Below are 134,205 nucleotides of genomic sequence, written 5' to 3' on the forward strand. Positions count from 1 at the left end.
CAAAAGAGACATAACTAACTAAGGGTGAAGACGAGAGAGAGAGAGAGAGAGAATGAATAAAGAAACAGGGGTTTTTTATATAACCTCCCCAGCAACGCATCGCCACATCTATCCAAACAATAAAATATGGAACTATAGAACAAAACTAGCCAAGACCATAACATTAGATGAGCCTTACGAGGTAGGGATCAGCGAGTTCCAGTATCCTGCTACGTGGCTCAGCTTTCTCCAAGACGATGCGGAAGTATAGATAAAAGAGGGTCAGAGTACCGAACATGTTAAAATATCAATACCTATGGGGCCATAGATGTGCAGTCGTCCATGAATTCAATACTGCATGTAGGACACAATTATCGCATGCGGTGGGCCAAAAAATGTGGTATAATCACAATACCGACAGAATTTCCATAACAGGCACAGCGGGACTGCTGTGAGATTTAAAGGACGCCTCGCTGAAATACTAGGATTTGAGGCGGACAAACAAGTAACTATTCCTAATAATAAGTCATTTATGGCCCCATACGCAGCAGACATACATGCAGGACTATATAATATTTTCATATATTCAGACATCGTAGATTATCAGCTGGTTGGGGATTCATACGTGCCCTTGCTCAGATGCGTCAGCATATCAGGGACAGCAAGGCCAAAATACGCACATTGTCTTTCGACAAGCCTCACTACGTACAGCCTGTTTCGTAGCCTTTTCAGGATGGCTGTCCCGTTATTTAAAAGCGGTTTCGCAATTGCAAGACCGCACCTTAAAACGGCTGCCGCAAATATCGCGGGAGAGGTGATGTCAAAGGTCAGCCGCAGAATTATAAACGGGCAGCAGCAACAGCAGGAGGGGGGCGGGGTGAGTGTCTATACAAGCAGGGGGATTAAGAGACCCCCAGGGGTTCTCGATGTGAAACACAGAGCTAAAGAAAGAAAGAAGGAGGTTAAAAGACCGGTAGACGGGTAAACACACCGTCAAAAGAAAACGAGCGGACAGCCATTACCGATACGGGCCGCTGGAATTTTTTCATAAGCGCAAGTGGAGAAACTATTTGAGTTATGAATGATACCCATTTGTATCTGCGTATAAAGATCACAAATCCAGATGGAACCAATATTGCAAACAGCGCGGATGTGGGGCTGGTTAATTACCCAGGCTGTACGTTATTCTCCCAGGTCCGATGTAATGCTCGGAGATAGGTTAATTACCCTAGCGTCTAATACTTACCCCTATAGAGGAATTATAGAAGTGTTTTAATTAATTATGCCCGGATAGTCTTGCCACAACATCGGTACTTTGCGCTATTTGCTATGGACACTCCCGGCCATATGAACGCTGTGGCCCTGGATGGGAACAATATAGGGCTGAACACTAGCGGCACATATACAGAAAACAGCAGGATTGTGGAATTAATAGCTCCCATACACGCTGATCTGTTCTTCAGGAGAAATTGTTGCTTAACGGTATCGACATCTCTATGAAATTTATACGTTCAAAAGATGAATTCTGTCTAATGGCAGCGCCTAATACACAATATGCTGTGAAAATCCTGACAGCCAGCCTTTTTGTGAAGAAAATCTCAATCTCCCCTACTCTCAGGCTCGCACACAGCCGTGTGCTTCAACATAGTAATGTAAAATATGCCGTAGACAGAGTGACCTTGAAAACATTCTCAGTCCCTGCATGAACAAGAGTCTGCTACCAGGAGAATCTCACATAGGCAGGTGCCGAAATTTATCATAGTAACATTCGTTTGACAACGAATCGTACACCGGAAGCTATGCCACAAATCCGTTTAATTTTGAACATTGGATGCAGAGTTGTCAGTCTCTATGTTGACGACACACTACCCAGCAAAGCCGCTGCAGCCACACTTTCCCAGAAGACAGTATGTCAGGGAATATTATCAATGATACCAGCCACAAGCAGACATCTTAAGAGACGGCCCTTAGCCATTTCAAGAGAAGCATTTGGAAAGGGTTACACCCTGTAGTGTTCAACCTGAACCAGACGGCGGTGGTGGAAGTAATGTGTCCCTGATCAAGACCGGGAATGTGAGGCTGGAGGTGAGGTTCCGAACGCCTCTCCAGCGCACCATTAACATGATCTGTTATGCAGTGTTTCATTCAGTCATAGAGATATCAAACACAGACAGGTGGCTGGTGGACTACTATTAGAGGCACAGCAGGACATGATCACAATGTGAGTTGACGTTGTTCGTGCAGAAGGATAATTAGTAAAAATGTTTCAGTGTTCTGGGTGTGCTATCGTGCATCAGCTGGCAAACTCAAAATTTCACGACGACCGGCTGGCCTTCCATTGTCAACACATCTGTCCTTACCTGCCGGCGAGCACTAGTTGGCCGTATATGGCAGCAGTCGATCATCAGACCTGGTTGTTTGACAGTTATGGCAATGCTTCCAGATAAATATCAAAACATATATAACCAACTGTCCATTAAAAATCCGCAGAGTGTTTATACGCACACACCCGAGTACAGTCCCCCTCTCCATAATGGTGGCGGGCATCACTGGTGTATTTTTTCTCTGGCATGTGCAAAAGAGGATTTCTTACAAAAAAATTTATCGACAAATATAGCATAGAATCAGTCTTTGTGAACGTACAGGCAACTTTTTTACATGTGTACAAGTGTGCAATTATACACTATAAAATATTAATGATAATAATAAAAAGACATTTCAATATCATTTGCCATATATGTTTTAGTAATTATTCATATGCAAAAAATAACATTGGTTATCCTTCAGATAATATGTCCCTGAATGCCTTGGTGACAGCAAGGCCTGATTTTGTCTTAAGACATCTGACCCACGCATACTTGGAAAGCACATCAAAAGGTATCTAATGTTATCATTTGCAGATGAGTATTCGCTCATGTCGATGATGTCTGCTTGAAACTGTTTATCAATACCGGGGACCAACACTCTTCTTCTGCTAAAATTCTTAAATGCGGGGGCATGTAGAGTATACGCATCTTGGGAAATTAGAAATTCTTTAACATCAGATAATGCTGGGCTTACTCCTGTTTGCTCCTTCACGGCTTCACGTAGCTTGTTAATACCGGCTAAGCCTCCAGGATTGGCCGGATCATAATATATTTTATCCATCAATCGTTCCATGGTGGGTGTCAATAAAACAATAATGCTTTTCTTCTCAGTACTTGATTTTTATTCACCAGGTATACTGTCGTGCAATAATATGAATATGGAAAAACTCAGAATGATGAAAACATACAACTTGTTGAAGTTTATAAAACTCTTGATATAGAATGAAAACATACAACTTGTTGAAGTTTTAATACAGAATGATTTAATGATGATGAAAAAACATACAGCTTTGTTGAAGTTTATAAAACTCTTGATACAGATTGAAAACATACAGCTTGTTGAAGTTTATAAAACTCTTGATATAGGATGATTTAATGATACAGAATGATTTAATGATGAAAACATACAGCTTGTTGAAGTTTATAAAACTCTTGATATAGGATGAAAACATGCAGCTTGTTGAAGTTTATAAAACTCTTGATACAGAATGATTTAATGATGATGATGATCATAATGGTGTTTTAAAACAGAGAAAGAATGCTGTATTATCACTCACTCACTCATGGCAGGGCCTCCATTTATCGACAAGTACAGCCAGCTGTTTCTGTCGGTTAGTTTTGTCGACCATCCATATCAGCTCTATGGCGCTACGGTTTTTCTCAGATTTTAAGGTGTGTAGGATGACTTCAGCTGCTCCTCGAATCCTTGCATCGTCAGCCTCAACACCACCGGCCTTGAGGAATGCAGAAAGAGCCGGTATGAAGCGCTCTGTCCACAGTCTCCTCAACATTAGGCCGAAGCGTCTCGCCAGGAACCCTGCGGGGAATTCCCACAAACAGTCGTGGCCATCCTGAGATGGGGCATCTATCTCGCACGCGTAGCACCATTCTTCACGATCTTCCCAACACAGCCCAAGCGCTCGAGATGCCAAATGTTCAATAGCGGTTTGGAGCAGCTCCACAAATGCATCATCTGGGTTTTCGGGTTGATCGGCCATATTTTCTGGTGTTGTGTTTCCGGGGTGAGCGGGCATGTCTTCATCAGTACTTCCGGGTTGATCATAGGTGGCTTTGTACAGTTGTCGTCGTTCTGATTCGATTCGATTTCTTGTTTTTTTTGACAAAAATACACAGAAAAACACTGTCAAGTCACAGAATGGTGATTGAAAAAATACCAGATACATGCATGCATGCATACAAACACATCGTTACATACCGTAGAGCATCACAGCGTCTGTTCCGCTGCTTGATTCGGCGTCATGTTGTCAGCAGTTTCAGAATCATTAAAAGATAGACGCCTTCTAACACCATCGATATCCCTACCGACATTGTCCTGCATGATTGCTTCGTCAATCTCCCTAAACACACCCTGCATACCGACCCAATCCCCCCATTGTATGAACATCCACTCTGTGAAATACCAAGCACATGCGATGTGAGTCACGGGGTACGGGTGGTCTGGACCTTTTGAGTTCAGGTGTTCAGTGGCGATGCGTGCACGGTCATTGCAGACTCTTAAAAATATAAACTCGTCAGATGGAGCTTCATATCGGTCTGCTAATACCCTGTACAGCCCAGGCCCGTCAACGCTCGCCATTGCATCACATAAATACGATCATTCGGCCCTTTACAATTCAGGTCCCTGCACACCACGTCTGCCACCAATCTCTCACACCCATCCTATGCCCACGACCAAGGCCGCATTCCTGCTCACTAGCAACCTCTATCGCCCACATCTGCACCACCCCCCCGCTATATTTTACCTTATAGTTGTACCCCCCACCCCCTTCATATAGACGCTCACACAGGGGCGCTAGCTCACCCACCACGCGTCTATGTTTAACATTGTATGCAGACGGAGCTGGAGGCGTCTGGCCCTCATAAGACATACCTAGCTTGCCGCCACGACCCGCTCCGCGGCAGTACATCGTGAACTCGCTAGCTGTGCTGTCCCCCGAGCTCGAGTACCCACTAGTGTCCACACTACCGCAACTCTCCGAGCCGCTGCTGCTGCTGCTGCTGGGGCTACTTGGGTCGCTGTCAACGGACCTTGGCGTATCGTGCTCGTCGCTGTAGGTAGCTCTTGTCACATCCATCGTTGATGTTGACGCGTCTAGTGAGATTCACACTATGACTGGAGACAGCAATACCCCTTATGTACTGACATAGGTTACTCCCCTTCCAGCCTATACGTTACACACACCACCCACAGCAAAACGAACTTCTTATCTTTTTTAAAAATAACCCTTACTGTTGGCAAGTTGTCATAGAAAACTTATCTTTAAAAAACACCCCCATTACTGTTGCTGCTGCAGCGTTATAGGAAACACCCTCCAGCCCTCCCTAATCTTTTTTATTTTAAAATAAACATTTTTAAACTACACCCATTATTATTATTATGGGAGGCAACTTTTATTTATTAAGGGAGCCATCATTTATTAGGGGTAACACCCTTTATTAGGCGGAGGCTACATTTATTAGGGGAAACATCCTTTATTATGGGAGGGGCCCTTAATTATTAACTTCATATCAAATTATAGAACTTATCAGCAAAATGAACCACCTTATTACTACTTATGTATATGTATATATATGTAAACTACAATTTTTTTATCCACTCTCCACAAAGACTATACAAAATGGCGGAGGATTCTGGAACATGAAACATACAAACAATGATAGGTGCCACTGTGGCACCTATCATTCAGGCTGAGGAAGTTAGCAGACCAGACCTATCCCATGTGTCGGCAGCTGCGCCACACCTAGCCTCACCGGAGACATCTGTAGGGCCATTCTCTCATCATAGGGGTACCAGCAACAATAGTGAGCAGCAACCGCCAAGGGGCCAACATTGGTTACCAATGACGACACCACAGCCACTGAGAGCATCTGTTATTGCCCATGCATGGCCAGTCCCCTATAATCATCAGCCACCAGCAGTGCCAGAAGGATCATCAAACCTTCCAGATCTGAGGAACACAGTGAGGTGAGAACACAGTCCAGAAAGCCCAGACTCTGAAGATGGACATCAGGAGAATCAAGACTGAGGAACCCCTCAGATCCAACCCACGCAGACAGCTGTTTCCACCAGAGAACAAGATTACTACAGCTGATAAAGTCCCACTGAACAAGTTCTTATGACGATCATAGGATCAGCTGGAGGTTGAAAGTGATCTGGAGGAAGAGATAGCAACAATGGATAAGAGAAACTATGTTGCGATGACAAAAAAGCTGTGCCATCTGGCATGCACCGGAATCAGGACACTCAGGAAAAAAGGAGTGCAGTGGAGGCGCTATTATCAAACTAAGTCTAATACTTCAGAATTACTTCGGGCTAACAGACAGCTACAAGCAGTAGGACAGTTGAGGTATGCTAATGGATTTTTGCCAGCGGGCTGCAGGATGTTGCAGAAAAAGAGCTCGTGACCTACAGTGGAGAATTTTACATGGTGCAGTGGGGATCAGTGCTTGATGTTTTAAAGACGTATCCTGTTGTGTATTGTCTCTGGAAACTAACAGCCATGCATAGGCAAACCATTATCCTGTGTGTATCTTTGAAAGAACATATTTATATAAAAGGAAAGTATTAAATGAGAAGCCTGAGCACAGAAGTGTATCGAAAGATCTTAGGTGTGATTAATGTTCTGCACTTAAGACCATGCATGGAGGAAGAAGGGACTTCCTAGATAAGCCCTAGAGACTGTCATTGTATATGATGGTGAGTGTCTGTTATCACTGCATGCATTTAAGAAGTAAATAAAGAATTGGGAATGGAAGATGGGGAAAATCACGCCAAGCCCCAGGGGAAGAGTTGGGCGGGGTGTGGTTCCCCAGCATCTTTAAAAAAGGAATTAAGAAAAGGCAATACACCAATATGACCAAAAAAAGGAAAGTTAATAGTGGCAAACGGCATAACTTTGAGATGAAAAAGATCTGGGTCAAGGGGTGTGAATCGACCCCTAGACCATAGGTATAAAAGCAGGGAATGTGAGGAACATAGTTAGTATACCCTGGGGTAACTCATCTTGTCTGTTCTGTGGTTTGTGAATAAACACCTATGCACTTGGATTCAAGACTCTCTCTCCTGTTTGTGATCCTAATGAAGAGGATAGCCAGCTAAACTTAGTGAGTTTAATGTAGCTATAGTTTAGTTCGATTGGCAACCACCCAAAAGTAATAAGGACAATCTGATACAAGAGGCCCTTCTGTAACGAAACAGAAACTGTTTTTCATTGTTACTCAGAATGTAAAAGACTTAACCCTCTGTGTGAGCTGCTGGATACAACTTGTTTCTGTTGTTTGTTTGGTTCTGTTTCGTGAAAAGTGGACTGGGGTACTGTTTATTTTTGGTGCTGGATACCAACAAGCAAAAAAACAGAAATGGGAACTGTATAATTTTATTGTAGTAGAAGAAAAAATGTGTATCTACATAACTCACAAAATCGTTGAGAAAAGACGAGTGATCAATCCCACTTCTGTTCAGAGCTTTAGTGAAAGCCCAAGTTAAAGTTGAGTCCTTTACAGAAACATCCAAGAAGAAGGGCTGAGTATAGTCAGGAATAGCCAGATCTGCAGCCGTTGCCAAAGCTTACTTGAGGGAGATGAAGTTCCGTTCTGCCTCAGTTGTCCAAATGAGCGCCGCGGAAAGGTTCCGCATGCCCTGTTCCTTAACTAGCTGTCGAAGTGGAGCAGTGAGGTTGACATAGTCGGGGATGTAAGAGCGGCTGTAGCCCGTGAGCCCCAGAAAAGAAAGCATATCCTTGACCAATACCGGCCGGGGGTGGTGCAGGATGGTAGACCTGTGTGCAGGTGATAATCCCGCCCCTGCTTGCGAGATCTGTCGGCCCAAAAAGGCAACTTGTTTACGGCACACTTGTAGTTTAGCTTTGCTGACCTTAAAGCCCCTCTTGGTTAAATGATGCAGCACGGACTCTGTGGCCTGAAGACAGGTCGCAACGGAGGGTGCGGCGAGCAGAAGGTCGTCAACATACTGGATTAAGGTGGTGCCTTCTGGCAAAGTGCAGGAGTGAAGCACCTGTTTCAAAACCTGATTGAAAATACCGGGCGAGAGAGCGAAGCCCTGAGGGAGTCTGGTGTACCTGAGCTGGCGTCCCCAATAAGTGAAAGAAAAAATGTCACGATACTCCTCTGCCAACGGGAGGCAGAAGAAAGCATTGGCCAGATCAATAGAAGAAAACCAAGTCTGGCTAGGGTCAAGGTTAGCCAGGGCCACATATGGGTTAGGAACCGGAACGGTGGAAGTTACCAATATGTCATTAATGGCCCTAAGATCATGTGCCATACGGAACTCACCTGTACCCTTTTTCTCAACCGGTAGAATGGCTGTGTTCCACCGTGACGAGGAGGGTTCTAGCACCCCCGCTCGTATTAGGCCTTCAATAGTATCCCTGATCCCTTCCTCTGCCTGAGGTTTATGTGGATATTGGCGGATCCAAAGGGGAAGCCCCCCTTGGACCTGGAAGGTGACCGGGGCACAGTCCGTTAAGCTCGCGTCCGTGGGAGACTGAGCCCATAAAAAGTCCGGCAGCTGAGATAACATGTCTGCCGCTAGGTGATGGTCAGTGCATGCCATGTCATGGTACCTAGACACCTCTCTGTGTTCTAATAAGGGTCTGTGGCCGTCAGCTGAATACAAAAAGTTTTAATCTGGGGAGCGTACCAGACCTGCGGTATGGGGGTGGTCTGCCAGTCTTTGTGGGCCAACGGCCTCTTGAGGATATCCCCCAATTCTTTAGCCTCATGGTTAAGATGTAGGGCGAGAGACACATGTGGTGCGCCATCCTCACTCATGTGACACCGGTCTTGTTAGCCGGGAGAAGCTGCACTCCCGCCACCCCCCCCTCGGGGGCGACATAGATATTCTCGGCGTCGATGCTCCAGGAGTCCCCCTCCACCTGTTCAAACGCCTCCTTGTACCAATCGGTTTGGAGCTTATCATAGAAGAGGGTAACATGGAGCGGGTCCGGGGGAGGTATGTAGGGCTCGAGGAGCGAGATCCAGGGGCGCCAAGACTGATACGCGGACCGTATGCCCTTGTGTCCCGGACTCTCTGGGCACAACCTAGCTCAGTATATGTCAGCTACCTCGTCCGCCAGCGGCTTCACCAAGCATAGTTTTCGTGGCCCGTCTAAATGTGTCCGACATGGTAGTTGCAGGTAGTTGCCCATGACGGTGGTCTTATGGTTCGACAAGGTGGAGGCAGGGGTGGTGTTTAGAGTAGAACATGTAGCCCCTGTGTCGACCAAAAATGACAGATTCGTATGGTTCACCTTCATGGACAGCAGTGGATCTGCCGTGTTCGTTCCGCTGTCCAGACCTCTCGGCGGGGTGTGTCATTCTTGGTAGGAGTCCTCCCAACTGGATGGAGGACCCCAATCCATCACAAGCATATTGTGAGCCGGTGGTGGGCCACCCCTACCACGTTGCAGGTGCACTCCCTGTCGCCCTCGAGCTCGGCCCTGAGCCATACAGCCCCTGTATGGACAATCCTTGATCCAATGATCATTTCCGTTGCAGAGGAAACATTGGGCTGAGTCCCTTCTAGGTGGGCCCCCACGACCACCGCGTCCTCTCCACCCACAGCCCCCCCTCGGAGCTCCCATGTATCCTCCCCTATTGCCTGGAGGGTAACGGTTTTTCAGTCCAATTCCCTCCTTTCCAAGACCGGATGAGCCTCCAAAAAGACGTCTCCGGAGATCCACTCACACACGCAGGCAGAGAGATCTAAACAATAGATGGAAACTATGCAATGTTTAAACTGTTGGGCAGCGCCCCACCGAAAGGAATTTATGATATTACCTTATATGGAGTTGTTATTGGCAACTGTCTTCTATGTGTTCTGAGTGGGGGTCGCTTGAGCAAACTAAGGCCAGTTACTTCCTTTATCTTTTATGAAGCCCCCATAGGTTCATCTGCATTCCACACTAAGCAGCTATCAGACCACTTACACAGGAATGAACTATTTGAAGATTTTCAATCAGGATTTAGAGCACATCATAGTACAGAAACAGCACTGTTAAAAGTTACCAACGATCTTCTCTTAGCCTCAGATAATGGACTTGTTTCTATACTTGTCCTCCTAGACCTTAGTGCTGCATTCGACACCATTGACCACAACATCTTATTACAGAGACTGGAGCATGTGACTGGTATCAGAGGAACAGCGTTAAAATGGTTCTAATCCTATTTATCGGACAGATTCCAGTTTGTTCATGTCCATGATGAACCTTCCACATGAACAAAAGTTAGTGTGAGGATTTTACAACAGAGCAAATGGTCACTAACTTAAACCAATGTGGGGGTTGAATGTTTGCTTGACCCTTTCATGGTATGTGGTTCTGTCTGTTTATTGGTTTAGTGTTTTAGGGTAGGAAGTTGTAAATGACTGCCAACAATTTGTTTCTTTGATGGTAAGAAGACGGAAGATAGTACCTGAACAACCAATGTGGGGGTCTGTTCAGGATTAGCCCAAAGTACGGTATATAAACTGCTCTTGTAATATAGACGGCAGAGGTCTTCTGCAAGGACGTCCTCTCCGGGCCCGTGATTAAACCTGAGGTGATTCATCACACTTGTAGTTGTTTTCTGAGAATTAGTAACTCTCAAACTTAAAGAAATTTCTACCGCAATTTGGCGACGAGGATGGGATGGACAGGCCACTGACCGGCGCTTGTTCTGGACCAAAGGAACCACCGGTGGTAAAATTTAAAAATGAAGGGAAAGTTCCGCTCCTACAAATGGAGGGCTGGAATCCCGCCTGAGGTCAGAACGGGTGGCGGACAGTGGATGTTCCATTCATTTGATAAGTGAGTACAGTGTTATGAATCATTTCTTGAGTATGTCTGTTAAGTGTTGATTTATGTTTTGGTATGTTTTTGGTCTGCGTCAAAATGAAAAACCCTAGGTGTGTGTTTGGTAATCATGTGATCTTTGTAATCCCTCCTGGTAATGAGACCAGTGTGTCTGAGGGACAAACACCAGATGATGAAAAAATAATCCTAAAAAAACAAAAAACAAAAAAGGAGAAAAAAAAAGAAACAACGAGAAAACTCCACTGGCTCTGGATTACAAACGTAAATCTTCCTTCGGGAAGCCATATGGTTTATTAAGGAAACGACCCGTACGTGGAAAACATAAAAAAATTAAGACAGTACTGAAGAAGTAAGCTATGATTGTTAATGAGAAGTACGATAATGTTGTTAATGTGAACTAAGCTGTTAAATGAGTAGTACGCTATTATCTATGAGGAGTAAGATTTCATTGTCTATAAGAAATGAACTATTATTGTCTATAAGAACCGCCTTAGAATTTGTCCCATATCATGAACTGGGCATATGAATGAGGTGATAATTTTATAAGCTTTGTGGTGACTCCCTCATTGTCTTGTATGCACAATGTGTGTACAATAAGGGTACGTTGCTTGGAACGAAAGTGTCATACAAACTACCTGGCTGAAGAAAGTTACCCAAAGTTAGTGTTTGTCTGATAAGATTTCCCATACGATGAGATGGGAAGATCAGTGTGAATGAGAAATTATTGTGTGTGTGTGTTATAAGCCCAATGAAAGTGTAAGCACCAGCCCCAGTGCTAAATGATGGTAGATAAATGGGTTAAAAATGTGGTTATAGAATGTTGTTGAGAAGGAGAAGAGGAAGTGAAAGAAGGAAAACAAAGAAGGAAGAAATAAGTTGGCACTCTTTTCAAGAGTTTAGAAAGGGAGGCAGAAACAGAAGTAAGAAAAATCTGCTGCAGAATTAAGGGTAAAGTTAGAGAAGTGATGTTGAGGAGAATAAGAAGGTAAAATAGAAATGTAGGGTGAGAAAGTAGTAGTTATGTGTTGCAGGTTCGTCAAACTCCGATGGGGACACATCAGACCCAAAACACAGCACCAGTGGGATCACAACAATTCACTGCTACGATGGCCACTTTGGATGAAGCTGTGCGGACTGCAGTTCCTCTCAGAGTCTTCTGGTTTGAGATTCATGATAGTGGACAAAAGGGGGGTGAGTGTCCAGCTGATTATTGCACCCACCTGGTAACTGTATTCGCTGCACACTCCGGATAATGCAGCATACAGTCACCTGTGGAAAACTGCATTAATAAATGTCTCAACCTGGCCCAAGGAGCTGCGTCATGATGTCATGTGTCGGCTGGGAAACAAAGACTGAAAAATGTATGGACACATGTCTTACGCGCAGAAAGGAACCGAGAGGAGTCAGACATGGACCGGGTAAAAAAATTAAATTCTCTAATGGAGCTTTAGCTCTCTCATCTGGCTCTCTATTCCTGTTCTGAGTGAATTTTCCTTGTAGACATGTTTCACATTGGTTAAGTCTGTTGGCTTTGCCTCTGATTTTCATGCCATCAACAACAGCCTCAAGTCTCAATACATCATCAAATACCAAATATCTTGAGGATAGGTTGATATCAACAGGGCATCCGTTAGTGTTGCCTTCACAACTTTCCCTTTGCTGTCAATCAAGTTGATCTGGGCATCACCTCTCTTAAGCACGCCCCCACTGCTCCGTGTTCTATCTGCAGTTCCATAACATGGCTCTCTGGTCTGAACGACTCATCGAATCTGATGAAAATGTCTTCTTTGGTTAGGATATGGCTAGTAGCTCCTGTAAACCAGTAAACCTTTGTGCTGTAGGCCTTGTGGTGGAAACTCGCTCACCTTGAAAATGAAAGTGTCTCTCTGCTCTCCCGTGGCTCCGTGCACAGAGTGCTCTCTTTCTGTCTCTGCAATGGTAACTATTTTGTCACTGTTTTGATCTGAATTGTCCCCATGTTTGAAGCCCTGAGGTATTTTCTTCTGTTTGTTTCTGCAATCCCTCACTTTGTGCCCCAGTTTCTCACAAATGAAGCATTGTCCATTAAATGGTTTCACCGTTCTGCAGTTGGCGGTCATCACATCATCAGTTCGAGGCCGGGCGCGGTACCGCAGTGTGCACTCAAAGTTTCTTAGCCTTGCCTTAAATTCTGTGAAGCTTAGCTGTTCTCTTGTTTGGGTTACATGAATGGGGTGTAATCGTCGGGAAGCCCCTTTAAGACCATCGCTATCAGCAGTCCAGCACTGAGGGTTTCTTTTCCTCTGCTTAACGCTGCTGTTAGTTTCTCTACCCCTGCTAGGTAGTCACTTAACTCTTCCCCGTTAGCCTTTTGCATGCTGGTCAGCTCTGTGTACAGGCCTACTACACGTGGCTTTTCTTCTGACTGAAAGTGTCTGTGTAGAATATCAAGGCTTTTTTTTCGGTATCCTACGGCATCATACACAATTAGCATAAGCGTCTTGTCGTCCGGGCAGTTACACAGTTCTGCAAAAGCATATTCATTTCTCCTACTGAGCTCCTCGGCTTCTCTGGTGCCGGACTCTGCCGTCTCTCTCCCGGGGACAGTGTCCTTAAGACCTAACGTTTGCATATAGGCCAAAAATCTTACTTCCCAGAGGTGGTAGTTGCCCTCATTGCCGTCGAACTTTGGAACTATATCCTTGCAGCTGATGTGTTTATGCTGGGCCCATAACCTGTTGGAAGAGGTTGGCTTGCTTCGCTTGCAGCGGCGGCCCCTATACTTCTTGTTGCTCCATTTAGGCTGTCACTAGGGATGGGCAAATGATACCGAGGCTTTGGAGCTTGTGTCACTCTTCCTGAAGCGGAGTGATTCGAAACGCTGTGTCGGAGCTTGTATCAAAACACCAGTGTCACGTGACTGATGATCGCTGTTTCACTTCGCGCTTCATTGCTTCAAAATGTTTCAAAGATTTTCATTGGTTCATAGTCTTTCAGTGTGTGTCATTGGCTCATGGCGTTTCAATGCATTCTGAGCCAATGGCAGCTTGACAGGTTTGACAGATTTGAGTGGTTTGGTGCCATACCAGCTATATAACATGCATAATTCTGTTTCAAAATGGGGTTGTGAGGAGATAAGAGATTTGGAGAGTGAGAGTATTTTGGCAAGTTTCACGGCAAGTCCCACCAATAAAGTTCTAAAGTTTGGGATCATTTTGATCTCAAGAGGTCTGAACTTTTATTGCTGTCACGGGATTGAAACAGTGTCAGTGCTTCACTCGTGCTCTTTAGAGGTTGCTATGGCTTCAGTTGTCCACCAGATGTCACCGTCACTGACGTCTCGAAGCTTTGAATCTTTTTCGGCACAATTGTTAGGAAAGCCTCAGTGCTTCATGAGGCTTCACTTGCCCACCACTAGCTGTCACTTAACTCTAACATAAAACACATCACAGGACACCTTGTTGTCTCTCTCCGGACATCGACCGGGGATCCAGAGCTGTTTCGCGCGCTCTGCTCCTCTTTTATTAGTTTTAAAACGGAACACGTGACAACAACAAACAAGTGACGTGACTGCGTCACTGCAAGTATGTTCCTCAAATAAACACCTGTAGTTCACTGTACCATAACACTTATTCATCAGCTGCTTAAAATTTTTATTATAAAACTCGCTGCCTGCATCAGTCTGTAGTTTCAGAGGGATGCGCCCCTCATCCAGAATATCTTTAAAAGCTTTTGTGACAGCAAGACCCATTTTTAATTTAAGACATAAAACTAACTACAATGTATGTTAAAAGGTATTGCACATTACCGTTCTGCTAAATATTCACTCATGTCCACGAAGTCAGCCTGTAATTTTGTTTAAACCACTAACAATCACCCTCCACCTAGGGAAATTTTTCCTAGCAGATGCGTGCAAGGTGTACGAATCCTGGCCCCATAAAAAATGTTTAACATCAGATATTGCAGGATTTACCCCTCCCCAGCCCCCCCGGAATGTGCGGGATCATAATATATTTTATCAACCGCTCCATGACTGTCCAAAAACAATGACACATTTATTTTCAAAACTTGTTTTTTTAATTCACAAAACCACAAACATAGATGGTTGGTTGGAAGACTAGCATGCATGTATGTATGACACTTGATAAATGAAAACATTTAGTTTGTTGAGCATGAACTTAAAACAAACATTAATATGAATACAGAAAGAAAAAAATTCAGCTACTTCAGGACAGGTGTATAACACTTTTCTTAATGTTGCACCATTTAATAGCAGAAACATCAAAACATTTTCTCCTGCTTCATGTGCAAAATGACATTGTCTCTCCAGCCCTGGCCTCCATGTATCAACCTTCTGCGCCAGCAGATGCACTTTATCAGACTTTCTATACACCCAGATTGGCTCAATAACACTGAACTTTCTGCAGGCTTTAGCATTTGCAGGATGACCTCTGCGGCGCCGCGGATCCTGGCATTATCAGCCATCGGAGGATCTAAAAGGAGGAGTAAAATGATGTCATTTTCAAATTTACACAACCCACAACCGCTTACAACCAATAACAATTAGCACAGCATAAAAGGAGGACAAATTAATGACATTTATTTTATTGGTTCATGATGTCACGTGGTCATATGAGCAGATACACCCACTTTTGACCGCCCTCCTTACACCCATATAAAATAAATACTATTGTCACTACTGATGAGGTATAGTAAGGAGCTGCAGAAGTGGGGGTGGAGGGAGCATCTGCCATGTTGGAGAAGGAGGGAGCAGTCACTGGTGATCCATGGTTTATTGTTATTATAGCACAGCACACATAGGATGATTGCAGTGTTACCAAACCACACTAGACAAGGTTTACAATGTTAGTCGAATTGTTAAGAGTGTAAGAAAATCAAAAACATGTTAGGAAGCCTTAAAGAATTGAAGCACTATTTCATGCTCTTGTTTCACAGACACCAACATACACACTCTGTACTGTTATGTTGCTACAATACAAAAGCTTTACATTAGTGTATGGGTTGTGGTATTTAGGTGTAATGACTAGAATTAGCTATGTGGCTCAGGAATGCACTATGTAATGACATGCCAGAGACTTCCTGCTATGCTTCTATTTTGCTTTACTTCCTGTTTGGCACTGGTTTATGACCACCTACTTTATGTTCCTTAATTATCGTGATTATTTCCACCTGTGCTTAATGGTCTTGCTATAGGATTTAGGCTGCCTGTTTCTTAGACTCATTGCCAGATTCTTATGTGTCAGTGTTGTTACTGTGGTACTTGTACCTGCATATAATATCAGCTATTACCACCTGCTGCTCTTCATCTCCAGACACTCCTTTCTAGGATTCATCCACATTTCAGTGGTGTTCTTTTCTATTTACGAACCATTTGTTTTGTGTAGTGTTTTCAGATATCCCTTCATGATTGTGATTTTAGGATTGCCTCCCCACTCAATTTTTTGTTTAATAAACCAGCAAATGTTCTCCTCTCCTTGCTGTCTCTGCACTTGTGTCTAAAATTAACACTAGCTCTACAGAGCATGAAAGCACTATGTCAGTGACTTAAAATGTGTGTGTGTGTGTGAGAGAGAGAGAGAGAGACAGAGAGAAAGCGAGACGGAGGCTATATCTATATATGCCATTGGATGAGTGTCTATGGAAACAAGCATCCATGGTTGACCTAGCAGTCATTTTACAGTTGAATGAGTAGAAAGACTGGATTAGAGAAGGAACATAAATCATAATATAACATTGCATGTGTGCTGTGAAAGATGAGAACAGGTATAGCAAGTAAAGTCCAAGAGTTTAATTCAATTTAATGCATCAATATACAACCTTTTAAACTTAGGAAATGATGATAAATAAGAATGATACAAAACTTCAACCAGCCAAACAATAATAATCCCAACTAGAGTCCAGCTGGTAACTCCTATTCTCTTTCCATCTGCTTCATCTCTGACAGCAGACATGGTATAACTTCTTGATCTAAACCAAACTTTGTCTGAAACATATTTTTATTTTAAAAATTTACTAAAAAATTACATACTATAGCCCTAAAATGAAAGATGTCTTGTTGTACAAGGTTCTGCAAGTTAAAAAGACATTATCACTGAAATATATGCACATATTGACCTATAGTACATCATAATGTGGCAATGCGGACTTATTGTTTGTTGTTACAGCTGTGTTCTGATTAGCTTTATACATTCAGGCTCATCTTAGTGCATTCCAAATGTTTTGGGGAGTAAGAGTAAAGTGACGATACTTTAAAAAATGATGCTATGAATGTTTTTTTATTAATCAATGAAGTCCATACAAAATAGGACATATTAATTCAATTCAATTCAATTCAATTTTATTTGTATAGTGCCAAATCACAATACAAATCATCTCAAGACAGATCAGAGAGAAAAGAACAGCAACAATAAACAACAAATAGACACTGAAGGTTGGTGGGGTCCTCGGGCAGTCTAGGCCTATAGCAGCATAACTAAGGGATGGTTCAGGGTTGCCTGAAGCCAGCCCTAACTATACACTTTGTCAAAGAGGAAGGTTTTAAGTCTAGCCTTAAAAGTACAGAGAGTGTCTGCCTCCTGAACCCAGACTGGGAGCTGGTTTTACAGCTTGATAGCTAAAGGCTCTGCCTCCCATTCTGTTTTGGAAACTCTGGGAACCACAAGTAGACCTGCACTCTGAGAGCGAAGTGGTCTATTGGGATAATATGGTACTATGAGGTCTTTAAGGTATGAAGGAGCTTGATCATGAAGGGATTTGTATGTGAGGAGAAGGATTCTGTATTTTACAGGGAGCCAATGAAGAGAAGCCAATATAGGAGAAATATGATCTCTCTTGCTAGTTCCTGTCAGGACTGTGGCTGCGGCATTCTGGATTAACTGGAGGCTTTTTATGGAGATAATGGGACATCCAGATAGTAATGAGTTACAGTAATCTAGCCTTGAGGTAACAAATGCATGGACTAGTTTTTCTGCGTCATTTTGAGACAGGATGAGAATAGGACTGGAACCATTTTAATGCTGTTCCTCTGATGCCAGTCACATGCTCCAGTTATTAACATTGACTTTCTGATAGTTTAGATTTCAACTCATAAAGTCCATAATCAATTAATTTTGATTCACTTGGATTTATGATCATAATTTTATTCAATTCAATTCAATTCAATTTTATTTGTATAGTGCCAAATCACAATACAAATCATCTCAAGGCACTTTACAAAAACAAAAAACCCAACAAATCCCTTAGGAGCAAGCACTTGGCGACAGTGGAGAGGAAAAACCTCCAGCAGAACCGGGCTCAGTTTGGGCGGCCATCTGCCTCGACCGGTTGGGGTGAGTGGATAGAGCAGAGAGAAAAGAACAACAACAATAAACAACAAATAGACACTGCAGGTTGGTGGGGCCAGTAACTGCACATCAGTGATATACAGCTCCAGGACCAGGGACACCTGCAGAAGGTACAGAGAGAGAACAGAGAGAGGGGGAGAGCACAAGGTTAGTGACATTCATGTCAGATTAATGCCAGTGTTGCATAAAGCATTTCTCAGAAAGTTGGTAACTTATATTGTTCAACAAGGGAGCAACACTATTGTTGCCTTGAAGATAAAACTCTGAAGTTCACATTAGAGACTAAAGTGTAAACACACGAGTTAAAATATTTTGGACCAAAGACTTATTTTCCTTAGAAAATGCAAAATTACTAGCTAAAACATGACATACACATTACTGAAGACATTTTTTAAAACTGTGTTGATGACTTTATGAGTAGGTGTAGCAGCCTAATTATTCAGTAGCCAGCAGCTTGACTGTAAGTATGATTATGAGTTTGAGGCAACACTAATTGCAAGTTTGCCATTTAAACCATATCTGCTAGTTCAAATGGATTCTTTTTTTTCTTTTTAGTATTATTTATTTGGGCAGTTTTTGCCTTTATTTTGACAGGACAGTGTAGATAGACAGGAAGCCAGGGTAGAGAGGAGGGGAGGACATGCAGGTATACAGGACGGCCGTCTCGGGAGTCGATCCAGCGTCAAGGATGGGCAAGCTACCACTACGCCACCAGTGGCCCCCAAAGTTCAAATGGATTCTAATCATTGTGTCAAAGTGATGCTTCATCAGTGAAGCACTGGGGTCCTATGGGAAACAAAGATGGGAAATGAACTACTAGAAATCTTAACAGATTAAAACAAATAATGCTGTCCATGGTGCTGAAAGCAAACAAGCCCCGTCACTACTGCACCTCTTGAGGAAAGGTCAGAGATTCTCCACTCATCCCATTTGTCTGGTCTGGTAATAGAACCATGGGCAGCAAATCAGATTAGTAATCACATAAACAATAACATTCAGAACCTGTCTAAGAATCATCAGATTTTTAAGTTTCTTTCAGTAACCTAGTAATCCAGTGGTAGTTGTTTGTACATCAGAATCAAAACCAGAACAAGAATCAGAATAAGTTTTATTTCTTAGGTGTTTTGGAAGGAATTTAAATGTGTTACAATGGCTATCAATGTGCACATGAGGAAAAAATAAAAAGAAATAGAAATAGAAAAGAACAGTAGAGTATTGTGTGGAGGAGGAGTTTCTAGATAACATCTACATGTACACTGCAAACAGAACTATGAACAGATAATCTGGCATACTTTTAATGGTGTGGACTGCAGGTAATGTTGACCACATTAGCCCAACTTCCCTGGTTGAAAAAAATGCTGTTCCAGTGAGGCCTAATAAAGTCCAATTTATTGGTCAGTATAATGAATCAAGATTGTCATCCTCTTCATCAAACAGTTCTTTTAGCTCAAGATTAATTCTGCCCCGGTGTTATAAGGAACAATATAAAAAGTCATTTTTACTGACAGCCATTACATTATATAATCAATGTGTTATGAAATCAGTCTCAAGCAAGAAGAGGAGCAGGGCCCAAGTGCAGATAATTCAGCTCTTTATTTTGTCACAGCACGTGGAAAAACTAAACTCAAGCAGGCTCTAATACAAATCAGGTATGTAACTCAAACACTCATAGCACTTTGCTAAGGCTACCCAATAATCCAGCACCAAACAAAGAAAACCAACAGGTATATATAGATTTCTAACAAAAGACTAACTGAACACAGGTGTATTCTATCAAGGTAAAGACACATAAAGCTAGCTAGAGCACAACAAGGACAAGCAGGAACTTGGAAACCAAAATAAGAGCCATACCGGAAATCAAACCCGATCATAACACAATGTCATAATAGATGCTTGATGTAGAATTTAAATTGCATTTGGTATAACATGGTGCAGTGCGTACTATGATGGTTAAAACAAGAGGGGCTGTACCAAACACAGTATTGTGCTGTTTTTTTATTCATCATTTATTATTATTTAACCATTATTTTATTTTATCTATTTACTGTGTGGTGAGCTTTGCTGTGACGTGAATTTCCCTTTGGAATTAATAAAGTCAATCATCATCATCATCATTATTGTGCTTGCATGTTTATTTATTTTTTAAAGCAGTATTTTTACTTTTTATAGTGTAATTGTTCATCTGTCCACTGATAAACACCATTAGGTAAGTAATGTCTTCAATTATTGTGCTCTCTCTCTCTCCCCTAGTTTGTGCTCTCTCCCTCTCTCTCTGTTCTCTCTGTACCTTCTGCAGGTGTCCCTGGTCCTGGAGCTGTATTTCGCTGATGTGCAGTTACTGGTCCCACCAACCTGCAGTGTCTATCTGTTGTTTATTGTTGCTGTTCTTTTCTCTCTGCTCTATCCACTCACCCCAACCGGTCGAGGCAGATGGTCTCCCAAACTGAACCCGGTTCTGCTGGAGGTTTTTTCTTCCGTTAAAGGGAGTTTTTCCTCTCCACTGTCGCCAAGTGCTTGCTCATAAGGGAATTGTTGGGTTTTTAGTTTTAGTTTTTGTAAAGTGCCTTGAGATGATTTGTATACTTGGCGCTATACAAATAAAATTGAATTGAATTGAATTGAATTCAATAATGTATAGATATGTTGCTTTGTACTGACATTAATAAGTGCCTGAGAAACCCTAAAAGTAAACAATGAGTTTTTTATTCAATATCTTTGAATGTAATCTAAATCAATTTAATTTTGACACATTTTTATTCTTTATATATTATTATTGTGAGTTTATGTCATCTATATCACTTTTTTATTCTTCTCCCTTTGCACACACACACGTACACACAGATGTCATTTTATTAATTTCTTCATTCTTCTTTTTTGTTTTTCTGCTAAATCTATTGCAGTAGGAAAGAAGATGATAAATAATAGGAGAGTGAGAGCAAGAGTGAGGACCAGAGATTTCAGTTGATCTTTGTATGTGAGCTTGTGCACCGTCAGGAGGGAGCGGGAGAAGTAAATGAGAGACAGAGGAAGAGCAGGACGTGAGAGAAGACAGAAAGACAGAGTGAAGGGAGTGAGGGAAAGGAGATAGCGTGTATTAGACATAAATTATAGACTGCTCTGACTGCAGCAAAAGTAAAAACATTCAGCATGCAATTCAATGTGTGTATAAATGAATAGATGTACTATAAATATGTATTCTTGAAGTATATTCGTGTGTGTCTTGGCAACTAAGAAAGCCTGACCGTTAGTTTTGTTTGTCTAGTTGTTCCCTAAAGGTCACTGAACTAACTGTGTACTCCTTCAAAAGTATTGAATGTCAAAAAGCCAAAACTTAAAGCATGAGCTTATTGCAAACAGTAACAATGTGTGTACTCTATGAATCGCCTCTGTCCACTTGTGACTTGTGTTGCAATAACGCAACAAAAGAGAAAACAGAGATAGTTCAGAGTTAGTCAGGAGAAGCTCCTAGTCATGCCAAATAAATGACTAAAATGCTTGATTAAGCTCAGAAAACAAAGGATGCAGTTAATAAAAAGAAAAATGAATAGCTGATGAGTTAGTGCAAGCAAACTTCATTCTCCATCAGACATGCTACATAACTATGGACTACACTCACCTCCACACGTTTAAGCTGCTGATGTAGTTGCTTTTTACCAACATGTTTGCATAGACAACAGCTGGAACACTGGGGTCATTGTTCATGTACCTGCTTGCATACTTTGTGTTCATCTAGAGGATTGCAAAGTATATCCACTAGAGGGCAGACTAGGGCCTAACCAGCTGTGGCATAAAATCTCTTCTATCTCTTAGTTTTTCCACAATGTAAACAGAATCTGTGGCAACACTTAAGCATGCAACAATATTGTTGATGTTGAGATAAAATCTGGTAACAGCAACATTGAAGATGGCGTGTAAGCTGTACAGACTCTACGAATTTCTTCAAAGCTTTCTTCAGCATTAATCTCTGAGGAAATCAGGGGTCACAAGAAAATCCTGCAATGCACAATATATCCATATAGAATAGGATATACCCACTTATTCCTAACCAGGGTCATAGGGATCTGCTGGAGCAAATCCCAGCTCTCTTTGGGTGAAAGGCAGGGGTACACCCTGGACAGGTCACCAGTCCATCACAGGGCCCTGTCATTTCTCTATGGTTAAAATGCTAGCTGCTAAAATACCAAGGACAGTGAAGATTTCATTTCGCAACCCCATACCCATTCCAGTGTTAATCCCATCTGAATGAGACTCTAGATTTGCTCCCTTACTACATCATGTACTGATAAAAACCATGAGTCTAATAAACAGGCCAGGCTGCTGTGGAAGACCATGCATAAATTCATGCACGTGGGTGGACTGTGGCCATAGCACCTTACAGTACATTGTGTGTGTGTGTGTGCGTGTGTGTGTGCGTATGTTCCTGTGATGTTGGAGTAGACTCCATACAGCAGAGCACATTGCTGCAGACTCTTCTCAACAGACTGCCACAGCACCTTCTCTCTGCACTAGAGAGAGAGGGAGGGAGGGAGGACAAGCAGGAGATAATAAGGAGAAGTGGAGAAATGGAGAGAACACTGTGTGAGAGAGGGAGAGAGAAAATGGGAGAGCACTAATGATATGATGGTCTGCAGTCTTTTCTCCCCATTTTGTGGAGCTCAGCAAATACTTGTTCTGTTTCTAGCCTCCTCTCTCTCTCGCTGTCTCTTGCTGCTGGTAGAGGGACTATCGTGGAAAAGGAAAGAGAGAGAATGGGCAGTGGGCGTGAAGCACTCTATCATATTCCTCCTGCTCTGCTCTAATTGAGCCAAGTGCTTTAGTAGATTGAAAGACAGTATGGAGGAAAGGGGCAATGCAGTGGAGAGAGAGAGAGAGAGAACAGATAAGAGCTTTCAGTAAAGAAACTCATTTTCATGCAGGACACTACAGCAAAACTTAAATACAGTGCTGAGGTGCTGGCATTAGGATTTTATTTCTTTGGAGCTCTTTTACATCTAGTTTACTCAATGACATATGTGATGGATGTTTATATCACCTGCACCACTGAAAAACTCTGCACATGTGATCACATTAATAATTTAACTTGTTGAAACAGTTTGTTAATATGCCTTAACTCTGGTTAATGTATTCATTCATTTTCTGTTATAGTTAGTAACATATGTTACATATAAGTTAGTTATAGAATCCTGCTGTCAAAGTCCCAAAAGCATCTTAACATAAAGGTAATCATAAAACCATCTCACCCACCCTCTTAAGCTTAAGACACCTAAAGGAAGTGTAATACACACAAGTGTAAAACACTTTTAGAAATGATCATAGAGGCAAGTATCTCCTGCCAACTGAAAGGATAGGTGTTTTATTGACCCATTCAACCACGTCTTCATAATCTCCTTCACTCTGTAAAAGTAACCCACTTTGCTGCTGTCATAATTACTGCAGCCACTCAGAAGTGCTGTGTTTTAACTGCAAATGTACTGTATGTCATTTTAGGGTCCTTGCTTGGAGGACTGATGTGGTCCTTCGTCTTACAAGGACAGTCTCCACTTATAACGTGTTTAATTCAGGTAAAATTTGAACTTAGGAAAACTGCCTCATTCAGCAGCTAAATTTATGCGTACATTGTCAAACCGCCTTGAACTTACTATCATAATTCATCAAAGGCAACAAACTTAAAGGTCTGACTGTTTACTTAAAGCTAACAGTGTGCAACTTTTTCAGAATATTTTCCAGAACATATTCTAGTGGGGGGATGTGCTGCCAGAGGCTCCTGTGACCCACAGTTATTGAGCAGCCACGCAACAGGCATTTTCTATAGCGCTCATCCTTCTAACTAGTCAAAGAAGGCCAACATCATCAGGCTGGCATGGCTGGCTATCAGTATGTGAAGATCTTGTCTGCTGCTCACAGGCTATAGTTCTCATGCTAAGAAGCTCATGAATCTGGCATTAGGTGTGAGAGTTTATAAGATGAAATGGTAAAAACACAGACTTTTGATACACGACTGTAGACAGACCTTATTCCTCTAAGGAATTAATGGTTTTGACACATAAAATGATGGAGATGGTTAAGAATGAATAAAGTAAGCTGGAAAAACACAGCCCATTTTTACATCTCCACACACCTGACCACTCAGTGATACCTCTAAATGTCTTTTCTGCCTCATTACGCTGGCATCCTGCTAACTCTTCATGGAAAGATCGTACAGGAATTAATTCACAGATACAGCTTCTTCAAGACTTGACTTTGTGGTCTCTGCAGCCAGTTGGTGGAAAGACTGAAAACCAAGGAGTCGACTGTTGCTCATGGTTAGATTCTGCAATGACGTGTGATGTCCAAGGGTCCACACTTTTGGCCATGCTCTATGCTGTTATCTCTGCATTTAAAAAAACTTTCTATCTCTCTGTGCTTCTCTGTTCAATAAATCTTAGCAGTTCAATCCAAAGATGCAGCACATTCAAAGGTTCCAGAAAAAAACGGAATTGAAATAGATTTGCTTAGCAGAAAAGGCAGTTTTAGACCTTAAAAATGTCAAATGATCAAGTGAATTCAGTCACTCAGTCAGACAGTCATTCAGCAAGAAAATGTATTGATTCATAAAATCCGCATCCCATACTCTCCCTCTCTGTGATGCGCACACAGACCCTCTCCCTTGGCTTCTGTATCACACACATAAGCAGACCCCTCCTTCTCTCTCCTCGTCTCTCCTCCTCTCAGTTGGCCCTGTGACTCCTTGCCGGCACCGTATAACAGTAGCCTACAGAGCGGGGACCGGCGGTGGATGGGGAAGGGCAGTAGGCACAACAGCAGCAGCAGCAGTCGGGCGCACAGTCCAAAGCATGCTCCAGCGCAGCCATGACTTGCTCGGCGTCAGATAGCGAGAAGATAGTCATCAACTGTGGCGGGATCCGACACGAGACCTACCGGAGCACCCTGAAGACTCTGCCAGGGACGCGCTTGTCTTGGCTGACCGAGCCCGACGCCTACAGTAACTTCGATTACGACCCCAAGTCTGACGAGTTCTTCTTTGACCGCCACCCGGCCACCTTCGCCTTCATCCTCAACTACTACCGCACCGGCAAGCTCCACTGCCCCAACGATGTGTGCGGACCGCTCTTCGAGGAGGAGCTCGCCTTCTGGGGCATCGATGAGACGGACGTGGAGGCGTGCTGCTGGATGAACTACCGACAGCACCGCGACGCCGAGGAGGCACTGGACAGCTTCGAGACCCCTGAGCCCGACGCACCCGAGGATGACCCGGCGCTCACTGGTGGGGCGGACGGCGACCTGAAGCGGCTGTGCATGCAGGAGGACGGCCGCAGGGCGACGTGGTGGGAGGTGTGGCAGCCCAGGATGTGGGCGCTGTTCGAGGACCCCTACTCCTCCAAATACGCTCGGGTAAGTTGGCGAACAGGTGCATTCTAGAGAATGAATCCTTTTCTACAATCTCAATATCTAAGTCTTTCTCAGTGCTTTCTACGCGCTAACGGGTCCACCTTGGACACTGTTGTGCCCATTGCGCATTGTTGAGCGTGAAGGTACTCCTCTTACTTCTTTACAAGCAGATGATGTTCACTGCAGTGCTTTTTCAGGAAAAAGAAAGTAGAGTTTAACTGACGCATATGCGCCAGTATGTTTCTTAGTCTTTCTTACACTTTACATTTAGCAGATTATTTTACTCTTCTTCTCTGCCACTGTTTTTTTTCTTGAGTCTCTCCCACTGTGGCAGTTTGATGACAGCCTATTTTCCAACAACATCCTTCTCCCTCCACTCTTTTTTCTGCCTCTCACTCTACTGTCTATATGTGCTACATTATTTGTGCAACAAAATACTGAACAGTTTTAACACGGTTCTATTCTATTCAGCTCTCATTCAGGACCCTCTGTCAGTCCACACTGAATCCAGAGGGTACAATTTATTCGTTTGGCTTCTCTCTTATCTCATAAACCACTGATAGAACAGAAGTAAAATCCTGCAGTCATCCCACAGTTCATCCAAAATGTTGGTTTTTGTGTATTGTGGAGGTGAACATCTGCATATATGCACATGAATGTGTTAATTGTGTGAGTGTGTGATAGCAAATACATATGATTATGTAGTTTATACACTGTATACGTATTGGTTGGGTAAATGATGGAGCAAATGCTGTTGTGCTAAAAAAAATAACAACACTGCAACCATCAGGAAATGTTGGTATTAGTTCCTATGTTTTTTAGCCTACCGGTAAACACACAGCTTTCCAATATTAAACTGGAACACAACATCCGTGAATCAGAAGACCATTGTTACCTTGTGCATATTTTTTCTAATGTGCTGCTGGCTTGAATTTTGCACTAAATACTCTGCAGTGCTTTACAGCACAGAAATTCCACAGAAATCCTACGACTGAACAAAGAAGAGGGAACTGTTCTGTCAGCACAAACACTGTATATCTAGCTTGCAATATGAGGAATGTCTTGGATAACATCTTTCCACTGGAGTCCCTTCCCTTCATAATAATTAGCTGAATCTGGTCCAAAGAGAATGGTACAAAGCTAATATTAGATGGTGTTGATTGGGAACCATCAGCTTGAGTTTATGATTGTGTGTTCATAAAGAGAGAAAAAGACGAATTTTTTGGGGCCCCTTATTATTCCCAATTAGTGATACTGTGTCCTTCTACTTTTTCAACTCATTCTTTTCCATTTTTCCTCCTCACTTTCTTCTCTACCATCTTCCTGCATGATCAGTCATCTACTACTAACTGCCTCCCTCTGCCTTTAACTGTCTCTAAAAAGTCTATGGTCATATGCAGAGCCAGAGGCCAGTGCTAAACTGGATCATTCTGTGTCGAGGTGTATTTTCTGTAGCCTGTGCTTTACTCACAGAAACAGCACATTGACTCACTTACTCTCCATGACTTGAGATGGAGACGCACATATCACTCACAGAACATGTGTTAACATGTAGTATAGAGAGGCATGAATACACAGGTAAATGTATGCATATGCAAAACTGCACATATAATGAGATACATACTGTAGCTGCACAGACACATACAGGCACACTGACGTGTCATTTGTCTTCAGAGGGTCACTAAACCCCATGTGACCTGCGACAATATAGAAGATGTTTAATGGGGAAAAAAATGAAATAAATATCTGTTACTACTGATATTATGTTTAGTAGAATCTTTCTCAATAAAACTATCACTATGTGAACGATCTGCTTGCACCTTCAGAGAAACGTTATTCCAGCTTATATCAGAAATCTACAAGAACATCTGCATATAGCCCAAAATTTGTAACCACACATCCTCTTATCCATCAAATGCACATGAAACCGGAATTAAGGTCCAACAAATACATGTAAACATTTCTGAGTCTATGAAGAAAACACTGTTTTACGTTACTTGACATTGCAGAGGCTCTCAGGGAAGCCGACAGGGTTCATATATATCTCTCTATTTCATTGTCTTTCCATTAATATTAGTCCTGAGTGAGAATCACTGTCTCATATTAATGAACAAAGATTGCAGGCTAAATGCTTGACTGCAGTTTTACACGTGTACTTGTCATGTACAAGAAGAGTCACAAACGTGCAGTTGGGGATGCCAGTAGCTGCCAGTGGAGGTCCTGAGACATGTCAGCTCATCACAGGGGTTGATGCACACATTAAGTTTGAGCCTTCTGATTTATGTCAGATGAGTGTGACTCAGTGGTGTTTTGGAGGACAGGCATTATTCTTTGTTGCAACTGCACCTTATGATTAACTTGTAATGGTGGATGTTTTTGGCCAAAATATTCTTGCCTCCCATAGCTTTTTCATGCATAAAATTGAACAGGTCACAAAATGAAATGTCGGCCAAACAATCAATCGAAAAACCAAAGGAGGGGTGACAGTAAAGTAAAAAAAAATCTAATTTCATGCCAGGGAGGTGTCATGCTATTGGGGCAGCATCAGTATGACAGCTGAGGTGACTTTGAAAGTGTTGCAGTCAATAGATTTCGTGCCAACTCAGTGACATAAAGTTAGGTTGGAAGAGGTGGATGGGAAGCAGAGCAGTGTCAACAGCAGCAGTGGCGCTCAGGGAGGCTGAGGTGAGGCAGTACTGGCTCAGCCATGGCTTGATGGGGAACCTCCTGCCGATGTCTGAGGAGGAAGAGAAGGAATTGCTGGACATTTGAAGAAGAATGGACTGGGTCGCTCATTCACTCTATGCATCTGTCCATTACGTCATATGATAGCCTTTCAAAGGTAACAGGGTTTCTTTTTTCTCCTGCCCAGTCTGTACACTCCAATCTCCAATCATTTTTTCCTTGTCATCGCCACTGACAGCTTGTGCTGCTTTATTACTATGATTTCAGAGCTGAGTGCTGGATTGCTTATTATCGCCATTTTGCCCCCCCCCAGTCCCTCCACCGCGCATCCATCTCTTCCACCCCTACTCCCTCCTCCCTTCTCTCAGCTGTCTGCTTGTGCTATAGCGTAACACTGCAGTCCCTGTAGTAGCTGACTGTGCTCTAGCCTGCTGCAGAGAAGGAGGGAGAGAGACATAGGGTGGGGGGTTTGACAGAACATGAGGTGTTTTTGGTTTGTGGGGGCAGTGTAGGGCAATGAATTTAAAGTAAGAAGCAGTAGGAGAACAGGATGCAGGGTCACTTTCTGCACACCCTCGATTTTGTTTCCACTGCCCCATTTTTTTTCATGCTGAGCTCGGCAAGCTGGGATGCTCGTATCCATTTATTGATCGGGTCATACATCTCAGCTCGCTTCGTTCAGATGGACATCTCAGCTAAATGGTGTGCCTTTGTAAGCAAAACCTTCCCACGGATACATTCCTCCTTCTTTCTCAATCTCTGTCTCCCTCCTTTTTTCACACACCCAGGCAAGATGGCAATTCCCAGTCCCCCAATAGAGAGAAAGAAACAAATACTGACACAATGGCAAACACACACGCACACGCACGCACGCACGCACGCACACACGCACGCACGCACGCACACACACGCACACACATTTGCTGTACATTTAGACACACTTACTGTAATGCAACATGCACAGTGCCACAATCATTGTGGCACTGTCAATTTCAGATGATCTATTTGTCTTGGCTTGGTTGCCAATGTGAGTTTTTTGGGTTCATAATTTTTACATTGTAATGTCATGCTGGAGTATAATAATTGATGTCCTGCTTTTGACATTGCAGTCTAACAGCAGCCACACTATAATGCTGAAAATACACTCATATTAGTGCTCTTGCGTTAGAGTTAGGGTTAGTTGCTTTAATTGGATAAACATGACTGGATAAAATACATTTCCAGTACTATACGATACTATACGGAATATTGAAGCTGATGAAAAGCTGCCAAAAGTACAGAAAGTATGATTATTTAAAGCTGTACTAATCAATATTTTATGTCAATAAATGATTACATTATTATGCATGATGGTAAAGTTGTCATTGGTAGTGACAAACCCAGAGAAAATGACCATCTGCCATTTCCCTCTGAGAGTGTTTTAGCATTTTTTAGCTCATTGTTTTGGCTTTGCCCTATAAAGAGGCAACTGTTTGCTGACATTAGCTATTACAGATTTTGGTAATAGTATGTAAATATTGTGTTTACATTGTTAAAGCTCCTCTAAAGAAGGTGTAGTGCAGTGACTCTGGAAAACATAGGTTCTTGTAAACAATTTGTAAACTGAACTAAACAGAATAACTTTGTTAATGCAAGATGCTAATTACTGATCGATATGTAAATGGAAACATACCGGCAGCACCCGAGCACAGTTTCCTGATAGCGTCTGATCTCAGAAGCTAGGCAGAGTTGTGCCTGGTTAGTACTTGGATAGGACACTGATTTGGGAGACCAAACCAGGGGCCGCTAGCCTCAGCCCCTGAGGTTATGTCAGGAAGAACATCTGGCATAAAGCTTGTGCCAAATCAAGTATGTGGACAAACTGATCGACTGTAGCGACCCCAAATGGAAGCAGCTGGGGGGAAAAAGGAAGTGGACACATATAGCCTACATAAAAGTAGTTCATCTATCCATCCATCATCTTATTCATGTGACCCCCTTAACCAGGGTCACAGGAATCTATCTGGTGGAGCCTATCCCAGCTCTCTTTGGGTGAAAGGCAGGGGTACACCCTGGACAGGTCAAGAGTATTTCATGAACATCTAAAATATTTGAAAGTAATGCAGGAACAGTTAAAACAGCTAAATGTATTTTACATTGTATGCAGGTGAAATGGTAATCTAAAAGTACTGAAGACCCACCAAGCAGCATAACTAAGGGATGGTTCAGGGTTACCTGAAGCCAGCCCTAACTATACGCTTTGTCAAAGAGGAAGGTGTTAGACTCTGTCTAGCCTTAAAAGTACAGAGGGATTTGTATGTGAGAAGAAGGATTTTAAATTCTATTTTGTATTTTACAGAGAGCCAATGAACAGGAGAATATAGGAGAAATATGATCTCTCTTGCTAGTTCTAGAGGCAACGGGCACAGAAAGAGTAGGACAGTTAACTTATGGGATGATCTGTGCTATCCTCTCCCACTGACACACACCACACACACATACTTGCATAGCTATCTTTGTGAGGACACCCATAGACATAATGTTTTACCCAGACTCTAACCCTAACCATCACAACTAAATGCCTCACCCTGACCGTAACCTAAACCTAATCCTAACCCTAAAACCAAATATTAACCCTCAAACAGGAGTCTGAAAAAAGTGAACACCAGGAAAATGTCCTCACTTTGATAGAAATATGCTAAAAATGGTACTCACAAAGATAGCAATACAAGTACACACACACACACACACACACACAGCATTCCTCAAACAGGTTGTAACAGGGCAACTGTTATTCAGTGCTGTGGTGTATGTGGAGCTGCTTTACAGTGTATTGAGTCAAAATTTGTGGACACCAGTGGGGATTATGTAGTGCAGAGTGCATTTTCATTCCAAAAACAGCAGATGTACAATCAAACGTAGTGGTATGCTGCGTCTTTATTTCAGGGGAAGAATTCTAGATGACCACATGTGGGTAAGTGTAGTTTTATAGTTTTTGTCTGATATAGATGTCCAGTTAAGAGTCCATGTTCGAAGTGAAGCTGTTAGGTGCCAGTAACAGAGAGATATTTTGCTCTGAGTGCAAAATGAGAAGAGTGTTTATGTCAGTCATGTCTGGTATCTGTATTCTCTGTTGGGTTTCCTCACCTCACAGCTTCTGGACACAATGTTATGTTGTAGCTGAATGGAGATGTTTTGTCATCAGAGCATGTGAATGCACCAATATCAATGATTCACAGATCACTCTTTTAACACATCAGATGAGTGTTTCATTATGATGCATTAGCTATGTGAAGCAGGTCTCTGTGTGTTAGATAAGAGTGCTGAAATCTGGAACCACTTACCACTACCACCTACTTACTATACTTACTACAACACTCACTTTAATTGTGGAATCGCTGTAATGTAACTTGTAAGACAGAAGGATGACTGTAAAATATCACTTGAATGGTCCTTCATTGTTTAGGCAACTAAAGTTATGTTGACAAGGTACAGGAAAGATCATGTTGATGATAATTTGAATAGTTTATTCAGACATTTACAGTACAAAATGGAACCAATCAATCAATCAATCAATCAATCAATCAATCAATCAATCAATCAATCAATCAAGAGCCATTCAACTTAAAGACTGTCCAAAAGGGCAATAGGCTGAAGCTTCTCACACCTACCCATTATCCACTAAACAATACTTTTTACTGAACTACCAAAAGCTCCTTTGTTACTGTGTGCCAAAAGCACAAAGTAACCAATAATTAAAATAGCCTCTATATGGTCAAAAGAAGGAAATGGAAAGATCATCTGAGCAGGTTTCTCTGGGTTCCCAGGACTGTGTACACCTCTGTGAAATTTTGTGAATATATAATGTCATAAAAATGCATAACCAGAATAGATTGAAATGATATCAATCAAGATACTTGCTCTTGTCACTTTTTTGCCTGTTCTATATAAGGAAATCTGAAGAAGTTTCTCTCAGCACAGCCACTGTGATGTGTGCTAAGCCAAATTCTCACAGCCCTGCAGCTAATAACACCATATGCTGTGCTTAAAGTTTCTGTTAGCAAGTAACCGTCGTGAGACAGGTTAGTTTTACCCTACTGATGATGTGTAAGTAACTAGTTTTAGTTTTTGTAAAGTGCCTTGAGATGATTTGTATTGTGATTTGGCGCTATACAAATAAAATTGAATTGAATTGAATTGAATTAATTGCAGCAGGCAACACAAAACGCAGTCGTATATACATACCTGGACACAGACACACTCATACACACTTATATTTGTCATGACTGAGCAGGTGCTTAATGCTCTCCAGCAGAATGGATCCACAACCAGCAACAGCAGCCCCAGATGTTCGTGAAATTACACCTCTTGTTCAGACTCATGTTCAGTTCACCTGCCAGATGAAACATAGGCAGGCCTATACAACAGGCCTCAGCATGTAGCTTGGTGGTTAGCCCTGTTGCCTCACAGCAACAAGGTTCCTGGTTTGAAACCTAGCAGGGGCATTTCTGTGTGGAGTTTGTATGTTTTCCCTGTGCTTGCGTTGGTTTTCTCCAGGTACTTCTGTTTTTTCCCACAGTCCAAAAACATGTATGTTAGGTTGATTGGTGACTCTAAATTTCCCATAGGAATGTGTGTGAGTGTGTGAGGTTGTTTGTCTCTAAGTGGCCCTGTGATGGACTGGTAACCTGTCCAGGGTGTGCCTTTCACCCAAAGAGAGCTGGGATAGGCTCCAGCAGAAGCGGGTATAGATAATGGATGTATGGTTGGAGTTAAAGCAGGGTTAGGGTACACCCTCAAACATTTGGTTTTCACCTTGTCTAAAGCATGCTGATACTGTACCCTTTTGTGTTTCATACATGTGATATACAAGTCAATTGTTTGGCTTATGAGGCCATAATTTTTACTTAATATCTCAATCTCACAACTGTGACTCAAGTAAGTACCTAATGATTTCACCTTCATTAGGTGTGTTACAGAGTAATTTTAAATTAGTTCAGAATAATGACTTTAAATTTTGGATATTCCATTGCCTCTTTATTTCACACATTCATGACCCACATTCATGACTATATAAATTGTATTTTTTTTCTTTGCTTTTTAAATTTTTTAATTTTTATCACATTAATATACTAGAACAAAAGACATCAAACATCAATTCATGAACATGCTGCGATTGCATTTCTCTACAATTTGTTCTTGTGCTATTTCCATGTTTCAGTCTTCAGCCTGTCATTGACATGTTAATACTGCCTATTTCTCTCATTTTTCTCAACATTGATTTCTTATCTTATGAGTTAACTGCTTCATAACATATACTCCCCTCACAATGTTCAACCATTCATCTTGTGTTGGTGGGTCTGGCTTGTGCCATCTCTTCATAATGGTTTGTTTACAAGCAACTAACATAATTTTAACCATGTATCTGTCTTCATCAACGAATTATACCTCTGAAGAAAAATTAATGAAAGAATTATTACGTAATTATTACAAATTACAAGATAAATTATAATCATAATCAATCATAAGATAAAAAATTGTGATTTTCTTTTCCTCTAGGCTGCTCCCTTCAGGGGTCACCACAGCGAATCATCTGCCTCCATTTTACCCTATCCTCTGTATCCTCCTCACCCACACCAACTATCCTCATGTCCTCCTTCACTACATCCAAGAACCTCCTCTTTGGTCTTCCTCTAGGCCTCCTTCCTGGCAGCTCTAACCTCAGCATCCTTTTACCAATGTATTCACTGTCCCTCCTCTGAACATGTCCAAACCATCTCAATCTGGCTTCTCTGGCTTTTTCTCCAAAACATCTAACATGAGCTGTCCCTCTGATGTACTCATTCCTGATCCTATCCATCCTCGTCACTCCCAGAGAGAACCTCAACATCTTCAGCTCTGCTACCTCCAGCTCTGCCTCCTGTCTTTTTCTCAGTGCCACTGTCTCTAAACCATACAACATTGCTGGTCTCGCCACTGTCTTGTACACCTTTCTTTTCATTCTTGCTGACACTCTTTTGTCACACATCACACCTGACACTTTCCTCCACCCGTTCCAACCCTGCTCGTCTCTTCACTTTTTTTCCACACTCTCTGTTGCTCTGGACTGTTGACCCTAGGTACTTAAAATCCTCCACCTTCTTCACCTCTACTCCCTGTAACCTCACCGTTCTACTTGAGTCCCTCTCATTTACACACATGTACTCTGTTTTACTGCGGCTAAGCCTCATACCTCTCCTTTCCAGAGAAAACCTCCACTTCTCTAGATTTTCCTCCACCTGCTCCCTGCTCTCACTACATATGACAATATCATCTGCAAACATCATGGTCCACGGAGATTCCTGTCTAACCTCACCTTTCCTTGAACTCCTCTGTCACACCTACAGCACACCTCACCACAGCTCTCATACATGTCCTGCACCGCTCGAACATACTTCTCTGCCACTCCAGACTTCCTCATACAAAACCACACCTCCTCTCTCGGCACCTCCTCTCTCATACGCTTTTTCCAAATCTACAAAGACACAATGCAGTTCCTTCTGGCCTTCTCTGTACTTCTCCATCAGCATTCTTAAAGCAAATATTGCATCTGTGGTACTCTTTCTTGGCATGAAACCATACTGCTGCTCAGAAATGCTCACTTCTGACCTCAGCATAGCCTCCACTACACCTTCCCATAACTTTATTGTGTGACTCATCAGCTTTATTCCTCTGTAGTTTCCACAACTCTGCACGTCTCCCTTGTTCTTAAAGATGGGCACAGTACACTTCTCCTCCATTCCTCAGACATCCTCTCACTCTCCAAGATCTTGTTAAGTAGCCCAGTCAAAAACTCTACTGCCACCTCTCCTAAACACTTCCATACATCGACAGGTATGTCGTCAGGACCAACTGCCTTTCCACTCTTCCTCCTCTTCAACGCCTTCCTCATTTCCTCACTGGTAAATCGAGAGCTTCAGCTTTTGGCTCAGCTGTTTCTTCACCATAAAGGACCGGTACATCGACCTCATTGCTGCTACCGATGCACTGATCCGTCTGTCAATCTCATGTTCCATCCTTCACTCACTCGTGAACAAGATCTCAAGATGCTTAGACTCTTCCTCCTCCTCCACAGAAACTCCATAAAAATAATGAACAGAACTGGTGACAAAGGGCAACCCTGCCGGAGTCCCATGCATTGGGAAGAGGTCTGACTTACTGCAGGCAATGCGAACCAAGCTCCTGCTCCAGCTGTACAAAGACCCTTAGCAAAGGGCCCTCGACCGAATAAACATGCATAAACGCTGTTTTCTCAAAAACACAATCATGTATAAACATGCTGCTTACATATTATTGTAGCCCAGTTTGTGCTGATTACAGTGTTATCAGACTTTAGCCATTAATATGTTTAAAAGCAACTGAAAAAAGCACAAATGGGTATGTCAAAACTTGTCCAGAGCCCCAAAACACCCTTAGAACTCAGAGGGTTAAGCTGTCTTCTTACTATACTAGTAGGTCTTGTGGACACTGAAAATTGATAATGGCATGGCCTGATACCAGTCTTTGGGGGCACATTCCATAGGAATACTTACCCATTCTTTGTGTGTAACTGTCATTCCAGCAGCTTATTACATCATTAAAGATAACAGTGACATGACAGATGGTATTTTAATAAAACATAAATAGTGTAGTGCATAAATCCTGTAACCAGCATTGTACAGTATTTCTAGATAGAATTTAACCCAATGCTTAAAGGGAAGCCACTGTTTATCAAGAACAATAATAATAACATATTTCTCACACATAAGGAATCTGTTTTAAAACTCTGTGTTCTGTTCAAAAATGAATATCAGCGTCTATAACAATTTACCAGGTGCAAATATCAAAATCAGCCCTAGAAGTCTTTATTGGTTGAGCTGCAGTTGAAGGTTTTAAAAATGCCTGCTAAGTGTGCTTTGTTTTATGTAGTGGAGTTTGGTGTGTTGAAGGATCCTGGATGAATGACTGATGTTTAAGTGCATGAATTCTGCCAGTGTGCTGAGCCACTCAGCTGTCCACTGTTGGGAGAGCTGATGCAGGGTGTAGGTTTCAGCCAACAGAGCTGTCCTATGGAGAATGTAATGCTTTACATGTGCTCTTTTTGCCTCTGTGCTGAAGTGGCTAATGTGGGTCGCTGGCACCAAGTAGTGACACTGAAGTAGAAGCATAGATGGAAGTAAAGAAGTACTGAATTCAATTTTAATTTGGGAGCACTTGCAATTGTTGCAAATTATGTTGCAATATGATGGTGAAGCTGATGCTGAAGCATACATTGTCCAGCAGTCAAAGGTGCTGAAATAGTGCACTGATGGCAGTTTCACTCCACATTTGAAATCATTTGGAAATTAAATGAGGTTCTTGAAAGTAGCAGGAAGAAATGTTTCAGCACTGTCATCAACCTACTATGTCAAGAAACTGTCAACATCCACTCACATGCTGTTGTGCTAGTTTGGTCACCATGGTGTTTGATATTTCTTTCTTTCTTTCTTTCTTTCTTTCTTTCTTTCTTTCTTTCTTTCTTTCTTTCTTTCTTTCTTTCTTTCTTTCTTTCTTTCTTTCTTTATTCTTCACTGGTAAAAGAGCATTATATTCAGTTTTATACTTATACTAAGTTCCCAACGAATTTGTCAATACACAACTGTGTCTGGGGAGAAGGAAGTCTGGGCATCTCTGCTTAGACCACTGCCCCCGTGACAGAACATGAATGTTCGGATGGAAATTTGTAAATTGTTTTGTCATTGCTTGTGTTTTCTAACTTCTTTTCCAGCATTCCTTTCCAGATTATTTCCATCTGTTTGTGCAGCTATGAAAAATGTATTCATTTTTTTTGTAGCTGCTTTTTTTGACAAGATAGTGTCCTGAGTTGAGGAGCTGCTCCACCAAGTCCCTGTATTATAATTACACATGGGTCCACAAAATAACACATGAAAGCAAGTCATAAGCCATACTCTGCACATGCCCTTATCTGTCATGCTACAGGTGTTATTGACAGCAGGCACAGTCAGTCAGATTGTGCAGTGCTGTGATTAACTTTACTCACTGTCACTTGCTTTGAGGCTGCTCATGACAGGGAGAGGAAATGCTATGATCCACTTCAGGGACATGCAGCATTGTAATAGATGCTCTGAGTTCCTTAAATGTTGTCAATTAACCCATTATGGTTTAATAGTGAATTGAGTAAATAATGAAGACTGTGATAGTAGAATAGTCGTGTATACTGTGATAGTATAATAGTACTGATAATAATAGTACTGCAAATCTATGCAATCCATTTTAGTCTCATCAGGGCAATGGTAGGACGATGCCACGTTACCCTGTACAAAACATGCAGTAAAGCTGAACTGATCTTACAGGGAGGTTTTTGGAACTTCAATAGTATGTTTTATGTCCAATTCTTTTTCCAGGTCTTAATTGGTCTCAGCTGTTTGTTTTCAGATACCCCCTCTCATTAGGTTTTGTTGCAGATCATATCTCATGTCCATGAATTTTTCACTCCAGTAGCAAACACATTGTCCTAGTTCTGCAAAGTCTTGCGCAGATGTTAAGCTGGGTGACATCTGAGAAGGAATGACTCTCGTCACGCTCTTTTCATAGGAAGGCAGGAGTTTTGCATGGGAGTCTTATTCTGTAATTCAGCTATTAAGCAAACACCATCTTATATTTGAAATAAATAATGAGATAATGCAAAGAGACACAGGACAAATCCTGCATGTACGAGAATCACTCCATACAGCTTGCCAACATGACAAATTACTATCAAAGCTACAGTGAGATCAGACTTTGACTTTAAAAGTTTTACACACTTTTTAAAGCAGGTGCAGGCATCCAACATGTCTTATGAAACCAAATACAACTAAAGTGCATAATGATTCAATTCAATTCAATTCAATTCAATTTTATTTGTATAGCGCCAAATCACATTACAAATCATCTCAAGGCACTTTACAAAAACTAAAACTAAAAACCCAACAATTCCCTTATGAGCAAGCACTTGGCGACAGTGGAGAGGAAAAAACTCCCTTTAACGGAAGAAAAAAACCTCCAGCAGAACCGGGCTCAGTTTGGGCGGCCATCTGCCTCGACCGGTTGGGGTGAGTGGATAGAGCAGAGAGAAAAGAACAGCAACAATAAACAACAAATAGACACTGCAAGTTGGTGGGGCCAGTAACTGCACATCAGCGATAAACAGCTCCAGGACCAGGGACACTTGCAGAAGGTACAGAGAGAGAGAGAGAGACAGGGAGGGAGAGAGCACAAACTAGGGGAGAGAGAGAGCACAAGGTTAGTAACATTCAAGGGAAGCTCAGTGCACCGATGGTCCTCGGGCAGTCTAGGCCTATAGCAGCATAACTAACTAAGGGATCGTTCAGGGTTGCCTGAAGCCAGCCCTAACTATATGCTTTGTCAAAGAGGAAGGTTTTAAGTCTAGCCTTAAAAGTACAGAGAGTGTCTGCCTCCTGAACCCAGGCTGAGAGCTGGTTCCACAGGAGAGGAGCTTGATAGCTAAAGGCTCTGCCTCCCATTCTGCTTTTGAGAACTCTGGGAACCACAAGTAGGCCTGCACTCTGAGAGCGAAGTGGTCTATTGGGATAATATGGTACTATGAGGTCTTTAAGGTATGAAGGAGCTTGATTATGAAGGGATTTGTATGTGAGAAGAAGGATTTTAAATTCTATTCTGTATTTTACAGGGAGCCAATGAAGAGAAGCCAATATAGGAGAAATATGATCTCTCTTGCTAGTTCCTGTCAGGACTCTGGCTGCGGCATTCTGGATTAATTGGAGGCTTTTTATTAAGATATTAGGACATCCAGATAGTATTGAGTTACAGTAATCTAGCCTTGAGGAAACAAACGCATGGACTAGTTTTTCTGCATCATTTTGAGACAGGATGTTCCTAATTTTGGAAATGTTGCGCAGGTGAAAGAATGCAGTTCTAGAAATGTGTTTTATGTGTGAGTTAAAGGACATGTCCTGGTCAAAAATAACTCCAAGGTTTTTTACAGTAGTGCTGGAGGCCAGGGCTATGCCATCTAGAGTAGCTATAATTTTAGAAAAGTTATTTCTGAGATTTTTAGGCCCAAATATAATGACTTCTGTTTTCTCCGAGTTTAAAAGTAAAAAGTTACTGGTCATCCAAGCCTTTATGTCAGTTAGAGAGGCTTGAAGTCTGGTTAACTGGTTTGTGTTAACAGGTTTAATAGATAGATATAACTGAGTGTCATCCGCATAGCAGTGGTAATTAATAGAGTGCTTCCTAATGATATATCCTAAAGGAAGCATGTACAGGGTGAACAGAATCGGTCCTAGCACAGAACCTTGTGGAACTCCATAACTAACTTTTGTTCGTGTGGAAGGTTCATCATGGACATGAACAAACTGGAATCTGTCCGATAAATAGGATTGGAACCACTTTAACGCTGTTCCTCTGATACCAATCACATGCTCCAGTCTCTGTAATAAGATGTTGTGGTCAATGGTGTCGAATGCTGCACTAAGGTCTAGGAGGACAAGTATCGAAACAAGTCCATTATCTGAGGCTAAGAGAAGATCGTTGGTAACTTTCAACAGTGCTGTTTCTGTACTATGATGTGCTCTAAATCCTGATTGGAAATCTTCAAATAGTTCATTCCTGTGTAAGTGGTCTGATAGCTGCTTAGCAACAGCTTTTTCTAGGATTTTAGAAATAAATGGCAGGTTGGATATTGGTCTATAATTAGCCAAGACACCTGGATCAAGACTAGGCTTTTTGAGTAAAGGTTTGATTACTGCAGTCTTAAAGGCCTGTGGTACGTAGCCTGATACTAGAGATAAATTTACCAAGTCCAATAAAGATGAGTTCATTAATGGCAGGGTGCCTTTAAGCAGTCTAGTCGGGATGGGGTCCAAGAGACACGTTGATGATTTCGATGAAGCAACTACTGATGTAAATTCAGAGAGATCTATAGGAGAGAAGCAGTCTAAACATAACTGAGGTCCTACAGATGATTCAAGAGCTACTGTAGTAAAAGATTCATTTATTGCAGGTATAGGAAGCATCTGCTGAATTTTATCTCTAATAGTTGTGATTTTATTTGTAAAGAAACTCATAAATTCATCACTTCTGAGAGCTAAGAGAACACTGGGCTCAACAGAGCTGTGACTTTTTGTCAGCCTGGCTACAGTGCTGAAAAGAAACCTGGGATTGTTCTTATTTTCCTCTATTAGTGATGAATAGTATGCAGTTCTGGCTTTACGGAGAGCTTTTTTATATGTTAGTAGACTGTTTTTCCAGGCTAGAAAAATTTCCTCTAAGTTTGTGGAACGCCACTTCCTTTCCAGCCTTCGTGATGCCTGCTTTAAGGTACGAACATGTAAATTATACCATGGGGCTAGTCTTCTCTGAAACACTAACTTCTTTTTCAGAGGGGCTACAGAATCAAGCGTTTCACGCAGTGAGGTTACAGCGCTGTCAACAACATGATCAATTTGGTAGGGAGTAGGATTAAGGCAGCTGCCCTCCACTATGTTTATACTTGGCATAGATGCAAATAAAGATGGAATCATTTTCTTAAATTTATTAACAGCGTTGTCGGATAAACATCTGCTGTAGTGGAATTTTCTTCCAGACGCTGCATGATCCATCATTTTAAATTCGAAAGTTATTAAAGAATGATCTGACAAAACAGGATTTGGGGGGAAAATTATTAGATGTTCAATTTCGATGCCATAGGTCAGAACAAGATCAAGGGTGTGATTAAAACAGTGGGTGGGTTTATTAACGTTTTGAATGAAACCAATTGAATCTAATATAGAATTAAATGCAATGCTGAGGCTGTTATTTTCAACATCTACATGAATGTTAAAATCTCCCACTATAATGACTTTATCTGATCTAAGCACTAAATCAGACAGGAAGTCAGGGAATTCAGTTAAAAACTCTGAGTAAGGAACAGGTGGACGGTACAAAATGACAAGTAGAACTGGTTTTTGTGTTTTCCAGTTTGGATGTGAGAGACTAAGAGTGAAGCTCTCAAATGAGTTATAACTGTTCTGAGGATGAAAGTTTAATAATAAGTTTGACTGGAAGATTGCAGCTACTCCTCCACCTCGACCTCGATGATGATTAATTGTAAGCAACTTGAAATATGAAAACCATGTGGTAAACCTCTGTTCTATGGCATGTTTTACCCAAACACAGCTGTGCTCTGGAGCAGCTAGAAAGGTATAATCCCAAATTTCATATGACATAAGAGCTGCATATGTACCAACACTCTGGGGTTGGTTTGACTTTATATATTCATGACAAACATGTTTAAAGATCTTTCTTACAGGAAATATTTACCCATGGAAGCCTTTTTATAAATTGTGAGCCATGAGAAGCTGTGTAAGATGAACACTATGGCGTAGTCTTAGCAAATTCCAAACAATTCCTTCACAGTGGAACTGGGGGAAGCAATTAGTGCCAGAGCCTGGACATGAAAGTAAGGCTTTTACACTGCCTTCAATGCACAAGAGGCATACTCAGATTATTTCTGAACCTTTCTCTTGAAGTAGCCACAAACCCATTAGAAAATCATTTTCTCCCTCCAAACACTCCTGCTCTACTCCTTGACTCCCTTCTAAAGATAACCTTCTTTCACAGCATCATTTTGACACACACACCTCATTCTCCCAGTGGGGGTGGTGGTATTACAGCACCTCTGCAGCACACTCATGGAGATGAGCCCCTGATAAAGTCACAATAGCTCAGGTTCTTTCCATGAGCCCTGCGGCAGTGTTCATGTGGCACCCGGTGAGGGGGGAGGGCTTGGGTTGCGGGCTGCCAGAGCTTCAGGGTATATTGCTTTATAGGGAATATATATAATAAAATGTATTCCATTTGAAAACAAGATATTCAGCACTTATAAAGTAATGTTTTTTGTACAAAATGGTACAACATAATTTAACTAACAAAGTCGAAAACACAGTTACTTAAAACTATGTAATCAGTATTTTTTACAATATCAATGGCTTAGCTGAATGTGTAATTTGAATGGAGTTTCTTGTAGACAAATCCCTCAAAATTATCACCAAGGCAACTTCGTTTGAGACGTGTTAGTAATTTTATTGGGATATTTCAGTTCAATTCAATTTATTTGTATAGCGCCAAATCACAATACAGTCATGTCAACGCATTTTACAAAAAACAAAAAAACCCAACAAATCCCTTATGAGCAAGCACATCCATATAGATAATAGCAAACATACAAACATTTATTGAGCACAGAATATATTTTTGCTCACTCAAACAAACTTATTTTTTGCTCGAATATAATTTCTTTTCAAAATATAATTTATGTACTTGCAAAATATATTTTTCCGTGCTCAGAATCTCCTATTGCTCGCTCAGGACAGAGGCACAAATATAACGCCATAACCCACTGGGAAACCAAAAACAGGAGAAGTAGTGGTCCCCACTGGGACGATGATCAAGAACAGGAGAGGCGGGAGGGACGAAGGCCACACAGGCACACTGAGGTCAATGGATGACTGGCAGGGGCACTGGAGGCTCTGGTAGGGGCACTGGAGACTCTGGCTGGAGAACTGGAGATGAGGATGGCCTTCTCTGGCGGAAAGATACCAGAACAGAGCTAGTGGTTGTAGTCATTTCAGGCTTGGATTCAGGCTGGAGAGCCAGGGGCTTAGGAAGCGGGACTGAAGACTCAGACAGGGAAGCTGGAGACTCAGATGGGGAGGCTAGAGAGGAGGATGGCAGCGTTGTCGTTGTTGAGACGCCAGAACAGAGCTGGAACTTGGACCCGGCTGTGGCTGGGAAGGTAGAGACTGCAGCTGGAACTCTGGCTGGAACTCTGGCTGGAACTCTGGCATGGACTGGTCAGCAGCAGGCTCAGGCTTTATGACAGGCTGAAGAGCAGGGGACTCTGGCTGGAGCGTGGCTGCTGCTGACTTGCTGCTGACAGTGGTGGGCAGCTACCTCAATCCCACTCCCTACCAAATTGACCATGTTGTTGACAGTGCTGTAGCCTCACTGCGTGAAACAAGAGGAGGTTGGAGGAGGTTGGAGGTTGTGCTCCATAGTAAAAGTTTACATATTAGTACCTTAAAGCAGGCATCACAAAGGCTGGAAAGGAAGTGGCGTTCCACAGATTTAGAGGAAAAACTGTTTATTAACTGTTAAGACCCTGGGTCATTATTAACCCTCTGGGGTCTAAGGGGGTTTTGGGGCCCTGGACAAGTTTTGACAAACTGGGCTACAATAATATGTAAGCAACATGTTTATACATGATTGCGTTTTTGAGAAAACAGCGTTTATGCATGATTAGTGAAAAACAAAAATTTTTAAGTCACTGAAATAAGACCATAAAACACAAACAAAACATTGGTTCACAAGAATTTTGAGAAATACATCTTATAGGCTAAAGTGTTTACTTCAAAATGATGTGAAAGTCATCTTTTTCACTCATTCACAGAAAACAATACACTGATTTAAATTTTCTAAGATGTTTAGAAAGGGCATATGCAGAAAGGTGTGTCTCAGGATGAATAGTCGTGATTTACCTGAGAAGACAAAAGACGAACTCAACAACCTGCACAAAGCACCGCATAATGAGCCTTTCAGTCAATGTGGCTGAAAGGGGATTACTGCAACATAATACAATACGATGCGGAGCCAAACGTTCGTCATTTGAGTCGTGTTTTTCCTCTGAGAACAAGCTAAACTCTTCATCTCTGTCTGGAACATATAAAGCGCTTCTTCACCTGCGGACCGTGCCATCATCCAAACGCACAGAAAAAGTGAGTAAATTCTATGATGAAGTTTGATGTTTTATGTAATTTGAGACGTACTTCTCCTTACGTTCATACAGATTAAATAAAAAGTGTTAATTTGTTTTCGACTTGAATTGTTTCATTTAAAAGAAGAAATTTCAAACTTTCTAGCGATATATTTCTTATTTTATGAGGCAAGTATTCGCTGAGATTCAGGTTGTTTTCTTTACATGTCTGTGAAGAGAGATGACAGAGACAGAGAAGATAGAGATTGCATCCTGTCTGCTTTGTTTATTTTACAAAAGCACAGTTGTTTGTTGTTATTATGAGTGTATAGAACAAAAACTAAACCCTTTACAGATTTGAATGATATATTGCTTTTATCTGTACGATCAAAATTGACTGAGTAATTTAAGTTTGTCGACCCCTCAGGGTTAAAGGACATGTCCTGGTCAAGAATAACTCCAAGGTTTTTCACAGTAGTGCTGGAGGCCAGGGCTATGCCATCTAGAGTAGCTATAATTTTAGAAAAGTTATTTCTGAGATTTTTTGGCCCAAATATAATGACTTCTGTTTTCTCTGAATTTAAAAGTAGAAAGTTCCTGGTCATCCAGGCACTTATGTCAGTTAGACACGCTTGAAATCTGGTTAACTGGTTTGTGTTAACAGGTTCCATAGATAGATACAGCTGAGTGTCATCTGCATAGCAGTGGTAATTAAGATGATGGACCATGCATGCTTCCTAATGACATATCCTAAAGGAAGCATGTACAGGGTGAACAGAATCGGTCCTAGCACAGAGCCTTGTGGAACTCCATAACTAACTTTTGTGCGTGTGGAAGGTTCATCATAGACATGAACAAACTGGAATCTGTCCAATAAATAGGAATGGAACCATTTTAATGCCGTTCCTCTGATACCAGTCACATGCTCCAATCTCTGTAATAAGATGTTGTGGTCAATAATGTTGAATGCAGCACTAAGGTCTAGGAGGACAAGTATAGAAACAAGTCCATTATCTGAGGCTAAGAGAAGATCATTGGTGACTTTTAACAGTGCTGTTTCTGTACTATGATGTGCTCTAAATCCTGATTGAAAATCTTCAAATAGTTCATTCCTGTGTAAGTGGTCTGATAGCTGCTTAGCAACAGCTTTTTCAGGGATTTTAGAAATAAATGGTAGGTTGATATTGGTCTCTAATTAGCCAAGACTCCTGGAACAAGACTAGACTTTTTGAATAAGGGTTTGATTACCGCAGTCTTAAAGGCCTGTGGCACATAGCCTAATACTAGAGACAAATTTACTAAGTCTAATAAAGATGAGTTAATTAATGGCAGGGCGTCTTTAAGCAGTCTAGTCAGAATTGGGTCTAAGGGACACGTTGATGATTTAGATGAAGCAACTATTGATGTAAATTCAGCGAGATCTATGGGAGAGAAGCAATCTAAACATAACTGAGGTCTTGCAGATGATTCAAGAGCTACTGTAGTAGAAGATTCATTTATTGAAGGTATAGGAAGCATCTGATGAATTTTATCTCTAATAGTTGTGATTTTATTTGTAAAGAAACTCATAAAGTCATCACTGCTGAGAGCTAAGGGAACACTGGGCTCAACAGAGCTGTGACTTTTTGTCAGCCAGGCTACAGTGCTGAAAAGAAACCTGGGATTGTTCTTATTTTCCTCTATTAGTGTTGAATAGTATGCAGTTCTGGCTTTACGGAGCGCTTTTTGTATGTTATGTTTTTCCCAGCCTAGGGGAAACCAGGACATAACATGGGTTGCTTTCTCCACGCTTCACCACTATAAAAAAGAAGCCAGCATTTCAGACAAGATTAAGTGAAGGTAGCAATTTATTTGCTGAATATAGTCAATACTAATAATAATAATAATAATAATCAATGCCCCAAACAACAAACCAAAACTCTAATGTGAACCCTAAACTTACCTGACCAAACAAAACCAAAGAAAAGACAACTGGGCTTCTCACTACCTTGTGCTCAATATATACAGTGTAACTAAATTTCACAATTTCCTTTCTCTAAGGTTAAAGCTCTCAAAATAACAATTTGTTCCGCAAATCACTAAGCTTCTCACAAGTACACAGATTCCACAACAAAGAGTGCTGGTTCCTTTGGGAGTGGCAGAGATGGAGAAGAGCCCCTAGGCTGCTGTCAGTTGGTGCTTCTGTAGTCTTCAGGGAAGGGCTGGACCAATCCTGAAACAGCAATTTAGTTCAAATGGGCCAATCCCCATGGATAACCCCACACCTATAACTCCACACCCACTCCTTTTTCTCTCTCTCACACGCACACACACACCAAGAACCAGGGGAGGAGAGAGAGCTAACAACAATCACAAATCACAGCAACAACATTAAGCGATCCATGCAAACCTAACATTGTGTGGGATTCAAAGTCAGCCCACATTCTCTTAGAGGCTTCATGACAGTGTGTAATCGTTGATTGTGTGGTTGGGCGCATGCACAATTACGTCATCGGAGATGTTTTCAACTCCCTCTATTCCAGCAAGTGCAGAAGCTATCTCATGCTGATATTGCTCACTTCCGGATGATATTCCAAAAATGAGACACTTGTATCTGTATACTTCATTGTAAACCGCAAATGTTGTAATCTGGCGCGATTCTGGTGTTAGCCTCTAACTGATAATAACCCCATTTAAGATCCAATTTGCTAAATATCATCGATTCATTTATGCTTTGTAAAAGTTCATCAACCGTAGGAATGGGCATCCTATCACAGTACCACGCTGGAATTCATCGTTTTCTGATGATTGCTCGATGGGCTTGTTGCATGTCAAGACACAGTCTGATTTCAGAATTGGCTTTGGCACAATTACAACTGGATTAACCAATGGGGTAGGTCCATTTACTTCTTTGATTATGTCCATTTCTAGTAGTTCTTTTATCTTTTCCTCCACAGGACCTCTTAGATTAAATGGTATTCTTTTTAAAGGCTGGGCTACTGGCTGGACTGTTTTGTCTATGTGCAGACAGATTTGCTTAGTTTTCAGCTTACCAACTCCCTGGAACACTTCTGGGTATTGTGACTGGAGTGATTGTTTGAGGTCTGTTACTGCTGCAGTGTCTGTGCCAATTTTGAGTACTCCAAGTTTCATGGCTGTGTCTCTGCCTAACAGAGGTTCACCAGTCCCTTTTATGTCAATAAACTCAGCATGTATCATCCGACTGCCTACTCTTACATCACACTTGAAAGCTCCCTTTACTGGCAAAGGCTGATCAGATGAGTAAGAGAACAATTTCTTCTCTGTATCTGGGATGTATGAATGGCATTTAATTCTCTCTAATTTCAGTTTCTCCCAAGTTTTCTTATCGATGATATTGCTAGATGCGCCCGAGTCTACCAGCATCCTCAAATGAACATTGCCCTAGCAAACATTCAGTCTATCTGTACCCCTGCAGTCAGCTCGAATGACAAATGCATATTCAGTCCGTCCTTCCACTTGGTTAACATTCGTTTAACATTTTTAGTTTTGCACATTTTTATGTCTAAACCGCTGGCAACAAAAGTGAGTACACCCCTAAGTGAAAATGTCCAAATTGGGCCCAAGGTGTCAAGTGGTCACACAAAATATTATTTTCCAGCACTGCCGTAACCCTCTTGGGCATGGAGTTCACCAGAGCTTCACAGGTTGCTTCCGTTTGAGGATGCCCCACAGATGCTCAATAGAGTTTAGGTCTGGAGACATGCTTGGCCAGTCCATCACCTTTACTCTCAGCTTCTTTAGCAAGGCAGTGGTCGTCTTGGAGGTGTGTTTGGGGTCGTTATCATGTTGGAATACTGAAGGAAAGCGATCATGCTCTACTTCAGTATGTCACAGTACATGTTGGCATTCATTCCTCAATGAACTGTAGCTCCCCAGTGCCGGCAGCATTCATGCAGCCCCAGACCATGACACTCCCACCACCATGCTTGACTGTAGGCAAGACACACTTGTCTTTGTAGTCCTCACCTGGTTGCCGCCACACACACTTGACACCATCTGAACCAAATAAGTTTATATTGGTCTCATCAGACCACAGGACATGGTTCCAGTAATCCATGGCCTTAGTCTGCTTGTCTTCAGCAAACTGTTTGTGGGCTTTCTTGTGCATCATCTTTAGAAGAGGCTTCCTTCTGGGATGACAGCCATGCAGACCAATTTGATGCAGTGTGCAGCATATGGTCTGGGACAGGCTGATGCCCCACCCCTTGAACCTCTGCAGCAATGCTGGCAGCACTCATACTTCTATTTCCCAAAGACAACCTCTGGATATGATGCTGATGCCAACATATTATTGAGTTTTATTCAGTTTTGGCAGAGATTCCATTTTGACCAGCGACTCTTTTCTGACAGTGTTTTTACAGCACTGCTCAGTGAAAGGAACATCCTGCCTTTCTCTGATTAGCCAGAACTCATTGACTTTGGGGGTTGGGGTTGATTGGTTTTGGTGTGAGGGTTGGGTCAAGGTGAGGGCAAGAATGTCAGCCAATCAAAGTCAGAGCAGAACGGGGCCTCACTGAACAGAGGTGCGGAAAACCAAGAAAACCAACAAGACAAAGTAGGCAGTGGAATATGAGGAAAGAAAGAAGGAAAGATACATTCACTTATTTAAAGATGTTCAGATTTACTGTGAAACTGTATAAGCCTGTTCAGTTGTGCACTTATTATATATACTGTAATTCTCAGTTGAATGTCAAATTTACTTTGCTTTTACTTTTATTATTTATTTTTATTCTTTATTATTGTATGTAGCCCTAAAGAGTCCGGGGTCACACTCAAAATAAGTATTGTTGAAATGGCATTGAATTATAGCTTTCTTCTTTTGATTAGAGTCACTGACTTCACACAGTACACATGTTGATACAATGACAATGCTACTTAAATTAATTGTAATGTATAACTAAATTATAATGTAACTTAAACACGATGATGCTGCGGACCTGAACATGAGTTTATTTTCTCTATCCAGACCTCCTTAAATCAAAATTGACTACTCCTGTCCTAGGCCACAATTCTTTTTTTTTTCAGATCCTCTGAGAGTTCTTTGCCATGAGGTGCCATGTTGAACTTCCAGTGACCAGTATGAGAGAGTGAGAGCGATAACACCAAATTTATCACACCTGCTCCCCATTCACACCTGAGACCTTGTAACACTAACGAGTCACATGACACCATGGAGGGAAAATGGTTAATTGGGCCCAACTTGGATATTTTCACTTAGGGGTGTACTCACTTTTGTTGCCAGTGGTTTAGACATTAATGGCTGTGTGTTGAGTTATTTTGAGGGGACAGCAAATTTACACTGTTATACAAGCTGTACACTCACTACTTTACATTGTAGCAAAGTGTCATTTCTTCAGTGTTGTCACATGAAAAGATATAATAAACTATTTACAAAAATGTGAAGCGTGTACTCACTTCTCTCAGATACTGTATACATATATATAGAGATAGAACCTGATAAGTTGTGAGATTGTAGATTGGACATAAAAGAAAGACAGCTATTTTAAAAAAACGTTTCTTTGATGTTTTTTTGTGAATATATCTCAAACAGTTCATCAGTGCTAAAAACTGATGTGAAACATGGGACCTCATCTACACAGGGTCAGCATACTAACTAACTAACTACTAACTAATGCAAAACTAAGATGGTGAATATGGTACGCATTATCCTCTTAATTTTCATTATTTTCATGTTAGTGGACATTAGTATTGTATCAGTATTTTTATTTACAGTATATCACTGCTGTGTCTTTTTGCAGCCTGCTAGCATGGCTCTGTGTTGTCCTGGTGGGGACAGTCTCCAAATGAAACATGTACTATCAAATTAAAGTGCTGACTTTCAGTGCCCTTTTATTGAAGACAATGCAGGACAATGAAGATATATTGGGCAAACAGTAGAACTGTTCATGCCTGTAACCTTGGTATGCCAGTCACTGCAAGACCAGAGTTATGAATGTGATAGTGGTGTTTGAATATGTTCACAAACCATGAACTTGCCTACTCTTTGGTCAGAAGTGTTTTTTTTATTTGTTGAAGTTTTGACTGGAAGAAATGTACTTTTATTTTGGAGGAGAGGAAAGGCTGCAGGAAAAGTGTGGATCATTTTTGCAAGGACAAATGTGGGCTACATTGTGGATCACTGCAGACATCAGCAAGAACAGGAGAATTAAGCAGAAATGGTGCACTGTCGTCTGTTTCTGCTTTGGGGCTAAAGGTTTATGCGTATTTGTATGTGATCTTGGTGAAAAAATTGTGGTGATGCCTGGTATTGTAAGTACATAACACTGACATTAATATCAATAAAGTGAACATAACATTCTAAGATTTTTATTCAATTCAATTTTATTTGTATAGCGCCAAATCACAATACAAATCATCTCAAGGCACTTTACAAAAACAAAAAACCCAACAAGTCCTTTATGAGTAAGCACTTGGTGACAGTGGAGAGGAAAAACTCCCTTTAATGGAAGAAAAAACCTCCAGCAGAACCGGGCTCACTTTGGGTGGCCATCTGCCTCGACCGGTTGGGGTGAGTGGATAGAGGAGAGAGAAAAGAACAGCAACAATAAACAACAAATAGACACTGCAGGTTGGTGGAGCCAGTAACTGCAAATCAGCAATATACAGCTCCAGGACCAGAGACACCTGCAGAAGGTACAGAGAGAGAACAGACAGAGAGGGAGAGAGCACAAACTAGGGGGGAGAGAGAGAGCACAAGGTTAGTGACATTCAATGGTGGAATATACATGTGAGGGGGGAGGAGAGGAAGAGAGGAGAAGGGAAGGGAGGGGAGCTCAGGGCACCGATGGTCCTCGGGCAGTCTAGGCCTATAGCAGCATAACTAAGGGATGGTTCAGGGTTACCTGAAACCAGCCCTAACTATAGGCTTTGTTAAAGAGGAAGGTTTTAAGTCTAGCCTTAAAAGTACAGAGAGTGTCTGCCTCCTGAACCCAGACTGGGAGCTTGTTCCACAGGAGAGGAGCTTGATAACTAAAGGCTCTGCCTCCTATTCTGCTTTTGGAAACTCTGGGAACCACAAGTAGACCTGCACTCTGAGAGCAAAGTGATCTATTGGGATAATATTGTACTATGAGGTCTTTAAGGTATGAAGGAGCTTGATCATGAAGGTATGTCTAAGTGAGAAGAAGGATTTTAAATTCTATTCTGTATTTTACAGGGAGCCAGTGAAGAGAAGCTAATATAGGAGAAATATCTCTCTTGCTAGTTAGTCCCTGTCAGGACTGGCTGGCTGCAGCATTCTGGATTAACTGGAGGCTTTTTATGGAGATACTGGGACATCCAGATAGTAATGAGTTACAGTAATCTAGCCTTGAGGTAACAAATGATTGGACTAGTTTTGGATGGATGTTCCTAATTTTGGCAATGTTGAACAGGTGAAAGAAGGCAGTTCTAGTTTTATGTGTGAGTTAAAGGACATGTCCTGGTCAAAAATAACTCCAAGGTTTTTCACAGTAGTGCTGGAGGCCAGGGTTATGCCATCTAAAGTAGCTACAATTTTAGAAAAGTTATTTCTGAGGTTTTTAGGCCCAAATACAATAACTTCTGTTTTCTCTGAATTTAAAAGTAGAAAGTTACTGGTCATCCAGGCCTTTATGTCAGTTAGACACGCTTGAAATCTGGTTAACTGGTTTGTGTTAACAGGTTTCATCGACAGATACAGCTGAGTATCTTTCAACTTTCAACCCCCTGTTGGTGTTGCTCTCCGGGTAAGCGAATCACTTTCGTCTTGCTAGCGTGTCGTGTTGTATAGTTCGTCTACAGACTAGCTATAGTTTAACACACCTAAAAACGAACTAAACTCTAAACAATTCAATAACTGCTAGCTACATTCCGGTACTAGTCAAGTACCTTTCTATTTTGACCGGTATTTATTGCTATTTCCTGACTTAGCGCTCGTTAGCCTACCGGTTAGCTTAGCTAGCTAGTTAGCTTAGCTAACATGGCCTCTCCCTCTCGCTCTCTTTCCTGCTCGGTGTGCCACATGTTTAGTTATTCCTCTGCCTCCTTTAGCGACAATGATACCTGTAATAAGTGTAAGGTTCTGTTAGCCTTGGAGGCGAGGATAACTGATTTGGAAGCGCGGCTCCGCACCTTCAAACAAAGCCTAGCCCCATTAGCTGGTATGGAGCCACCGAGCTCAGGGTCTGTTAGCGGTCCAAGGAACAAGGTACGGAAAACGTACTCCTAAGCAGAAGCCCACGGCTCATCACACGCCTGTTCACGTTTCTAATAGATTTTCCCCGCTCAGCGACACACCCGCTGAAAAACCGACTCTGATAATTGGCGATTCCATAGTCAGGAACATGAAAATAGAGACGCCAGCGACCATAGTCAAATGTTTCCTGGGGCCAGAGCGGGAGACATCGAATCAAATCTGAAGCTGCTGGCTAAGGCTAATCGTAAATATGGGAAAATTGTTATTCACGTCGGCAGCAATGACACCCGATTACGCCAATCGGAGGTCACTAAAATTAATGTTGAGTCGGTGTGTAACTTTGCTAAATTAATGTCGGACTCCGTAGTTTTCTCTGGACCCCTCCCCAATCTGACCAGCGATGACATGTTTAGCCGCATGTCGTCGTTCTGTCGCTGGCTGTCTAGGTGGTGTCCAGCAAACGATGTGGGCTTCATAGACAATTGGGCCACTTTCTGGGGAAAACCTGGTCTGGTAGCGAGAGACGGCATCCATCCCACTTTGAATGGTGCAGCTCTCATCTCTAGAAATTTGTCCGAGTTTATTAGCCTAAAGCCTGACAATCCAGAGTGGGGACCGGGACGCAGAGACTCGGTCTAAAACGCCTCTCTGCAGTTTCCTTAGAGCCGCCGCCCCCCTCAAACCACATAGAGACTGTGTCTGCCCCTCGAACATATAAATCAAATAAATCAGAAGTTAACAGAAGAGGAGTTATAATAAAAACTTAATAAAAATTAAGACCACTCCTCTTATTGAACAGAAAAACAGAACAGTCAAATGTGGATTAATAAATATCAGGTCTCTTTCATCTAAATCTCTGTTAGTAAATGATTTGATAACTGATCACCAAATTGACCTACTTTATCTTACTGAAACCTGGTTACAGCAGGATGAATATGTCAGTCTGAATGAATCAACCCCCCTCAGTCATAAAAATTATCATGTTCCTCGAAGCACAGGTCGAGCTGGAGGAGTAGCTACAATCTTTCACTCAAACTTATTATTAAACTTTCATCCTCAGAACAGTTATAACTCATTTGAGAGCCTCACTCTTAGTCTCTCACATCCAAACTGGAAAACACAAAAACCAGTTCTACTTGTCATTGTGTACCGTCCACCTGTCCCTTACTCAGAGTTTTTAACTGAATTCCCTGACTTTCTGTCTGATTTAGTGCTTAGATCAGATAAAGTTATTATAGTGGGAGATTTTAACATTCATGTAGATGTTGAAGATAACAGCCTCAGCATTGCATTTAATTCTATATCATAGATTCAATTGGTTTCATTCAAAATGTTAATAAACCCACCCACTGTTTCAATCACACCCTTGATCTTGTTCTGACCTATGGCATCGAAATTGAACATCTAATAGTTTTTTCCCCAAATCCTGTTTTGTCAGATCATTCTTTAATAACTTTTGAATTTAAAACGATGGATCATGCAGCGTTTGGAAGAAAATTCCACTACAGCAAATGTTTATCCGACAACGCTGTTAATAAATTTAAGAAAATGATTCCATCTTTATTTACATCTATGCCAAGTATAAACACAGTGGAGGGCAGCTAACTCAATCCCACTCCCTAACAAATTGATCATATTGTTGATAGTGCTGTAGCCTCACTCTGCGTGAAACGCTTGATACTGTGGCCCCTCTAAAAAAGAAGTTAGTGAATCACAGGAGATTAGCCCCATGGTATAATTTACATATTCGTACCTTAAAGCAGGCATCACGAAGGCTGGAAAGGAAGTGGCGTTCCACAAATTTAGAGAAAATTTTTCTAGCCTGGAAAAACAGTTTATTAACATATAAAAAAAGCTCTCTGTAAAGCCAGAACTGCATACTATTTATCACTAATAGAGGAAAATAAGAACATTCCCAGGTTTCTTTTCAGAACTGTAGCCAGGCTGACAAAAAGAGAGACCAATATCCAACCTACCATTTATTTCTAAAATCCTAGAAAAAGCTGTTGCTAAGCAGCTATCAGACCACTTACACAGAAATGAACAATTTGAAGATTTTCAATCAGGATTTAGAGCACATCATAGTACAGAAACAGCACTGTTAAAAGTCACCAACGATCTGCTCTAAGCCTGAGATAATGGACTTGTTTCTATACTTGTCCTCCTAGACCTTAGTGTTGCATTCAACACTATTGACCACAACATCTTATTACAGAGACCGGAGCATGTGACTGGTATCAGAGGAACGGCATTAAAATGGTTCGAATCCTATTTATCGGACAGATTCCAGTTTGTTCATGTCCATGATGAACCTTCCACACGCACAAAAGTTAGTTATGGAGTTCCACAAGGCTCTGTGTTAGGACCGATTCTGTTCACCCTGTACATGCTTCCTTTAGGCTATGTCATTAGAAAGCTCTCTATTAAATTCAAGAGTTATTAAAGAATGATCTGACAAAATAGGATTTTGGGGAAAAAGTATTAAATGTTCAATTTCGATGCCATAGGTCAGAACAAGATCAAGGGTGTGATTGAAAGTTTGGGAGTTTATTAACATTTTGAGTGAAACCAATTGAATCTAATATTGAATTAAATGCAGTGCTGAGACTATTATTTTCAACATCTACATGAATGTTAAAATCTCCCACTATAATGACTTTACACAATGACAAGTCCAGTTTAGATGTGAGAGACTAAGAGTGAGGTTCTCAAATGAGTTATAACTGTTCTGAGGATGAAAGTTTAATAAGTTTGAGTGGAAGATTGCAGCTACTCCTCCACCCTGACCTGTGCTTCAAGGAACATGACAATTTTTATGACTGCGGGGGGGGGGGCTGACATATTCTGACTGACATATTCATCCTGATGTAGCCAGGTTTCAGTAAGGCAAAGTAAGTCAATTTGGTGATCAGTTATCAAATCATTTACTAACAGAGATTTAGATGAAAGAGACCTAATATTTAATAATCCATATCTGACTGTTCTGTTTTTCTGTTTGATAAGAGGAGTGGACTTAATTTTTATTAGGTTTTTATGAATAACTCCTCTTCTATTAACTTCTGATTTATTTGATATATATGTTCAAGGGGCAGACACAATCTCTATGTGGTTTGAGGGGTTTGTATTGTGTGAAATTTGTGTGTGCTTACAATAGACTCCGTCTGGTTGTAATTGTGTTTACTGTAAAGATTTTCTATTTTTCTTTTTCTTTCTATTTTTCCCTACCTTCTGCGTAATCATAATCATAGTCCATTATCCTGCTCTCATTCCTGTTGTCCCCAAGGTCTTGCACTGTTCTTAAATCACTCAAGGGATCTATAGTTGTGCATGAAGACACACACACACACACACAGTCACAAATATGTGTACACATCTCTTTCTAACACTACATCCAATTTTTGAATCAGCTATGTTCATCCTGCATCTTATGTGTATATTAGACAACAGGTAAGGAATAACAGAAGAAAGAAATAACAAAATAAAGATTGAAAATAAAAAAATAAATATTAAATCAAAGAAAAAATGTTAGATAGTTTATTTGGATCACAGTCATCAATCTTCTTGTCACTGTAGTAAAAGTATTCTCTTTTATGAATTGCAAGGCATGCAGTACCAGAAATGTGTGCTTGTACATACTTTACTGGCCAGTAGTAGAGCCTGGCCTAGTGATGTGTTGTTCCAGAACTTAAGTCATGGAGAACGTCTTTGTCAGATAACTTCTGAGCTCACTCTAGACCTCTGATGCAGCATCACTTGTCTTCCTCTGTGCAAGACTCATATGTGCCAAGCCAATATTTTATAGTTTGTTCCTTCTATGAGCTAGGGTGAATTCTGCTTATGGGAAAGAACTGCAGCCATTAATAAAAGAATGAAACATTGACCATTGGGTAGGGTCTCAAGTGTCTGGTGTTTTAAATGCTCAACCTTTACCCATGTTTTGGCATACTACCTAAACCATAGTTTCTGAAAAAGATAGTCAATATATGATGATTGATGTCATTTTTTCTGGGGAGAATTGCTGAGGATCCAGTACTTGTCCATTCAACCTGGAAGCACAAACAACTGCTTGGTCTCTGGGGCTCTACAATGTTCTGTGAATGTGTGTGTGTGTGTTTGTGTGGGTCACTAGGTTGGTGGATGAGTTACATCCCCAGTCTTGTACTGTGCTTGTGCCAGTTCTCTCATTTGTTGTTGTGGAGTTTTAAATCGAAAGGGAGGAGATTCCTACAACACTACACAGACACAGTTACTGTGCATGTGTTTGTGCTGAAATCTAACCTACAGTTCGGCAAAGACAGGTTCCGTTTTTCATAAGCAGAAGAATGCTCATGCCAACATGCCAGTGCACATACGTAAAGACAGAAGATCAATATTTCACCTTAGCAAATTCCCCTCCTCAGTTGATGACCTTATCTAACCAGCCAGTTAAAATATCAATACAGGGCAGGCAGTTGGGTCCAAAATCATCAGTTATTGTCATGGACAGTATTATCTAGCAATTTTGTCTCTTTTCATGCAGCTTTCCGCACTCTGCTTTGTTATGGTGATACTCTATTAAAAGGTAATACAAATAAATATATGAATGTTCTAACATAATTAGTGAGATTTAATGCCATGAGCGCTGTATACCCCATCACTATGTGGGCTTTGACACCACTTTTAAAATCTAGTCGTGTAAAAGTTTAGATTTGTCATCTGATCATTAAAATGACCAACTGAACAGTGATGACTGTGGTGATAAAGCAGTAATTAAAAACAGTATGGTTGGAGGTGGTGTAGAAGTGTTGGGGTCTGTATCAGGAAGTGTCTGACAGTGCTCCTGCCGGCCTGTTCCATCCCTGAGGTGTAGGGTATTCAGTAGTCTGGCAGCAGCCTCAGTCCGTTGGCAGGCTGTGGCACTATTTGGCAGAGCGCCGTCATTCCTCGTGTACTGGAGTGACCTGAACACCGAATGGAGCACTGCAGTAATCTGTGGTCTGCAGCAGCACTGCTGCAGACTAGCAGAGGAAGGAACAAGAAGAAACCCATGCAGCTCTCATTTATCAGGTCTCTCCATGGAGAGATCTGCATAATTTGTTTATCATTACTTTAGTTTTTAGGAAAACTCTTTTTTCACTTCTGATTCCTTTTCTCAAAATGTCACTTTTTCTTACACATAGACACCATAAAATTGTGCTTAAAACTAACTCTTTTGGCTTATTACATAAAACTAAGTAGCCTTGATCAGGGTGCAGACACATATTTACATGCAGCAGATTTTGAAGCATGACTTCAGGCAGTTTTAGTACTATAGCCAGTGCATGGATGGGTGGCGTTCTCTGTGCCAGAGTCCTGTTGCTTTGTGATAGCACCTCTCCTCCTCCTCCTGCCTTCCTGTCTCATTGTTCTACCTTGGGTATTCATATCATTATAGCGCAGTAGGGAGCTCCAAGCATTACATTAGCTTGTGACTTGTCTGCTCTCCCTCCACCCATCCTCCACCCTCCCCTTCTGCTCTGTTTAAGTATAAACTGCCTTTCTTGGTCAGGAAAATATCTCTTTGTTCTTAAAGAGCTGCTGCAGTGGTAGATAGATCTTTTACTAACATACACCACTTGGGGGTACTGCAGCCTGACTGGCTGTATTTATGACTTATGGAGATGCAGCGTGATTGATGGGATTTAATCTATTGATTTATAATTAAAAGCCATCAAGGCTCTTTTGTCTCTCATCCTAAAGTTCCATTGATCCTTGCTGATTCAGTGCAGTCTAGAGGTGCTTACCTACATGTCTGGTGAAGGCTGGGCGGCAGTTATTGTCAGAGGATTTTATTCGGTTTATGCTAGGCTGAGGCTGGTTGGCTATAGAAGTCTGAAGAGGAAGGAAGATAGTAGGCAGGGAAGGGGGAGGCATTCAAGAATGTAAAGACAGAACAGGCTTAAGCCATAAACCTGTCTGGGGCCTTTTTTTGATGTACAATATACTGTATATTATGGTATATTACAAATATATACACATTTGGAGGTTGCTTTTATTAATTTGGAGCCTATCAGAAGTACAAAAGTGACTCAGTGCCCTGAACTTTAGAAAGCAAGTTAGGAAATAGATGAGTTAGAACTATAAACTGTATAAAACTATTTCTGTTTCACCTGTCGTTGCTGTCACAGCCAGCCATTTCCCCTGTATCCACTCTAAGACTAAGCGAACAACAGCATGATTCCATCTATGTAACATATTGATATTCTAATGCATATACAGTGATATTATATATATATATATATATATATTATATAGTATTTAGTATTTATACCTGTTCACACCTGCATTCACCTGCCACGTTAATATCTAAGTTCCTGAGAAGATATTTATTTATTTATTTATTTATTGGTAAATTGCATCTCTTTTCATTTGCTAAGGAGTCACAATACATTTTGTGCTGGAAGTTACATGGTTTGTCTCATGCATCATGTACTAATAGGGATGTCGTTGAGGGACACAAAATTAGGGACGAGAGAATGGAATTTTATGCAAAGAACATTTGTGACAGATTCAGTCCCCCTTTGTGTCTTTTGTGTGTCTTTGTGTTCTTGAAAGCAGTTTTGGTGTTGCTTTCAGCTGTATACAGGAGAAATGCCCAAAATAGTTCTGTTAAAAAAAAGAGAACTTGTGTGACAGCTGAAGTCATACCTAACAAAAAGAGCCACTACAGGTTTCAAAGCTCTTTTGAAACCATTATAATATTGTCAGGACTGTGTTGTTTGTGTTGATTCTTTGACATCTCCTGCATGTCACCACCACAGAGAGAAAAGGGATGAGATAAAGAAATGAGGCACTAAACATGGTGACAGATGCAAAAAATATGAACTGCAGTGACACACGAAGAGCTCGAGACAAATGAGTGTAAACAAGGAGAATGAAGTGGCACAAGAGGAAAAGAGAGGGAAATCCACAGAGGGAGGTATGCTGAGAAGCCCCAGCCAGTGTGGCACACCGAGGAGTAATGCACTGCACCAATTCTTTTTTTCTGAGATATCACAGCTAGACCACATATAGACTGTCTCCCCCCTTAACCTCTACTGCTGTTTCTTTCATCTTTCACTATCTCACATTCACTGCCTTGGCAGACTCACACTTTGCATATGTGTGTGTGCACAGAGATAGCCCAGCAAACATACTGCTGGGTAAACAGTATGCACGGATTCAGCGGGGCTATTTGTAGTGAAGTCACCTTTACAAGGGACATTGTGAATGTGTGTCTTTTCTGCAGTGTTAGAGAGGACATCCCAATTGCTGCGTCACTGCTGCCAGAGAGAAAATGTGATGTAACTAAGTATTAGTGTGGAAGCTCTTAAAGCTGTGGTCATATTTTAAACAGAAATCAACCAGTGTGAAAAAAAGCTACACATTATGAAGATAATATATTACATTCACTTGGATTATTTCTATTGATTTAACAAAACAAAACATGAATCATTTGTAACTGGCCCAATGCAGCAGGACAACATAATTTGTCAGTGCCTTCCCCAAAGGCTACACATCAGTGGTACCAAAGAAAATTGTTTTTTGTCCTCATGTACATTGTGATATTTTATATTTGGTTTAGTTTAGGCAGCTTAGAGGGCTTTGTCACTCTAATGTAAACATGTTTTTTGGCTTTTTATTATAACTTATATATCAATGATTTTCTGCATTATTTGCTGCTGTATCGATCTTGCTCATTGTGCAACCTCTCTCCAGTCACATGTAATTGAGTGCGAGATCAGTGTTATTAGTTTGGGTGCAATCCTAAAGCCAGGCCTGGCTAAACGATTCAAATTAGAAGCCTTTGATCCTCTGCCCTCATCCATTATCCTACTGCAACCTCTGTCTGAATACAGATGTTCAACTTCACAGAATAGATCCAACATGCTACAAGTTGTTTGGTCATCACAGCAGAACGTTTTTGCAAAGCTACAGCTCTCCAGATTACACTCATATGGGTGATGTTTTCTGAGAGTGACTATTGCTAAGCAGTAGATGATGATGGAAGAATGGATGGATGGATAAAACAACTGAAGAGTTGACTCAAAGTGCTTACATACAAGCAACTAGATAGAACAACAGCAAACTAAATTAAACAACAAGCACCTAAAATATGTCATACTGTTCTGTCGTGCTGCCTAGAATAGAAAAGCAGAAAGCCCTATCACCCCATTGTTTGCTCCTAGCTCTTGGAATTCTGGGTAATTTTTGACTAGAGGCTCTCAGTAGACCAGGGGTATAACTTCAAAAGTTTAGTCAAGCATAGAGGGCCAAAACAGACAAAGCAAACAAGACGACCTCCTAATTCTTAGGTTAAACTCTTAACCCTTGAACCAGTAGCTGAAGTTCTAATACCTGCACTAATGAAAACAGACACTGACCACACAGAAGGACATTGTGCCACTGATTCTGCACGCTCTAGTGCACCAAAGTCCCAGCTACAATTGTATCCATACATTTGGACCAACATAATACTGAAAACAACGATAACTTGGGTGACTGACAGCAACACAAATAGGTGACAAATGAACTACAGCACTACGTTTCAAAACAGAAGATAATATAAAAAGATAAGAAGAGCCTTTATTTGTCCTACAGCAGAAAAATCACATAGTCACAGCAGCAAGTAAGGCACAAGATAAAAGATAAGAGCAAAATAGAAAAATTAAAAGCAAAGTATTTACAATAAAAATATATTAAAAATGGAAAAAAAATATTAATAATGACAAAAAATCTGACAATACTGCACTCTGGTATGTCTCTGGTATATTGTATGTTTACAGTTTTTACAGTATGTGGTGATGGACAGGTGAGTGGTGGATGGGTCACATCCCCATCCCACCCTGACAATTGTCTCAGGTTTTCTAATGACCTGATAAACCAGTTTAAATTCCACAAAAACAGAACCACATTAGCTTTCTTTGTGAATCATATTTCTGTTCTCTCCATGAATGCAAGGTCACTCTTAACTCTTAATTTTAGCCTCCACTAATCCACTACTGTTCTATGTTCACCAGCTAGTCGCAAACTTTGTCTGTCTGCTGGTCAGTGCTACTCAGCTTTTTTTTTTCTGAAAATAGCAAATAGCTGCATTAGGAAAGGAAAACCAGTTGCTGAGAGTGAAACCTCTGAGCTGCACAGCCAAAGACTTAAAAAAGAAAGAAAGAATTTTGCAAAATAAAATATTAGGATGAAGAGATTTAATGATACTGTAAGGATAAAGGTATAAAAAGAATGACAGAAATAGAGAATAGCCAAAGCAGAAGGAAGAAGAGGTAGGTGGTGATGAGGCTAATAAAGAGAAAGCCATAGACAGAGAAGGGGTCGTACAGGGAGGAGATGGGGAATGGGATTTAGGTGACTCTTCATGAATGATATGAGCAGGGTATTGTGATGGAGAGGAGGAATCATGGAGGTGTAAAGAAAAGGACAAGGCAGATCACAAAGACTATAATATCATGAAAATGAAGTCTTTAAACATTTTCTCTTTGAGATAACTATAGAAACATAAATGACTGTCCTTATCTTTATCTCATGTCACTTCATTGTCAACTCATTAATTTTGTCTTATCCCTTATCCTGTAGGAATGATGCCTCCATTTTTCCAGTGATCTGATTGGTCAGTAATTGGGCTGTTGACAGGTTATGACGGTAACCTGCTCCAGAGCAGGTTAGTCATGTAGAATAGGTTGACTTAGATCTAACTAATATTAAAGCTTTAGATAGACAACTAAATTTACCTAATAGATAATAATAGAACTGATTTGCTATGGATTCTGGATAAATTAAGGCAGTATTTGAAACTAAATAAACATGGCTGACTGCACAACCCCATCATTCTTCTCAGCTCTGTCCACAAAACTAGTGCCATTGGGAAAAATTAGTTAAACTGTCTAACTTGAATTAACTAATGTAAGAGAGAAATCTAGACTAGTCTAACACTAAAACATCTCAAATGTTTTTGTGAAAAGAAAAATTAGCTAGTTTGCAGTTTTCTGGAAAACCAAAGTCAGTAGAGAAAATAGCAGGCTGACCCACTAATCTCACATAACCATTGATTCTCCTGGTTGGGATACACTTGTTTATTAATTTTGTGATATGCTGTATTATCATGGAAAAAACACACATATGTGTATCAATCTGAACGATAAGTAGTAAGTAAGTAAGCTTTATTTCTATAGCACCTTTCACAGAAAAAAATCACGAAGTGCGTTACAAAGTGCATTGCAATACATACAATAATATAACACAATAATAAAATAACAACTGTATTACTTAAAAAACAGTTCAATAAAAGGATGAAACATTAAGACCATAAAAGCCCAGTCAACTAAAAGCTTGCCTGAATAAAAAAGACTTCAGCTGCTTTTCAAAAGAATCAACAGAATGGACCACATGTAGAGACAGGGGCAGGGAGTTCCACAATCTGGGAGCCACCGACTGAAAAGACAAATCTCCCCGAGTTTTATAACAGGTTTTAGGGATGACCAGCAGATTCTGGCCTGAAGACCTCAGTGCTCTTGAGAAGCTGTTTGGGGTCAACAGGTCAGTGATATACAGTGATATATCCATGAAGAGCTCTAAATGAGAGCACAAGAATTTTAAAATTGATTCTAAATTTGATGGGCAGAAGGTAGATGATAAAACTGGTGTGATGTGATCTTTTCTGCTGGTTCCAATTAAAAGCCTTGCTGCTGAATTCTGTACAATCTGTAGACGATTAAGAGCATGATAATTGAAACTGTTATAAAGGGAATTACAATAATCTAAACGAGAAGAAATAAAAGCATGAATAATCATCTCCAGATCAGCCCTAGTCAACACCTTTTTCAGTTTAGAGATATTCGTCAATTGATACAAACTGTTTCTGATCAGCTGCCCTGGGTGTTGGTCAAAGGACATAGACTGATCAAAGACAACATCAAGGATCCTGAGGCTTGAATGAACAGAGGAGTTCAGGGAACCAAGGTGCTGCCTGATCTGAGGAATGTTCCTGTCTGGTGCAATGATCAGAGTTTCTGTTTTAGTTGTAGGATGTTATTTCCTAACCATTTTCTTTGGCAGAAAGACATTCCAACAGATTAAACAAATAATGAAACTCTGAGTCTTTGATGGCTTTTTCACAGTCAAAACAGCATGATAGTTGCCTAACAGTGGTAGATAGCCTTCATATCATCTAGTTACATAGTTACCTGTGTCTGGCTGAGCAGGCAGATTCAATAGCCAGACTCATCTGGAAAGCATTTGGCAATCTGACTACAGAACCAGAAAGCAAATGTATATCCTGGGTAGTGTGATGCACTATATTTAAAGACTTAAGATTTAAATATTAGCATTTGTAGAAAAAGACAGAGGTCAGACAATGTCAGCTTCTTGACAATGCTGACAAAGGCAAATATTAATGTAACAATATCTAGAAGCTTTAGCCTAATACTAACTAATACTTACTATAAAATACCTGCAATACTAATTATATTCCATCAGATTCTTTTGCACCTGTAGCTATATTTCTGAATTTTCACTAATTGATGGTAATGTATTCTGACACCTAATGATCTGATTTGTGTTGTACGTACATGGATTGAGAAGATTGAGAAGTAGATCAATCTCTGAACTGAACTGATCTTTTTCTTGGTCTATGTCTTTGTCTTGTGTGTTATCGGTGCCTTACAGCTTAATTTGTTTGGTGTTGTGGTCGTGTTGTGCAACGTTAACCTTACAATGTTAATCTCCTATCATGATCATCATCAGATCAGGAAACGTCCGCGTTGAAATTATTTCACTCTACTCCAATATAGGATAGTCTGTGCCACCACTGATGCTCTGAAGTTTTATCACTTTTCCAGTTGAGGGGGGTGATATTACTGTGTAGTTAATCGTTTTGGATGCCCACAACACCATTCTTGAACATAAAGTCCATTATGTCAAGTTGGTGGGTGAGCATCCAACTCTGGCTGTTTACTGTTTGACAGGGAAAAAGTGTGGCTAATAGTGCTGTTAGAGTGACAACTGAAAACAAACATTAGTAGCATTGTCATATGACAAATGATGTACTTTATATATGTGGTTTTGACATCATTTTTAATACATTTCTTCTTTCCTGCATTGATAAACTACAACAATAGCAAAACCAAAATAACTGGTAAATAACTGAGGATGAGTGATACTGTAGCAATATCACATGTACAGTATAAGCGGTTTAATCCTGTTTAAATGGATTGACATTTTTTAAAAGAACCATGCCAAGTTGTAAAATTAAATGACAGGGTGCTTGCTGTATATCCTCTTGCTTTTAATAACTCTCCAACACCCATTAAATGCTCAAGATCATGTATGTGTGGATTTGTGTATGTGTGTATCCAGGGCAGCTCTAGATAGAAGTGTTAAATTAGAGCCTGATAATAAGCTGTGGGACTTGATGTGCTCCCTGAGGATCAGAGGGAATCTTCATCTGTCTGTCTTCATCACTGACCTGATACACACACCCACACTTGTCTTTTTATACTTGTAAGGACAGTCATTGACATAATGCATTGTCTAGCGCATTAGCCTAATAAACCATCACAACCAAATGTCTGTTACCCTAACCTAAACCTGATGCTAACCCTATAACCAAGTCTTAACCCTCAAACAGCCCTTTGAAGATGTGACAATTGGATAAATGTCCTCACAACAATGTACTTAAGTAAAATTTGTCCTTCACACACACACAAACATTTACATAACTAAGAGAATAGAAATACAGCAAACAAACACATATAGTGATGTATTATGTGCACACAAAAATACATGCATGTGGGCTTGTGCTGTGTTTTGTTGCAGTAGTGTAACGGTGAAAGGGCGCCATCATTAATGGAGCCATACATACTTACACCCAGGAATTTATACTTCTGAGTTTCCTGCTTTGACAAAATGCCATGTACATGCTGCCACTGGGCCAAAGTACACAGCAACTTGAGTGTCAACTAATTCACAAATTAAATGTAATGAAACATACAACATTTGCATTTTCCACTTCAGTAATATAGCAAATGTCACATCAGACCTGCAGCTGGCAGAATCTCAAGTAAGACGAGGCTAACATCTTTATCCTGGCTCCCTGTCTCTTTCAGAATCAGTAATTTGGTTGTCTCACCCTCTGGACACCAAGCTGCTGCAGTAACTGTACCAACAGTTAGTATCGAGACCCAGACAGTTTTTCTGAACATAAACTGTAAAACAAGCACATAATGAATATTCACTACTCTGAGTGAGTCATGGTAGTAACAAGACTCCAGAAAAAAGAAATTAATCCCAGTCATGAAAAAGCCAGACTCATAACTCTCCATAACGATGTTACATTTCAGTTTCAGTATGTGTTAAGCAAATGGTGACAGTTAGCTTTAAGTGCACTGGTAGCTGTGGTTCATCCTGAGCAACTCAGGCACTCTTTTTATGAAGACACATTGAAGTTTTTGAATGTTATTTAACAAAGTTGCATTAATCTCCGTGTACTTTTAAAGTTAAGATATAGCTCTATGGAATTTTGGTGAATTCACCACATAATAAAGTCATCACCAGCAGCATCCAGCATCAATAGATGTTCACTGTCAATGTTACTACTGAATTGTAAGTTCTTAAAACTGTACTAATCAATATATTTATATTTCCAATGTTTACAATGCCTATGAGCACAGTCAGAGTGGGTGGCACACCCACAGACAACTACAAAATATGTTATTCCCCATAGTTTTGTCAGGAGTTGGTGGAGACCCATGAACAGAGAGTGAGTTTTGGACTTATATTAATCAGGTGGCCTGAAGCATGACTCCATGCTCCATGAATGCTAATGTTGCTATAACTGCTGGATGTATAAATATGCAAATATTTCTAACTTCTAACTTATTGTGTTTCCTGCAGTAGGTGAATACTGCTGCTTTATGTGCCTCTTTATTCATACAACAAATATCTAACTATGCTATTCCCCAGCTATAGTATCACAAATGTTCTTCTCTTCATCTGGTTCTCAGCATGAAGTATCTGTTCAACCTTTCCTCCAAACTTCACGTCACTTGCTTTTGGGCAAGAGAGGCAACATATGCAAATGTGAAAATTGAGGTGTCTCAGAATTGGTGGGTCATTATCTTCATTATAGTGAGGCAGGATATTGCTGACAACCAACATCAGGGTTAAAGAGAAAGAAAGGGCTTTAAACAATGAGCCTCAATGTTATTAGGAATCCTTAAGATTTGTGCACATCCAAACAATGTTATGAAAGTGGTGTTGGTATGATGGAGGAGGAGAGGTAGGACCCAAGTGCAGGACACAAACAGGCTTTATTTTCCCTGGATCGCCCAGGGTTCAGGCACAAACACAAATTATCTCCGCCACACGGCGGACAGGCAGGCAGGCAAAACGCCACTCAGCGTTACGGACACAAAACAGAAACTCTTCCATGAATGCAAACATACCCATGTACACCGTGCAATGCTCCGACAAAGAACAAACAAGGACAGGTGGTATAAATAGACATAAAACAAAGGATAACTAAACACAGGTGAAAGTAATCTTACTAATGAACAAAAAGCTACCCCTGATAAACACAGGAAGAAACAGGAAACCAACCAAAATAAAAGTCCAACCCCCCCTCCCCTCAAGGCGGGATTCCACACAGCCACAAAATAGTTAAAAAAGTAAGACCAACCGAGTACAAGTCCAAAAACAAGGCAATGACAGGGCAGGGTTCTAGTTCTGGCTCCGCAGCGCTGGGCTCTGGTTCGGGTTCTGGCTCCGCAGCGCTGGACTCTGGTTCTGGGTCTGGCTCCGCAGCAACGCTGGACTCCGGAGCTGGAACCAGTGACCGGATCTCGGTGTGAGCTCCTTCGCCCTGATGCCGAGGGACGGGAACAGGCTGGACCTTCGCCGCGATGCCAAGAGGCTGGAACTGGCTGGACAGGAACAGGCTGGACCTCGGCGTAGAGGATCTCGCTCCGCTGCCGATGGGCTGGAACTGGAGGCTGGACCTCAGCGTGGAGGACCACGCTCCGCTGCTGAGGTGCAGGAACTGGGACCTGGCGTGAAGCTTCAGCGGGGATGGCCACATCGGCGCACTGAGGTTCAGGTTGCTGGTGTGGAACCTCAGCAGGGACGGCCACGTTGGCACACTGATGTTCTAGACGCCGGTGAGGGACCTCAGCGGGAACGGCCTCATCGGCACACTGAGGTTGATGAGTGCAGGAAAGGGCTCAGGTCTCCTGGGCTAGGAGGCCAGGGGGGGCTCAGGTTTCCTGGGCTGGGAGGCCAGTAGGGACGCCGGGAACTGAGACTCTGGCGATTGGGACGCCGGGAACTGAGACTCTGGTACACTTGCTAGGAGTTCGGGCACACTCACCGGGGGTGCGGGTTCGGGTTCGGGCACACTGGGCACTGGGGTGCGGGTTCAGGTTCTGGCGTTCTCGTTGTGGGTTTGGGCTCTGTCATTCTCTGGCGTTCTCGTCCGTGGGTTCAGGCTCTGACGTTCTTGTCGTGGGGTTGAGTGAGGCTAGGCACCACTGCCTTGCCTCGCAGAGGGGAAGCCGGGCTGTCAGGTACGTCCCCAGTATGGCGTGTAGGTTGGAAAAGAGGGAAGCCATCACAGCTGCCCCTTCCTTTGTCACGTACCGAGGAGGGTGACGAAATTCCTGTTCCAACTGACAGCCCAAGTCCATTACTTCCTCGTAATCCCCATAGGTTTGCAGGTGGCCGACAAACAGCCAAAGGAGCCAACCGCTCCATCTCTCCTCCGGCATCCTCCCCTCGCTGTGCGCTGGGTCCATTAGTGGTTGGATCATTCTGTTATGAAACTGGTGTTGGTGTGATGAAGGAGGAGAGGTAGGACCCAAGTGCAGGACACAAACAGGCTTTATGTTCCCTGGATCGCCCAGGGCTCAGGCACAAGCACAAATTATCTCCGCCACAGACAGGCAGGCAGGCAAAACGCCACTTGGTGTTATGGACACAAAAATAAAAGTCCTAAACCGGAACTCAAACTTAACTTCATGACAAACAAACTTTGACATCTATCCTATCACAGCATTTAGGAAAACAACTGGTATTGGGGCAAGCCCAGTACATTCATGTAGCCCACTGCATAGAGAGTGCACGCACACACGCACACACGTACACACACACACACACATACACAGTTATTTACAATGTCTAGGTTCTAAGCTACAAGAGGTGCTTTCATAATGGTGTATCATGTATATTACGTATTAATACATAAATCGTCTAATTCACTCACTATTTGTGTACTCTCTCTTATTTTCTCTTTACATACTCTGTATATAAACACATACACACATACCCTGTGTATCTCATTTCTATTACACACTCAATTCTTCATCCTTGCCTTGTTCAGACTGTGCCATTATCAATGGGATTGCAGCAGGACATCTGCACTCAACTAGAAGCATTCCACCACTCTCCTCAGTGTGTAATTGGCACCCCCTGTCTGTAGCTCATTGGCATTAGTACTGCTTGCTCCACATACCGCAATGGCCCAGACCCCTCCTCCACCACCAGCAATCACATCAACACCAAACTACTAATGAATGACAAAGACTTATACAGGCCACAAAAATGTTGGTGTGCAGATGTGACAGTTTACTGTGATGATGAATGTTTCATGTGCAAACTGAACACCCCCCACCCCACTCCACCCCCACCCCCACCCTCCCGCTTTTGTTTCTCTTTCTGCAGTATGTGGCATTTGCTTCTCTCTTCTTCATACTGCTCTCCATCTCTACCTTCTGTCTGGAGACCCACGAAGCCTTCAACACCCTCACCAAGAGATTGGAGAATATCACCGTTGGCAATGTGACACGTGAGGAGGTACAGTGGTACCACCAGTGGTGGACCGGTTTGTTAGTCTTAGAGATGCCTATTTAACTGTAGACTCTACATTTCAGCAGTTCAGAATTTCCCTTTGATAAAGCTGAGAGATTTGTGAGAAACAGATGTAAACACCACTGTTTATTTTATCAACTTCACAAGACTCACAATTGTTTTCAGAGGCTGAGTTGTACTGCTACTGCTAATAAATAATAAACTGACATTACGTTTAGCTTGTAGTTAAGTTTATTACATGAGCATATCCACAAGCATTGACTGGATAAAAAGGCAAAGGCTTTATTTCACCAGATTTAGCTAGTTGCCTTTTTCTATTTGCCATTCCTGGGTAAGTATATTTATGTGTAAAATTTGTAGATTTCCCCTATAATGAGACTTAATTTGACACTTGCTCAAAGGCATCTTTGCTGATGGAAAAGGTGGGCTTTGTGTTGTCATATCCTAAGAATTTGGTTTGGTTAGTTCATTTAGAATCAGTAAATAATAATAGCATGAACATACTGCATTATACACCAAGTATCAAGGGCACTGCAGTTGATTTTTTTAACCCTTTATTTTTTTCTTTCAACCTGCAGTTTGTGTTTGAGATGGTCACAGATGACTGGCTGACATACGTGGAGGGTGTCTGCGTCATCTGGTTCACCATTGAGGTGTTAGCACGTGTCATCTTCTGCCCAGACAAGGCAGAATTCTTCCGCAGCGCCCTTAACATCATAGACTTTGTGGCCATTGTGCCCTTTTACCTGGAGGTAGCATTGAGTGGCCTCTCCTCCAAAACAGCCAAAGATGCACTGAGCTTCCTCCGAGTGGTGCGCTTTGTCCGTATCCTGCGTATATTCAAGCTGACCCGTCACTTTGTCGGTTTGCGGGTCCTGGGTCACACTCTGCGGGCAAGTACCAATGAGTTCCTGCTGCTCATTATCTTCCTGGCGCTGGGCGTCCTCATCTTTGCTACCATGATCTACTATGCTGAACGCATCGGTGCCCATCCAGATGATCCAACTGCTGCAAACCACACTGCTTTCAAGAACATCCCCATTGGCTTCTGGTGGGCTGTGGTGACTATGACCACTCTTGGTTATGGGGATATGTATCCTGAGACATGGTCAGGAATGCTGGTGGGTGCCCTCTGCGCTTTGGCTGGTGTGCTCACCATCGCCATGCCTGTGCCAGTCATCGTCAACAACTTTGGCATGTACTACTCCCTGGCAATGGCCAAGCAGAAGCTCCCCAAGAAGAGGAACAAGCACATACCTCGAGCGCCGCAGCCAGGCAGCCCCAACTACTGCAAGCCAGATGCCCTGGCCATGGCAACCGCCTCACCGCACAGGCTGATGGGTAACGTGCTTGGGCCAGGCATGGTGGGGTCTGGCAGCATGATGGGCACTGGAGATTGTCCATTGGCACAGGAGGAAATTATTGAGATTAACAGAGCAGGTGAGTGAACAGAACTGTGCGTCCATAAATTGTGTGTATATGAGCGAGAAAATGAAAAGTATCATATTTTAAATTCAGGTTGAGCATCTAAATGTAAAGGCCTTCCCACTCACTTTGGATAGCTAAATTTCAGAACAAAATCAATTCACTTCAACTGAATTGATGAGAACAAAGCAAAACTGCACAAACTGTACACCTCTGGTCTCTCTCTTATCCCAGTATCAAACCTTGTGATGCAGAGTGAATTTTAAATAGCTTGAAGGTTCAATTCATAGAAATTGTATAATCTTGAAACCTTCATTTGCTATTTCTTTTTTTGTCAAAAATGCAGCTATTTTGTATTTCACCACATAATGCAGACAACATCCATGTTTCCTTTCTTAGAATGTGGGGAGTGCTGATTCATTTATGTGTATGAGCTGGGATATGATTTGGCATGACTGAAAAAGGATCCATCTTGTACAAGACTTCTTCCTTACTTCAATATGTGCAGCATTCCACATTCTGAATTGGCCTTGAGGGGTGGCCTTAACAAAAATGATAAAATCAAACCACCAACTTTTTCTTTCTTTCTCATCAATGTGATGACCAGGGGTCAGACTTTAAGCAATAAGCTGTTGTTAGAAGAGTGTATCTAAAAAGCTGTAAATAACTTGATGTCCTTGTTCTTCCTAGACTGAAGTACACTAAAATAGATTTAATTTAAAATGGGATGAGAAAGTGGAAAAAGCTTATTAATTTCTCTTGACAAACCCATCTCTTTCCACTCCCAGGCAGATGTCATTCTGTGACATGTTTACATAATCCTCTGTTCTGTCTGTATGAATATGGAGTATTTTCTGCATGTCAACACTTTGATACAGTCCATCTCATCTCTACTCTACTCTGCTGTTTTAATGAACATGTCCATCTTCTGCACTGCTACATGAGTGTGTGTGTGTGTGTGTGTGTGTGTGTGTGTGTGTGTGTGTGTGTGTGTGTGTGTGTGTGTGTGTCTGTGTCTGTGTCTGTGTCTGTGTCTGTGTCTGTCTGTATAGCCAGCTCTGTTGCAGTGTGTTGCTCGTGTGATCAGGACAATACAAAGTTCCTTTCTATCTGTCTTCTATTATTTCTCTGTTCTCTGTCCTACTTTAATTTTCTTTTTGCCTCCGTACTGTTTTTCTCTCAGCACTTCTCTTTCATCTCTCATTTTTTGGCTTCTGTTTCTCATCTCCTAATCCCTTCTCCTCATTCTCCTCTGAGTCGTTCCTCATCACCTTTGGTCTTATCTGACTTTTCCCCATTTTTATTGCTTTTATGCTCTCAACCTTACCTTCCCTACTATTCCTCCCGCTTTCTCCCAACCATTAATCTTCTGTTCCTTCTTCTCTGCTCCTTCTCACTGTCTCTCTGCCATCCCCCTTTCCTTTCTTTTTCCATTTGGTATGTTTTAGCAACTGTCTTTCGCTTTTTGTTTTGAAGCTTATGTTTCCTGATTTGGATATTTGATATCTTCTCATCTTCGTCTCACTGCTGCTCATACTTATGCCTCTACTTTTATTCAACCTCTTCTCTCTTTTCCTATCCATGTTTCATCTCCTCATTTCCTCACTGCTGTCCTCTTCTGTTTCTGCTTACTTCCTTTTTCTCATGTTTCATTTCCATTTACTTTTCTCTCCTTACCTCCCCTGGCTCATCCACTCCTTGCATTTTACTTGAATGTTTCCTTGTTTCCTCTTTCCCCATTTCTCTTGCCTCCTTTCTTTTTCATGTTTTCTTTTCATTCCTCTCCACATTTACTGTACTCCAACATTTCCTTCCTCCCTCCCTGACTTCCTTTTCCATTTCATTCCTCTTGTCATACCTTCTCCACTGTCTTTAGATAGATAGATAGATAGATAGATAGATAGATAGATAGATAGATAGATAGATACTTTATTCATCCCCCATGGGGGAAATTCAGATTGTCCTGCAGCTCTTATATTAACTTCAACATAGAAATTTCACTATAAAATATAAAATAAAATATAAAATACAATAAACAGATAAAGGCACCCAGTCAATAACATATAACATAAGTAGCATAAATAACGTATCAACAATTACTATTAAAAAGTCTAATGGCTGTGGGGACAAAGGATCTCCTCAATCTCTCAGTTCTGCAGCAGATGAGCCTCCCACTGCAGCTGCTACTCTGTTTAGTCAGTATATCATGTAGAGGGTGTTTATTATTGTTCAACAAAGAAAGCAGCTTCCTCCATATCTGCTGCTCCACCACAGTTCTGAACGGGTCCAGCCCCCTGCCTAGTACAGAACTGGCCTTTTTCACCAGTTTGTCCAGGCGCCTACAGTCTCTGTCCATAATGCCACTCCCCCAATAGACAGCAGCGTAGAACAGTGTAGTTGCCATGACAGTGTGATAGAACATGGACAGCATGTCACTGCAGACACTGTATGAACTGAGCTGTCTCAAGAAGAGACCTGCCCTTTTCTGTACACTGCATCCACATTGGCAGACCACTCCAGTTTTTCGTCCAGTACTACCCCAGGTCTACAGTTTCTATCTCCTGTCCATCAATGCAGACTGACTGGCATGGTGCTTTTGATCTCCTAAAATCCCCCACCAGCTCCTTTGTCTTGGTGGTGTTCAGGAGAAAATAGTTCTTTTTGCTCCAGTCAGTGAAGGCCTCCACTAGGTCCCTGTAGGTCCTGTCCACCGCGCACACATGCCACAACAGCTGTATCATCAGAATACTTCTGAATGTGGCATATGGAATGTGGTACATGCTAATACTTCTAAACAGAAAAGGAGCAAGAACAGTCCCTTGCCTAACCCAATGCTGCATTCCAGTGTCCCAGAAACACATCTCCCCAGACTGACATACTGTGGTCTGGAAGTCAAATAGTCCATAATCCATTACGTCAGGGAGGGGGCCACCCCCATACATAGAGGCTTGTCTCTCAGTATAGGAGGCCGTATAGTGTTGAAAGCACTGGAGAAGTCGAAGAACATAATCCTCACATATGAACTAGGCACATCCAGATAGGCATATGCCCGGTGCAGCATGTAAAGCACTGCATCTTCCACTCCCATGTGTTTCTGATAGGCAAACTGAAGGGGATCAAGATCCTCCTCAACCTGCAGCCTCATGTGATAGACAAGGAGTTGCTCCAAGGTCTTCATGATATGGAATGTCAAAGCCACAGGTCTAGTTATTCAACTCCACTGACCGCCCTGACAAGAAGACTTCCACAGCACCGGGACTTTTTCCAGCCGAAGACATATACTGTGCCTCTGAAGAGGGACAGCTAAGTTGTCCTGCATAGTCCTTACGAAGCCTTGGACATACTCCATCTACCTTTCCTAGCTCCTGAGCTCAGCTCCAACCTCTCCTGTTGTTAGAGAGAAGGAGCTGTTCAGATTGTAATAGAGGGATGGTGGAGGTAGAGGGAGCAGCCATACAGGTGGAGATGGAGGTAGCAGTCATAGAAGATGAGGTATAGTAAGGAGCTGCAGATGTGGGGGTGGAGAGGGCAGCCTCAGAGGTGGAAATTGGGAGAGCAGCCTCATAGGTGGAGGTAGAGGGAGCACCTGTCATGTTGGAGAGGGAGGGCAGCCACAGAGGTAATGGTGGCGGGAACAGCCATAGTGTAAATGGTGGTGGGAGCAGCAGCAGAAGTGGAGGTGGAAGTGGAGGGAGCAGACATAGAGAATAAAGTGTAGTGAGGAACTTCAGAGGTGGAGGGAGCAACTGCTGGGGTGGTGGTGGAGGGAGTAGCTGTAGAGATGTAGGTGGAAGTAGCCACATCGTCAAACCTGATGTAATACTGGTTGAAGGTATTGGCTCTATCCACATCACCATCCAAAGGCTGAGAGTTGTTCAGTTTGTAGCCAGTGATGGTCCTTACCCCTTTCCACACCTCCCTGGTAGTATTGTTCTCCCGCTGTTTTTCTTTACTCCACCTCAGCTCGCCTTTTTGAGCTCCCATTGTTTACTCCTCAGCTTCTCCATAGTCGTAGTCAGTGATGATGTTGACTCTCCTGTCTAAGTCATTGTCCATTTCCTGCTGCCCCATCAGTACATCCCAGTTGGTGCACTCAAAGCAGTCTCTCAATGAATCCCTTCCCCTTCGGTGGAATGTAAACAACAATGTACACAAACAACTTAGTTTGGGCGAAAACCAACTGAGATCAGTCCAATGTCTGAAAGATCACAGTCACATTTCGGGGGTTAACTCATTTTTAATTGAAAAGTAGAATAACTCCCCCACCGCTCGTCCTTCCACTCGTCCTTGGATCTCTGTCCACTCGTACAGCTGTGAAGCCAGGTATATCCACACATGAGTCCAGTATGTTGTTGTTCAACCAGGACTCAGAGAGACTATCAAAGTGCACTCCCTGTACATCCACTGGTTCCTCCTGGTTCCAAGTGTCTCCAGCTTGTCACACTTGTAAAGCAGTGAGTTAACTTTCCTCATGAGCACAGACGGTAGAAACGGCTTGTATCTCAACCTTCTATTGTTCATCTTAGCCTTTAACTTAGCCCTGGCTCTACATCCACGAAACTGTCTCCTCAGCATAGTCAGGATTGGGTGAGTTACTCCGTGTTCAATCTTCAACAGGGCCAACAGTTCCTCTCTAGTGTACACTACTCTACACAGTGCACATTGTAAGAAAAAAACATACAAAAAAACGTAAAAAAAAACATAGCAACTACTATACTGCTGCCCCACATCTCTCAACCCTTTATTTCTTTTACGCCCTTCTTGCAGACTCCAAGCAGAATGGCGACGCGGCGGCCAATGCAGCGGCCCTGGCCAACGAAGACTGCCCCACCATAGACCAGGTCCTTGGGGATGAGCGCAGCCCGGCCACTGGGGGCCTCGGTTCCACCACCAGCCGTGAGCGTTACCCCCATGACCGGGCCTGCTTCCTGCTGAGCGCTGGAGAGTTCCAGCGCACAACAGATGGGAACGTTCGAAAAGGTAAGAAGGTGTGGGGGGGGGGAGATAAGGTGTAGGATTTAGGGGGGTGTACTGGTATAGAAATGACGGCATTTGCCTATTGCTCATTGCATGGTCTTGAATGGTACATACTGTAGTGTGTGTTGTGTGCAAAAACATCAACGCACACATGTAACAGTCAGACAGCTCCAAGCACATATGCACACTTGCATACAGGGGATGGACAAAGTAATAATACTCATAAAAATATAAAAATGCATTTTACAGATGTACTGCTCGACAGAATGTGTCACATATGCAGACATACGGGAACTGTACAACAAAAAGTAGAGGGACATCCACATTCTTTATGCTAAAGTAAAACTCTTTCATTCAAATTCCCATTCACTTTCCTCCATCGTTTTGAGTGACAGTTTGAACATCACTATGAGGTTCACTCCCTTCAGACTGTTTACCATTCAGAGCTCTCTCCAAGTTGGCACCAATAACATGTCAGTGAATGGCACTGAATGGTACTGCTATTTAATCTGGTGATTCTGTACATTCAGTGCTTCAAACAACAGAGCAGAAGTCTCTTCATACATTTATCCTGCATCTGTACTGCAGAGGTACTGCAGAGGCTGCTGCAGCACTACCATCTGCACTGCTGTTGAAGTGACTATGGATTTACAATGGTGGAAAAAAATTTGCAATATTTTGACTCTACACTGAGATAGACTAAACACAGGATAATACTGGTCTTCTGTGGGTGCTATATTCTGTGTTCATCACAGACGTTTCTTTCTATTAAACTGTGCTCATACAAACATTATTTCATTTAAAAACACGATTCTTTTAATGGGACTATAATGTCACCTGTAGTTTTTTTTTTTTTTTAGAGATGAATGTTAAACGTTTTTTTACTGTCAACAAATCCCATGAAAAGACAAAAGAAGAGAACAAGTGCACTCACTGCATTCAGAAAGGATTCAGGCCGCCTTCCCTTTTTTCAGTTTTGTTATGGTGCAGCCTGATTCTACAATTGTTCTCAACTAAATTCATTTTTTCTCATTAATCTACTCTCAGAACCACATAATGACAAAGTGAAAACAGAATTTTAGTAATGTCTGTAAATTTATTAAAAAGAAAAACTGAAATATCACACCCTTTACTCAGTACAAAGCACCTTTGTCAGCAATTTACAGCCTCTGGTCTTTTTAGGTATGGCACAACAAACTTTGCTCACCTGGACTTGGGGATTTTCTGCCATTATTCTTTGTTAATCCTCTCAAGCTCAGTCAGGTTGGATGAGGACTATCAGTGGACAGACATTTTCAGGTCTCTCCAGAGATGTTCAACAGGGTTCATGTCAGGGCTCAGGCTGGGCCAATCTAGGACATTCACAGAGGTGTCCCTGATCGACCACAGCCTGATGATGGTATTTGGCAGGTAAGGTGACTGGTTTCCTCCAGACATAACGTTTGAAACTGAGGCCAAACAGTTCAATCTTGGTTTCATCAAACCAAAGACTCTTGTTCCTCACAGTCTGAGAGTCCTTCAGGTGCTTTTTTGCAAACTCCAAGCAGCTGTCATGTGTTTTCACTGAGGAGAAGCTTCTGTCTAACCACTCTGCCATAAAGCCCAAATCGGTGGAGGGCTGCAGTGATGGCTGCCCTTCTGGAACCTTGGCCCATCTCCACACAGGATCTCTGGAGCTCAGTCAGAGTGGCCATTGGATTTTTGGTCACCTTTCTTACTGAGGCCCTTCTCCCACAATTCCTCAGTTTGGCTGAGCGACCAGTTCAATTCAATTCAATTCAATTCAATTTTATTTGTATAGCGCCAAATCACAATACAAATCATCTCAAGGCACTTTACAAAAACTAAAACTAAAAACCCAACAATTCCCTTATGAGCAAGCACTTGGCGACAGTGGAGAAGAAAAACTCCCTTTAACGGAAGAAAAAACCTCCAGCAGAACCGGGCTCACTTTGGGCGGCCATCTGCCTCGACCGGTTGGGGTGAGTGGATAGAGCAGAGAGAAAAGAACAGCAACAATAAACAACAAATAGACACTGCAGGTTGGTGGGACCAGTAACTGCACATCAGCAATATACAGCTCCAGGACCAGGGACACCTGCAGAAGGTACAGAGAGAGAACAGAGAGAGAGGGAGAGAGCACAAACTAGGGGAGAGAGAGCACAAGGTTAGTGACATTCAATGGTGGAATATACATGAGGTGGGAGGAGAGGAAGAGAGGGGAGGGGAAGGGAGGGGGGGGGGGGGGGGGGGGGGGGGGGGGGGGTTAGGGTAGGGTTGCTCAGTGCACCGATGGTCCTCGGGCAGTCTAGACCTATAGCAGCATAACTAAGGGATGGTTCAGGGTTGCCTGAAGCCAGCCCCAACTATATGCTTTGTCAAAGAGGAAGGTTTTAAGTCTAGCCTTAAAATTATAGAGAGTGTCTGCCTCCTGAACCCAGGCTGGGAGCTGGAGGAGAGGAGCTTGATAACTAAAGGCTCTGCCTCCCATTCTGCTTTTGGAAACTCTGGGAACCACAAGTAGACCTGCACTCTGAGAGCGAAGTGGTCTATTGGGATAATATGGTACTATGAGGTCTTTAAGGTATGAAGGAGCTTGATTATGAAGGGATTTATATGTGAGAAGAAGGATTTTAAATTCTATTCTATATTTTACAGGGAGCCAATGAAGAGAAGCCAATATAGGAGAAATATGATCTCTCTTGCTAGCTCCTGTCAGGACTCTGGCTGCGGCATTCTGGATTAATTGGAGGCTTTTTATGGAGATATTGGGACATCCAGATAGTAATGAGTTACAGTAATCTAGCCTTGAGGTAACAAATGCATGGACTAGTTTTTCTGCATCATTTTGAGACAGGATGTTCCTAATTTTGGAAATGTTGCGCAGGTGAAAGAAGGCAGTTCTAGAGGTTTGTTTTATGTGTGAGTTAAAGGACATGTCCTGGTCAAAAATAACTCCAAGGTTTTTTACGGTAGTGCTGGAGGCCAGGGCTATGCCATCTAGAGTAGCTATAATTTTAGAAAAGTTATTTCTGAGATTTTGTGGCCCAAATATAATGACTTCTGTTTTCTCCGAGTTTAAAAGTAGAAAGTTACTGGTCATCCGGGACTTTATGTCAGTTAGACAGGCTTGAAGTCTGGTTAACTGGTTTGTGTTAACAGGTTTAATAGATAGATATAACTGAGTGTCATCTGCATAGCAGTGGTATGACATATCCTAGAGGAAGCATGTACAGGGCGAACAGAATCGGTCCTAGCACAGAGCCTTGTGGAACTCCATAACTAACTTTTGTTCATGTGGAAGGTTCATCATGGACATGAACAAACTGGAATCTGTCCGATAAATAGGATTGGAACCATTTTAACGCTGTTCCTCTGATACCAGTCACATGCTCCAGTCTCTGTAATAAGATGTTGTGGTCAATGGTGTCGAATTCAGCACTAAAGTCTAGGAGGACAAGTATAGAAACAAGTCCATTGTCTGAGGCTAAGAGAAGATCATTGGTGACTTTTAACAGTGCTGTTTCTGTACTATGATGTGCTCTAAATCCTGATTGAAAATCTTCAAATAGTTCATTCCTGTGTAAGTGGTCTGATAGCTGCCTTAGCAACAGCTTTTTCTAGGATTTTAGAAATAAATGACAGGTTGGATATTGGTCTATAATTAGCCAAGACTCCTGGATCAAGACTAGGCTTTTTGAGTAAAGGTTTGATTACTGCAGTCTTAAAGGTCTGTGGTACGTAGCCTGATACTAGAGATAAATTTACCAAGTCTAATAAAGATGAGTTCATTAATGGCAGGGTGTCTTTAAGGAGTCTAGTCGGGATGGGGTCTAAGAGACACGTTGATGATTTCGATGAAGCAACTACTGATGTAAATTCAGAGAGATCTATGGGAGAGAAGCAGCCTAAACATAACTGAGATCCTACAGATGATTCAAGAGCTACTGTAGTAGAAGATTCATTTATTGCAGGTATAGGAAGCATCTGATGAATTTTATCTCTAATAGTTGTGATTTTATTTGTAAAGAAACTCATAAATTCATCACTGCTGAGAGCTAAGGGAACACTGGGCTCAACAGAGCTGTGACTTTTTGTCAGCCTGGATACAGTGCTGAAAAGAAACCTGGGATTGTTCTTATTTTCCTCTATTAGTGATGAATAGTATGCAGTTCTGGCTTTACGGGGAGCTTTTTTATATGTTAGTAGACTGTTTTTCCAGGCTAGAAAAATTTCCTCTAAGTTTGTGGAATGCCACTTCCTTTCCAGCCTTCGTGATGCCTGCTTTAAGGTACGAATATATAAATTATACCATGGGGCTAGTCTTCTCTGATTCACTAACTTCTTTTTCAGAGGGGCTACAGAATCAAGCGTTTCACGCAGTGAGGTTACAGCGCTGTCAACAACATGATCAATTTAGTAGGGAGTGGGATTGAAGCAGCTGCCCTCCACTATGTTTATACTTGGCATAGATGTAAATAAAGATGGAATCATTTTCTTAAATTTATTAACAGTGTTGTGGAATTTTCTTCCAAACGCTGCATGATCCATCATTTTAAATTCAAAAGTTATTAAAGAATGATCTGACAAAACAGGATTTGGGGGGAAAAAGATCAAGGGTGTGATTGAAACAGTGGGTGGTTTTATTAACGTTTTGAATGAAACCAATTGAATCTAATATAGAATTAAATGCAATGCTGAGGCTGTTATTTTCAACATCTACATGAATGTTAAAATCTCCCACTATAATGACTTTATCTGATCTAAGCACTAAATCAGACAGAAAGTCAGGGAATTCGGTTAAAAACTCTGAGTACGGGACAGGTGGACGGTACACAATGACAAGTAGAACTGGTTTTTGTGTTTTCCAGTTTGGATGTGAGAGACTAAGAGTGAGGCTCTCAAATGAGTTATAACTGTTCTGAGGATGAAAGTTTAATAATAAGTTTGAGTGGAAGATTGTAGCTACTCCTCCACCTCGACCTGTGCTTCGAGGAACATGATAATTTTTATAACTGAGGGGGGTTGATTCATTCAGACTGACATATTCATCCTGCTGTAACCAGGTTTCAGTAAGATAAAGTAGGTCAATTTGGTGATCAGTTATCAAATCATTTACTAACAGAGATTTAGATGAAAGAGACCTGATATTTAATAATCCACATTTGACAGTTCTGTTTTTCTGTTCAATAAGAGGAGTGGTCTTAATTTGCATTAAGTTTTTATGAATAACTCCTCTTCTGTTAACTTCTGATTTATTTGATTTATATGTTCGAGGGGCAGACACAGTCTCTATGTGGTTTGAGGGCGGCGGCGGCTCTAAGGAAACTGCAGAGAGGCGTTTTAGACTGAGTCTCTGCATCCCGGTCCCCACCCTGGATTGTCAGGCTTTAGGTCGGCTAATAAACTTGGACAAATTTCTAGAGATGAGAGCTGCACCATTCAAAGTGGGATGGATGCCGTCTCTCGCTACCAGACCGGGTTTTCCCCAGAAAGTGGCCCAATTGTCTATGAAGCCCACATCGTTTGCTGGACACCACCTAGACAGCCAGCAACGGAACGACGACATGCTTAGCCGCATGTCAGATTGGGGAGGGGTCCAGAGAAAACTACGGAGTCCGACATTAATTTAGCAAAGTTACACACCGACTCAACATTATTTTTAGTGACCTCCGATTGGCGTAATCGGGCGTCATTGCTGCCGACGTGAATAACAATTTTTCCATATTTACGATTAGCCTTAACCAGCAGCTTCAGATTTGATTCGATGTCGCCCGCTCTGGCCCCAGGAATGCATTTGACTATGGTCGCTGGTGTCTCTATTTTCACGTTCCTGACTATAGAATCGCCAATTATCAGAGTCGGTTTCTCAGCGGGTGTGTCGCTGAGCAGGGAAAATCTATTAGAAACGTGAACAGGCAGGTGATGAGCCGTGGACTTCTGCTTAGGAGTACATTTCCGTCGGACCGTCACCCAGGCTAATTCTCCGGACTGCTCCGGAGCTGCCCTTGGACTGCTAACAGACCCTGAGCTCGGTGGCTCCACACCAGCTAACGGGGCTAGGCTAGCTGGCTTTGGTTCGAAGGTGCAGAGCTGCGCTTCCAAATCAGTGATCCTCGCCTCCAAGGCTAACAGAACCTTACACTTATTACAGGTATCATTATCGCTAAAGGAGGCAGAGGAATAGCTAAACATGTGGCACACCGAGCAGGAAAGAGAGCGAGAGGGAGAGGCCATGTTAGCTAAGCTAACTAGCTAGCTAAGCTAACTGGTAGGCTAACGAGCACTAAGTCAGGAAATAGGAATAAATACCGGTCAAAATAGAAAGGTACTTGACTAGTACCGGAATGTAGCAGTTAATGAATTGTTTAGAGTTTAGTTGGTTTTTAGGTGTGTTAAACTAGCTAGTCTGTTGCTAGTCTGTGAGACGAACTATACAACACACACAACACGACAGGCTTGCAAGACAAAAGTGATTCGCTTACCCGGAGAGCAATACCAACAGGGGGCGTCCTGATCAGGGAGGTTCCAACAGCTCACACAACTCCTGGTTGTGCCAAACTTCTTCCATTTGAGTATTATGGAGGACTTAAAACCTTCCTCTTTGACAAAGCATATAGTTAGGGCTGGCTTCAGGCAACCCTGAACCATCCCTTAGTTAGTTATGCTGCTATAGGCCTAGACTGCCCGAGGACCATCGGTGCACTGAGCTCCCCTACCCTAACCCCCCCCTTCTCTCCCACCTCATGTATATTCCACCATTGAATGTTACTAACCTTGTCTACCCTAGTTTGTGCTCTCTCCCTCCCTCTCTCTCTCTCTCTCTCTCTCTGTACCTTCTGCAGGTGTCCCTGGTCCTGGAGCTGTTTATCGCTGATGTGCAGTTACTGGCCCCACCAACTTGCAGTGTCTATTTGTTGTTTATTGTTGCTGTTCTTTTCTCTCTGCTCTATCCACTCACCCCAACCGGTCGAGGCAGATGGCCGCCCAAACTGAGCCCGGTTCTGCTGGAGGTTTTTTTTTTTCTTCCGTTAAAGGGAGTTTTTTCCTCTCCACCGTCGCCAAGTGCTTGCTCATAAGGGAATTGTTGGGTTTTTAGTTTTAGTTTTTGTAAAGTGCCTTGAGATGATTTGTATTGTGATTTGGCGCTATACAAATAAAATTGAATTGAATTGAATTGACATTGTAATTAAGTGGCACTGAGTGTAGATTAATTAACACTATGCAACTTTTGCTAACAGTTTCCCCCTTCTGGTTGAGAAGCACAATTGGTCTGTTACGAGTGTCGTAAATACTGTTGCTGTATAAGATGATGGGACCAGCGAATCCAGTGTAAGCTCGTCCAATGTTGATTCGTGTTCAGGCTTGTGTCTGATCACGCTCTCTTTTCTTTGCTTCCTCTGACAAAACCCTCTTTGGTTTCTTCCCTGGCTCTGCCATGGCGTTGATTTTGAGAATCCTATGTTAGATCATTTCGCCTTATAGTTAGCTGTTGGATAACTCCACCCATGCTACGAGTAAGATTAAGATTAAGATTTTACTTTATTCATCCCAAACTGGGAAATTCCACTCTGCATTTTAACCCACCCAAAGTGCAGACACACAGCAGTGAACACACCCAAAGTGTACACGCACAGCAGTGAACACACATTGTGCACACACCGGAGCAGTGGGCAGCCCGGGGAGCAGTTGGGGGTTCGGTGCCTTGCTCAAGGGTCTCACCTCAGTCATGGTATTGAAGGTGGAGAGAGTGCTGGCTATTGACTCCGCTGATGGGCGGGGCTGAGTGATCCTATACCCACACACAAAAGTTACATAGTGTTAGGGTTCCGACAAGAATTTATCAAGAGCTCAGAAAACTGACAACAAAAGAGGTAAGGAGATCTTTAACAATGTTTATTGAAAGTGAGGATGGATCTGGTAGAAGGTCCGGATTCTGAGCCAACTGGATCTAAAACGAAACAAATAAAAGTTAGGATGGACCCGAGATAATGGCACTGAGAAACTATGTATTAATTTACTGATTACCCAAGAATGTAGTTTAAGTTCTTTGGCAGAGAAAGTAATGTTCTACTGACAGCTTTGGATGTCTGCCCCTGAGAAGGTGTACTCAGATATGCAGGTAGGTGAGGCAAATGGAGAATTCTTGGATTCCTTTTCGTGTTGTCGCTTCCCCTTGTTTTTCGGTCCTTTGTCGTGGCGATACATTAAGTTCCTATTATTCTTCAAACTCCGAGAAGCAGATAATAAATCCTGAAATACACAAACTCCAATGGCGCCGGTCTTCTTATTCTAATAACTTGTGTATGAAGTCAAATGAGAGTACTGCTTGCTCCTTAATGTTCATTTACTTGGAAAAGGTATTGTTCCAAACGAATTTATCCTCTTCAAACAGCCAAAGAAAAACACAAGTGAGGTCACTTATCTCTCTTTATGTATCATAGCTGAGTCCTTAGAAAGATCGTCTATTTTCCTTTGCTGGATACGGACTGAGTTGTCTTTGTCTGTCAAACTAGCAATGCAGGTCGAGGCAGGTTCCACGAAAAACACAGGTACTCTGATGAAGAAAACAACATAACAAGTTCAAAGGCAAGTTCATCAGTAATTTCAGACAGGAATTCAGTCTAACGGCTGGATAGTGTCAACGGGAGCGTTAACCACAATCTGGCAAGGAATGAGCTGTCGTAGTCCTCCTTAAATGGTGCAGTGTGTAGAGGTGCGATGAATCAGACAATTAGGTCAATCCATTGAAAACCCCAAGAGTCGGCAGGAAGTAGTGTCCAGAAAATAAAAGCCTCCGGAAAAAGTCCATAATCTGTTTCAGCCGATGTGAGCCCACTCAGGCTGCAGCGGTAGTAGAATTCGTCCGGTTAAGAGATGTTCTAACTCTGAAATTATTTTAGAGACATTATTTTAAAGCCGAAAAACTGCATAGTGTTGCTTTAATGAAAAAAAAAAAAGAATTTAACCAATGGTAGTATCAGGCTGCAACATAACAAAAATGAAAGGGGGTCTGAATACTTTGTGCACTGAATGTCAGATTTAGTCAAAATCAGGTTATATAGTATGTCCATGATAAATAAAGGAACATATGACCCAGTGCAACAGTATGACTCACTATGTGTTTTTAATGTTTTTCAACAACAGTCGTGTTTTATAACACATGCAGCAGCCTCCTTGATAATAAGATATGTGGATTTGATTTGTGTACAATCAAGAGAAGAGAAATACAAAATATATCCTGTTACCCACACAATGGAACTTTCTTTCAGCATTTTAAACTTTTAAACATTTAAGTCTGTTTCTGGATGTCTTGATTTGAAATGAAACTCTTTATGTGCAGGTTTTACAATGTGATCTGGCAGAACAGCCAGATCACATTGTAAAGTGTTGAGTGTTGTGCTGTCATCACACCAGTCTTTATTGTCCTGCTGTCTCTTTCACACTCTGCCACTCTCCATTTCACTGATTTTTAAACTTTTTTCTCCCTTTTATGCTGTAATTTTTGACATTTATGCTTCTTTCGCTGTCTCCTCCACATTCCTGTTCATTTTTGATTTTGTATTTGCTTTTTTTTTTGTATTTGCCACGTCCAGTGTCTTTCCATGTTTCCTTTGCTCGTCACCTTTCTTCTTTGATTTTCCCTGCCTGTCAACCTCATTTCCCTCGTTGCTCTCTCCTCTTTAATGCTTTTCCCCATCTTCCTTTCACCTTTCCTGTGTAATTTTTCTGCTACTCTCTTGCCTTCTGCTATACGTTAACCTGCTAACACTAGAATAATTTTCTTTATTTTCAAATATAAACCCCCAACCTTCATATTTACACTCCTCCAGATTCTCCACACATACTATATTCCTGGGTTTACACACACAAACATACTACAGAATACATCCCTACAGAGACAGATGCCTCAGGCTCCAGCAGTGTGAGATCGTTGCTGGGAGAGGAGTGGTTAAAATTGGAGGACCCTCTGCTACAGCAGGACCTCATTGTTCAATCCAGCTCCTCTTGGATTAAACTGTAGAAACAGAGAGGTAACACTTTCACGCATTTTATGAAGCAGTGAAAACATTTCGACACTCAGAAATACACTATTAGAAATAATTAGCCTGCACCAGACTAGCTCAGATTAGATTACTGCAGATTAGACTAGGACAGATTAGTCATATTTGTGATTCGCATGTATGATTAGTTTGTTACTGAGTGTGGAGAATTTGGAGGAGTGTAAATATGAAGGAAAATGTCAGAGAGCACAGAGTATAGAAGAGGTGACTGTTGTGGAGCAGGAAGTGGCAAAGATAAGTAAGGCTGAAGTGAGGAAGGCTTGAAGAGAGGCAGTGGAAAGGCAGTTGGTCCGGATGACATACCTGTGGAAGTATGGAAGTGTTTAGGAAAGGTGGCAGTAGAGTTTTTGACTGGGCTACTTAACAAGATCTTGGAGAGTGAGAGGATGCCTGAGGAATGGAGGAGAAGTGTACTGGTGCCGATCTTTAAGAACAAGGGAGACGTGCAGAGTTGTGGCTGATGAGTCACACAATGAAGTTATGGGAAAGAGTAGTGGAGGCTAGGCTGAGGTCAGAAGTGAGCATTTGTAAGCAGCAGTATGGTTTCATGCCAAGAAAGAGCACCACAGATGCAATATTTGCTTTGAGAATGCTGATGGAGAAGTACAGAGAAGGCCAGAAGGAGCTGCATTGTGTCTTTGTAGATTTGGAAAAAGCGTATGACAGGGTGCCGAGAGAGGAACTGTGGTTTTGTATGAGGAAGTCTGGAGTGGCAGAGAAGTATGTTCGAATGGCGCAGGACATGTATGAGAGCTGTAAGACAGTGGTGAGGTGTGCTGTAGGGGTGACAGAAGAGTTCAAGGTGGAGGTGGGGCTGCACCAGGGATCGGCTTTGAGCCCCTTCTTGTTTGCTGTGGTGATGGACAGGCTAACAGATGAGGTTCAACAGGAATCTCCGTGGACCATGATGTTTGCAGATAACATTGTCATCTATAGTGAGAGCAGGGAGCAGGTTGAAGAAAATCTAGAGAGGTGGAGATTTGCTTTGGAAAGGAGAGGAATGAAGGTTAGCCGCAGTAAAACAGAGTACGTGTGTAAATGAGAGGGACTCAAGTAGAACGATAAGGTTATAGAGAGTAGAGGTGAAGAAGGTGGCAGAGCTGGAGATAGCAGAGCTGAAGATGTTGAGGTTCTCTCTGGGAGTGACGAGGATGGATAGGATCAGGAATGAGTACATCAGAGGGACAGCTCATGTTAGATGTTTTGGAGAAGAAGCCAGATTGAGCTGATTTGGACATGTTCAGAGGAGGGACAGTGAATATATTGGTAAAAGGATGCTGAGGTTAGAGCTGCCAGGAAGGAGGGCTAGAGGAAGACCAAAGAGGAGATTCTTGGATGTAGTGAAGGAGGACATGAGGATTGTTGGTGTGGGTGAGGAGGATACAGAGGATAGCGTTAAATGGAGGCAGATGATTCGCTGTGGCGACCCCTGAAGGGAGCAGCCGAAAGGAGAAGAAGACTAGGACAGATTATATTAGATAAATCTATTTCATTTAGATTCATTTACACTAGACTGAATTGGATTAAATTAGATTCCATTATATTATAACTTTATATATAAAGCTTATGTATCAGTTTGAATCAATCTTTAATATGTTAACATGCTACTGCGAAGTATGAAACATGACAAGTGGAATGTAACAGAAGGTAATAGCACAAGCCCAGAATATGACACTGACTTTAATTCAATTCAATTCAATTTTATTTGTATAGCGCCAAATCACAATACAAATCATCTCAAGGCACTTTACAAAAACTAAAACTAAAAACCCAACAATTCCCTTATGAGCAAGCACTTGGCGACAGTGGAGAGGAAAAACTCCCTTTAACGGAAGAAAAAACCTCCAGCAGAACCGGGCTCAGTTTGGCCCATCTGCCTCAGAGGCCCATCTGCCTCGACCGGTTGGGGTGAGTGGATAGAGCAGAGAGAAAAGAACAGCAACAATAAACAACAAATAGACACTGCAGGAATATACATAAGGTGGGAGGAGAGGAGGGGAGGGGAGGGGAAGGGAAGGGAAGGGAAGGGAAGGGGGGGTTTAGGGTAGGGGAGCTCAGTGCACCGATGGTTCTTGGGCAGTCTAGGCCTATAGCAGCATAACTAAGGGATGGTTCAGGGTTGCCTGAAGCCAGCCCTAACTATATGCTTTGTCAAAGAGGAAGGTTTTAAGTCTAGCCTTAAAAGTATAGAGAGTGTCTGCCTCCTGAACCCAGGCTGGGAGCTGGTTCCACAGGAGAGGAGCTTGATAGCTAAAGGCTCTGCCTCCTATTCTGCTTTTGGAAACTCTGGGAACCACAAGTAGACCTGCACTCTGAGAGCGAAGTGGTCTATTGGGATAATATGGTACTATGAGGTCTATAAGGTATGAAGGAGCTTGATTATGAAGGGATTTGTATGTGAGAAGAAGGATTTTAAATTCTATTCTATATTTTACAGGGAGCCAATGAAGAGAAGCCAATATAGGAGAAATATGATCTCTCTTGCTAGTCCCTGTCAGGAGTCTGGCTGCAGCATTCTGGATTAATTGGAGGCTTTTTATGGAGATATTGGGACATCCAGATAGTAATGAGTTACAGTAATCTAGCCTTGAGGTAACAAATGCATGGACTAGTTTTTCTGCATCATTTTGAGACAGGATGTTCCTAATTTTGGAAATGTTGCGCAGGTGAAAAAAGGCAGTTCTAGAGATTTGTTTTATGTGTGAGTTAAAGGACATGTCCTGGTCAAAAATAATAAGGTTTTTTACAGTAGTGCTGGAGGCCAGGGTTATGCCATCTAGAGTAGCTATAATTTTAGAAAAGTTATTTCTGAGATTTTTTGGCCCAAATATAATGACTTCTGTTTTCTCTGAGTTTAAAAGTAAAAAGTTACTGGTCATCCAGGCCTTTATGTCAGTTAGACAGGCTTGAAGTCTGGTTAACTGGTTTGTGTTAACAGGTTTAATAGATAGATATAACTGAGTGTCATCTGCATAGCAGTGGTATGACATATCCTAAAGGAAGCATGTACAGGGTGAACAGAATCGGTCCTAGCGCAGAGCCTTGTGGAACTCCATAACTAACTTTTGTTCATGTGGAAGGTTCATCATGGACATGAACAAACTGGAATCTGTCCGATAAATAGGATTGGAACCATTTTAACGCTATTCCTCTGATACCAGTCACATGCTCCAGTCTCTGTAATAAGATGTTGTGGTCAATGGTGTCGAATGCAGCACTAAGGTCTAGGAGGACAAGTATAGAAACAAGTCCATTATCTGAGGCTAAGAGAAGATCGTTGGTAACTTTTAACAGTGCTGTTTCTGTACTATGATGTGCTCTAAATCCTGATTGAAAATCTTCAAATAGTTCATTCCTGTGTAAGTGGTCTGATAGCTGCCTTAGCAACAGCTTTTTCTAGGATTTTAGAAATAAGTGGCAGGTTGGATATTGGTCTATAATTAGCCAAGACTCCTGGATCAAGACTAGGCTTTTTGAGTAAAGGTTTGATTACTGCAGTCTTAAAGGTCTGTGGTACGTAGCCTGATACTAGAGATAAATTTACCAAGTCTATTAAAGATGAGTTCATTAATGGCAGGGTGTCTTTAAGCAGTCTAGTCGGGATGGGGTCTAAGAGACACGTTGATGATTTCGATGAAGCAACTACTGATGTAAATTCAGAGAGATCTATGGGAGAGAAGCAGCCTAAACATAACTGAGGTCCTACAGATGATTCAAGAGCTACTGTAGTAGAAGATTCATTTATTGCAGGTATAGGAAGCATCTGATGAATTTTATCTCTAATAGTTGTGATTTTATTTGTAAAGAAACTCATAAATTCATCACTGCTGAGAGCTAAGGGAACACTGGGCTCAACAGAGCTGTGACTTTTTGTCAGCCTGGATACAGTGCTGAAAAGAAACCTGGGATTGTTCTTATTTTCCTCTATTAGTGATGAATAGTATGCAGTTCTGGCTTTACGGGGAGCTTTTTTATATGTTAGTAGACTGTTTTTCCAGGCTAGAAAAATTTCCTCTAAGTTTGTGGAACGCCACTTCCTTTCCAGCCTTCGTGATGCCTGCTTTAAGGTACGAATATATAAATTATACCATGGGGCTAGTCTTCTCTGATTCACTAACTTCTTTTTCAGAGGGGCTACAGAATCAAGCATTTCACGCAGTGAGGTTACAGCGCTGTCAACAACATGATCAATTTAGTAGGGAGTGGGATTGAAGCAGTTGCCCTCCACTATGTTTATACTTGGCATAAATGTAAATAAAGATGGAATCATTTTCTTAAATTTATTAACAGCGTTGTCGGATAAACATCTGCTGTTGTGGAATTTTCTTCCAAACGCTGCATGATCCATCATTTTAAATTCAAAAGTTATTAAAGAATGATCTGACAAAACAGGATTTGGGGGGAAAAAGATCAAGGGTGTGATTGAAACAGTGGGTGGTTTTATTAACGTTTTGAATGAAACCAATTGAATCTATTATAGAATTAAATGCAATGCTGAGGCTGTTATTTTCAACATCTACATGAATGTTAAAATCTCCCACTATAATAACTTTATCTGATCTAAGCACTAAATCAGACAGAAAGTCAGGGAATTCAGTTAAAAACTCTGAGTACGGGACAGGTGGACGGTACACAATGACAAGTAGAACTGGTTTTTGTGTTTTCCAGTTTGGATGTGAGAGACTAAGAGTGAGGCTCTCAAATGAGTTATAACTGTTCTGAGGATGAAAGTTTAATAATAAGTTTGAGTGGAAGATTGTAGCTACTCCTCCAGCTCGACCTGTGCTTCGAGGAACATGATAATTTTTATGACTGAGGGGGGTTGATTCATTCAGACTGACATATTCATCCTGCTGTAACCAGGTTTCAGTAAGATAAAGTAGGTCAATTTGGTGATCAGTTATCAAATCATTTACTAACAGAGATTTAGATGAAAGAGACCTGATATTTAATAATCCACATTTGACAGTTCTGTTTTTCTGTTCAATAAGAGGAGTGGTCTTAATTTGCATTAAGTTTTTATGAATAACTCCTCTTCAGTTAACTTCTGATTTATTTGATTTATATGTTCGAGGGGCAGACACAGTCTCTATGTGGTTTGAGGGGGGCGGCGGCTCTAAGGAAACTGCAGAGAGGCGTTTTAGACTGAGTCTCTGCATCCCGGTCCCCACCCTGGATTGTCAGGCTTTAGGTCGGCTAATAAACTCGGACAAATTTCTAGAGATGAGAGCTGCACCATTCAAAGTGGGATGGATGCTGTCTCTCGCTACCAGACCGGGTTTTCCCCAGAAAGTGGCCCAATTGTCTATGAAGTCCACATCGTTTGCAGGACACCACCTAGACAGCCAGCGACAGAACGACGACATGCGGCTAAACATGTCATCGCTGGTCAGATTGGGGAGGGGTCCAGAGAAAACTACGGAGTCCGACATTAATTTAGCAAAGTTACACACCGACTCAACATTAATTTTAGTGACCTCTGATTGGCGTAATCGGGCGTCATTGCTGCCGACGAGAATAACATCCATCCATCCATTTTCTATACTCGCTTTTTCTGGCTCAGGGTCATGGGGATCTGCTGGAGCCTATCTCAGCTCTCTCTCCGGTGGAAGGCAGGGGTACACCCTGGACAGGTCACCAGTCACCGGAGTAAACCCACGCAAGCACAGGGAGAACATGCAAACTCCACACAGAAAGGCCGAGATGCAAACCCACGACCTTCTTCGTGTGAGGCAACAGTGCTAACCACTCTGCCACCATGCTGCCCACGTGAATAACAATTTTTCCATATTTACGATTAGCCTTAGCCAGCAGCTTCAGATTTGATTCGATGTCGATACATTTGACTATGGTCGCTCGTGTCTCTATTTCACGTTCCTGACTATGGAATCGCCAATTATCAGTCAGTTTCTCAGCGGGTGTGTCGCTGAGCGGGGAAAATCGAAGTTTATCGAACACCTGAGAGATACACTATTACAGATACAATACAGTGTAGTGACAAAATGTATTTCTACCACAGAAGCATCACCAAGATTAGGAGAAAATAAATTTAGCACACACACACCAAGACTGAAAGACATAAGTAATTTTAATTTACACACACACACACACACAAATATTTGCTTTCATTCCTCTTGTGGATTTTATGACTTACATTATTTTTTTTAATGCCAAACAGAAACCATTAATACAATTTAACCTAAACTTCAACCTAGTCATAATCCCACCCTAAAATTTAATGTTTGACATTGTGAAGATTACCATCTGGTCCCCATGATGAAGGTCCCCAAAATGTCGATGTGTAGACAGGTTTCAGTCCCTACTATGTGAGTAATACAAGGTGCAGATACACACACACACACACACACACACACACAGGTTAAATGCATAGATTTGTGTGCAGGTTGCTTGTTGCTTTAAAGATTTTAAGTGTAACCCAGCATCATATGGAAAATGGTGTGGGGGGTAATATCTTTGGTGTGGTTGTGTTTCTGTGTTATGTCGATACATTAACCTTTTTTGTTTGGTCCATAAAGACTTGATTCTAAACAACAATTATTTTCATAGTAATGGGATTTTATTCTGTTTTCAGTTAAAATTACAGTTACAATCGAATAATTACAGTATTTGCATTATGTATGTATAAGTACAGTATTGACATGAGGTATATGTGGTATTCATAGGCTGTACTTTTGTTGATTTTTATTACTATATTTATATTAATTCATAATTATTGGTCTGTGATGGACTGGTGACCTGTCCAGGGTGTACTCCTGCCTTCCACCGAAAGAGAGCTGGGATAGGCTCCAGCAGATCCACAGGACCCTGGTTAGGAATATATGGGTATAGATAATGGATGGATGAATAATTTTAATGGTGTTCATTTGGCTAGCTGCTTATTACTGCAAGTCTTGTCAAACGAATGTAACATAAAACAAACAGGCTCACTCCCAATCATTTGCTGTAGTAGACCCTACAGTATACAGTATCCCCTAAGCACAGAAAATACAAATATATAGTATACCAGCATACTGTATAACTAGAAATTTCTGTATGTGCATAAGAAGATTATTCTTACAAGAGAAAATGAGAAACAGAGAAATAATCACTTTTTATCATTATTATCAAAAATTTTATAAGACTATTCTAGAGAGAATAGAAGTCTTAGCTATTGTAGTTTATTAGCTCTATCTACTTCTGTCTCAGTAAAAGCTGATTCACAAAAGAGGATTGGATTTTATAGATTGGATTTGGAGGTTTATAGAAAGTTATGAGACAGAAGTCACTGAAAGAAGTTTTGGAATATGGTGTGAAATAAGCACCAAGCAGTTACCAAAATGCTAGTTCACTGTCAAAAAAACTTTATTGAATGAAATGATTTGCACCTATATGTCATGGCTGCCTAAGTTAGCTCAACAATTACAATTAACTGTCTGGCCCAAGCAGGAAAACTCTACATCGTCAAGTTTGGAGAACCAACTATTTCACATAGATGATAAATTCCACTTTTCCACTGACAAATAATTTAGTTTAATTCTGGGATTGTCTTGTGGTACCTGAGAACCTGAAAGGGAAAAATGACTAAAACTGATAGAAAGGAGTTATTTTTGTGCACTGGTGAATAATAGCAAATAGGCAAATAAATTAAACAGGGAGGTTTTTGTGTTCACATGGCATTATTATAGGCATGATTCATTTTCAATGTATAAATCTGTATTTTTCTGTGCTAAAAATGTCTCATCTCATGCTGACAACTGTGACACTACTAGAATTCCATAGCAGACATATATTCTTCTAAGCTAGTCTAAAGGAGGCAGGCAAAGCGCTGCAAGAAGGATCAGCACCACTCAGAGTTGTACACAAACACATCCAAACAGTGCTTATCTTAACTGAACACACTGTGTGAGTCTGCAAGCATGACTATGTGACTAAATGCATGCCTTAATGTACTATTTATTAGCCTATTTGTTTGTGTGTGTGTGTGTGTGTGTGTGTGTGTGTGTGTGTGTGTGTGTGTGTGTGTGTGTGAGTGAAAGTGGTATGCCTTCCTTTTTTACCCCTACAGTTTATGTAACCACTGGAAAGAACAGGTCATGGGGTCAGAGTTGGTCTAAAAATTAAAGTTCACAGTACGATTCCAGTTCTGATGTGTGGTGTTGCTGTTGTTATTATTTTGTTGTTGTTGTGTTACTGTCTCCTTCCCCAGGTTGTGGTCAGGTCATGCATATGTATATTAGCTCTTCTTAGTCTGTGTTACACTACCCATCTGTCTGTCTGTCTGTCTGTCTGTTTCTCCATTTTTTTTCTTTGTTTTTGTCTGTATGTCTGTCCTTTTCTGTGTATTTTGTGTGTAGCTGTCTTCCCCTCCTCCTGCTCCTCCTCTTCCTCCTCCTTTTCCTCCTCTCATCCAGTCTCTTCTCACTCTGGTACTTACAGATAGGGAGCAAAGGGGTATGCACCCTGAAAGCACTTTGGCTCCAAAGTCAGACTGGTTCCAAAAAAGGCCAGGGAAGTCCTATTCCCAGACTGCTTTTGTGGACATGGTCCCTGGTGTTTCCACACTTTATGTGTTGACAAAACTTTATGATACAGCTGATTTGGTTTGCAAAGTCAAGACATTGTCCTGTTGAGATCAATGAAATATGATTGGGAATCAAAACCAAAATGAAAAATACTTTGGAACCAAATATGGAGTTGTTTTTTCACAAAAGAGAAAGTGTGAAAAACAATTAATATTAAGTGTTTGGGATGGGTGCCAGAGTGAAAGTGACACACAGTGCTGCACACTGATTGGCTTGGCCAGTGAGTGCTGGTTGGTTTCCTCTATCTTTTCTGGAACTGAGCTCAGATCAGTTTTTCCAGCACAGCCCACAGCGAGCATTGCTTGTCTTACACCAGACATGGCTCCACCCATTGTGTTATGGGTTTGGGTTGATTGGGTCCTTCATTGAACAAATTTCTATTGCTATTTAGTTTACAAGAGATGTTTAAAACAGTTCCCATTGCACTTTGAGATGAAAACATGGTTGTAGGTGGCTAAACCCTGCCTTACTGTCAGGCTGGACTGGAACACTGACTACTGTAGTGCTTCGAAGGTCTAATGTTTTTGCTGCAAATACTAAGACTCAAAGGTTTTAGCAGAGTCTCAGACAGACTCAGAGATAGATGAGCAGGCAAGAAAAGAGACAGATCTCTAATTGTAAAAACACACACTTGTTCAGGTAAGTATTAGAACAACTTCGAAGGACTGTGGTGACTAGCATAGAGGGTGGCACTGTTTGCTGTGCTGTGACGGCCTTGTAGTTTTCCTCTCTGCACTCTAACAGCTTCTAATTCACTAAAAAACTATAAGCTGACTACCTCTGGGGAAAATGGTGCTTTATTTATCTTTTCCTGACTTCATTATTTATTTTATTTGTTACATTTGCAGCTGGTCAACTTTCTTAGCAAGATAAATCAAGCACATCTCAAGAATTCACTGTCACACACATTTCAAAAATGGTTGCTAAGCTTTTGCTTTAAAAGTGCCACCAAGGCTCTTTTCCAATCAGTCTACGACATTCCTCTTTCCTTCCTCCCTGCCTCTCTCTCAGTGACATTATTACAGATTGTGCTGCACTTGCATGGGATTAATTACAGATCTTAATGTCACTGCTGTCACTGTAATCCAGCACTGTCAGATCTGTGGTTGCAATGGGCGGGAAGAATGAAAGACTTGAGCATTTGGAAGGAAGTCTGAAAGGGCAGCAGTGAATTATAAAGCTCCTTTTCCATTCCCTGCAACTGTTTTACTCTTCTCCTTCTGCCTCTTTTCCTGGCTCTCGTTTCTTTGTATGACCAAGCGATACGGCCAGGGTGCAGGTTATTGACATAAGACACAAAAATGATGGCAGTGTAATGAAAATCTGCATAATTCTGCCACTGGTATTTGTAGATTCATCATGATTTATTTTCTAAAATTTTGATGACTCTGGTCTGATTATCTGTCCACTGGACATCTATCTATCTATCTATCTATCTATCTATCTATCTATCTATCTATGTCATGTAAATGTGTTTTATATTCATTTGTCACCATTTTTTTTATTTTTGATCTTTTTTTTCTTTATCAGTACCATTCATTCTGTTTTACCTTCTCATCTTTTAATCCTTTCCCTTTCACTCGCTTTCTCGCTTTCCTTCTCTCTCCCTTGTTCTTTCTTCCTCTCATTTTCTCACCCTCTTTTTCTTATTGTTCTCTCACTTAATCTCCTCACCGTTGCTACAGAAAGAGTGGACAGGGGAATTCTGGGACTTAGTGCAGCAAGGCATTTCAGGTCGAGGCTTGGTGTTTGATAGCATTATTGATTGCCAAACAAAACTTTATGGGTATAAGAAGAAAAATGTGATTACTCATAGAAACTCTTTGAAAGTCAGCATTAAGGTATATATGAACAATAGGTAACCGGAGGACTGATTTCATAAAATATCTTAATTAACTAAATAAATATCAATTGAATTTCCACTTGGGGATTAATAAAGTTCTTCTTCTTCTTCTTCTTCTTCTTCTTCTTCTTCTTCTTCTTCTTCTTCTTCTTCTTCTTCTTCTTCTTCTTCTTCTTCTTCTTCTTCTTCTTCTTCTTCTTCTTCTTCTTCCTCTTCTTCTTCTTCTTCTTCTTCCTCTTCTTCTTCCTCTTCCTCTTCCTCTTCTTCTTCCTCTTCCTCTTCTTCTTCCTCTTCTTCTTCTTCCTCTTCCTCTTCCTCTTCTTTAACATTAAAGCGTTTGACCTGCTTTGACTAATAATTACATTCAGTTATTTTGTCATTTGTAGGGACAGGCATGTTCTTCTTGCTCCCCTTAATTGTGTGGATCAAAATGAGTCATTATGAGAAAAGTAACTGCTGCACTAACCAGGACAAGGAAAATTTTTAAAATGACAAAAGTTTGTAGCAGCAAGCGCACACATCCATTATTCTTAGCAGTCCATACATATTGGATGTCATTTCAGTCCATACATATTGGATGTCATTTGTGGTATTATCTAGTGCAGTAACTGCAGCATGACAGAATGTGGGGGTCATGAAGGAATTCTATTATATTTTCAACAAATAAACACAAAACTTTAAAATCAAAGACAAATTGGCAAATGAAAAAAAATATATAGTTTTAATTTCTGCAAAGTCTTCAGTCCTGTGTCAAAATTTACACTTTATTCACAATTGTTCCTGAATTTTGGGAAGTGAGAAACTAAATGTTTTCCATTAGATGGGAAGAGACATTGATTGAAGATGATCTGGGTGCAAAATTACCCAATATAAACTTTCTTGTGTGGCATTAGGGTTGGTTTTTGAGCTGGCCTTTCAGAAAAGGTATGAACTCATTTGTCTTTAAACTGAGCCCTTTAATCTCATTATGTCCTGCTGGTCCAAGAAATAATCCCACCTCAGCTTAGTTTTTCTGTGACTCTGCAACCTATTCAACTTTCTGGCTGTCTGAAATCAGGATAAATGATCAGGGAGGGTACCCTACCTACTGGAATGTAAAGAGGAGGACACTCTCCTTCAGAAAAACAACCTGCAGAGAGGTAGCTCTACAGTGAACGTTGGTGCAGTGCCACTAGTGCCTTCAGAGGCCATGGCTGCACATTACACCCCCTTCTGACTGCATGAAATTTATAAGCAGCAGACACAAACTGCATTATAATACTCTACACGTTCATCTTCCCTTCTACTAGGAAACCTAATCAGTGAGTGGATAGAGGTTGAACAAGGGAATGAAATGTTGCATTATTCACTCCCTTGCTTTTTATTTCATTTGTATTTCAGTCTCTGACTGCTGTCCTGTCTCTGTCTTATTTCTTCCCATATTTCTCTTTTTCTGTCTTTTTTCCATCCTCTGCCTCATCTGAGTAGGAATAGTATTGATTCTCTTCATTAAAAGGCAGAAGCCAATGGTTTGAACAGACTCTTTAAGTCCTTCTTAGAGGCTTATTGATGTAACATTATACTGTATATATGATGTAACAGAGTGAAGAGATCTTTGTAATTGGTATTTTAAGGAGGCATTGTTAAAGTTGAGTGTGTTGGTTATTTTTATTTTCTAAATGAAATGTAATCATTCTAAAAGTGATTTTTTTTTAATTTACTTTCTTAAATTGTGTACTGTATTTACCTATCTCAGCCACCTTCAACATCTTTCAAGATACTTTAAAGATAACTTTAGTAAATCAAATTTAATAGTGAAATAAAGTATTGATTCTTATATAATTTTATATTTATACAGCACTTCTGTCATTTCAGTTCTTTTTTATTTATGTTCTGTGCCTTCCCCCACCTCTCAGTAATGTCTTAATTTTATATTTTTAATTTAGTAAAATATAGCTCTAAACATATTTGGCAAAACAAACTAAATTTTGGATATTTCCTATGTGTATCTTTCTCTGCAGAACCACTGTGTTTTTCATGGTTTGTGTTTTCAAACTGTTATCTTTAATGTGCTTATTTATATGACATGGCACTGAGATGCTATAGTTTTTTTCCCCCCTACTTTCTACTCTTCTTTTGTTGATGTGTGGGTGTGCGTGTTCCTTTCCTCTTTGTCTTTCTGTCCTCTTTCTTTAACAGCTTTGAATGAGCTGTGTCAAATTAATACATAACCAGAGCCATACATAGCCACCAGCAATTCAGTGTATGGTAATGTCATATAGCATGTTTATGTCAGTTTTTTGTTATTTCTTGACAATCTCAAATCCACATGTGATTTCATAAAAAAAAAAAAAAAAAATTCCCTTCTCACCCCTATGGGTGGTGTGTCTTCCTCAATCTCGGGTCCTCTACCAGAGGCCTGGGAGTTTGAGGGTTCTTCGCAGTATCTTGCTGTTCCTAGCACTGCGCTCTTCTGGACTGAGATCTCTGATGTTGTTCCTGGGATCTGTTGGAGCCACTCTCCCAGTTTGGGGGTCACAGCCCCAAGGGTGCCGATTACCACGGGGACCAGTGTTGCCGTCACCTTCCACATCTTTTCTAGCTCTTCTTTAAGCCCTTGGTATTTCTCCAGCTTCTCATGTTCCTTCTTTCTGATGTTGCTGTCACTTGGGATCGCTACATCTACCACTACGGCTTTCTTCTGTTGTTTGTCCACCACTACTATGTCCGGTTGGTTAGCTATCACCTGTTTGTCAGTCTGTATCTGGAAGTCCCACAGGATCATAGCTCGGTCATTCTCCCTCACCTTTGGAGGTGTGTCCCATTTTGACCTTGGGACCTCCAGCCCATACTTGGCACAGATGTTCCTGTACACTATGCCGGCCACTTGGTTATGGCGTTCCATGTATGCTCTGCCTGCTAGCATCTTACAACCTGCTGTTATGTGCTGGATTGTCTCAGGGGCATCTTTGCACAGCCTGCACCTGGGGTCCTGCCTAGTGTGGTAGATCCCGGCCTCTATCGATCTTGTGCTCAGGGCCTGCTCTTGTGCTGCTATGATCAGTGCCTCTGTGCTGTCTTTCAGTCCAGCTTTTTCAGTCCCCGGCCTCCTTCCTTCCTCTTAGCGTACAGTCTCAGGATGCTGGATTTGGGGTGAAGTCCTCCATGCATTGTGAGGAGCTTCCTTGTGTTGACATCAGTGGCTTCTATGTCCTCTTTTGGCCAGCTTATTATGCCAGCGGGGTATCTGATGACCGGCAGGGCGTAGGTGTTGATGGCTTGGACCTTGTTCTTCCCATTTAGCTGACTTCTTAGGAAATACCTACTCTCTGTAGGTATTTGGCTTTTATTTATATATATATATATATATATATATATAAATATGTGTGTGTGTGTGTGTGTGTGTGTGTGTGTGTGTATTGCTATAAACAGAAGCACATGTTGGCACATGTTGATATGTTCTTTGCATGCAGATTGTTGTTTGGATGATATGTGCTTTGGTTGTTCCCTTATGTATACTCTTTGTCACCCTCAAACCTTTCCCTTCCTTCCGTTGTCCCCTTTCCCATCTCCATCCTTGCCTGCACTCCTTGTTCAACCACAACCCTTTCATTGCTTCATTTTCTTCTGCTTCTTCAATCTTCCTTTCCATGTAGACACTCATACGTTATAATGACCATAGATAACTGATAAAACAATTTGTTATATACTTCAGGCTGAAAATTGTATACATTTTCTTCTCACAGCAGTGTTTGGACATTTAAGTCTTACATTTAATTTAATTTTTTGGTTTGCCCTTGTCAGATTAAATGCACAGAAAAAATGCACATTAATATTGTTCCAGACTTCTGACCTTACCTCATACATCTACCTTAATTTGTGGTAAATTAGTTATTTTATAATTAATGAATTAATCCATCTATTCATCCATCAATTTTATGTTGCTTATCCGGGCCTACGTGATGTCTGGTCAATATGATACAAATATTTTAAATGTGCACTTAGTAAGAACTAGTTTCTAAGTATGTCTAAGTGCATGTAAGTATCACTTATATACTGAAAGCACTAAGATATGGACACTGTTACTTTTGTAACTTGTTGATAGAGGCTGTTTTTTGAATGTTGTACAATAAATTATTTCCCCCCTACAGAAACATGCAAAATAAAAATAATGGTAATTTTCCTGGTAGTTTGTAGTGTGAACAGGTACAACTCATTCCATCCCATTCACTTTCCCCTGTGCTTCTCCCTCTTCACTCGCTCTGCCTCCTTTTCCCATTATCCTTTGTTTTCCCTCCTTTCCCTTTCCTTTCTTTCCTCCCTCATGTCTACCCATCACATTCTAACACTGGTGTATCCATCCCATCCTCAGGCTACCCTCCTCAGTCTCTCCCCCTGCGTTGTGTTACTAAGGTCTGACTGAGTGGAGGTATGTACACATCACAATCACAGCATTGCAAAAGGACATGGTGCTACACTGTGAGCTCTCGCTTCGTTTCTTTCTTTGGCTTTGAAGAGATTCACTGAGAAATCAAGGTTTGACTTTTTAAAATGTAGAATTGAGGCCAGAAAAACCATTGTTGTTTTTTAAAATTTATTATTAATCCATGGCCCTGGTACCAAGCGCATTCAAGCCAGTTTAGTTCAACAGCTGTGGCTTTAAGGTCTAGTGCCAAACAAAAAAGGAGCCTGCCTCTAAAGTATTATGAGTAACCAGTGTACTTCTTAATACTGTTACTCTCCTACAACTCAGAAACAATTTTTTTAAAAACTTTTTAGCTCTATACTTATCTATCTATGCTTATTTGGTGTACCTATACTGTACTTACATTACTTTCCAGGACTGAGTAACAAAATCTGTGAGGAGAGTAGATTTAAGTAATTATAAATTAAACTACCTGACAGTATAAACATCTTTTCCCTTTACAGTGCCTATCAAAGTTAAGGATCTGAAGTAGATGTCAGCAGGTGCTAATGAATCCATTATTAGGTTTGTGTGCAAAGTCATCTCTTCTTCTTATTGACTGTTTGTAATTGTAAAGTAACTGGGTCACAACATTAAACTACCTGGAATATCTTAGAAAAGAATGTCGTTAAGCCCATTTGAAAATTTACATAAAATACATTTTATTTATATAAAAAAATGTAAAGAAGGAAATTATATAATACTGTGTATTTTTTGTTATAATTAATAATATACACCCAGTTTAGACAAAGAAAACAATTATACCAACTAACCAACCCTATCGACTCATTTAGCCTTATGTAACATTATCTATAAATGCAATGAGCATAACATCAGGTGCATAAGGTGGCAGATCACAGCCAAAGATGCTTCAAGCTGCATCTACTACAGAGCAAACTGCAGAGAGGCACTCATTATGGATGCTAAGCACCTTTCAACTTGAGCCACACCATAAGCAGCCTCTGGTTTTAAAGCTTTTAGGCATCGAGACAAGTAAATGCTGATAATAATGCGTTTTTCATTTGCATTTTTCTATGAATAGTAAATATTGTTGAGGCAACACTCTGCGCACAGTCAGTCATATTCACTAGATCTCTGATTATAGCAGTCCTGATCAGAGATTACAGGTCATTATAAATTGTTGCTGCATATTAGACACTGTATGTTAATGAGTCCAATCAATATATCACTAGCATTGCTCTGTGTGTGTGTTTGTGTTTGTGCATGTATGTGTGTGTCTATTGGTCACAATTGGGTAAGAGGTGAAGTGCTGCTGATTTATTCCTGTGGTTATAGGACTTGACATTGCAAGCACAGCTATTTAAACAAACAAATATGTGCTATACAGCAAACACAAATATACACTACACACAAACACAACGCATATATGAAGTTGTAATGTATGCCAAGACACTTAAGCCACATTCTGACATTCTGAAATTATAACAGCTGCAGACCAGACACTTTCACGCTGTGTCATTTGAAAACAAAAAATACATAACAAATTTGGTACTTGGTCCAGATAATCCATTTCTAATCTGAGACTTTAATATTTGTGTATTTTAACCCACATGTGCTGCACACACACACTGGCAAAATTGATTGTATTAAACAGCCAGGTCCTTAGAACATCATGACCTAGATCTATCACAGTAGTATCCACTACCCAGAATGCCTCCTGAGGTTTAAGAGATTCTGATTGGCCCAATGCAGTTAATTGACACCTAAACTAAGAAAATTAAATATATCTATTTATTTTGTACTATACATATATACTGTATGTGCAGTCTGTATATCAAACAGACAGAATTAGGCTAAGTCAGAAAGTAGAAATTAGAATTTGCAAACATATTTTGAATCTTTCTGTTCTTAATTTAGTCCCTTAAAATTCATGTTAAGGTCCACCCTCAGATTTTCAATAATCTTCAGTCTGTAGACTGTTCCAAAAGCTTGTTGCAGTTTATGGTGGATTTTGAGGAGTGTTTTAGATCCTTGTCCTATTGTCCTGTTTCACTGCCACGTTCCTGACAGACTGCTTGGCATTTAGTTGAATCTTTCCTCTTTTAATCCATTTAGTCTATCTTATGCCACTGGCTGCCACACAACCCCAATACGGTATTTACACCCCCTTGCTTAAGATTCAACAAGGTGTTTGGCCTCTGCACCTCCCTGCTCTCTCTGCCTCAGCACAGATTTAACATTGCAGCCCAACCAGCATTAAACTATATATATTTTTTATTCCACACATTTTCTTTAGTGTGACAAAATCTGGTGCCTAACCTACCTACAATGGGTCTCAACCAGTCACAGCCAGTGGGGAAGCTTTACTTAAACTTCTTGTACATTGCAGAGGCCTCTATAATCTCCTAGAGGCATACTGCTATATGGGCTCTATCAATCTTTTAATGGAGGGAAATGGTTCATTCAACTTGATAGACAGTTTTATGTCTGAAGAATATGGTCAAACAACATAGATGTCTTTTACACCTGGCTCAGATCTGTTCACATTGTGAGACCAACTTGGGCCAATCCAATCACATTACATTTTAAATGACAAATTCAATCCATCCACAATGAATGACACCTAATTACTAGTCCTGCAAATGATGAAAATTGATACTAAAAAAATAAAAAGTCCAAAGGTCATCAGAAAAGAGCAAAACCAAAAACTGACCTCTTACTGTAGATAGTCTATTCCCCAAAGCTGGGAAAGGGATAGAGTGCTCACCCAGTGGGACATTTTAGTCCTGTAAGTACTGTTGGATAAAAGAGCCCTTGCATGCTGTCTCAGTGCTTCTCTTCTTTATGCTAACATCCAACCTCAGCTTCTGCATAGTTGGAATTGTTGCTAGTCTAAATTTACAAGGACAAATCTTTCCTGAGAGGTGTTGATTATGTAAAGGTTTAGCAGATGCCAGGTTTTCTGCAAGTGCTAACCATATATATTCAAAATTAAAATCAGTCAGCATGGATATTATCTTTGTGAATGGAAATTGTTGTCAAGATTCACTATTTGAAGTAATTTTCTCAAATGTATCTCAACTGGCATGTCTGCACATGAAATGACAATTGTTGATTTTTTAATTGTCGCTAGCTGACACAATGACAAAACTCTGTGCCCGAAATAATACACTACACACCACTGTACGCTATTTAGTATGTTTGAGTGTTAAATGATTACATAGTGTGCCATGTGACACTGAGCCCATTACAGTCCAGTGACCCCTGTGAGCTGGTTAACAGCTTAAAACCTCTGAGTTATTCACAAATACATGCAAGTTGATGCAAGGTCATCTTGAAGCAGTACTGTCATTACATAATTAAAGAGGTTTGAATGATGATTTTTTTTGTCCTGAAAACAGTGCTAACAGCTGCAAATCATATATCAAAGTATTCCATTCTTTACAAAAGACTTTTTTCAACTGTAAAATAAATTACATCTTCACCAGATATACTTCACATCTAGAAATGTTGAAAGGTCACCTGACTATGACACTTCCTGTCAAAAAGCCAAAAGAATCAGCCTCAGCAGTAGTTTGATGGTAAACATTAATCCCACTGAAGATCTGCATGTTAACACTGTCTTACATTGTCTAACTATTAAGAAAACTATTAGCTGCTGATACTAGCATTTAGCTAAAAGCACAGCTGTGGCCAAATAGAGCCTCACAAACAAATGTTTGGACACATTTTCCCATTCAATTAAATTAGAAAAGTCTGTTAACTGGTAGTGAAGCTGCAGTAATGTGATTGTAGATTGTTAAATTTCACTCCCTAAATGAAGACAAACACACACTTGGTCCTGACCATGGAGAGTTCTGTCTTCAGCCTGTCTAAATATTTCCCTGTTAAATGTCTGCGAAGCGTCTCAGTCGTCCGGGTGAAGTTGTGGAGTCAGTGCAGCGGCATGATGGCAACTGAACTTCTAGAGGTTGAGTCGAAACGTTTCACCACTCATCCCAGTAGCTTCTTCACTCTAAAGGAAAGTTGGTTAGAGATCTCAAATGTATCCTCCAAATTGGTTCGAGTGAAAGCAAACATTTCGACTTCACTACTAGAAGTCCAGTTTCCGTGTTAACAGCACTTTGTTCAGTGAAGTTCTTTAAGACTGGAGTGTTTACATGGGCGATTATTTGTATGTCTAACTGTGCTCAGCTCCAAATGATTTACCCTCCTCAGTTGCTCTGACTTTCCCAAAAAACATGACATTACCAACTCTGGCTTTCTGAACTGCTCCAGTTCCTGAATTAAATGTAGCACCAGTGATGTCTTTTTGGGAATTCCAGAGCAGGTAGTCCAGTGGATTTACAAATGACAAAATCTCTGGGATGTCTTCAGATTAAAGGGATCTGTGTACATCCACTGGACTAGTGCACCCTCCCTACCCCACACTGTTCATATTGATGTTGCAGAGCGTCATCTCTAGGTACCTAAGGGATATTGTAGCAACTGTTAGCTAATTTTCGTAACCCATATTCCTGTTTTGTCCTGTCTCTGTCTGTATCTGTCTGTTCATCCATTTGTCCCTCCATCCATCTGTCTGTCTACTTTCAACTTCCTCCTTTGGTCTAAAATATTTTTGATTTGTTTGGGCTGGTTTTATTTTAAAATATTTATCTTTTTTTCAACTTTGCTTCATTTATAAATGCTTGTAATTATAACAATTGTTTATATCTGCTCTTTATGATGTGTAATGCTGTCATAACATAACATCGATGAATCATGATCATATTTTCTGTGATAAACATTTGCATTTCTGTCCCATATTTCACATTATATTACCATCCCATGAAAACCTTCCTTTGCTTATAACTACTCCATATGTCTCATGACCGCACTCTGACTTTTGCCCTTTAACCCATGCATCACCACACAGCCACAGGTTATGAAAAGTCACGCAGCCTCAATAACATCTCTGGGATGACAGGCGCCCCATTGCGCCTCACTCCCATCACCAACTCCACCTTCGAGCCCTTTGAGCCGCCTGGCCTCAGGCGCTGTCATTCTCCCATCCCTTCCATCTTGTAGTATAGCCAGCAGAGAATTACAAAATACAAAATGTCAACAGCAACAGCAACAATAAAATCTTTTTTTTTTTCTGAAGAACATCTGAAAGAGACAAAAATATAACCATAGAAGAAACATCTCATGGACGTTTGATTCATTCCAGCTGCTTTTTCATTGCCATTACTCGTGTTGATAGAAACACTATATTACATTTCTTCTAGCCAGTCCTATTTCAAAAAAAAAACCTTACTGATAAAGCTGAAATAGATGCTTTGGCAAATGTATTTTAAAATACACAGACACATATTAACACACCTGCCTTACTAACAGGGATAGAATCTACGTTAGTTCAGACTGATATCACAGTTGAGTTAGTTATACCTTTAGCTTTCCCTGTTCTACATCTTGCCTGTATCCTGACTGCACTTGCACTTCAGTGCTTTAAGACTGATACCAGTAAATAAAAGTAGCTATAAATACTGTAGGAGACTTTTTATGATAATAGACCTCAGAATACAAACATTCACACACATAGAAACTAACATATTACGGTAGTGTGCATGTTTTTGCTCATGAGAATCCCCAGAGTAAGACCATACACTATACCTAGGGGTAGACAGAAAAACAGAAATCTTTGTACACTTCAAGGCAAAAGTATATCTCTGAAATGGAAATACCCCAAACTGTAGCACCTCTGCACCTTTGAAAAAAAGCCATGTACAGTGGGATGGAGATGTACATGTGGATGAATCTCAATCCCTCTTATACACTTGACGTTACCTCATCAATACACACGTGCACAATTTGTTCTTTAGTATAGGATGGGGCAGTTTACAGCCCCTTCTAACAAAAGCAGCAGCATCCCTTCCTCCTCTTTCTTCTGCTTCTTCTTCAGGCTTCTCACTTCACTCAGATTAACTACTCTCACAGGATAAATTGTGTCATAACACAGACGGTGAATGAGCAGGTGGCAAGAAGGGATGTCTCTGTCAGGGTGGGATGCAGGTTAAATGACAGTGGTTACCAAACTTAGGCCCCAAATTGCAAGATAACCATGAAGCAGTTGTTCATTTTTGCTTTGCACTCCTGGATTATTTGATCATTTGGCCTGTTCAGTTGCAAAGTTAAACTAATCGAGAAGTGAAGACCTCTCATTGGATTATGCTGACTAAATCTTATGAGCAACTATTTAAAAACTTATTTAGATGTCTGTACATTTTATTATCCAGCATGAAGATGAGAAAGCTCTTACAGCCTCATCCCTCATTTATGATTACTATGTTGATGGAATCAGCTTGTATTAACCCTGATAACAAGAATTTATGGTAGCTTCATTTCAAGAAGTCACAAGTCAAAAAGGTTGGGAATCACTGTCAGTGACGATTGACACTGCAGAACTGCTCCATAAAGCATACAAGCCAAAAGGAACTTTAATGTCACAAAGCTTTAGCATAGACATTCTCAAGGAAGCTGGAGTAGTAGGATGTGATCTTTACCACAGCTTCATTCCTCACCTGCACTCCATGTTCTTTCACCTAGGCTCTCAGCAAAAGGCTGAGCTGCAAATGCAAAAGAAAGGGATGATCACTTGATATTTCCTTACTGTGCTTGCATTTAGGCAATACATTTAATGAAACTAGGGAAGGCCTGTTTGGTATATTTGTGTGTTGATACTCCTTTAATAATTCATGTGCATTGATTAGCTGAAATTAAGATGTGGTTAGCCCAGCTTATCACAAAGCCTGGAAATCAGCTAGCTGTCAAAAACGATCAGCAACTTTTCATGTTTTTAATCACTGCATAAACAGAAACATAAAGACAAAGGGCCTCTTTGTGGTTATGTGTTGGAAGTTATTCATTTAAGGTGGTGGAGTAATTAACTCTATCTGGAAAAGTTGCAGCTCAGCCTGAGTGTGAGAAGCATGGTTTTCCTCAGGCCTGAGTTCACCACATCATCATGACCACCACCGCCACCAACAGCGTTACTTTTTGCACTGACTCCCTTGTGACTCAGCAGCCAGTGGCACTAGTTTTAGTTTTCTTCTTTTTTGGCTTCTCTTTCTTTCCCTGTTTTTGCCCCTTCTGAACCCCACACCTTTACCTTCCCCTTCCTCCCTCTTCTCTCCGTCCATCTCCTCTTTGTTTTTGGTTGCGGCTGCTCAGTAGGAGGCACGGTGAATGGATACTGGAGCGACAGCCCATGGTAAAAGAAGAGTGGATGAAAAACGTCACACAAGAAGATGACAAGAGAGAGAGAACATGACAACAGCATTCAAACATAGAAATATGCAATGTTGATAAGTAAAGCAGGACCTGTGTGTTCAGATATGTTGTATCAGCAGCACATGTGGCAAGTGTGCACACAGATGTTTGTGTGAGCATTTGTGTGTGTGCGTATATGTGCATGTGTGTACTCTCACACCTCCATCTACCTCTATTAAGATGGACAAATGCCAACTAAGAAAAATACATCCTTTGTTTTTGCTTCTGCATGAAAGAAAAGTAGAGTTTGGATTTGATGTTTATTATTAACAGTCTATGCGATCACAAGATGATGTCATCTGTCTAAGAGTTTGCTTTATTCACTTATCTAATTCCAAGTTAAACACTTTTTTTTTTTCAAATGTTGTAGAAATGTATTTGATGTCAGAACTATGAAGCCATTCATTGTTGTAGACATTAACTATGTGTCTGTTGGTTAAATTTAATGTTTTTGCTCTCACCTTCTTTCTCCTACACCAGAAGGTGAAACATTCTTGTCAATTATATATTTATTGCTGAACCCACTGAACACAGACTCTATGGTCCATCCATTAGATTGTCCTTGGACAAGAGCCCCTTAAAAGCGTAGCGAAAGCTTTTAACAGCATGTGTCCAGTGGCAAAATATAGGACCTGTACAGAAGTGAGCTGAGAATTCCTTTTTCAGAGGAATGTTTTTGTGCTCTTTTCTACACTCACACCTGGGAGTATTGGGAGGTGAGAGCACCAAGTGATAATCGTTTAAAGGTTTAGTCTGGTACTTTGGAAACACACCTATTTTCTTTTTGCTAAGAACAAGAGGAAAAAAATAAATATCAATTTTATGTGTGTGCACTGGGTTTGGAGTATGGCCAGACATGATCAGCATAGCTTAGAGTTAAAGGACCTGAAGCAGCGGGGTAATACTACACCAGCACCTTTAGGCTCACATATTAACACATTATATCTCATTGATTCAATGAGAACAGAACATGAACAGGAATTTTAAAAACCACCTCACCATGACCTGAGAGTAGTTAACTCCCTATAAAAATATGACTTGAAATTTTTAACATGTATTTTTGGTGTACACATTAAACAAAGCTGTGTTAATTTCTGAGAGTAATGTTTGGTATGCAAATCTTTGGCTATTTTTGGCCCAGGCTAACTGGTTTCCCTCTGCTTCTAGTCTTTATGCTAAGCTAACATGATTTATCACCTTCTGTCTCTAGCTCCGTACTGCTTGGGCATGAGATTTATATTATTTCCTCATCTCAGCAAGAGAGCATTTTCCCCAAAATGTCAAGCTACTCCATTAACCCCATGTGACCCTGATTGTGGACCCTGCAGGGTTTTAGTTCCTGTTAAGCCTTGTGATCAAGCAGGGCATCAAGTTTCCAATTTGCCTCTGAAGTGTAAACTGGGAATGGAAGATTTTGAGATTTTGAAGTTCAGGTTACATTCCCAGTTGTAAAATCATTTGATCCTCTGAATTCTACTAGACATGCACACCATGCACACACACACACACACACGCACACACACACACACACACATAGATGTAAACACATGCCTCAAGTTCTCTACCAAATCTCTCATTTTTACACCATTTCATCCTTTCATAATGTACATATGTAAAGTTTGCATTGTAGATGAATCTGCATGGGTTTCCATTGCAAGCAATAAGGTTACTGATATGACTAATAATACCAGAAGGTTTGATAAGATTTTAGTCTCAAGCTTTTTGAAGGTGTTTATAACATTTAGACTATTAGGAGTGTGTATGGATGTATGTGTTTAGAAACATACATATGCACTAACAAAGCATGCAGGACAAAAAATCTTCACCTCTTTGGATGCAAGAAGTGAGACAGGCTGACATTATGCATGCCAACTGCTATGATGCTATTGGTCGGAAAACAGACCAAGTTAGGTACTGTAATGGGCATGGGTGGGGGTGGGAAAGTTTATTTTTTCAGTATAGGTAGGGGTTAGGTTTCTGATAGGTACTGTATAGCTGCTTTCTTATCAATCTTGAGAGACTTATGATCAGAGAAACATATTAACAATCGTAGCTTATGATTTTTTTTCTTTATTTTTTGCTTCTCTTTTCACAGAGAACTGTTCTGAAAGCCCTGTGCTTATCAGATATATGCAAAAAGAAGCAGTAACTGTGAACTAATGCTAAGAAATGAAAACAAACAAATCCAGCTTCTTCCATCGTCTCAACTCCTTTTCTGCAAAAGAAAGGAGGGACCCTTTTCCCCTCAAGATACTGTACCTCCTCACCAAAGTCTTCCTGTCCATTGCTTTCATTCCTCTGCACTTTAATTGTCTGTCCACATCATGTTTCATTTCCATCTGTCCTGTACTGTCCTCTTCAGTGACTATAAAAGAAGGATACCTCTGCAAAGGAATTGCAGAATTAACTGTTGCAACCTCCCACAAAAGATGAGAATTAGCCAGGGAGTCCAGTTCTCCATGTAACTTTAATATTCAACTGAATGCATATAAAAGTTTTGTAAAGCCTTTTGATGATACAACAGTGAACATAGACTATGCTTTAACTGAACAATCCAATATGTTCAGTGACAGGGTTTATTGTGCTTTAGTGTACCAAACAAACTTGCATTTATGTAAATAATCATGAAATATCTGGCACACAGTTGAACGTTTTGGGTCACTATAGGTCAGGTATCCTGGGTAGCTTGCTTGGTAATCTATCTTAGATCACAACAGTCAGGGCAACAGGGCATACAGGATCACAGGATCACCATTATCACCTTAATTTGGCCATGATAACTGATTTCAAAATTGGGAAGAATCCCCACTGGTTGAGGGCAAGCAGTTGTACATATGGAGAGGGTCAGGATTAAAATCTCTTGCCTCATAACTGGGCCTCAGTTGGATGCTTCATAAATATGTAAAAAGGATGAAAAAGATTTAATGATCTTTGAAGAGGTTGCACAGAATTCCCAGTGCGAAACCATACTGCAGAGGCACCCTTCTAAAGTCAAAGTTTAAGGATTTTGTGTAACCACATTAATGCTAGTACTTACTTAATGTTCTACCCCCTACAGCCAACATTTCTCTCCGTACCATCCATTCACAACTCAGGTATCTCTTTCTCAGTCCCTCCTTCTGTGCCCCATGCTTGTATTCACCCATGTTTCCTCAAGGATGAACTGTATGTATGAAAAATGGAGAGATGAAAAAAGAAAGGAAAGCTTCCTCTCTTTTCTGTGCCTGCTGTGTGCTGTGTTTTGTGGCTCTTGCCCTACTCTGAAAAATGCTATCTGACTTTGTTGCCCAAATGTGCGTCCTGTCTTCTCCTTGTGTCAGCACACTGTCTTTGTAACCCTTTCCAATACCTCTGTCCCTCCTTCTGTGGGACTTTAACTACCCCCCGGCACCCTATCCATTCCCCTGTTCTGAAAACTGTCACAGCAAAACCAAAAAGGAGATGAATAAAATTGGAGCACCTTCACACCTGGAACAATAAGAAAACATTGGCCTGACACTGGGTTTCAGCAAGGTGGAAGACAGGGATGGAATTGACAATGGAAAGAAAGTGTGAAGTGAAATGTTGTACTTGGACAGGAGAGGAAATGTGCTGTAAAATGTTATGTTCTGAGTGGATTGTCAGCTGAGCAGCATCAGAGGGAGGAGATGGAGGAGAAAAAGTTTGAGCAAGACAGAAAAGTGTGATGAGGAGGAGGAGGAGGAAGAAAGAAAGAAGCAAAAATCACTTCTCCATGTAAGAATGGGTACCACAGTGTTGTTTATGTGCACTGATTGCTTCTTGTGTTGCGTGTGTTGGTGTAACATTTTATGTTCTGTGTGTTTTCGTGTTGTGAGCTGCACACTGTTCCCTTACCTTTTTCTTTGTTGTAGCCTTTATGTGTATCACACCTGAGTCAAAAAGCCTTGTTTGATCCCACACAGGTGCAGGGAAATTGTAGTTTGACATTTGGCAAAAGTAAACCACAGTAGAGTAAAATGAATTCAAAATGAACTGACCTGCCTGTCTGACAGTGAAAGTGGGATGAAACAAAAAGCTGCAAATTGTTGTTAGCTGGCCAAGGTCTGGTCTGTACTTGGTCTGGATTCCAGCTCAGTCCTGGTTGGCTGCAGCCTCTGGTTTGAACTCTGACCACTGACATCTCTTTGATTTGACTTTGATGTCTCTTGGTCTTATCGGCTTCTTAATTACCATACAAAGATTTGTTATTACAGAGGACTGAGCGGCCCCCCAAGGACTTCTACCGTCAGTTTGTGTGGGAGGTACAGAGCCAGAGAGTAACATTAGTTTGTGTGACACCTTAAAGCTCTGTGGTTTTAGTGTTCTTGCATGTTGGCTGGACTGGGTAAGCTTTGTGGTGATGGCCTTTTTTTGCTTTAGTGTGTTTGGTCTATCATTTCTTTCCTTGGTGTACAATATTGTGTTGCTGTATAAGTAAAAACTACTATTTCATTGAAAACTAAAGATTAGTATATGAACACTCAGTCTGGCTTTGCACAAGTCTTTCATTGTCTTCATTTTTGCTCCAACCTGGGAGGACTGGTGTGGAATGTTATGCAGATGTATTAAAACAATAATGGCTAATAGTATGACTCCCATTACCCACAGCCTCTTTGCCAACAGCATCTTTGGGATCAAATGTGTGGATTCCACAGCTGTAGACAGACCAGCTGTCAATGGATTATTACAGCCAGGAGTTCTTGATACATGTATAAATGTCTTCATTTATATGAATCTATATCATCTAAGAAATAATAAATTCTAACTATATTGATTATTAACTATACCCAACATAAATCACTGTATCATAAAGCACTGAGCGATCATCATCAATAATTTCCTGACAAATATTCAAATGACCCTTCCTAGTATCAACAGTGAACTTTTGAACTCAAAACACTCAAGTGTTTTATTTGTTATTTATAAATAGAAAAATTCTATTTATCTAAGCACAGACTGCTACCTGTTATTATTTGTTTATCTGAAAAGGTGAAGATTGAGAGGCTTTTTTCATCTCAGATAGTAGGGACTTCAGGTCTACTCATAAACCCCAACACCTTCCACCAAAAAGTTTAAAATTCAATGAGGCCAAAGATTCAGATCAACTCAATTTTGTCAGTCGGTCATACCTGAACCAAAAAGGGTGTGTGGGGTGGTGCTGCTTTGTTTAAGTACCTTGGAAGTAACAGTTTTATAAAATAGTCACAACACACTAAGCTTTTAACCATATCTCACTGTCTTCATCAGCTGATGGAGTTGGTACTATACTTGGGAAGTCCTGCAGTACTGTATGTACTGTAAAAGTAAAACTAGAGCAGAAATGTCCCTTGAATGACACAATCATACTGTATGTTACATTAATAGATTTTTACTAAGTGTAGGTGGAGCATTTTACATACCTGGTCTTTTGGAACTAACTGAGGCAGTTTAGTCAATGTAGGATGCAGGCCCCTTCCTAAAGAAAAGTACAGTATGTTGTAATTGTGTTTTTTATAGTTGTCTTAAAAATGTTCAGTTTTTTGTGAAATTAGCCTTAAACGATTATTTAAATAAACCTGGGGCATTTTAAGGCATAAATGTATCTAACACACAGACATGTTAAGTAGTATAAAATGTCAGTACTCAAGTACAAAAAAGCTCAAAATGTTTCTTAGTACAGTATGTTTTTAATTGTAGTTTTTACCATTATTGACATATGGCATCTCTGAGACAACTCCACCTGCTGATGAACACTGTGATATGTGGATGAAAGACAGAAAAAGGTAGTAAATAGGCTTTGTTTAAGGATTGTTCTCAAAAACCCTCTTGCCTAACAGGTAAAATGTAACTTGAATACCAACAAATGCTCTTACCCCATCTTGATGCTTTTGGGAAACAGGCTCAGACTATATCAAAATCATTTCCAGCAGAAGAAATGGAAATGAAGGCTAAAATTTTATCTTTCTGTGATGGTGGGTAAAATAATGGTCTCTTAAAACCTCCTGATTAAGTGTGTAATTATGAATTCATCACTATGTTTAAAAACGAAGTCCTTAAAATTTCACTTAGTATAAACACTTACTTAAGAAGTAAGATATGTTTAATCTTAGGAACAGAAGTGTATAACTAAAGATATGTTGTCCAAATGAAAGCAAAGAAAACATTACTTTACTCACCAACATGATGCTACTGACTGACCGTATGTGAAAAGGCCCTGCAACATTGATTGGCAGCAGACTTACAAAATCCACTTCAAATCTGAAACACAATAATTCATTTTAGGACTTTTCTTGAGGAAGGGGTGTAGATGTTTGGACCACACACTCAAAGTGTACTCCATGGTCTGGTGTCAAAGGATCAAGAGTCTTTACTTCTTCGCTTTAAATTCTCACTAACTTCTCTTTTCTTTTTCCCTTTCAGTGCTGAGTTTCTAAAGCACCTCCCCAACTCCACTCTACCCTCCCACCCTCACCCGTCTCTGCAAGAAGAGGGAAGCAATAAAACTCTAAACTGCTGCTCCTCCATCTCCCCGCAGTGGGATTCGCTGTAGAAAATGAGAGGGGAATAAAGAGGAAAAGTAGAAGCTGAGAAGTAGAAATCAGCACTTTGAACATTTTCACCATCTGTGTGACACATTCATATGCAACCCAGTGAAAGAAATACTTGTGATCACATGTGCAGTAAGCCATTTTAACATGGACAACAAAACATTTTCACCTTTTTCAAACTGATGGCAGAGATGGTTCCACCTGAGCAGCCAGAGGGCCCTAAGCTTCTTTCCAAGGATGCCCTCTGTCTGTTTTGTTCATTTATGCTATTGCTAAATTGAACACTTATCAAATCAGCAATCTGCATTCCCAGTCATTCATTTCCAGTGGATGTTGTATTATTTCAGCATTCAAAACACTATGCAAGGTGAGGGGTGGTCTATCTCTGGTCCCTGGAATCTGGTCCAGGGTTGCCGCTGGGTTGGGCAGACTGGGCTGCCCTGCTAAATCTCTGCTGAGCTACGGGACCTCTATTAGCTGGTGGAAATCTACTCATACATATCAGAAAACATCAGCCATATCACATGTATATTTGACATGAGCCTGTCTGAAGACACCAGAATCGTCCAGTTGACATTTGATGTCTTGGGACTTCAAGTTCAACTGATCGTTTTTAAATTCTGAGAGGTTCATGGACATCAGTCTGTTTTACTCCACCTTAAGTTGGAATTTACCGTTAGAGTTAGATATATGGGTTCATGTACCCACAAAACATGAAACAGGCCATAAGATCTGCTTAAAAAATGGCTTCAGTGAAGGTGAAGACATGATGATTTACCTTGTCTTTATCTTACTAGCTCTCTGTTTCCCTCTTGACTCTTTACACGTCCTCCTGCATTTTAACATTGCTGCTGCTACTGCTGCACCTCTTTAGCAAATCTGGTCGACATGAATGAAAGAAATTTAACCCTGAAGAAAGACAGTCATAGACCCGATGGATTACTAAATGGGGTGACAGAAGGGAAGGTGTCTATGAGGAAGAGGGAGAGATCTTAGATAGCTTATGTTTATCCACCCAGCAATGTCAATTCAAAGTCATCATTGTCATCTAAACTACTTTGTAATCCTAAAACTGGCTGCTAATATGTGCAAAACATCAGCTTCTGCAGGAAACTGCTCTCTCAAAAGGCCCGATGGATGAGGAGGCACTTGCTCCTACTCTGACTGAAAGAGGGGAAAGGTGATTCTGCAGACCATACACTCTATACCTCTGGGAATGTGATGTGAGAAGATAGAGGCTTTAAAAAAAAAAGCAGCAAGTATTCAGCAGGAGTGGGAGAAAATCTTTGAGAAACTATTCTAGGGACAGAAAATGCCAACGATTGCAAATCAGAAATGCATTTTTATGACATTGTACCAGCATGAATATTCTGCATGACTTCTGCAAGCCATTCTGATCGCCCCCATGAATAACAGGGCTAGAGATTTAAACATGAAAATGGAACAAAATCATGTAACATGCAAAAGAATAAAAAAAAAAAATAGGATTATGTTTAAAAAAATTATCTCTATTTTGTTTTTAATGATATAAGATATTATTATGAAAAAGGGTTGTAGCATATTGTCTATTTTGTTTTCAAGAAATTTTAGGAGGCTTTCACCCCAGCTTCGACTGGAAGTATTTATTCTGCTACAAGTTCGTCTACTACTACTACTACTTCAGCTCCTCACCTCCCTGCTACTCTGCTTCTTCTGCTTCGTCATCTCTTCCTCGTGTAGCCTTTTACCAAAACCCTTACACTTTAACTCTCTCTAATGGCAGCTGTTTGTGTCTGTGTCACTGTCTGGACCCAGGACCTATCAAACTGATGCTGACCTGAACTGTGCCGTCTGCTGCGAGATGTCATTGATTCTGTGTCTTTGAAGAAAAAATGTTCATTGTCCCTTTCTTTTTTTTTTCTTTATGCCCAACTCATCACCACATGTTGTTGTTTGTGTGGGGTTGAGAATACAACAAGAAAAGTTACAGAAGTATTTTTCCCCCAGAGTGATCCAAGTGATCCAATGTTTACTTACTCAGGTGGAAAAGGTCAAATATAGCTGCCCCATCATTCAGGTTTGTTTGTCCACTAGCTGAGATTTATGTCTGATGACAATGTTTTTTTTTTACCAATCTTCCTTTTCAGTCCCTTTGTTTATTTAGGGTTATAGCCAAAATATATTCATGTCTTGTCAGGTCAGGATTACACGTTGTTCATACCATATCTTCAAAATCCTATTCTCATTAAAACATTTTAGTGCTTTGTCTAAAACAATCATCTTAATTAAAAAAACACCATATTCAATCACAGAATAGAAATTTCTGAATTTAGTTAATTATAGACATGGCATGAGGGCTGTCCTTAACTACACTAAAGATAAAATGAGGTGCAAATGTTTAGTCCAGTATCTCTGCCAAATCTGCACTTTGACTCTGTCACACAATCCTGTTCTTGATGACAGTCAGGATAATTATTTCCTCTTCATCTTGAGGGAACACATAACTTATTTATTGAAGGGGATTGAGGATTTATTAACTCAGCTTCAGTTAACTGTAATGTAACAATATCACTCAGTTAAATCTCATTTATTGTTAATTGTTTTTTTTAGAATGGGTCATGGTGTTCCTCCTTCTGCATCTTGTTAGTATAACAGGCCTTTATTTAATTATCACAATCTTATTATATACAAGTTTTAGCAGTAGGCTATAGCTGGCACAATGTGCATCGAATATTACAGAAATTTTAAAAATACTCCTTCCAGTGATGCCTACAACATCGAAAAATGCCCATAACATTGTTTAAAAAATCTTTATAACTAAAGCCATCGCCTAGTAATCAGCAAAGCCAAACCACTTTAAAGATTACAACATTAAACAGTCCCAGTACATGCATAGCCATCCTGGCATGATTATATTTTTTTATTTAAAACATGTAGTAGCTATTTAGTGCAGTAATTATGGAAGTCTTTAAATGAAGGCAGTCAAAACTGTGCAAAAACAACAAAATGTTTAACCTGCAGGGTGGAACTTTAGCAATTCATTATCTTTAGAAGTGACCAGATTTAAAGGACTTTAGCCATTTGTTTTTGAAGTAATACACAATAACTCCTAATAATGTCCTAACATTGAAATGGGTTTCATGTGTAATCTGCCAATGCAGCTGTCTAGAAGCTCCCTTTGTGCGATAACAGAAGAGGAACACAGACATACATACATAGTGTACAGTGCTACTCGGACCAGCATGAACAGGAGGTCCTAAGTTTCTGTCGTGGTGAAAGGCAGCCATCTTGGCCCCATGACCAAACAAATAGGACTGGCTAAGTAGTACCCCTATGTATGTAGTATGTTCCACTAGGCTGTAGAAGAAACCTTTTCCTCATACAGTCTGTGGATAGATTTTGATCATTTGTGTAAAGAGAGGGAAATATGCAGAAAGATGGAAATGCCTTTGAAAGGGGCAGAAGGACTTTGGATGCAGTGAAAGCTAGCAGGTTCTAGCCTGATGTGATTTGTATTGTGCTGGTAGTGCTTCTTGTTTCTTATCTCTTCTGCTCTAATGCACCTCATTTCAGCATTAATGTTCATTTCTGATGTATTTATTTTAATTGGTCTGTGTTAGGGTTAGGGCTAGAGGATATTTGGTTAATTCAGTAGACAGCCATAAAACCAACATATTCCTATGAATATCTCATTACCTATTAAAATTGTATTATAAAATGTAAACAAACATTTGGTTCCACGTCTAAAACACTGTCCAGCTGTCTAGAGACAGATCTGTGCTCTCCTGTTGGTTTTGGCCACCAGCCAGAGAAGTTCATCAGTTGTAGATTTAAGCTGTCCAGTAAGGGCTATCATGTTAAAAGGTAAAACATGTTTCTGGTAAACCATTGCTTTTTTACAAAGGTGCTCACTGGGTGGCAGACAGCCATACTCGCTCAAAAGAGTTGTCCTTACCTTTGAGATTTGTACAGTGTAACTCCCAGAATTTGGTCTATAAAGACCTGTTTGACAGTCCTCAAATTGCTAGGATGCTAAGAGATGGAACTACTGATGTGAGTTCTTTAACGTGTAACCTGTCTGAAAGTAATGTTTTTAAATTGTTCTTGATATTGGTACTGGCAATTTGGGTCTGCTTCTTTATATCGTTTACCTAAGATATATTTTGTTTGACACAGTAAATATTCTTTAAATTTGATTATCTTTGGCCTTGTTTAGACTTGGTTTTATAATGCATCTTAGATGATTGGATCAGTGAACAGCCGAGACACACTACTGTTTACAACTCTCCATAAACATGCGTCTCCAAGTGGTCAGCTGGACACTTGCATTCAGATTTTAGTTGCTGGTGTGTGCGCTAAAAGGTCTGACAGCCTAACACACACTGATGTCAGGCTGTTACCAGACAGGGGCTGGTATTTGTATTGTATGGATCAACAGTACCTTAGCTTTTGAGGTTGACGGGACAATTTTACTTGCAATGTGTAAAACCATGTAAAATTATATGAAGGAGGAAAATTCTTTGCAAAACGATGGCTTTTGCTGCTGCTGTGATAGCTACAACGTAGACCCATTTCTGTGTTTGCAAGGTGTATGTCGCTGTAAGGACATTCCAAGGCCAGCTCATAAGTATGCCCAAAGGGGAAAAAACTGCAGGAGATCATGGACAGCTTTCAGAAAAATAGGACTTCCTACAGTCCTGTGGAGTGGTGGATGGGTCGCATATTCCCAGGCAGTTATTTGATTATACTGCAGACTGTAGTGGATCATCTCTTTGTGAGTAGGACTAATGTAAATATGAATCTGTCAGTGTTTGTTATTCTTTCATGTCAGGGAACCTACTTTGAAAGCACAGTTTTGCAAACCACGAATCAGAAGCTGAACTTGGACTAACCTGCTGCAGGGAGAAATCTAGTTAAAGGTAGGTTAACTTAGAAAAAGTTGGATCACTATTCGCCAACTCTGCGCATGTCCCACTAAGTAGCCAGGGTCATCATTGTGCTAGTGATTAGATATCTTGTTTCACTGGCACTCCAACCACATACCACAGCATTTCTCTTCATTTCTTTTTTTTTGGTAGTCTCATCACAAAAATCACCCAGTCTGCACTGACGTATTTTCCTTGAACAGCCGGTCGAAGGCATATCGGGCTGCATTAGCATTTACACTACAGAATATGCTCATATGCTAGAGCTAGACTACCTCGGCAAGTGATTCTTGTGATCAGATCACAATCTGTCTTGGTGGTCACTTACACTTGTGTTCAGCACTGTCCAATTGTGATCAGTTCACTCAAGACACATTAACACACTGCTCAAAACCAAGTGTAAATGGGGATATTGCTTTGTTACTGACCTCTGTTCAAATCTACAGAAATGTACTTAAGACCTTTGCACACTTGATAAATTGTAGATTTGGACAGTTCTAGGCACTCAGACTTCTGCAGAACAGGTCCATTAAGTTTGGATGTCTGGCTGACATTTTTTTTCTTCATATATCAAAGTCGTGCTGAAGCCCATTTAATATTTATTAATTGATTCTGTCCAATCTTACCCAGTGCTTAATAATTAGACATACCAGCAATCCAGTAATCATATTTTTGGATCCATAATTGTGCTACATTAGTCTAATCATTTGAAGACCTTGAAACAGAAAATAAATGGATCAACAGGTTATTATTTAGTATCCATACTCCATTTATATTTACTCTACTCTGCAGCAATTTACTCTCTGGAAAGTGCTATAGTGTTTTGTTTTTTCATTTTTTTACATATTTCACTGTTTTCTGAATCATTCTGAGTCTTAACAAATGGCAAGAAGCTAAAAATCCAAGAGAAACTATCTCAGGAATACACTGTTATTAAAAATTTGATGTGGAACGATGCTGCACTATGTATTTTCAAGAAAGATTAAAATAATAGTTTTAATTATCTAGTAACTGTGGATCTCTGCAAGCTACCTGAAGCCTAAAAATAGATTCTGCTCTTTTGGTGCAAACTATTCATCCACACTGCGCCATGTCCTGTTGTTTTCAGTATGTTCTTTTTTTGCTTTTATATCCCTTGTCTTCCTAAAGATATATACTACAGCTTCAGAAATGTCAAATATAACAGCTTTCCGTGTTCTGTATTGTAGCTGAACTTCTTTGTTCTTTGTCTTTTTTTTTTAAGTAACTTTCTGATAATTTTTTATTTGCTAAAACTGTGTAAACGGTGTTTTTGGTTTACATATATGTTCTTGATTTTTAAAAAACAATTATGCTAAATTTTGTTCATGAAGATTATAACAATGCATCTACAAAGGCATTTGTGTCCATGCAAGCAGTGAACATAAAGAGAGTCATGCACCAGCTGGGCTATTGCCTTTGTGTCATTGTGCTGTTGGGTTTTGGTCAGAGAGCCTGACATGTCTAGAAATCTGACTGTGATGATCTCAACTATATCATGTCTATGCAGGTGTGGGGATTTGTACTTTTATGGGGGTGCTTCAATGTTTTAGCAAGCTGCTGAATGTCCATGTAGTTGAGAAATTTGAGAAAGACAAAGTGGTCAAAATTAAGTAGCAGAATCTAATATCCAGATATCTGAACTTGTGGTTGCTAGCATAGTCCAAATGCCAAAGTCCAATTCTCATAGTTGAACTTGATGGTGTTTGTCATTAATAAAGGCCCATATCTGTCAATCTCAACGCCAGTAGTTTGCAGACTTTTAAGTATAAATTTCTATTCTCAGAGCTCTTTTCACAGTATTTCTATATTGCTTCCCTTAACATGTAAACTGTTCTGTAAAATGTTTTTCTTGTGGTCTGGCCCTTTGAAATCATTCCCATATTGTGTCTAGAAACTGCAAATGCTCATTATTTCAAAACCAAACATGCACTTAAGTACAAAAATTACAAAATGGCTTATTGAAACTGAATGGCTGAAAATATACTTCACCTTCAATCCTTAGGCATCCTGCTTTATTTGTAAAATCCTCAATCTGAGAACACTTAGATAGTCGCTGTCGCCAAGGTCTTCTTTGGTAACCACCCCAAACATTCTACTTCCATACATTTCGTAAGGCAAGTTGCTTCAGAAACAACCTCCAGGCATAATAAAGGCTTGTGTGGCAGGAGAAGATGTGCAGGCTGCACAGTTCTCGACAGACACGCTGTAGAAACCTTAATTATTCTACTGCAGTGTAGGTGGGACAGAGCTTTAATAGTTTAAGCTCTTTTATAGTGTCTTTGGTTTTGGTTGCATAAGAGTGTGTTACATCCTATGTTTGTCTGTTTGTATGTCTAAGAGAGGAAGCTCACTGTGCAAATCAAGCTAAGTCACCCCCATGTGAGAACAGATATCTGAGATAACGGTGCAATTTTACTTAAAACCCAAACAATGACCAAACATATCAGAACAAATTAGAAAGAAGTATCTCTGCACCCCCTGCATCTCTTTTTAATGCTGACTGGAGTTTTAAAGATAAAAAAAGCTACATATCTTTACTCTATAAACAAATTACCTATATGATCTGTGTGATCTGCTCTCTTAGACTACATTGTCCAAATATACAAGGTAGATAGCTAGTAAGCAGACTTTAAGGGACAGAATTTTTTTGGCAAGTCACACTTTTTGTCAAGTCATAGCTAAGAAGTTAGACTGTAAAACTCCAGCCTGCATCTTTTGCTGCATCTCCTCCTTTTCCATCCAACACACATTTCCTCCTCCCTTCATTCAGTTATTTTGAGGAAGAAGCTTCTTTTTTGCATCACTTTTTTCTTGTGTTTTTCTATTCAGATTTTTTTTAGATGAATTCTAAGTGCATGCATGGGAAATTTTAACATGATAACATGTGAAAGGCCATGTGAAGGGAAGCCTCTCCATTAAAAAAACAAAGCTTCCTGCTTTTTCTTTTTCCTTTCTTTGTCAGGTTGATAGATATAGCATGGGACACAATCAGCATTTTTTTTTACATTGTTTTTGTACTATAATATTGAAACAGGCAGGCATCACCAAGTTTTTTTGCTCATGTGGAAAATAAAGGGATTCTTCTTTTTTCCATGTTATCATTTTAGAAAAAGTCCCAAGGATTTATTCTTGCATCTTTTTTTCTACTTTTCACACTGGTTTCACAACTTCCCACTTAATCATGATGCTGACATTGTGCAAATCTTTTCTTATTTATCACTGGGCACCCTACCAACCCACTGCCTGCACTCTGCTGTGTTTGGTCAGGTTTGTTCATTTTGCTGTGCCTTCTCTTATTCATTTTCCAAATAGTGCAGATTTTCATAATTTGAAAAACACATCATGCCATAAATCCAGACGCAGCTATTTAGCTGAGTTGGATTTTGATGAGCACTGGGGTTCCCGTCATACATTTACTGATTAGTCAGGCAGGCATTGTTGGTGTGTTCCCTGGAAAAACAGCAGAGAAATAAGGAAGGATGGCAGGAGGCAGACATCTCAGAGGCTTCCCTTCACTGATGAATGGGGTTTATGCTATGAAGACTGATGCTGCATATAATTTCATTGTCACTAACCTGGAGAGAGAAATATAAAAGAATTTATTTAACGGAATGTTTATTATTTACCTTTTCTATTTTTGAAACATGTAAAAGAACAAAAAAGCTGTAACAGCATTTGTGAAATAGAGACTTATAAAAACAGTTATGTTGTTCAAAACTATGAAGGTTTGACTGTGAATGCTGATTTACTTGAGCAACTCCCCTCCTTAACTGATAGGATAAAAAAGAACAATGAATAATAATAAAGAAAAATACTAAAACTACTGAGGAAACGCAAATTAAGTTTAAAAGGAAACTTTAAAAATGTAATAAAAACATTAAAAGCTTATTCGAAAATTTTCCATTTTTGTCAGGTGTCTTTTTGTCATTTGTTTATTTATCATCACACATCATATTTTACAGTGATGATTAATGTAAATTCATAAATTATAAAAATTCACACCCTCTAGTGGACATACACACTTTTGCTGCATGTGAAAACGTAAAATATGTGCTTAACAAGCCTTGGCTTAGGTTCTATGTAATGTGGAAGTCTGAATCAGCAGAGATGGTAGCAGTGCATTTGTGTGTGGTACAGTATATGTTCAAAAGGGTCATGTTCAACACACCCACTAGAGCCTTCAAGTTTCTGTCACGCCTGTGTGAGTTGCAATTTGGCTTGTGGTTGGCTACTAGTACTAATTATTTACAAATTATTACAGTAGAGTTAAAATATAAACGTAATCATGTTATAATGGTAATTCAGCAATTTCACCACACGAGATCACTGTTGCACCAATAATAACACTATATTTTGAGTATTTATTTTCTGCTGCTTCACATTCCTCAGGTTGCATCTGCATCTTATGTTTATCAGCAGATGGATTTGTGTAATGTTCTATCTATCCATCCATTTTATATACCCGCTTGTTCCTTAACCAGGGTCACGGGGATCTGCTGGAGCCTATCCCAGCTCTCTTTCAGGTGGAAGGCAGGACCCTGGACAGGTCACCAGTCCATCATAGGGCCACATATAGACAAACAAAGACAAACAACCACACTCACTCCTATGGGCAATTTAGAGTCACCAATCAACCTGACATACCCAGAGTAAAACCCACACAAGCATGGGGAGAACATGCAAAGTCCACACAGAAAGGCCAGGTTGCAAACCCACAACCTTCTTGCTGTGAAGCAACAGTGCTAACCACTCAGCCACCATGCTGCCCTGTGTAATATTCTATTCAAGGATATTACACTATTGTTAGAAATGAACATATTAAAAAAGGCAATTTTTTAAATTTTATTGTCAGTGAAAATACCATATATGTTTCTTGCCTGATAAAGTGTTAAGGTAAAAAATTAGGGGGCAACAGTGGTAAAAGGCCCCCTGTTGGTGTTGCTCTCCGGGTAAGCGAATCACTTTCGTACGGTGGCCGACAAGGGCAAACGCGCTGCAAAACAGAAACGCTGCAAAAGAGAAACGCTGCAAAAGAGAAACGCTGCAAAACAAAAACGCTGCAAAAGAGAAATGCTGCAAAACAAAAATGCTGCAAAAGAGAAACGCTGCAAAACAGAAACGTTGCAAAACAAAAACGCTGCAAAAGAGAAACGCTGCAAAACAAAAACGCTGCAAAAGAGAAACGCTGCAAAAGAGAGAACACAACGGAAGTGCGCCAGGCCGATAGGGGGACCCCGAACTGAGGGGTGCAATGAACAAAGAACTTTTACAGAGGCGAGAGAGACACATGTAGTGACATAAGTCACGTCTCATTTTGGAGGCTGCGTAATGACGCAGGTTATAGTGTTGAATTACAAAAGAATTGAATGAGCGACCTCTGATGATTGTTCTCATGTGCTAATATGTGCTAACAATGTTCTGTTACATTTGTTTACTTGATCAAAATGTCATACAACGTCGGGAGACGTGGCGGGGGGGGGGGTGTTGCAGGGTGGGAGATCTGAAGGTGAGGTAATGACTATAGGTTGTTGTCTTGTTCAGGGTGTTCTTTGGGGAGTCGGTAGGGTGAGCTAGAGGGAAATGGGTCAGGGAGGAGGGAAGAAGTGTGTGGAGGGAAGAGAGGGAGGGTGAGAGAAAGCTGTTCGGTGAGGGGAGTTAGCGTTACTGATGGGCGATACCACAGAATTTGGTATCGATCCGATACCAAGTAACTACAGGGTCAGTATGGACGATACCGATACCTTCTGCACCTTAAAGGAAAATCATTATTGAACAGTGTTGATTAATATCTTTATTGCAATGGCAACATGAATAATGCTCATGAACATAAATACTTGTTTAAATGCTAATAATAAAATGATAATAAATAAATAGCATTTCCCTTCGTAGTGGGTGAAAAATAACACCACACAATGCTTCTTTTTCTATCTCTCTCCATGCTGCCGTGTCTCTCAGCACTGAGACGGAGGAGGTCCCTCCACGCTACAGAGTGGAGAGAGTAATACTTCCTTCTGCAGCGCATGACTGGCTCTGGAAAGCTCTGACATCTGATTGGCTGCCATAATCATGTGATACGGAAGAGCATTTAAAATACGCTTGGGCTGGTTTTCACACATCCAAAACTCTCAGAAGTGAAAACTAATTGCACGTTTTTTATTAGGAGTGGTATCGAGCGATACTTAAGAAAGTATCGACTCCAAAGTATGGAAGTATCGATTCCAGAGAGTCGATATTCCCATCCCTAGTTAGCTGTGGCTACAGCTGAAACAGTAGCCTGTTACCTGTTACGACTAAAAACTTAATAAAGCAAAGTGACAAAAGAACGTCTGCTGGCTGTGAATTTAGCGGGCATTAGAGTACGTTTTACATTTATTATTTTTTAAACACTTGGCCGTCATGTTTTACAGTATTATAAAAGTACAATGTTGTAAAGGATGACGGCCAAGTGTTAAGTAATAAATGGAAAACGCACCTTCAGATCTCCCAACCCCCCCACGTTGTATGACATTTTGATCAAGTAAACAAATGTAACAGAACATTGTTAGCACATATTAGCACATGAGAACAATCATCAGAGGTCGCTCATTCAATTCTTTTGCAATTCAACACTATAACCTGCGTCATTACGCAGCCTCCAAAATGAGACGTGACTTATGTCACTACATGTGTCTCTCTCGCCTCTGTAAAAGTTCTTTGTTCATTGCACCCCTCAGTTCGGGGTCCCCCTATCGGCCTGGCGCACTTCCGTTGTGTTCTCTCTTTTGCAGCGTTTCTCTTTTGCAGCGTTTCTGTTTTGCAGCGTTTTTGTTTTGCAGCGTTTCTCTTTTGCAGCGTTTTTGTTTTGCAGCGTTTCTCTTTTGCAGCATTTTTGTTTTGCAGCATTTCTCTTTTGCAGCGTCTTTGTTTTGCAGCGTTTCTCTTTTGCAGCGTTTCTGTTTTGCAGCGTTTCTCTTTTGCAGCGTTTCTGTTTTGCAGCGTTTCTCTTTTGCAACGTTTTTGTTTTGCAGCGCGTTTGCCCTTGTCGGCCACCGTACTTTTGTCTTGCAAGCGTATCGTGTTGTGTGTGTTGCATAGTTCGTCTACAGACTAGCAACAGAGTAGCTATAGTTTAACACACCTAAAAACCAACTAAACTCTAAACAATTCATTAACTGCTACATTCCAGTCCTAGTCAAGTACCTTTCTATTTTGACCGGTATTTATTGCTATTTCCTGACTTAGCGCTCGTTAACCTACCGGTTAGCTTAGCTAGCTAGTTAGCTTAGCTAACATGGCCTCTCCCTCTCTCTCTCTTTCTTGCTCGGTGTGCCACATGTTTAGTTATTAATCTGCCTCCTTTAGCGATAATGATACCTGTAATAAGTGTAAGGTTCTGTTAGCCTTGGAGGCGAGGATCACTGATTTGGAAGCGCGGCTCCGCACCTTCGAACAAAAGCCAGCTAGCCTAGCCCCGTTAGCTGGTGTGGAGCCACCGAGCTCAGGGTCTGTTAGTGGTCCATGGGCAGCTCCGGAGCAGCCCGGAGAATTAGCCTGGGTGACGGTCCGACGGAAACGTACTCCTAAGCAGAAGCCCACGGCTCATCACCTGCCTGTTCACGTTTCTAACACATTTTCCCCGCTCAGCGACACACCCGCTGAGAAACCGACTCTGATAATTGGCGATTCCATAGTCAGGAACGTGAAAATAGAGACACCAGCGACCATAGTCAAATGTTTCCTGGGGCCAGAGCGGGCGACATCGAGTCAAATCTGAAGCTGCTGGCTAAGGCTAATCGTAAATATGGGAAAATTGTTATTCACGTCGGCAGCAATGACACCCGATTACGCCAATCGGAGGTCACTAAAATTAATGTTGAGTCGGTGTGTAACTTTGCTAAATTAATGTCGGACTCCGTAGTTTTCTCTGGACCCCTCCCCAATCTGACCAGCGATGACATTAGTTTAGCCGCATGCCGTCGTTCCGTCGCTGGCTAGGTGGTGTCCAGCAAACGATGTGGGCTTCATAGACAATTGGGCCACTTTCTGGGGAAAACCAGGTCTGGTAGCGAGAGACGGCATCCATCCCACTTTGAATGGTGCAGCTCTCATCTCTAGAAATTTGGCCGAGTTTATTAGCCGACCTAAAGCCTGACAATCCAGGGTGGGGACCGGGATGCAGAGACTCAATCTAAAACGCCTCTCTGCAGTTTCCTTAGAGCCGCCGCCCCCCTCAAACCACATAGAGACTGTGTCTGCCCCTCGAACATATAAATCAACTAAATCAGAAGTTAACAGAAGAGGAGTTATTCATAAAAACTTAATAAAAATGAAGACCACTCCTCTTATTGAACAGAAAAACAGAACTGTCAAATGTGGATTATTAAATATTAGGTCCCTTTCATCTAAATCTTTGTTAGTAAATGATTTGATAACTGATCACCAAATTGACCTACTTTATCTTACTGAAACCTGGTTACAGCAGGATGAATATGTCAGTCTAAATGAATCAACCCCCCTCAGTCATAAAAATTATCATGTTCCTCGAAGCACAGGTCGAGCTGGAGGAGTAGCTACAATCTTCCACTCAAACTTATTATTAAACTTTCATCCTCAGAACAATTAACTCATTTGAGAGCCTCACTCTTAGTCTCTCACATCCAAACTGGAAAACACAAAAACCAGTTCTACTTGTCATTGTGTACCGTCCACCTGTCCCTTACTCAGAGTTTTTAACTGAATTCCCTGACTTTCTGTCTGATTTAGTGCTTAGATCAGATAATGTCATTATAGTGGGAGATTTTAACATTCATGTAGATGTTGAAAATATCAGCATTGCATTTAATTCTATATTAGATTCAATTGGTTTCATTCAAAATGTTAATAAACCCACCCACTGTTTCAATCACACCCTTGATCTTGTTCTGACCTATGGCATCGAAATTGAACATCTAATAGTTTTTCCCACTCCCTACCAAATTGATCATGTTGTTGACAGCGCTGTAACCTCACTGCGTGAAATGCTTGATTCTGTAGCCCCTCTGAAAAAGAAGTCAGTGAATCAGAGAAGACTAGCCCCATGGTATAATTTACATATTCGTACCTTAAAGCAGGCATCGCGAAGTCTGGAAAGGAAGTGGCGTTCCACAAACTTAGAGGATATTTTTCTAGCCTGGAAAAACAGTCTACTAACATATAAAAAAGCTCTCCGTGAAGCAAGAACTACATACTATTCATCACTAATAGAGGAAAATAAGAACAATCCCAGGTTTCTTTTCAGCACTGTATCCAGGCTGACAAAAAGTCACAGCTCTGTTGAGCCCAGTGTTCCCTTAGCTCTCAGTAGTGATGAATTTATGAGTTTCTTTACAAATAAAATCACAACTATTAGAGATAAAATTCAGCAGATGCTTCCTATACCTGCAATAAATGAATCTTCTACTACAGTAGCTCTTGAATCATCTGTATTCAATCATCTGCACTCAGTTATGTTTAGACTGCTTCTCTCCCATAGATCTCTCTGAATTTACATCAGTAGTTGCTTCATCGAAATCATCAACGTGTCTCTTAGACCCCATCCTGACTAGACTGCTTAAAGGCACCCTGCCATTAATGAACTCATCTTTATTGGACTTGGTAAATTTATCTCTAGTATCAGGCTACGTACCACAGGCCTTTAAGACTGCAGTAATCAAACCTTTACTCAAAAAGCCTAGTCTTGATCCAGGAGTCTTGGCTAATTATAGACCAATATCCAACCTGCCACTTATTTCTAAAATCCTAGAAAAAGCTGTTGCTAAGGCAGCTATCAGACCACTTACACAGGAATGAACAATTTGAAGATTTTCAATCAGGATTTAGAGCACATCATAGTACAGAAACAGCACTGTTAAAAGTTACCAACGATCTTCTCTTAGCCTCAGATAATGGACTTGTTTCTATACTTGTCCTCCTAGACCTTAGTGGTGAATTCGACACCATTGACCACAACATCTTATTACAGAGACTGGAGCATGTGATTGGTATCAGAGGAACAGCGTTAAAGTGGTTCCAATCCTGTTTATCGGACAGATTCCAGTTTGTTCATGTCCATGATGAACCTTCCACACGAACAAAAGTTAGTTATGGAGTTCCACAAGGCTCTGTGTTAGGACCGATTCTGTTCACCCTGTACATGCTTCCTCTAGGTTATGTCATTAGGAAGCACTCTATTAATTACCACTGCTATGCAGATGACACTCAGTTATATCTATCTATTAAACCTGTTAACACAAACCAGTTAACCAGACTTCAAGCCTGTCTAACTGACATAAAGGCCTGGATGACCAGTAACTTTTAACTTTTAAACTCGGAGAAAACAGAAGTCATTATATTTGGGTCAAAAAATCTCAGAAATAACTTTTCTCAAATTATAGCTACCTTAGATGGCACAGCCTTGGAGTTATTTTTGACCAGGTCATGTCCTTTAACTCACACATAAAACAAATCTCTAGAACTGCATTCTTTCACCTGCGCAACATTTCCAAAATTAGGAACATCCTGTCTCAAAATGATGCAGAAAAACTAGTCCATGCATTTGTTACCTCAAGGCTAGATTACTGTAACTCATTACTATCTGGATGTCCCAATATCTCCATAAAAAGCCTCCAATTAATCCAGAATGCCGCAGCCAGAGTCCTGATAGGACTAGCAAGAGAGATCATATTTCTCCTATATTGGCTTCTCTTCATTGGCTCCCTGTAAAATATAGAATAGAATTTAAAATCCTTCTTCTCACATACAAATCCCTTCATAATCAAGCTCCTTCATACCTTAAAGACCTCATAGTACCATATTATCCCAATAGACCACTTTGCTCTCAGAGTGCAGGTCTACTTGTGGTTCCCAGAGTTTCCAAAAGCAGACTGGGAGGCAGAGCCTTTAGTTATCAAGCTCCTCTCCTATGGAACCAGCTCCCAGCCTGGGTTCAGGAGGCAGACACTCTCTGTACTTTTAAGGCTAGACTTAAAACCTTCCTCTTTGACAAAGCATATAGTTAGGGCTGGCTTCAGGCAACCCTGAACCATCCCTTAGTTATGCTGCTATAGGCCTAGATTGCCCGAGGACCATCGGTGCATTGAGCTCCCCCCCCCCCTTGTGCTCTCTCTCTCCCCTAGTTTGTGCTCTCTCCCTCTCTCTCTGTTCTCTCTCTGTACCTTCTGCAGGTGTCCCAGGACCTGGAGCTGTATATTGCTGATGTGCAGTTACTGGTCCCACCAACCTGCAGTGTCTATTTGTTGTTTATTGTTGCTGTTCTTTTCTCTCTGCTCTATCCACTCACCCCAACCGGTCGAGGCAGATGGCCGCCCAAAGTGAGCCCGGTTCTGCTGGAGGTTTTTTCTTCCGTTAAAGGGAGTTTTTCCTCTCCACTGTCGCCAAGTGCTTGCTCATAAGGGAATTGTTGGGTTTTTAGTTTTAGTTTTTGTAAAGTGCCTTGAGATGATTTGTGTTGTGATTTGGCACTATACAAATAAAATTGAATTGAATTGAATTGAATTGGTTCTGTTTATAGATTTCAGTAAATTCCAAAGCCATTTTAAAAGTACTATGAAAATAAGTTGCAATTCCATCATGCAAATACTGTAATAGAGTGAAATACCAGAATATTAGCTTTTCATAAAATGCTGTAATGTTCTGTAACTAAAATAGAGTTTGTGGCTTTCCTTTAACAAAAATGCTAATCATACCAATGTATAAAAATAGTGCGGCAGCAATTCACAATTTACAGAAAGAAGCTATCATTTCATGTCAGCTATCATGCCCAGACAGGATACATGCACAGCAGGCTAACCTGCACTATGTTCTTCTATAAGGGGGACCATGTTTTGGCTCTATCACTCATTTCAGAACTGGTCCAAACTAATCTTACAGCTTCCTGTCTACTAAACTTCCTGAATTAAATATACTGGGTATATTTGTGCTGTTTGTGTGTACAGTCAATACTTGACTGATATCATACCCTGCTGACTCATGCATTTAATATATTATGTGCTTTACTTGTGTAGTTGGGAGTTTGAGTCTTGATCAGGGTTGACACAAACTTACAGAATAATTAAGTCAGCCTAACCTGCATGTGTTTGGACTATCACCATAAGGACAACATGCAAACTCCACACAGAAAGACCCCAGGGTCAACTGAGCTTCACCTGAGCACCTTAGTACACTTTTAGGAGATTGCATTGACTTTGGTGTGTCTTACAGAAACAGAGCACCAAATGTATATTGATCCACAGCTGCCAATAGTCTATGCCCAAGAAAGGCACTGCTCCATTTGTTAAAAACTACAGTTTTAGGAAATTACTGACTTTTATCAAAACTGCTGTTCCTAGCCACAGTGATTTGGGATAAATATACTGTACCACACAGAGATGCTGGTTAGCAGGTAGGCCGATAATGTTTACCATGTTCACTATCTTAACGTGCTAGCATGCTAAACTGCATAGACTGCAATAGACACAAATTACAGTTAATGCAGATGGGAATGTCATTAGTTTTCATTAGTTTTTTTAAACTGAAATATGTCAGATATTAATGCAGTGTATATGTCAGGGATATTTCAGTCTAGACAGTCAAACTGGATCAATGCCACAGCAATATAGTTTCAATGATATTCAGCATGGTTACTGTCATGATGGCCGTGGAGCCTCATTCATCTGTGAAAGTGTATAAACTGGGCAAGGACTATAAAGTCTTCAGTAAGAAGTTATTATACAACCACCAAGATAAATATCACTTACAGTGCTTATGCACATTCAGGTAATTAAGGTATTTTCTCTCTTGTGTTTCACAATTCAAAGTTGCTGTTCAAATATGCTTGAGAAACTTGTAGTCTGCATTAGTCCATGGGGTAGAGCAAACAGCCCCATAAATGTGAGGTCTGACCACAGGCAGAGTGCCAGTGTTGTTTCAGGCTCTGTTCCATGTCCACAAGTTAAATAAAGTGTCTGTCACTGTTATCACAGCAGTAAGATATTAGTGCATTTGCAGTGTTTTGGAAATGCACAATTTCTTCACCATGCCATTCAGTGCTGTGTGCAGTTTTTTGTGAGGTGGTTTTTTCTTCTTACTATGGTATGTGGTAAAAACTATGCATCAGTATTGCATGAGATTAAAATTATTATTTGTTCACAATCATGCCTTAATACGCCTATATACGCCTTAATATCCCATCGTAATATATATAATGTGGCGAGAATGATGCCTTATTATAGTATGTAATGCAGTTATGACCTTACCCGGAATGTTTGTCAGTTAAAAGATTAAAAGTGACCTCTTTCTCCACAGGTGGGTGACAGGAAATGAAGATGTGGGAGCACCTGAGTCTTCACTGTGTAAAGGTTTGACTCATGCCATTATTTGTGCTTTTTTGTAATACTTAGCATTCTGTGTCATCTAACATAAAAAATTTAACTGCATCACGAAAAACTGCTTTGTTTAAAATAAATGTCCCACAACACCCCCAAATTATTTCCATCTCATCCTCATTTAATTTGAACTATTTAGACTGAACAATCATTTAACATACACAGTCTTATGCAAAAGTTTAGGCACCCCTTGATAAATAACAGATTTTGGTGATTTTTTAATTGAAAAGATGTTAACACAGTCTCTCTTGGAAATGGAAAAAATGCACAATATTTTCAGCAAACATTGATGCATAGTTACTTCTTATGCCATAAATTTAACAAAAATAAAAACATTATTATGTCACTGTGCAGAAGTTTGGGCACCCTACATAATCAGTACTTAGTAACACCTCCTCGGGCAGATATCACAGTTTGCAAACGCTTTTTATAGCCAGCTAAAAGTCTTTCAATTCTTGTACTTGGTCGTCTTGCACGCACAGTTCTTTTAAGATCTACCCACAAATTTTCAATGATGTTTAAATCAGGGAACTGTGATGGCCATTCCAAAACCTTCAGCTTGCGTCGCTTGAGGTATTCCATAGTGGATTTCGAGATATGTTTAGGATAATTGTCTTGTTGTAGAAGCCATCTTCTTTTCAGCTTCAGCTTTTTTACAAATGGTGTGATGTTTGCTTCCAGAATTTGCTAGTATTTAGTGGAATCCATTCTTCCCTCCACCCGTGCAATGTTTCCTGTGCCACTGGCTGCAACACAACCCCAAAGCATTATAGATCCACCCCCATGCTTAATAGTTGGCAAGGTGTTCTTTTCATGAAATGCTGCTCCTTTTTTTCTCCAAACATGACTTTGCTGATTGTGGCCAAAGAGTTGTATTTTAACTTCATCAGTCCACAGCACTTGTTTTCCAAAACACATCAGGCTTCTGTAGATGTTCTGTTGCATACTTCTGACGTTGGATTTTATGATGGGGATGCAGGTAAGGTTTTCTTCTGCTGAGTCTTCCATGAAGGTCTTGTCTGTGCAAACATCGCTGCACAGTGGAACGGTGCACCACCACTACTGAGTCTGCTAAATCTTCCTGCAGGTTTTTTGCAGTCAAATGTGGGTTTTGATTTGTCTTTCTGACCAGCATACGAGCAGTTCTCTCCGAGAGTTTTCTTGGTCTTCCAGATCTCATCTTGACCTCCACAGTTCCCCTGAACTGCAATCTCTTAATTACATTTCTCACTGTGGAAACTGCAAGCTGATAGCGCTTTGCTATCTTCTTGTAGCCTTCTCCTGCATTGTGGGCATCAATAACTTTCATTTTCAGAGGAACCCATAGTTGTTGAGTGTCTGCAAGTGTGTGCACAAGGTTTGTAGAGTCAAAGTATTTGTAAAGCTTTGAAATTGGCATTTACTAATGACAGCTGTTGTCATGCATCAGCTCTAACGAGCTTATTAAGGTCTGACACCTTGCAAAAAAGAATCTGAGACTGGAATTCTTAGGGGGCCCAAACTTTTGCACAGTGCCATAATAATGTTTTTATTTTTTATTTTTGTTAAATTTATGGCATAAGAAGTAACTATGCATCAATGTTTGATGAAAATATTGTGCATTTTTTCCATTTCCAAGAGAGACTGTGTTAACATATTTTCA

The 134,205-nt window shown here is 40.9% G+C and overlaps 1 protein-coding gene across 1 annotated transcript; it reads left to right on the plus strand.

Annotated features, from left to right (window-relative positions):
• The first annotated feature begins 25,071 nt into the window (after positions 1–25,071).
• LOC113141137 (potassium voltage-gated channel subfamily C member 1-like) lies at positions 25,072–105,491 on the plus strand. Its single transcript, XM_026325373.1, has 5 exons — positions 25,072–25,632; positions 68,982–69,113; positions 69,707–70,568; positions 75,321–75,533; positions 105,340–105,491. The coding sequence occupies exons 1-5, from the start codon at positions 25,090–25,092 to the stop codon at positions 105,489–105,491; spliced, it is 1,902 nt and encodes a 633-aa protein (XP_026181158.1). The 5' UTR covers positions 25,072–25,089.
• The last annotated feature ends 28,714 nt before the right edge of the window (positions 105,492–134,205 follow it).

This window comes from Mastacembelus armatus, chromosome 8 (assembly GCF_900324485.2).
Source record: "Mastacembelus armatus chromosome 8, fMasArm1.2, whole genome shotgun sequence".
NCBI classification, from domain to species: Eukaryota; Metazoa; Chordata; class Actinopteri; order Synbranchiformes; family Mastacembelidae; genus Mastacembelus; species Mastacembelus armatus.

Excerpts from the sequence above, each read along its gene's own strand:
- LOC113141137 (XM_026325373.1), top strand. The coding sequence starts at position 25,090 with ATGACTTGCTCGGCGTCAGATAGCGAGAAGATAGTCATCAACTGTGGC. Across the intron at positions 69,114-69,706 it reads GCAATGTGACACGTGAGGAG|TTTGTGTTTGAGATGGTCAC; the intron begins GTACAGTGGTAC and ends TTCAACCTGCAG. Across the intron at positions 70,569-75,320 it reads TATTGAGATTAACAGAGCAG|ACTCCAAGCAGAATGGCGAC; the intron begins GTGAGTGAACAG and ends CCCTTCTTGCAG.